Source organism: Hemicordylus capensis, chromosome 2, assembly GCF_027244095.1.
Source record: "Hemicordylus capensis ecotype Gifberg chromosome 2, rHemCap1.1.pri, whole genome shotgun sequence".
NCBI classification, from domain to species: Eukaryota; Metazoa; Chordata; class Lepidosauria; order Squamata; family Cordylidae; genus Hemicordylus; species Hemicordylus capensis.
In genome coordinates, this window is record NC_069658.1 from 417,777,927 (window position 1) to 417,893,980 (window position 116,054).

General features: G+C 44.2%; 2 protein-coding genes across 16 annotated transcripts; one reads left to right on the top strand and one right to left on the bottom strand.

Moving 5' to 3' along the window:
* Positions 1-2,724: 2,724 nt before the first annotated feature.
* DGKE (diacylglycerol kinase epsilon) lies at positions 2,725-38,985 on the bottom strand. Of its 13 annotated transcripts, none has more exons than XM_053296984.1 (14): positions 38,858-38,985; positions 37,154-37,868; positions 29,646-29,805; positions 27,338-27,457; positions 24,726-24,869; positions 23,341-23,498; positions 21,366-21,417; positions 19,105-19,218; positions 16,127-16,198; positions 15,581-15,708; positions 14,585-14,696; positions 12,153-12,267; positions 10,263-10,307; positions 2,725-3,099 (listed from the first exon to the last, which is right to left on the bottom strand). In XM_053296984.1, the coding sequence occupies exons 2-13, from the start codon at positions 37,612-37,614 to the stop codon at positions 10,297-10,299; spliced, it is 1,647 nt and encodes a 548-aa protein (XP_053152959.1). In that variant the 5' UTR covers positions 37,615-37,868; positions 38,858-38,985; the 3' UTR covers positions 2,725-3,099; positions 10,263-10,296. The 13 variants fall into 13 exon arrangements, 4 of the variants coding, with proteins under 4 accessions (XP_053152959.1, XP_053152957.1, XP_053152960.1 ...); XR_008316352.1 differs by lacking the exon at positions 2,725-3,099 and adding an exon at positions 3,139-9,034 and having other exon boundaries at positions 10,263-12,267; positions 37,154-37,638; positions 37,784-37,868; XR_008316350.1 differs by lacking the exon at positions 2,725-3,099 and adding an exon at positions 3,139-9,034 and having other exon boundaries at positions 10,263-12,267; positions 37,154-37,638; positions 37,766-37,868.
* C2H17orf67 (chromosome 2 C17orf67 homolog) lies at positions 38,973-57,920 on the top strand. 3 transcript variants are annotated; one of them, XM_053296988.1, is made up of 5 exons: positions 38,973-38,991; positions 53,623-53,881; positions 54,939-55,039; positions 57,022-57,171; positions 57,286-57,920. In XM_053296988.1, the coding sequence occupies exons 2-4, from the start codon at positions 53,830-53,832 to the stop codon at positions 57,136-57,138; spliced, it is 270 nt and encodes an 89-aa protein (XP_053152963.1). In that variant the 5' UTR covers positions 38,973-38,991; positions 53,623-53,829; the 3' UTR covers positions 57,139-57,171; positions 57,286-57,920. The 3 variants fall into 3 exon arrangements, with proteins under 3 accessions (XP_053152963.1, XP_053152962.1, XP_053152964.1); XM_053296987.1 differs by lacking the exon at positions 38,973-38,991 and adding an exon at positions 39,698-39,858; XM_053296989.1 differs by lacking the exon at positions 38,973-38,991 and adding an exon at positions 52,232-52,271.
* The last annotated feature ends 58,134 nt before the right edge of the window (positions 57,921-116,054 follow it).

Sequence of the window (116,054 nt, forward strand, 5' to 3'; positions counted from 1 at the left end):
TTTTCAGAGCTTTATCTGAAACAACCAACCACTGCAGCATGGAAGAAGACTGATGCCATCCCCACTGAATAGTAAATAAATATCACACATGGAGACTTGATTCTGAACCTTCCAGGGTAGCTAAGATTATATTTATTTATCTAACGTTTGTATACCGCCGAAAACTTACGGCTGTGGGTGGTTCACAGTAAAACAATATAAATTACAACAGAATAAAAAGATCAAAATATTAAAACAATTTAAAATTTTAGAACAATGCTAAAAACTATTAAAACAGTATTTAATTAAAAGCCTGGGTGAACAGATGAGTTTTAAGGGCTTTAAAAAAGTTGTCAGAGATAGGAAGGCTCTTATTCCAGCAGGGAGCACATTCCAAAGCTTCGGGGCAACAATGGAGAAGGCTTGTCCCTGAGTAGCTACCAGATGTGTCAGTGGCAACTGCAGACAAACCTCTCCTGATGATCTCAATGGGCAGTGGGGTTCATGGCAAAAACGATGTTCTTTTAACTACCCAGGGCCTAAGCTGTTTAAGGCTCTATAGCTTATAACCAGCACCTTGTATTTTGCCTGGAAACTTGTCAGCCACTGCATTCTGGACCAATTGCAGTTTCTGGACTATGTACAAAGGCAGTCCCACCTAGAACGAATTGCTGTAGTCAAGTCTGGAGGTTACCAGCATATGTACCATTGTTTTGAAGTTGTTTGTCTCAAGAAATGGATGCAGCTGGCATATGATCTGAAGTCAATAGAAGGAACTTCTGACCATCACCTCAGCCTGGGATACCAAGGAGAGGTTTGGATCCAGAAGCATCCCCAGACTGTGTACCTGTTCCTTTAGGGGAAATGTGACCCCATCCAGAACAGGCAGATCTAACCCATATCCTGAGCTCCAACCCAACACAGTAAGTACCTCCGTCTTATCTGCATTCAGTCTCAGTGTGTTATCCCTCATCCAGCCTATCACCACCTCCAGGCAGGCATTTAGGGAGGTTATGTCTTCTCCCAATAGTGTCGACCTGGAGAAACAGATTTGAGTGTCATCAGCATACCAATAGCACCCTGCACCAAATCTCCTGATGATCTCTTCCAGCCATTTCATGTAGATGTTAAACAACATTGGAGAAAATATGGAGAAGGGGAACATATAAGCCCTCTAACAACCCTGAACAACTCTGCCAGATGTGATCTTGCAGATGAAATATGGGCAGAAAAGAATCACTTCTTTGCCACACGTATCACCTGAGCATAGATCTTCAAATGCACTCTATATTGCAATCTGTTGGATTCGAGTAGTCTTCCTCCACTTGCACTCGTCTACCTCGCCACTTCAGGCCCTGTAGTTCTTCTGTATACCAAAGGGCCAGTTTCGCAGTGGGTCAGAGAGGATGCTTAGGAGCTATCATGTCTACCACCCTGGTGAGTTTGCTGTTCCACAGTACCACCAGCAGAGCCAACACTAAATCCCTCAAAGGCTTCTTGAAACCCTATTGAATTCAATAACTGCCTCAGGCAGACCATCCTAATAGGCCCCTCCCCCTGTGAAGGTGAGATTTGATCGTGAGTCCAACCTTAACCAGATGGTGGTCCATCCATGACAACGGGGAAATCATAGGAGTCTCCACACACAGAACACTACCCTGAGCAGAGTGAAAGACCAAACTGAGTGTGTGACTAGCAATGTGTGTAAATCCTGTGACCACTTGGGATAGGCCCATAGTTGTCATGGCCACTATGAACTCCTGAGTCGCCCCAGACAGATTGGTCCCGAAGTAAACATTGCAGTCCCCCATCAACACAAGCCTGGGCGCTCCAATGCCAAGCCTGAGACCAAGTCAATCAGCTCAGTTAGCGACTCTGTTGGGCAGCAGGGTGATTGGTATACCAACGGAAGTCCCAGTCTATCCCTGGTTCCTAAGTTTAAGTATACACATTTAATATGGTCAGACACTTTGACAGGGATCCTGGTAAAGGAGATGCTATTCTTATGGACCAAAGCCACTCAACCTCCCTACCACAGTCACAGAATACTGGAAATCAAGTTGGTTTCCCCTTCAAAGGGCAACTTTAAACTATAACTTGCTGCCTTGGATGTGTTTTCAAAACAATGTTTTGTCTGAACTGGAAAGTAACTATCTGAAACAGAGGGGGCAAGCACATTTCTGATCCTTCTGATAATGATTAAGACGATTGTGACATGGCACACAGATCATTCCAGTGTTAGAACATTGCTCCTTTGTAGTAGATGTAAGGCGGCTTCTCACATTTGCCCATATTTTCAAAGTTGGCAGGAGAGGAATGAGAGGTCCCATGACACATGTGCTTCCATGCACGGTGCTTTCAAACCCACCCAAATCTTGTTGGCAACTGGCCAACCAGGCATGTTATTGCCTTGGTCAAGCCGACTTCAAGCCTTGGCTACAGATCTTGGGTTGAAGTTGGTAATGTGTCAGGTTGCCAAATGGACCCGGGTGGGCTTGGAGGATCTATTTCAGGGGAGTGCATGAGCCTCCAGTTGTCATGAAGAACCTCCAGTTCCTCTCCTACTAACTTGGAGAGTACTTATGTGTGATTGTGAGAAGCCACCCATTGTATTATTTCCTGCTAAATGAGCAAGGAGGCACCTTTTAAAATGATTCTCCTTACATTTAGCAAGAGAAGATTGTTTTTTTGGTGGCTGTTGCTGATGTCTACCTTAAAAAAAAGAAGAAAGATTGTGAGCCCGTATGGGACAGAAAATTTTATTCTTATTTTTTCCTACATAAACCACTTTGAGCTTTTGTTGAAAAGCAGTGTATAAATATCAATAATCAAACTGTTCAGTGGTGGATTGAAGAACTATTTTCAGTTTAGTGAATTATTAAAGTTCATGACCTTTGTAGTAAACAAATGTTTTAAGTCTTCTCTTCTTGTGACAGATTTTGGAAGGGCAGCCAATATTGGTTTGTTACAGCAAACACAAATAATCTTGCGACACTTTAAGAGGACAACAGATTTATTAGGGCATAACTTTTTGTGGACTCAAGTCTGTCAGCAGCCACAGGACTCATGTCATTCTTCTGGGGCCTATTAATATTTGTTTTTAATTTGTTTCACTTTTTACTGAAAGACAAAGTAAGGGGGAAAAAAAAGATACGAACATTAGGTGCCAAGCTTATTTTATTACAGCTTATGGAAACAGACATTCAATTTGGTCTCTCACCAAAAGCACAAACATGGATTCAAATCCACAGACATTTTCTTCAATCTAAATGTACACAAAGAAAAACAGTGCCTGAGTGCAACATTCGGAAACTCAATTACAAGTCTCAAAAGTATGAAAATAGGGTGGGGTTTTTTTGTTTTTGTTTTTTAAAGAGTAGTTTAAAAAAAAAGTAGTAAACATTCTTTAAAAGGTTTCCTTCCAGGACGTTTTCACTACAAAGTTTTGAAAGAAAGTAGGGGGTAAAAAGAAAAGACATAAAAACTGAAGTCAGTGGAGCAATTCTTAAGTCTTATTGTGACTGCTGTTGGATTTGAAGTTGTGCTAATTAATCAATCGATAACTTTATTTTGGTCATAGACCAGCAACAACAGTACAAATGCAGTACCTAATTAAAATTCTGTTTACATTTGTTACTCTGAAGTATAATACTTAGCATTTACTGTATTTATTGAAACAGAAGACAATTCTGAATTTAAAACGACCCACTTAAAAAAAAGAGATTAAATATAGGTTATACCTGTATCTACCTGAAAGGAGGAGGAATCTGAATTGAAGACATCCCGGTCCCCCCCAGCAAATTTCTAACATCACAGAACTTGGGGGGGGGAAAACCCAAGTCCTAGATCTAGGTACATACAGTGTATATTTCTGGCATTTCTCAAAGTGGCACCCTAGGAAAACTAAGTGCTGACCAGGGGTTATGTTGTTCCACATGTACAACTGCTGAATATTTAAAAGCAGGCAGGCAAAGGGTATGGATTCAAGTAGCCAATGATTTATAGCAAACAAAGGATGTTTTCTAATGGGAGAGTGACTGGTTGCAGGGCAGGGAACAAGAAGCACTGCCACATGGTCAAACCTTTTAATGGAAAGTAGCTTCCAGAAGTCAATAGCAGAGGGCACAATGAGAAATGTGAACAAAAGATACAGAATAGAGCCACTTGATATCAAGACACAGCTGCCCTTTCCTTACTAGGAAAATACACAAAACTATAGCAGTAGCCTCAGAATGTTAACTATAGCACACAGGAGGAGAAAGCGTACTTAAACTTTTGAAGGACAGAACTAAACTACAGCTAGGAGCTACCAGAGAGGGGGAGTTTTATGCACAAGACTTGTCATCTAACATCAGCTGAGGATGGCGCCCCAGGTCCTCCAATTCTGTGTGTTCAAGAACCCAACTGACAAGATATTTCTATTGTGCGAAACTGGGCAGGGCAGATCCCAAAATGGAACTATGGAAGTGGGAAGGCATGGGAGTGGGAAGGTTTTTAAATGGCTTAACAAGATTCTGACATGGCTTCCAATCATCATTTTTTTAAAAAGGAAGAGAACACTCAATTCAAGTGGGGCACAAAGGCAGGTCCTGAGCCACTTGCATTGACAGGGGAAAAAGAAAAAGATTTCCCCACTGCAATTAAACCAGAAACAAAAAGATTCATATTGAGTTCGAAGCACAATGGGTTGTGTGGGATTAGATGCCTGGCACGTCTAATGACTGGGATCGTGTGGACTTCATGGATACACCAACTATGTGAGGTAATCTCACTAAAACTAAGAAACTAGCAGTGACCTCTACATAACCCCAGCAGGGCCAAGAACCTAGTGGTGAGCCACATGTTCCTGGAGGGAATTGTTCCCTGTCTACTGATCCTCTGCAAAGATGTCTTCCGGTACGCAAGTAACCATCTTAAATTTAAGATTACCCACCATATTTTGCTGATACAGTAACAACTGAATGAAGCTCATGAGGGGGCTGTATCTGGGGCATACAGAGTCACATATGGCATACCCTCAAGTTTCAGAGCATGTCAGCATGGAGGCAGGGCTTGTGGGTGTGCTGATGGAGGATGCTGTATGTGAGTTCAGCATTCCCAGATTACCTGATCAAACAGGTTATAGAGTCTACCACCTTCTCAGAATGCTTCTAACCAGATCGGACTATAGCACTTAAGTTTAGAAGCAAAAGTAAGATTCAGAATAAAATAGCATCTCGCCTAGCCCTTCCCTGATATGTTAACTTCCCTCATACAGGGAGCTTTTGATATAGGAGCCTTTTCAAATGCATTCGGAGCCATCTGTATTTCATGCCTCCCTACAATTTGAATTGGCTCTTGCAGAACAGCAACAGAACTCCTCATACACGACAGTAAGGTAATGCGGGACAGTCATGGGAGAGTAAACCTTTCCCATTATTCCAGTATTTCTGAGAACACAAAGCGTCTGCCCTTGCTTCCAGTTCTGCACTGTAAATGAACACTTGGGGCCAAACTAGATGAAACTTTAACACAAACTTTTGAATTCTTTGCCATTCTTTTCATTTTCTTAAAAAAAAAACACAACACATTTATATCCCGCTTTTTCTCCAAGGAGCTCAGGGCGGTGTACATGGTTATGTTTATTCCGGATGTGTTCAATTTAAACACACAACAGCTGGGAGTGTGATCTGCACTGGGACTATAGTGCAGGGCAAAGCTGTAGTCCTTGCCACACCCTCTCCCCCATGCTGTGGTCCCAATCCCTCCATGTCTACTTTTGGCTAAACCAAACACCATAGGAAGTCTGAGTGCAGGATTCAAAGATGCCCAAGTCATGCCATGGGATATATATTTCTTTAGAGGCAGGTGGCTTGCACCATGCATCTATCAGAAATTGAATTAATAAACAACAACAACAACATATGCTAATAGATCTGGCTGTGCAGATCACACAGACAATGGGAGCTACCCCAACTGTCCCCATTGTACTGTGTGTGGGGGCAAGGAAACATTGTGAGTATATGTGGGTAGCGTGGATGGATGTGCTACACAAGCACATCACATTTTAAAAGATATTAAATGCACAGGCATGACCCCATTCCCACCCTAAAACTGGTCACTATTTGCATGTCTCACCCATTTTCATACATCTCTGTGTCCAGTTACTCTGAAGAGCACCCAAGACAAACAGGTAGAATGCTTATGATCTTTTTGATACTGTAAACTGAGCATGCAGATAGATATATTTGCTAACTGAAGAACAATGGATACACACAGACCCCCCAAATTAGACAGCACTCTAATTCTACTCCATTGGTTTATAGAAATAGCACACTGCAGTTAGAAGAACGTACACTGAAGACACCCATTAAGAATGTATAAGAAAAAATACCGACAGAACACAAAACCTAGAATGCAATTCCTCAAGCAACAGAAATATAAAAGATACCTGAGAAAGATGCAGTGCTTGCACTGAAGAACAAAGAAGAGATCATTTGCAATAGGGAACTACATAGCAAAATAGAATTTTCATTCTAAAAACAGATCTAATTATTCCTGCCTCCACCCCTTGAATCACAGGATTAATCTTAGAAAGGAACCAGATGCCTGTGGGGCGGGGCTGCCACTGAAAACGGCAACATGGGCCAAGTCCCTCAACCCTCACAATATCTAGTTCAACTCACCATGTGTCCTAGTATCATTATGCTGAAAAGATGCCTACCAGCAGCAGCGAGTACAGAAGAGGGGGGGGGCGGGTAGGGCAACGTTCACAGCACAAGCTAACTTGGGCTACATGTTACGGAAGGGGGCAACAGTTGCCAGCAGCAATCTCATGTTTGTTGCAACATCTAGTTCCACTCTACACGATTTTATTTTTTAACCATCTGATTTCTAGGAGTTAGCACATTTCCCAAAGACTGCTGTTCCAATTCAATAATCTGCATGAGGAGCTCCAAGGTGCACGTGAAAGGACTCCTTGCCTGCAACAGGTTCCTCATTTGTTTCAAAAAAGGAAGCCCACCCACCACCAGACACACACTCCACATGTGGATCAGCTTCTTCCACTAAAATGAATGGACTCCCCTGCACATATAGCAGCTTCATCTGTGTATACTTGTGTGCCCACAAATGTACACTCATATACCCACCCACACCCCTCTAAACCTACAAGTATATATTCTGTTTTATGGGATAGGGAGTTTGTTGTGCTTTATATTGGAAATTCTCAAACATCATCAAAGTGAGCTGCACACCCAGTAATTTGCAGTAATTCTAAAAATCCATAGAACTTGTGGATCATTTTTACAAACTTGATATACTCTGCACAACAGAACATTCAACTATTCCAGCATTAGATATTTGCCTCTCCCCCAGTTTTTCCCTATGTAGAAAATTTAGGTCTAATTCTATGTTAACTAAGATTTTAACAGGAGGGAAGGGAGGAGAAGCATTATGCCAACATTCAGATACAAAGGAATGCAATGCAAGTTAATATCAAAAGGATCATGTTTAACGTTGATGCAGACCATTTGAACTCAGAAAGCAGTCAAGAGAGCTATATTTCTAATTGGTTTAGGTTCACAGAACTATACTAGGAAGCATCCTATAAAATACCATAATCGTTATTTTAAAAAGAAGAGACATGAACAGCATCTGGATGTCAGACTTCAGTGTTTAAACCATTTTTCAGTAGTAAAAAAAAAATCTCACAAAATCCAAATCAATTTAAGCAAAGAAATCCAGAAAAGCATGTGTAAAAATGTGTAAACCCAGTTATTCTTATTGTCCAAAAGCAATGACTTGCTTGTAAGAGTCCTATTAGCCTGAGAGCACCTACTCTTAAAATCACTTCAACCTTGAATTGTTTTATATGGTTTAAAAAGGTTGAATTGGAGGCTGAAGTTAGTTAAAAGCAGGGATAGAGAACCCTTGAAAGACTCTTTTTACCCAAGGAAAAGTATAAATGCGATTAGATTCAGTAACTGGGGTGGGCAAAGTTCAAAGCATGCAGCTAGATCACAGTGACATAAGAGGCATCCGAGAAAGATTATGGCTACAATACCCTAGGAGCTCTGTGCACACAGAGTTTTGCAGCATTTAGCTAGAAGCTAGTTGCTTGCTATCTTTGCCTGTATTGTACCAGAGGAAAGGGGCAGTGATCTGCTCCTTGGCAGATTCTTGCTCACTTTTAGTCACTGTCCAGAGATAGGTTTGTTCTTAGCTGCTCAGCAGTTGCTATTATGAGAGCCTGCCCATTACAGTCACCACCACAGCATCCAGGCAGCAACAGTGGCATGGAGAACAGCCAGCTACATGGATCACCTAAATCAAACAGGGTCTCCATGCCACTACAGGCTGCTGGAAAGCCTCCATATGATCCATGCTTTCCACAAAGCACAGAACAGTCGCCACATGGAGGCTCCTAAGGAAAAAGGAAGGCAGGTCATGTGATTGGGACACTGATCAGCTACAGGAACAGTAGTAGACACAGACTCAAAACAAAGTCAGGAACTTCTGCGATCAGCCATGTCTTTATACAAACTGACTTGCAGTATTGTTCTTTTTAGGAAAATGCACATAAAACCGGAAGCTCAGAAAACATTCAAAAGCAAGCATTTATGAATGTGCCTGTAATATAAGTAAGTGACAGCATTAGGCATGTATGGGGAGAAATCACCTGAGCCAGAGCTAGAACATTAGTAGCTGAGCACCCTCTTTTGGAATAACTGATGAACTGCAGTACTTTCAGGGAGGTGCCATTTCTCAATGATGAGAATTCTGTTTAAGAGTCTGTAGTTGAAATCACTAACACAGAACAAACTGTTAGGTTTCATTTCCTCTTCAGAACGTATGTTATAGCGATCGATATGGAAATCAATTAGAAGCTCATGCCATGGCCATTTCCAAACACCACAACTGGCTCATACACTCACCTCCCTGAAAGTCCCCTAGGCACGGCTGGTCAGTGGTATGCACTTGCATCTCCCACACCGTCAAGTGCAAAGTTCTTTTCGGCGGGCAGTATGCATGTAGATATCCTTTCCTCCAAGTGTGTGCGGGAGGCCACTGCATGCTTTGGAGACAGATGCATACCCACATGTATACTGCAACACACAATAGTGGAAGCTGCATACATCACTAATTTGCTCCAGCACACAGAATTGATTCTAGGGTCAATAATCTGTTTAGGTCCAGTTCACACACTTCACAAGAGTGAACAGTTAAGTTTCTACAGAGCCCAGCTGCCACTGGACATGTTCTCTCTCAGACAGATCAGAGGCAATTCGAAGCAGGAATCTCCCTACACTTCTGGCAGAATGCTCTAGGCCAGGGCTGCTCAACTCCAGGCCTCCTGCAGATGTTGGCCTACATTTCCCATAATCCTTGTGCTATTGGCCACTGTGGCTGGGGATTATGGGAGTCATAGTTCAAAAACAGCTGGGGGGGGGTCAAAGCTGAGCAGGCCTGCTCTAGGCAATAGGGAAAAAATGGTGAAAGTACACTGTCGCCAAGGAAGCAAACTGTATGTTCTTTAGGAGCGTGAGGGAAATAAAAGCCTAGGGAAAAAGCCCCTTTTGGAATAGGGTCCACTTACACATCTATATGTAAACACCAATACACTCAAGATCAGAGCTTAGTACTTAAATCAAAAGGCTTACAAAAATAAGAGAAACATTCAAATAAATAGACAACCTCAGTGGTTAGATTTCCATCCAGTCAACTGTAGCTTATCCATAGAGTGGGCTCATAGCCTTGTCCTTGGCCTAGTGCTGGCAGATTGCTTTGAGACCTCCGCTGCACACAGACAAGGATTTTTGGTAATCTTTTTTTTTACACTGCTCGGATCAGTTAAATAAATACACACAACTATTTCAGATGAGGTATTAAAGGTGATCAAGGGCTCTTCACCCAGCAATAATTAATCTTTCTGCAAGGCCTTCCCTGTAACAAATGCCTATGAATTGGCATTTCAAGGCCATATGAAGCAGTGATCCACACTGCAATGAGCCTGACAAGAAGGCTTCTGTTCCTAGATTGTGGGCATGCACATCTCCCAATGGCACGGCTTTCACAACCCATTCATGTGGGAATTGTGGCAGAAACCGTCCCCCACCCTCATCAGATGTACATGGCTCTGAAGGGGCTTTCAAGTAGAATGCTTGTAGTCTTTTTAAAGCATACAAGTACTGGAAAGCCATTACCTTACAAATAGCTTAAGTATATCTCCATGCAATGACAACTGAAGAGATTGTCAAAATCTAATCATTAAAACAGAAAGATCTTTTAAAAAGAGACTGTACCTTCAATGGACAATATCTGACCTGTCACTTCTATTCAGTCTGCCCCTAAAATCACAAACACAGCTTTTCAGTGTGCAGGATTCAGACAATGGCAAACTACAACTTATATTGCCAGTACCTAAACTGACCCAATTTGTCAAACTTTTACAGATGGTTTCCATCACTCAGATGAGTAAAACAGTCTTAAATTTAAGCTACAGAAAACTACAGTTTTAGAATTTGGAAAACTATCTAAGTAGACAAGATGCTGTGCTAGACAGTTGCTTTCAAACGCTTGCATAAAAGGGATCCAAGACTTTTCTCTAAAAGCAACAATACAAATTCAGTGTTTAAGACCAAGGGCATACTCTGTTAGGAATACATCCTTCACAAACCCCACTGAAACAAACAGGAACCTTATCCTTGGGCAACTTATTTCAGTAGTATTTGTGTTAGGCAGAATTCCTCATGGAATATGCCCCAAGGAGGGTGGGAGAAGAAAAGATAGAAAGCAAGCAAAAGATACAAACAAAGAAAGAGAAAGATACAAAGAAAGAAAGATAGAAACCTTCACCACACTTAAGATTACAGAGATCTTACAGATATGTAAGATACCATTTAGATCTCTTATTTCAAATTATCTGGACAGAATCACTGCATCATTGATAGTTCTTTAAGATATAAATTGCTCATTACATCCAAACACAGGGACTGTCAGACAGCTGATTACTTTTCAGTTATTGCATTTTGCAAATTCTGTCATCAGGGTTGGTATTTTCCAGAAAATAATGTTTACTGTGGAGGGTGTCAATGTGGTTATGTACATCGCACCAAGTAGCTTTATTTCAAATATCAAGAGGTTTTGTCTACCATAATAATAAAGATGGTTGTATCCAGAAAGTAAGCACATTATTTTAACCCTGGGTTAAAAATCAGGAAGTAAGATCATCATATTGGTCAACTGTGAACACTTTTCTACAAAAGCCAGAACACATATACAAATATCAGATCTTTCCTTGTTCAGTGTACAACATATAGGTCTAAACACCTCTGTATTCAAAGCCTGAGGTAAGCATATAAATTTCCATGATGATACGCAATTGCTTTTAGTCAGCTGTGAGATTTAGTAATACTGTACTTAACTTGGCAATCCTACTATAGAAAGTGAAGCTGGTTATGGTCTGGTGCAGATGGGGCAGTGCCCCATCAAAAGCACCCATGTGCTCGTTCCTCCTCGCACAAATTCCCTACTCCCCTTCATTTTTGGTGCTAACTATGGTTGGCAAGAAGACCAACAAAGACATGGCTCTACCATAATTAACTCCAAAAGCAAAAAGATGGGGAGAAAGAAGCTCACGAGGTTAGGAAACTGGGCATTATGTGATCCCAAATGATATAATGAAATGTGTTTACATGCCCCTCAAAATGAGATCTATACAATTATAAACCAGGAACAACTGGCAGCTATTCCACAGAAATATACATAAACTCTGAGGACTGAGTTTAAAAAAATCATGTAGTCTGCAGAACAGTCTGCATGTTTCCCATGTTATGTTACCTAGACTGAGTAACAACAGTCTGTATGTTACTCATGAGGGTCCCCACCTTCTCAGCTTGATATTATAAACCAAAGCAAGAGTGCTTGTTGAAACTGAAAGGCTGGGTCAGCTTTCCATAATCACTAGAAGCATGGCTTTGTTACTCCTGTGCCATTTTTCTGTATAGATGTGGTATGGCATTAAGAGGTTTATTGGAGATAGAATATTTTAGCACTAAGCTTCTCAGCAAAAGCCAAGCTGAATTGCCATTTAGCATGTCCAAACCCAGCCAAGACCTATGTGTCTTCATCTGTCTGATCCTTTGACAGCTCTTGTTCAGATACACTGGACGCATCATCATCTGTCTGTTCACCTGAGTGAGAGAGCATCCGCGCATGGGTCTTGTGGGTGATGGTAATAGTGCAAGGCCCTTGTGCCCAGGGCTCTCCATCCACCTGCATTGGCATCTTTGAACTGTTCAAGATCAACTGAAATCAGGAAGACATTTAAAAAAAAATTAAACAAAAGATGGTGGAAACTGAAAAACCCAGTAGGCTAGACCCAACATTGTGAATCCCTGGGCTAGACCAGTGCACTGCTCTAGGGATGCTCATATAAAAACATCTTCAACAGATCTGCCAATACCAATCGAGTAAATGGCAAGAGTAGCTGACATACTTCACAGGAGCAGGTCAGTCTAGAAATGCTGCATGCATGCAAATGGTACAAATGCAAAATCTGCACAAGTCACGTTACATAAGAGAAGGCCATTGGCTTACTCTTGTATAACACAGTTTGTGCAACTTACACAAATTTAACGCTATTAGGGTAACATACACTGGTGCAGTATGTCAACCACTGAGTTTAGGGGCAAATTTCTCCCCCCTGGAATTGAAAGGGAAATGCAGGAGAAAGAGGGAAACACATGAGCTTGTGGAGAGTCTTGAGGTGCAACTGGAAGACAAGCTTTCCTGGACAAGAGAGACAACAGAAAATATAACTTAAGAAAATTCTTTGAAGAGAATGGGCTGATTCAGACATCACATGGAATCTCAGTTGCTTTTACTGTCTGAACCCATGCTGTAACTACCTAACTGTAGTATGTTTGTCTAACCAAGATCTGAACCCTATTTTTGATGCTGGCTTGTATACCTAGGTTTAGCCTAACAAAAATTCCATGTTATTTCCAGAACACACAAATGTAGTTTGTTTCTCTTACTCCTCCCTCAAAGGGCTGCCACTCACAGAGACACTAGTCCAGACTAGGAATGTGCACAGAACTGTTTCGGAGACGTTTCATGGGTTCTGCCAGTTCGACGGCAGAGGGTGTTCAGCTTTAAGAGCGGGGGAGGGTGCACTTACTCCTCCCGCCAATGCGCATCGGAGACTTCCGGTCAGCGTGGTGTAGTGGTTAGAGTGCTGGACTAGGACCAGGGAGACCCGAGTTCCAATCCCCATTCAGCCATGATACTAGCTGGGTGACTCTGGGCCAGTCACTTCTCTCTCAGCCTAGCCTACTTCACAGGGTTGTTGTGAAAGAGAAACTTAAGTACACCGCTCTGGGCTCCTTGGAGGAAGAGCGGGATATTAATGTAATAATAATAATAATATCCAGAAAACAAGGGCAATGGGACGGCAGGGAGGTACGCTGCCACCGCAATGGGCTTTTTTAAAGAAAAGGACGCCAGTGGGGGGAAAGCGGCGGGAAGGGTAAGTGTACCCTCTCCCACTCTTAAAGCAGCACCCCCGCCACCTTTGAGCTTCCCTGCCGTGGTTCTGTGCCCATCCCTAGCCCAGACCAGCTACAAAACACAGTCGCTCTAGGCTGCAAGCATCTCTCACTGGTGCCAGTGCGAAACCTCCCTGGTGTGCTTTGCAGCTTGTGTAATATCTCCATTCTTTTCTTAGAATCAAGATCACTGAAAGGATTCATCTTTACTAAAAGCCACTGGATTTAAAAGGAGAGACAACTAAGACTGCTCTGTCCTCTCAATACTATCATTCCCCTCCCCACCAGAGCTCAAGTCCACCAGCAATTAGCCATCAAAGCCATGGCCTGGACATTACAGGCTGTGCTAAAATCTATTCCCCAGTATGAGCTCTCTCTCAATTCCATTTTCATCCCATTTTTTACTAACGGAAAAGCAGACCTTTGCATTAAAGGCACCTTCCAGCTCTCAATGACTAATCTGGAACTTTTGTCTGAAATACGTACTGCCATTAGCATTCACGGCTCACCATTTCACGAGACGTTCGTAGGGCTAGACTCCAAATAAGTAGCTTCTTTATTACAGCTGGTTAGTTTTAAGTGGCATTCTGGGAGCCTCCCAGTATCCGACATGTGCCTGAAAATTTGTGCCATCTAAAATACGAGGGCTGCATCTCTCTTCCTTGGGCTGTGTCAACAGTGGCAGTGCAAAGATGCCCCAAAGGTCCCCCCGCCATTCCCTCCTACAAACACCACACATAAGTCTCCTCTTTTAAGGGGGAGCAGCAAGACACCCCACTGGGCTAACGGGCAAAAATCCCCTGCGTTTATAGGCATACCTGCCTGCTGCTTACTTCAGGGATACAATGCAGTCATTCAACAGACTGGATTCTGGCAATCCTCCTCTGCTTTGGCTAGCTTGTCCACACATCAGACTGAACTGACTGCAGGATCACAATGTGACATGCAGCCCTCATGACTATGTTTGAGGATTCAGTCTTTTTCCAGAATGTTTATGGGACTTCCGGGCTCAGCAGAGTGCTGAACCAAAACCACAGAAGGTAACCAAATGGATACACCCCACGCCCATCACCTACCCTCACAGTATGGGCCTGTCCCAATCGGACAGGATTTGCAAGTTTCACTTGAATCTGTGCACAGTGAAAAGAGCCATTGACGCCAACAACTTCCAGCAATCCATCATCATGCCTAAGACAGAAAAAGGGAGAAGTTTACTACCACGTTCCCAAAATTTTAAGCAGTGTTTGGAGAAAGCAGCAACAATAAAAAACAATATCTGTGGAATCAAAAAACTTGCTGTCGCACTCCCACTGCCCTTTTGATGGCTTGTGATACTATCTATAAGGTCTACCTTACCTTCATTCTGCAAATTTTCATTTGCACAACATCCCTTGCCCTTTTTGTTCCCAATACTTATTATTTAGTATTTGTTTGTTTTTATTTATTCGATTTCTATATCACCCTTCCAAAAATGGCTCAGGGCGGTTTACACAGAGAAATAACAAATAAGTAAGATGGCTCTCTGTCCTCAAAGGGCTCACAATCTAAAAAACAAACATAAGATGGACACCAGCAACAGTCACTGGAGGAACTGTGCTGGGGGTGGATAGGGCCAGTTACTCTCCCCCTGCTAAATAAAAAGAATCACCACATTAAAAAGGTGCCTCTTTGCTCAGTTAGCAGATGGAAAATACTTCCCATCACATCCCATCCCTTGTCATATTACTGATTCCAGCTTTGTATAAAACTGTCTTAACTTTTTTTTTTAAAAGAGAAGCCCACTATACCAATTGTGCAGTCCTTACTATTACAAATATTTATACCCCACCCCTCCAGCATGCTACTGCTCAGGGCAGCTCACAACATTTATAACATAGTTACAATGTAAAAGTCAGACTAATAAAATTAACCAAATTAAGCTAAACAAGTTAAAAATCCAAGCTAAAACCACAATCAGAATTATTACAGATTTTAAAAAACTAAAAACTAAGAATTGTAAAAATTAAGCAACCACATAGCTGCAAGAGCCCACCAAATGCATACGGATCACCTACAATGAAGTATATCCTTACCTTGCCAGAGGATAAGGCTTATCCCCCATTCCTTCCCATAGTCTACAGCCGCCTCCCCAGCAGCCAATATTCAGAACTATGATTCCTTCAAGACTGGGCAGATCAATTCTCTCTCCATCCAGCTCTAGCTTTAAAGGCATACAACACATGGTTAGCAATTCATATAAGCCATTTGGGCATATCAGGTGCGGGGCGGGGGAGACCCTCAAAGAACCCCAGGACGACATTTTGCTTCTGTTAGAGGTGTTGTGTGTGCTTCACAGCAACCTGAAGTTTGTAGCTCAGTATGTCTTCCCAAACATGAAAGTAGGGGGAATAAGGGCAAGCTAAGCACATCCCATCATTGCTCACTAGGGCAAGCACCCCACTCTCCACTAAAAAGGCCTGCTTCGTACTTGGGCTCTCATCTGCCAAAGGAGCCAATCATTTGTCCTTTTCAAGTCTGCTCCTAGACACTTTTCATTCCAGATTTCACTGTTTTGCAAGAGGAAGCAAATTTCCCACAGAGGAAAAGCAAACGGAGACGATAAAAGATAGCTCTCTTACCTCCACCTTTTTGTTCAAATCTTTGCATTCCTGCACTAGGCAATCTTTGGTTCCATAAAAAAAATAAACAGCCTACAAAAGAAAGGTAGTTTTGTTGGGGCAAGGGTGGGGGCAGGGAAGAGAGAGAGAACATGGAGGCAGTGAAGCTGTTTTTCAAGCGCTCTCTCAGACACCAAGATCCCAACTTTTTTTGAAGATATCCATGTTATTCTAAAAAGTTCATTTCTGCACACAAAACCTGATAGGTCTCATTTCAGTACAACCTTTCACTTCATACACACACAAGAATATACCCTATCAGATTTTCAGCAAAGAAAGACTCTACCCTTTCATGTTAAAATTGTAACCTTTTCCAAGGATACTCTATCCCATATCTTCCATAAACAGTTATGTTTTCCAATATTTTAACCATACTCCCCCGCCCCCCACACCGCAAATAAAATAAACCTTCCTTTACCTGGCAAATTAGTTACATTTTCATAAGGTAAAATTAAAGCTTTTAGTCAGTGTCGACTCATGCAAACTACAGAGCTCTGTGGTTGACTTTGGTAGAATACAGGAGGGGTTTACCATTGCCATCTTCCGCACAGTATGAGATGATGCCTTTCAGCATCTTCCTATATTACTGCTGCCCGATATAGGTGTTTCCCATAGTCTGGGAAACATACCAGTGGGGATTCAAACACAGACTGGCAGCGGCTTCTCCAAGGTTGCAGGCAGGAATCTCTCTCAGCCCTATCGGAGATGCCAGGGAGGGAACTTGTAAACTTTTGCTCTTCCCATTTCATACATTAGCCTATAAATCCCAGTTTAGTCTCAATATGAGTCAAATTTTTCCAAACCAGAAGCCTGACATCATTTATAGCCAGTTTATCTTTCTGTTAAGAATTAGAAGCAAGTTATCAAATGTGGAAGACTGATTTTATTTATCCAATTTAGAACCCAAGATGTATTTCAGTGTGGTGTAGAGCAATATTTCCCCAACCAATGTGCACTAGCCAGTGAGCTACACACTAGCCAGTGAGCCACACTGACTCCAAGTTCGCGTCTGAAGCAGGGCATTTAATTTTATTCTCTTTTACACATTTATATCTCACTCTTCCTCCAAGGAGCTCAGAGCAGTGTCCATAGTTATTTTTTATCTCCACAACAGCCCTGTGAGATAGTTAGGTCAGGATGAGAGATATGTGACTGGCCCAGAGCCAGTCATATGAGTTTCATGGCTGAACAGGGATTTTATCTCGGATCTCCCTGGCTTGCACCAGGAGGATCTCCCGGTATATAAGGGGAGCAAGTCACCTGCAAAGGTGGGTTATTTAGACTCCCTGTCTTTGCAGGTGAGTTTCCCTATTATACACCATGAGGGACTCACCCTTCCTGATGCATAAATAAAAAAATCTGCCATAAAAAGGTGTGTGTGCTGGGGGGCAAAGGAATGTGTGTACTGTGGCAGGGTGTGTGTATGTGTGTGCGCGCCCCTATCTCCCCCCCCCCCCGCTTTAAGTGTGTACCTCAGACCAAACAAAAACAGGAACAATGCTGCAGTGGGTAGTGTTGGATTAAGACTGGGAAATGCAAATTCCTACTCAGTCATGAAGCTCACTGGGTGATCTTGGACCTGTCAAACTAGTGTAGCCCACCACACAGGGCTAATGTGAGAAGGCAGCAATTTATTTCTGCTGCAGCAGAAGGCTTTGGGAGCAGAGAAGAGCCCTCTGGAAGAAGGGCCCACTAGCACCACTGCTCAAAAACATGCACATAAGGGAACTGATGGAGCTTTGGAAGTGGTCCCGCTGCATGCTTTGGTAATCAGGTTGTCAGCCAATATGAACTATTTTCAGGAACATTTGGGTAGAGAGACTGTTCTACTACCAAAGCTTAGGCGTTACTATTGCATTCATGCATTGTGCCCAATCAGTCCATAAGCATGCCTGAAATCCATCTGAATCCACAGCACACTACTTGAGATTTAACATTAAAACTCCAGCAGAAAGGTCTGCAGCTCAGGAGATTTTCTTCACTATATGTATGTATATATGAAGCATTTGTTTGTGTGAAATAAAGTCACACTTTCCAATTACCTACAAATACTAAGTTTTGCAGAAACTAGCTAGCAACTTAAATGAGCTGAACACACTATTTTTTACACCAGAACATGCTGGGTGAAAGGTTAAAATCATTTTTAATAAAATTAAATTATTTTTGATTAAAGCAAAACCAATGAGTTCTAAGCAGTTATTGAGCATTTAGGCCAGCTGCCTCTTCCTGGTACTTTTAATTGAGAAACATCATGACTATTTTGATCAGAATTCATAAAAATATTTGCTAAGAAAATTACAATCGAGTCACCTATTCAACGGTCATTTTAGCGCAAACAAAACTTTTACTATTCCACATCACAAAATAATTCAAATCAGTTACGAAAAGCGGAATTGAAGCTTTAATTGATAGCAGTTACCTTTTCTAGTGTTCATATTTGTTCTTGATTCCTAAGTGGAGTCTATACAAAATGACTTTGCCCAATCAGTGATGGGCCTCAGCTGCGTGCAGGTGCCTGTGCACTTGCGCACGTGTACAGAAGAACTAAGCCCTAGTGACCATCACCACCACTGATATGAACAACTCAGAAGTTTGCCAAGTTTGTGACTACAAGCTAATAAGAGATGAAAGGATATACTTTTTATGTAATGAAAGCAGAAGCTAGCATTTTCCAAGAAAAAGGTGCAATGAAAAATGCACATTTGTACACCAACCAGCTCAAACCCCCTTTTTTCCTGCATCCTAATTTGATATCTACTTTACTCCTAAAATTGTTTGAAATTTATTTAGTATTCTACATCACAACATAACCTATGGATTTGGTGTCTGCATACCTCAATTGGGCCAGTTTTACAGGTTTGTAATTAGCAGGTGTAACAAAATATTTCTTCAACAGTGACCCAATGGGTTGCAGCAAGTTTTGGTTTTACCCAACATACCTTGTTAATAATTCTACTGGAAAAGAGAGAGGGAGACTTCTCGCGGTGTGCGTGAAAATTTAGAGCCATAAGAGCATCTGGTCCTACAGAAAAATAGTTGTTCATTGAGAAGAGCTGTAAAGGGAAAGAGGGAGAAAAGGGAATAATAGGCATGAAAAAAAAAATCTGCAAAATGCAAGAATTGTAAGCAAAAACAGCATTTAAAGATTGTTCCCATCTTATTGTGCTGGGTCTTATAAATGAGCCTTTTTTGCATAAATAACAAAGCACTTTGTTAATATATCGCTGACATGAACAGAATCTGCTTGTTTCTGTTTTTAAGGCATTAGTTTTCGACATGTTTTGAGTCTACATGCCCCTCTGAATATACCATATTTTTTGGACCATAAGACGCACTCCCCCCCCCAAAAAAGTGGGGGGGAAATGAGGGTGCGTCTTATGGTCCGAATGCTGTCCCCCGCCGCCCCCCCCCACCTGATTAGGGGCCGAATCGGCCCAAGCTAACTGCCGCCGTGGCCGCCCCTGCCGCTGCCCGCCCGGATTAGGGGCCGAATCGGCCCAAGCTACGGTAACTGCCGCCGCGGCCGCCCAAGCTGCCGACCGCCCGCCCTCCCAGCTGCCCAGTCCTAACCTTCTAAGCCCGATCAGGGACCCATACCGGTAACTGGAGAAGGAGAGAGGAGCTCGCAAGCAGAGCTCCTCTCTCTCCAAAGCCTCGGCCCGAACTGGCGCTTTGGCCGCAAAGCCAAATTTAAGAAAGCCAGACTCCCAGGCGTCCTTTGCGGCCAAAGCGCCAGTTCAGGCCGAGGCTTTGGAGAGAGAGGAGCTCTGCTTGCGAGCTCCTCTCTCCTTCTCCAGTTACCGGTATGGGTCCCTGATCGGGCTTAGAAGGTAAGGACTGGGCAGCTGGGAGGGCGGCCGGCGGCGGGGGCGGCCGTTACCATAGCTTGGGCTGATTTGGCCCCTAATCAGGTGGGGGGGCGGCGGGGGACAGCATTCGGACCATAAGACTGGGTGCATCTTATGGTCCGGTGCGTCTTATGGTCCGAAAAATACGGTAGCTGGATTTCTTTCCAAGGTAATATGTATAGTATGCACAATACAAGATAGCCCAATGTTTAGGTTACACCAATGCAATGGGGAATGCTTGGACCCTGCACTAATGTGATCTGGAAACCTCCAATCTCTGCTGAGATAGTATTATAGCCTCCTCACAGACCAGAATGTCCCATCCTCCCTCAACACAGGCAAAAAGATCCCTCATATGCATGTAAGGCCCAGTACTTAACAGCTGCATGTGATGGGGGTAAATTGGTGTCTGGACTGCAGTCTGAAAGCCCTATCCTGCACAGCCACCAAATGTGCACACAAAGGAGCTGGCACATACAGGCTAGCTTCTCTACAAAGTCTTATTGGCTGGGCAAGTTTAAGTGGGGAGAGGCAATCCTTCAGCTACCCGGGCCCTAAATGTTTTAGATGTCTAATCATGTGAGCCCCCACCTGCAGTCCAGAAGTGGTACAACTGACATTCAGGATCACTATCTCATTGGGTGCTTGTGAAAACTAAGCCTAAGGTTCTTAGAGAACAAATTAAACTTTTAGGAGGCAGAGAGAGCACTTAGTTTATTCAAGCCCTATTCACACATTATTTTCACACATACAATCTGTGTACAGTGTATGCATGTATAGTTACTCTCATGTTCACATGCTGAATGCACGTACAGCAGAATGCTTCCTATCCGTCCTGTATCTGAGCAGGTCTGTACCCAGGGTCACTTTTAAAGTGAACGCATGTATGTGTCCAGATACCTCAATACATGTGCAAATATGTCTGAATAGGGCTTAAGATGGACTTCCACCTTATCCACACTGGTATGTGACTATATAAAAATGTAATAAATAAATAATCCAAGTCTCCCAAGTGAGCCAAGGGTGGTCTACGTTCAGCCTTGCTAAAACCCCTATGGCACACTGGTGTGGTTTTCACTGACAAAGCAAGAGTGCCTACCCAAATTTTCTTAATTGTTAAGCATAACTAATCTGTGTTAAGTGGACATGTACATTTACTTAACACATATAAGAGGCAGCTTGCTGTGCAGTCTGCCATTTTTTGCAAGAATCCCAGACTACAGCGGATGCTGAGTGGTCCACCGGAAACTGTCTACTGCTCCGACGACGACTATGGTCTACTTTTTGACCACCCCAGGGTTAGAGCAATTTACTCACTATATATACACAGCCAACTGTTTCCAAACTCATACCTTTGGCTTTCTTAAATTGTAGTATCCTTTGTTTGTTACCTGAACTTTCCACCTGAAGGACAAATATAATTTTGTACATTTTAAAACACATTTTTTTCAAATAGTCCTAATAAATAACAACAGCAGCATCACCTGAAACGTTATAGAGTTCACAACCCTGTTCTCTTGCCCTGCATCTTGAAAAACATCACATTTTTAAAAACGGAGTGCTTTCAGGCACTGCAACAGCAGCTGAGCAAGGAAGGACCATGCAAGCTTGAGGACGAGTGATGCTAGCATTTTGTCTATGCAAAGGCAGGAACAGGTGAACTTTTCACTACAGGAAGTGAGATCAGCTTGCTATAGCCTGGAGCAAAGAGCAGGAGAGTCCTATTCCTAACAGTTTTCTTGAGACTTTAGAGTAGAAAGGGGCAGCACTGCCCCATCAACCTCTCTAAGGACCAGGAAAGACTGTATCTCTATTTGATATGCTGTCTTGTCCCCAATTTCACTGCAGTTTCAGTCTCAACTGACATTCCATCCACTGACTGAAGATGGAAGGGAAGTGGCATTGCAGCCCTTGGCCCTGTCCCCTATGCCTTTATAGAAGGGGACAAGAATGGGGCTTCTATGTGCATTTATTTATCTGATTTATACAATACCCTTCATCAGAGACACCAGGGCAGTGAATAAGAACACAAGTTATGAAGTAAAACTACCTACTTTGAGAAGCTGGACATGACCTCAGTCACTCACACATTGGTAACATCCAGACTGGACTACTGCAATGCTCTCTACGTGGGGCTGCCCTTGAAGATGGTTTGGAAGCTTCAGCTGGTTCAGAAAGCTGCCGCAAGAATGCTCGTTGGGTACAAGTCACTTCACAAGTTTTACACCCATCCTGCGTCAGCTTCATTGGCTAGATTCAAGGTGCTGGTATTGACCTTTAAAGCCCTACATGGCTTGGGGCTGGGGTACCTGTTGGACCTCATTTGCCCATATTAATCTGCCAGGGCCCTCCACTTATCATCTCAGGCCCTGCTCATAGTCCTGCCACTAACAGAGATCCAGTTGGCGGGGACTAGAGACAGGGCCTTTTTGGTTGTGGCCCCTCAGCTTTGGAACACCCTCCCTGAAGAGCTTCGCCATGTCCCCTCCCTCAGTGTTTTTTAAAAAAATCTTAAAACACACCTTTTAAAGGAGGCTTTTTAATGCTCCATTTTAAAATTATACCTGTTGGTTCTTTAGCTTTTTATAATTTTCAGTTTTTAGCTTTTAAAATAACGTTTAATTTGAACCTAATAATGACTGTGATTTTTAATCTGACAACTTATTTGTTTAATTTAGTTAATTTTATTACTTTTATTGTATCTTGTATCTATCTTATTGTTGTGAGCCACCCCGAGCAGTAGTGCACTGGAGTGGTGGGGTATAAATATTCTAAACAAACAAACAATAAATAAATAAATCTACAAAAAACCCAATTGCAATAATTAGTTAAAACAGCACCAGAAACCGTAGAACATCAGTAAAACTGCAGCATTTTAAAAAGGCACTGTACACCTAAGGTAACCATTACAATCCTGCTGCAGTTTTATAAGCTGCCAACGTACACTTGTGTATCATGGGTTTCGATTAATACTGAAATTCCAAGTTTCTCCAAAGCAGCTTATGAAGGTCTCTAATTATCACAAGCTTTGTTTCCATGTGCAGCTGCTTCCATAAGTGACTCCTTAATTGTCCCACTGTTTAAACTGGGACTCCTTGCTTCCCCCTGCCACCCGTTTCATATTTTTTGTTAAATTAAATGATAATTACTTGTAGCATAACATATATAGCCAGAAACTAGTAATGGAGAAGCTGAAGTAGTTACACTTAGCAACTATGCACAGAAGTCAACTCAATACACACAAGTTCCGTTTTGTAGGGTAATATCTGATAGAGGTTCCAGGTGAAACTTTACATGATCTCCAAGATCTTGCACTTTGTGGCTTACCTGTCCAGCTTGTTTACATCAGCATCCATTACATTGCGCAAAATGTGCTCCACTGGGACTTCTCCAGCATAGCCGGCACCCCAGCCAAGGGTATTTGACAAGTCATTACCTGTTCCCAGGGGTAAGATTGCAACTTGTGGGATATACCGCTCTTGCCCCTGCCACACAGAAGTAGTTCATGGTAAGGCTCTTGATTGTATGTTGTTGCTACTCCCTGCCTTCCCACATTTAATCTCAGAATTTTAATGATTGCTTAAACACACATTTGTACCATTAATTGAAAACCTGCTTCAAGGATTCCTATTCAATGGCACAGCTGGAAGTCTAAGGAGACCAGATGGCAAAGCTACATACTGATGACAGAAAGCATAAAGGAGAAGGGATGTAGCTTTCTTTTTATGTACTCTTAGATACTCTGTAATGACCAATAGAAATATAGGGAGACTAAATGTGACCAGAGGGCGGGGGGGAGAACCTGGGAGGATGGGAAGCTTGAACCTTTTATTTGTGGAACACATAGCAGAGATTCTCTACATGAAAGAGGTGGCCCCTTCCCAGGGAGCCTGCAGTCTGTTTTCAATATCAGGCCAGTCATCAAGTTGGGAGCAAGTGAAATAATTTTTAAAAGACTGTATATATGGAGCGGTGATACCTAGAAGCCGTCTCTCCTTATAAGCTGGTGTTAGGAATAAGGGCTTTCAAGGTAGAGGATGGGATTTTCAAGAAAATGAAAGGCCTATTTAATTGCTTAATAGTCAGTGTATTACATATTTATGGCAAAGGCACAAACCCTTTTGCTGAAAGGAGGGTGGGGGTGCTATTTGTTTCACCTGTGCCAACTGCTATAGCAATTGGTTATTGGTTATTAGGAAATAAAGGGCAGGGGGAATAACCCGTGGCTGACATCCTAACCCTGTGTGTGTGTGTGTGTGTGTGTGTGTGTGTGTGTGTGTGTGTGTGTGTAAGGAGGTTCTGTGGTGACGTGCTGGGAACATCCCCCCACCCTTCCTCCTGTGCATGTGCTGTTGCACTACAAGACTAACACTTTCAAGCACTGCTTGGGCCCAGAAGTACTCTGCAAGATTGGAAAAATGTTGTCAATGTTCCCAGCACATTCCTACAGAGCTGCCTCATGCACACACTTAGTCAGCATGTTAGCCTAAAAACACACACTTTTTTGTTTTACAGTTTACACTGGAATATATCTAGGAGTAGGCCTATAATCCCATCGGCCACCCCACTAAAGCTTAAAATGGCACCCTAAGTTATACACTGACTGTACATTGACTGAGTGCATATGGAATTTGTCCAGTATGCAATGGCGGTAGGGAAAATGAGCTAGTGGCCAGCTTTGAAGAGAAGAGGCTATCAAGTCAGTGACAAACCTTTATCTTCATGTCATCAATTGCATCCAAGACCCAGCCCACAGTGCCGTCTCCACCACAAACAAGTACTCTAACAGAATTGCAGGGCAACCAAGTGCAAAGCTGGAGTGCCTTTGCAGGTGTTGTTTTGGTCAGGTCAAAAATCTGTGCACAAAGGAGAGAGGCAGTTTATCCTTAAGATTGAAACCACAAAGATTTTGAAAGCACAAGGATTTTACTTAACAGGTCAGGCACCATCACCATTTCAAGAGTGCAAATTATCTTTAAATTATCTTTTAAATTATTTATTTAAATGCCACCTGATATATACATCTCTAGGCAGTGTACACAATCCAAATTACAATATAAAAATTAAAAAAACTTTCTCAGAATTTTAAAAAACAATTCACAGAGTGAAACAATTCAAATAATTTACCGGATAAAAACATTAAATTTTAATTAAAAGCCTGAGAAAATAGGTGTGTCTTAAGGGTCACCTTGATGCGCTGATAAACACATATAGTGTAGCAAAAATAGGCCCATCTCATGTTTTTACAAGAGAGAAAAAGCACATATCAGTATATCAGAAATGTTATTTTGAGACTATTTAAGGCACAGTCTGTTTGCAGAGAAAATTTCAGAATCTTGGCATGCCCAGCTTTAAGAACTGTTTTGCGATTCAGAGGAAGAGAACTAAAAGTTAAACAGGAAACTTCAGGAACAGCAGGCTCCTGTCACAGCATCCTGTGCCATCCCCCAGTTGAGCTCAAGTGACAAAACAGAGAGCGAAACTTGCAAGTATTTTCAAAAGCAAACTGAATATATTAGCAAATGCTCGGCAAAAATAAAAATACACATTTAAGAAACCATCTGCTTCTCCTCCTTAACACAACTTTTAGGTTCCCAAGGAGCTAGTCACATTGGCAATTTATAACAAGTTTAGAAGTGAGAAACAAGGAGGGCCTTTCATGACCACTCAAAACGTGGTCCAACTGCACTGTAACCATTCTGCAAGACTACCCCCAGAAAGGCAGCACAGCATCTGATTTGCAAAGGTTGATAGATAGATAGATAGATAGATAGATAGATAGATAGATAGATAGATAGATAGATAGATAGATATGTTGTATCCTTTTGTAAATAAGCTTGTTGCAATGTGGCACTCATTCTGCTAAGTGTGTACTCTCATGCACAGGCTAGTCAGCAGGGAATTGTACAGAATCCAAACAACCGGAAGACAAAATGGCCAGAAAATGGGATGGCATGTCTGAGCCAAGAGGGAGCAAGTGTATTACGTGTTCTCACAACCAGTGGTCAACCTATGCCATTTCCACAGTAATTCAAGACCTAGTAAACTGACTCTGTCACTAGACTTTGTGCATTCTGTGAATGTTCTCTTTGAAAGGAGCTTCTCCTCCCTCGATGTATGTATGTATGCATGTATGTATGTATGTCTTGGTGGTGGGGAATAGGGAAAGTTGTTAACTCTAACTTAGCTGTTTGCAGTTATTACAGAAGTTGCAGGTGTCTTAAGAATAGAGAACAGCCTGGAACCTGCTTTTGTATGGAGTTGCTCAGCAAGTTTAAAAGGCACTTTACTAATAGATGCTTAGGGACCATGTACTAGAGCTGAGTTCAGGCAACAAAAGTGTGTTCTGACTGGAGTTCTAGCAAACTCTGGCTCAAGTTAGAGAGGGGAGAGAGGAGATAAGAATGTTCACCAACAAAGCAAGCAGAGTTTTATTGTGAATAGGCATCATCTTGGGGAAACAGGGTCTTATTTTTTTACCTGTGGAGGGCAACCAGCAATAGAAGACTCCAAAGCAGCTGTGGCCATTTCCCCAACCATATGTTCTGCTGTGCTATCTGGAAGTTGGCTGCTGATACGTTTCCAGGCAAAATACAAGGTGCTGGTTATTACCTATAAAGCCCTAAACAGCTTAGGCCCTGAGTATTTAAGAGAACCCCTTCTTCAACATGAGCCCCATGGCCTGTTAAGATCTGGAGAGGTTTGTCTGCAGTTGCCAAATCGTTTGGCAGCTATTCAGGAACGGGCCTTCTTCGTTGCTGCCCAACTTTGGAATGCTCTCCCTGTTGAAATAAGAGCCTCCCCATATCTGGCAACTTTTAAAAGGCACTAAAGACACATTTATTCACCCAGGCCATTTTTGGAAGGCTGGTATAGAAATCAAATAATTAATTAATAAGTTCAAGATTAAAGTCCTCAATATCACCGCCACACCCCTCCCCCCCCTTTTAAGTTTGCAATCCCAAAATGGTTGGGGTTTAACTTTTTTTATAAAAAGTCTGAGATTAAAAGTTTCTCTCTCTTTTAAATTCACGTATGTCTCAGGAGGCAAGTTACATTTTTTTGGTAGGCTAGTTTCATTTGTGACTGTATTTGCAAGGTTGCAGTACAGCTTCTGGAAGAACATATATATTGATCCAACCTACAAACATATGCCCTTTCACATGTAATTCTAACATGGGACAATAGAGCTTTCTCAAGAAAAATGAATTCATCAGACTCCTTAGTGGGATGTCTGAATTAAAGTTCTACTATAATGTGTTCTGTTTTTGAATTGGGGAACAAGGCCACCTCCCCCACAGCTTATCTCAACTGGGAAAATTACCTGGATTGGGTTTAGTAATATCTTAAATTGCCCCTGCAAAGTCTCCCCCATATTGTTTCCACTCCGAGTATTTGCCAGGATTATTAATGGAGTCCACTGGTTCCTGCAGGAGGAAGCTAGCTGCAGATGGGGGGGGGAAAGAAAGAAATTTTTACATTTACATCTGTCTGACAAAGCAGAGAAACATTCTTCCCCTTCTTGTTTCTTCTTTAAAAACCTCACACATTCAATGATGAACTGGAGAAAGAGTCCTTGCAACTAGCTATAGCAAGACACATGGCTTTGTAGTTTAGTTTCAGATACAAGTTTCCAATTCAGTTCAAGACTAAAGGGCTGATTCACACATGACTTCTTAAATTTGGTCAACATTAACTGACAGTGAGTAATTTTCGTGTGTTGAACAAATTTGGTGACTTCAAAAAATGTCTGCAGAATCAACAGCTTGTAGAGTCTTCGCTATAAGATCTCAGTCCAATTCATATCCAGTCTTTTCAGACGTTATGTAGACATGATTATTGGGGATCTTTAAGACACAAACAGAGCAAAACTGCATCCAAAATAACCCTTACCTGTGTCCTGAGACTGCAACTGACCACATCTTGGTTCAACTCACATTTGCACCATGGGTCAGGATATGATGAATTGCAATCTGGACACAAGTTGAATTGTTTACTGGATCATTTAGCATGCCAAAATCCATTGAAAGTCAACACAGTCAAATAGTCATGAGAACCGGCACTTGTCACTAATATTAAAGCCAGCCACCCCATGCTTTTTCTGTTCATCAATAAATGTGTTTCTCAACAAGTGGTAGTTTTTCTCTTATTTCATCCTGCAATTAATTAATCTCAATAACCTCTATAGCAATTTACCAAGGTCTTAAACCCCAGGATTATATATTTGTGCCATAGGTATAGCAGCTGGCTCTGTTGCCTTTGGTGAAATGGGGACTTTGGGTTATCCCTGCTGTTGGAGAAGTGCAGCATATGAACAAGAAACCTCTGCAAAGTCTGCAGAATTTAGCAGTGCTCCTACTTATCACAACAGTTCTTGTGGAGAAGAGATTGTGCAGAAAACATGCATTTTGACAGCTGTGACTATGCATTATTTTTATAAAACAAATATGTTGTTTTTAATAAGCTTGCTCTCTCACAGATATTTCCTTAGATGGGCTTTAAGACTAACAAATCAAAGCTACCTGTATAATAGAAAAAGAGATGTTAATTTCATAACAGGGGTTAGGAACATAAAGGTAAAGGTAAAGTGTGCAGTCGAGTCAGCTTCGACTCTTGGTGACCACAGAGCCCTGTGGTTGTCTTTGATAGAATACAGGAGGGGTTTACCATTGGGAAGCTGCCTTATACTGCGTCAGACCATTGGTCTATCTAGCTCAGTATTGTCTTTACAGACTGGAAGTGGCTTCTCCAAGACTGCAGGCAGGAATCTCCCTCAGCACTATCTTGGAGATGCCAGGGAGGGAACTTGGAACTTAGATGCTCTGCCCAGAGCAGCTCCATCCCCTAAGGGGAATCTCTTCCAGTGCTCACACTTCTAGTCGCCCATTCATATGCAACTATCATCTCGGAGAGACCACATTACACCTCTGCTGATGGAGTTGCACTGGCTGCCTATAGGTTTCCGGGCAAAATACAAAGGGCTAGTTATAACTTATAAGCCCTAAATGGCTTAGGCCCTGGGTATTTGAGAGAACGTCTTCTTCATTATGAGCCCCACTGTCCACTGCGGTCGTCTCTGGGGGTCCGTCTCCAGTTTCCGCCAGTTCGTCCGGTGGCCACACGGAGACAGGCCGTCTTGGTTGCTGCCCCGGGACTATGGAATGCACTCCCTATTGAGATACAATCCTCCCCATCTGACAATTTAAAAAAAAATTTAAAAACCCATCTTTTTACTCCGGCTTTTTCAGCTTCTTAATAATGTAGAGGTTTTTAATTCTGTGATTGATTTTTAAATAGTTAGTTTTTAATTGTTTTTATGTGTTTTTATGTGTGTTTTTAAACTGTTTTATCATTATGAACCACCCAGAGACATGAGTGTGGGGCGGTATAAAAGTCTAATAAATAAAATAAATAATAAATAAACCAGGGTGAACCCTGCTTAGTTAAGGGGACAAGTCATGCTTGCTACCACATGACCAGCTCTCCTCTCTCAAAGACGGCCCTTTTTGTCTCAGTCAGGATATGCATGTGATTGCCACTAACCAGACTCACTCCAACCAAGTATGGAAATCCCTCAATTTGTTTCAAATATTCCCAGGCTATAACTAGCTGCACAACAAAATGTGGTTTACCTTGCCATAGTCCATTCGTTTGTCTTTACGCATCTGACTAACATTGAATAAGTAATAAGGCGGGATAATTAAATTACAAAATTCTCCAAATTCACACGTCTCGTTCTTCAATGTATTGTGCATACATTCATCATGGACAGTTTGCTGACACCAAATACACCTATAAGAAAGAAAGTAAAAGAGACAGAATTCAGCCACTTACCACATTTTGTTGTTGGTCAGGTTCTGAGTTTGTCCATTTTATCAGGCTTGACAAAGAGGCAGGGCTAAAGCTTGTATGTAGATTTCCCCTTTTTCTCTTCTAGTCACAGTTCAAGGTACTGGTGGTGAAGAGGAGGGGAAATGTTCTTGTTGAAACCTACTAAGCCCTTCCCACTAACTTGCCTCAGTTGGAACTTTGATATTGACGATCAGACCATTGAAGGAGCAAGATATAAAATTGTCTGTGTTATCTCTCTCTTGAAGTTAGCTAGGAAAGAGTCTACTTTGAGAATAACTCTCTCCCTCTCCGCTGCTTTTCAACTCAAACCCTTGTCCCCCACAATAAACATTTTATTTTATATTTGGAATTGGTGTGATGGCTGTTGTGTTAAAAAAAAGCTCTAAAGGAAGTTCATGTCATCTTGTCTCAAGCCTCAGTGTGGCTACCAGGAGGAGGGATGTTAGATGGGGCTTGCCCTGCAGAGACAGGGGAAGCTGGAAGCAGTGGGCTCCAGACCAAGTAACCCTCAGAGACAGAGGTCCTCCTTGCTGTGGTCTCTTGGGTGTGTTTAAGGAGGTGGTGGCAGCAGAAGTGGAAGAGAGAGTATTCTGGAGGTGCTAAGATTGCACCAAACTAAGTTTCCCATCCCTCAGATTCTCAACATAGAAGAGGCAAAGGCCGACAGAAGGCTAACAGAAGAAGAAAAGGCTGAGGAGAACTCATGCCATCAGCTCCTGAGAGCAACCTGAGAGGATTCTGCTGTTTTATTGTTTTGTACCTTATTTGGACTTGTAGTTTAAAACAGCATGCTTTCCAAGTGCATTGGCAGAATGACAGTATATACATGCAGTAAACACACATATTTCAAATACTTAAATGGCAAAAGCCCTCGAAGCCCAAGACTTCCCCCTCCCATTACAACCTCTGAGGACATTCTCAATGACACCACATGTGACAAGTTAAGTCAGCAAGGGCACAAAGAGAAGTATCCTCAGTGATTGCCACTCATTTACGGGGCTTCATGCCACCACCTTGTAAGACCTGTCTGTCTGGGCTGGTTCTACCTTGAGCTTTAGGTTTCAGTTTTGAAAAGAGATCGAGATTTCAGAGTATAACTACATGTCATTCTGTTTTATCTATTACACCTTCGGTTTCCCAACCTGAGCTTTCGAGTTGCGGTATGTCAGGGTTTGACAAATTCCAGCTGTCACAGAGCCATGGTGCCTAGAAATTTAACTGTGCTGCCTAGACTAATATTGAGGCAGAGTTATTTAATAAAATATTTATTTGTTCCAGGCAGCCCTGTTTCTATTCTAAGCCCTCCACAATGTCTATCACTAGGCCTGGTAATTTTGTCAAGTTTCCATTGCCTGGCTCCCAGATTTTTGAGCGGGCTCCTAGATCGAAAGAAAATTTGTCAAAGTCTGGGGTATGTACATTCATTCATTCATACTGGTATAGTGGTCTAAAAAAGAAAGTTCACATTAGTCAATTAAATCACTTCATGTGTTCTCAGTTGCCAATAACTTTCACTTTTTTCCAGTCTGAAATATGCATGATTATTGGTCTTGTCAGGAGTTCTACTGAACAGTTTTGAATGAACAGATATATGGTTCTCCCCAAAGAACTGCCAAGGCCAACAACAACAAAAAAGGAAAATTGAGAAAAAATGCAGATACGAACCATCACCAAGAAGCAGAGCCAGGCTGTTGACATCTTAATAAAACTACATCTTCAAACAGTATGCAAGAGACTAGTATAAATATTCTCAACTACTGGGGGAAGAAACACAGCAATGGGTGTTCTTGCTCAGAGGCACATTGTGTACTTTCGTACAAACTTATTAATATTAAAATATTGCAAAATGATACATATTTGAGATTCATAGAGAATAAAAGTGAATGAGGCCCTTAATTCAAGCTGAATAGACTAGCCTCCTAAGAGGAAACTCAACTCAAACTGAGCTAAACACTTAAGAGGCAATTATGCATAGCAGTCTAAGACCCAAAGAAAAAACCAGGTTCTATAAGTATTTGCATAACCACTGCACCACACCAGAGAGGGGCAACATAAGGCCCAGCAGGTAAATGTGATACCTTTACAGGTTTACAGTCTCTGGGAACATTCCCAGATGGGGCTTTTAGCTTGCTTCTCCACCCGACGTGTGCGTTCGCACATTGGCCTGATTTGCGTCGCAGTCCATACGAAATGTTGGGGAGCACTTCACACACGATTCAGGTTTTTCATTGCGTGTTAGAGCCTAGCCCGATTTGTTTCTGGGGTTAAAAAAAATCCAGTTTTTGCATCTTGCAGGGAGGGTGCCAAATTCGAACTCACAGTAAAGCCTCGCAGTAAACCTGTCTGGGAAAGCTCCTGTTCGAATTCAGAAGGGGGTGGGGGAAACCAATGCTTTTGTTCAAAGGAGAAAACAAGTGTTTGTAGTTCTCACTATTGCAGATTATGGTGTCTGTTGCCTTGAATGTCATTGGTTGGAATGGTGATCAAAAAAATATTTGTCATAAACAAACAGAAAAGAGTGTGAGACATTAGGGCCAGAGGACAGAGAGGGGAAAAGAAAAGGAGGCAGATCAGATGCACTGCATTTTATGTCAGCCATGCCATATGCCACTTGCCCACCACCACCACCACCAGCTGTCACTGGGTGATCAAAATGGCAAACCTGCATCTGCCTACTTTAGCCACATCTAGAACGCTGAGCTTCCATGGGTAGGAAAACAAACAAGCATGCAAATATTTAGCAACTATGCCTGTGGGTCTCAGTTTTTAACTCTTTAGAACCAGATGACAGAAATAGAAACATCACATGTATACTGAGCGTGGGTTATTTTATGTAATCAAGCAAATGGCTTGATGGGGTGTGTGTGGAATTGGAGCCAAGCAAGAAGACTGGGTGGCGGTGGGGGGAGGAGTAGAAAAGCACTTCTATTAAACTAATTTTTAGTATCCCTTTGCCCCACTTCACAGATCCTTACAGACAACAGGGGAATGCACACATTCTGTCACATACAAGGATCTCTGCCCATCTGCCTGCCAAAGACAACCTTGATACCGAGTTGGAAAAAGAGAAGATAATTGGAAAATGGCAAGTTGGGTTCAAACACATTTGCAAAATACTGCTTAAGATATATAGGTTCTATATAGATCCTGATCTTGAAGCACTGAAGCAGACTCTAGAAAATAAGTTTGGGTGGAGGGCAAAGAGGAGTAGTGATGCCAGTATTGCCCATGATAATCTGAGAGAACAACAATCTTAGTTCTCTATATCCAAGCACTGGATTGAAAGAGGCAACATTATTTTTAGTGTCCCCTGTGCTAATCCTGCTCTAAACTAGGACAGCAGGAGGCATGCTCCATGTAGCTAGAGAAAAACTGGCATTCTGAAGAGGCAACGATTGCTGACCAAGAATTTGACCTCTCAATACACATTCTCATTTTGGTGTATAGATAGAACGTTATTACACACCACTGCCCAAACCAATGTTATATATTAGACTTCTTACAAAGCTCTTAAGATTTGGAATTTGAGTCACAGTTTAGCCCAGTAACCTGCTTCCAGTACCAGGGTTCAGATTTACAGTAGCTGAATGAAGAATAAAAAGAATGTTACAGAAGTGTCTATAAGGATGCACATTAAGCCATTTATTCACCACAAGTGACAGTAATCACAGGTTGCCCTTGTACATCTGGGACTTGGGTCGAGCATCGACATCACAAGGTATGGCCTCTAAACAGATTTGTGCCACAGCACTTCTTTCATTGGTTTGTTTCTATAATGCTCCTACCTCCTCCAAAGATCATGTTGTTTACATCACTATAATCATGCGCACAGTCTCTCTTCCCTCGGACACATCTGTTCTCACTCAATGTATCACAGAAGGTGAGAATACACAGGGGTTTTCCATGCGCTTTTGACTTCAGAAGAGATTGAAGCAAGCCAGGAGAGAGAGCTGTCACAGTGTATTCTGCTCCAAAGAGCTTTATTTATGTGCCTGTCACAGCACCTCTGATTTAAGAGGACAACATCTTTATTCTCAGGGTAGAACATGTGCTGAAGTTCACTCTGTTACTACGGACAATATACTAGATCAATTTTTTGGCCTAGGCACACAATCTTGAAAGCTAGCAGGCATGTTTCAAGGGTAGTCTCTCCCGCTGCCTGGATAAGCTAACCTGCTTCAAACTGAGCTAGTCCTAGTAAATGTACAAACTTCAGGGACTATTCTTTCTAAGAGAGAACCATCGGTACTGTTTTTGTTGTTCTTTTGGCCATGGAGCTCTCAACTCTTACTTCTCACTTATAAAAAAGGAACCACCACCAGGGCCAAATGCATACCATTATTTTTTGGAAATACAGAATGCACCACAACAGAATTAACTCTCAGGAATCTTGGCTTTGATTTGGGGGGAAAATTCAAGTTGCTAGCTCATATGGCTGCAAAGATTTTCCTGAAAGTGTGTGGACAATGCCAGCTTAACTCAGAAGACACAGAAGCTGGCGAATAACACTTCCAGTGGTTGGTAGTGGGGCTTCAAAACTTCCTTGCTCTTCACTATGATTGGCAAAATCAAAATAAAGTAGACAAAGCAATAACTACAGAATAAAGCAAAATTTATATAATTTATACAGTTGCAGAATTCAGCTCTCTTCTGGTGCAGAATTTTAATTTTTTACCAGGCATCTCTTTTAAGATAAATAGAACTATCTGCTCCGTCCACTTCGAAGACATTAAGTGACATCACTTCTTTTGTATCAATTATTTTGTTCATGTCCCACTGTATCAAGAACATGAACTAAACATGCAACTGTTAGAATAAGGTGGCCACAAACCAGTCAGTAGTGGATTGCCAAGCATTTTACACATTGGCATAAATATCTAGGATATTTATGGGTACCAACAATCCTGCGGATGACACTGGTTTAGGAATATGTTTTACCATGCAGCACTTACGTAATTATTATTAGGAAGTGCTGTCAGTATCATACCCAAATCTTAACACATATGTGTGTCTCTTAGCAGAACTTCCACCTATGTAGATGTGTTTAAAATCAGGGTACAAAGTTGCAAATTCTCTTCTCGAATTTGTTGAAGTGTCTAAGTGTCTGAGGAAAAGCCCATGACAGGCCGCGCATAAGCATCCACAGCCATGTGCAGAATTCCATTTTCAGCATGTACAGAAAAGCACAACACCACAGCACGTCCCTCCCAATCCATGCTGAAAGGCAAATCCTATGCCTGGTGCACACAATGGGCTTGCTGGGAGCAGGGTTGGCTTTTTTCACAGCCATCTTGCACTGACATGAAGCCAAAGGCTTCAGCCAGCCAGACCCACAGAGAAATTATTTCCCCAGTCCCAAACATGACATTCAGTCAAACCCTGGTGGCAAGTAGTTTATGCTCTCAGAATCACCCCAAGGAAGCACTATTGTGTGCAACTCAACATTTCATCCCCAGTTCTACCAGTTCCACAGCAAAGCAGAACTACATAATACTGGGAGCAAAGCCTATTTCTAGTGAACACTAAATAAAGCCAGATAGCAGCACTAGTGGCACCTATGATAAAGAGGTGTGTGTTTTGTTAATCAGTTCCAAGTTCTAACCCATCCTATCTTTGAGGCTCAAGTTGAAAGGCATGCATCCAGCAGAATCAGATAACGCTTGCTTAATGCTCATTCTAAACTGGTGTGAGTCAGTCACTGATGAAGCAATCCTAACAGGTTTGCTCAGAAATAGGTTCCACTGATGTAAGAGTGCTTAAGATTGCAACCTAAACGCCATTCATCATGAAAGGTCTTCAACACTTCGGAAAACATGCTTGCTGTACTACATATACAATGTGAATTACTATTCATTGCATTAAGTTATTTTATCTATGGGTTAACATTTCTCACTCTTATCTCATTTAGATCTACCCTGCAAGCCAACAGAAGTTATAAGGCTGGAGAAATTTTTACTAGCCCGCTTTCCTATCCACACCTACCCTAGTTATCTGCAGCACATATACAGCCTGAATAGAATCAATGCCTTGGAAGGGACCAGAGTCAAGCACATGTTTTGCACCTAGAAGGCCTCAAGTTCAATCCTCGACATCTGATTAAAAAAAAAAAGTTCTCCACTATCAAGGCTGGGATAGACCTTTGCTAATTATGTCAGAGAGCTGCTGCCAGCCACAGTAGGAAGAGTGGACTAGACCCAGGCTTCTCAACGCTGGGTCCCCAGATGTTATTGGACTTCAACTCCCATAATCCCCAACCAAAAGCCACTGGGGCTGGGGATTATGGGAGCTTAAGTCCAATAACATCTGGGGACCCAATGTTGAGAATCCCTGGACTAGACAGACCAGTGGTCTGACAGCTTCATATGTTCCTTTTTAACGTTGAAAAGCTTCCCTTTTTGGTCTCCTGGGACTTTTACACACATCAGGCTTCACCACGAGTTTACTGGGAGGCTTTACTGAGAACTCGAAGTTGACCTCAAAAAACCACCGCAAATAGTGGACTTTTTTTTTACCTCGTACACAAATCAGACTACACGCCAATGCGTAGTGAAAAACCCGAATTGTGTGTGAACTACTCCCCCCAAACTGGCAGTGACTTTGGGGTAAGTCTAGTCAATATGTGGACGCACCCCCTCCATTCCAGAGGAGATGCGAGTTAAAGGGCATTAAAAGCCCTGTGTGAAAAACTTCCTGGAGGCAATATAAACCACCATGGTTCTTGAATTAGGTCAGCTTATGGTATTAAGAAAATAAACACATCCCTCTCCCTGGCCTGACAATTTATAAATATATTTTCAGTTTGTTAAAATGAGTTCTCTGCTTATCTTCTGTATTCGACGCCTGACCCAATGACAATAGCTTATATTGCTCTCCAGAAGAAGGGAGCTCAAACCTGAGAAGCATTCACCAATAATGCCTCTTGTCCCGCTCTAACTTTTTTGTAATTTGGCACACAGGAAATGTTATAGAAGCAGTCTTCAACAGTCTACAGAGATCATTATGGTGATGAGAAACAAGATAAGGTGATGGTCGTGTATAGAATCGTGCATGGAAACCAATTCAGAGAACGAAGAGCTGCGTAAATGTGGCAATGTACGTACATTGGGGTGACAAGATGCTGTGCTCTGTACCATCAATAATGACAGTCCCCACAAAAACCTTAAAAGGGAGACACAGATGGGACATATTACAGGAGTCAAGTTTCAGACTACACAAGGGGCACTGAATCAAACTATTATCACAATCGCATTCCTCAACACTGCAACTACATTTTTACCCCCAACATTACCTGTAGTCACAAAGCTTGGGCTGGGTGCCACATTGCTGTTGGCACATGACACAGTAGCTGCAGAGCGGGACATTGCCTCGGATCCAGTGATGTACCATCGAGGTCCGGATCCCACCTTCGCCCCTCATCACAATCTCCTTGCAGAGGAAACGACGATCAGCCTTTTTCAGGCACTCTTCGTCCACACATACCCCGCAGCAGCTGCAGAAAGCTCCCTGAAGAATGTGCTGAGCACAGACACAGCAATAGGTGGGCTGGCTAAAGAGGTCCGTGTCATGCCAGTCATGCTTACTCTTATGCAAGATGTCCTGCACCAGCCCTTGCCTCCGAGAGCGCCGAAAACTGCACCACAAGGTGAACAGAATGGGCACAATAATTGCGCATAGAGTCCAAAAGGCTAAATTCCACTCGGCAAACAGTCCTGAAGGGGAGGTGGGTCTGCTGCTTTCACCTTTTCCCATTGCTCTTTAATCAGTATCTTCTCTCTAAATTAAACAAGACACAAGGGAGCTAACTCAGATCTTGTTGGCCCAAGGAGAGCTGCTGCCATTATAACCGGATTTCATTCAATACAAAAAGTCACCAACAAGTGTTCATTTCATCAGTCTTAACCTCCACTATATCATATACCACTTTGCCAGTCCTTCCTCATGAGTTTTCGAAATACAACTCTTGTAGTACAAGTTTCACTTTTTTTCTTTTACTTGTGGCAGACCTAAAAGAAAAAACATTGCATAAGCATCTATTTCCTGAAGTCAGATATAACCTTCCCTTCAACACAGCTCAGCTAACCACTACTCTCGATAAACCTGATATTGCAAGTAGATCTCCATTTCCCAGCTTATCAATTAATTCACCACATCTCACTTTTCTAGCATCAGTTTACCATAAAGGCCAAATATACCATGCCATAGTGTTTGCTTTCCTGCTATAGCTCATTTGGCCTGTCCCTTCCTTTAGCAGAAAACCAACACAAAGCTAGCCCCAAAAGCAAATTATAGCTAACAACCCTTTCCTAAACCACAACAAATCCCAAAACACAACCATCAAGCACATCCTCTTGCTGCAAGCCATACTGCCTTGTTTCTTATTACATAAGATGTTAAGGAGTAATTTTATCATAAATTACTCCTCATTCACAATCAAAACAGCATAAGGGTGGATGCCCTCCACTCTTTCAGTATGCATTTGTACATAATGTGCCAATTCTAATCCACAATCGCAGAATATCCAAAGGTTGTAGTAGCTCTCAAGTCCCAATTAGGTCACCTGACATAAAGACAGGCAACCCTAAAATACATCATCATAATTTTAAGACAACTGTCCCACATTCAGCTCCCTATTCTTCCCCACCTCCATTTACCTTTACTCCTCACTGAGCTCATGCATACTTTACAGTTAGTTAGGTTATCTAGCCCTAACTTCATGCCTTTCCTTTAGAACAGGGGTAGGCAATCTTGGGCCTCCAGCTATCAAACTACAAATCCCATCATCACCAGCCACAATAACATGTGATGGGGGGGCGATGGGAGTTGCAGTTCAACTCAGAGCCAAGGTTGCCTAGCGTAACTCTCCCCCATACATCCTTCTCCCCTAACCTTGGGCTATGTACCCGCTGCCCCCAGCACTCTAATAGCTGGTTCTTCAGCATCTCGCAGCAACAGCGATTCCAGTTGTACCGGCCTCCCCGACGCCGGTCCTCACCCAAGATCCCTGCCGCAGGCCCCACGGAAGCGCTTTCTCTCCCCCACAGCCCTGCCCGGTTCTCTGCGGGGATAATCACACTCGTCGCTGGGCAATGGATGAACGGCGGAAACGGAAGAGGCGGAAGCTGCTGAGTAATCTAGGCGGTGGGGGGAGGAGGGAGGAGGAGGGTGGAAGCTGCTGATGGGGGTTGCTAGGAAACGGGCAGCCAATCGCAAGCCACCTAAAGAAAGAGGCTGGACAAGGGATGCTAAAGAAAGAGGCTGGACAAGGGATGCTAGGAAGCGTGAAGTGGAGGGTGGGAAAGCGAAACGGGGAGGAGCAGGAGCTGGGAGAAAGGCTGAGCATTTAGGTAAAGAAATAAATGATAGGGTGCAGCCCGATCCTGTGCACTTTACTCAGAAAAGCGCCCCACTGCGTTCATGGGGCTCACTTCCAAGACCGTGGTTGACATCCATACCGAATAGTACTACTCAGGAGTTACTTTAAATAAGGTCTTAATTTCAGTAGGACTATTAGTCGTAATTTAATCTGGATGTTAGCCAATATTCACACTAGGACTGATGCCCAACTCAAGGCATGTTTCCCCAGAAGTAAGTCCACTGTGTTCAGTAAGGATCACTCCTAAGTGTGCATAGGAACTCAGTGTAGTGTTTCGATAGCATTGGAAGCACCTCACACACACTGTCTCAGTAATCATAACAACCCTGTAAGATAGATCACAATTATTGTTCCTGTATTTCAGATGGGAGGCTTGCCTAAGGCAGTTCATGGATATGGTGAGGTTTGAACCACAGACTTCATAGCTCCCAGCTCACACTCTCAGCATTAATTCTGTAAACATACAGATTCATAAATTTGTATGAGCTATGGGATTAGGTTAAAAAACTGTTGTTCTAAGCATGCTTACTTAGCAGTAAACCTCACTCAAATCAGCACTGCTTTTGAATGAAAATGGTTAATATGGGACTGCTAGATGACATTCTTAGCCAGCAGTGAAGGTGAGTGGATACATTCAGGAAGTGGCACAGAATAAAGGCACAAAGTTTACTGATGGTATGGGAATTGTGTGATAAACTATAACCTTTTAAAGTTTCTTCCCCAAAATTGCACTTTGTTTTCAGAATGCCGCCAAGGGAGATATGTTTAATTTTTTTTAATGGAGGTGCCAGAGTTTAGCTCCGTGGGCAAAATCTACTGTCTACTATGCGGAAAAGAAGCCCTGCTGGCGCTTAATTCTGAGTGTGGATGTGCACGGAATGCGATTTGAGCTCCAAATTGCAGCACATCCCCCACACCTTTTGCAGGGAGGAGAGCAGGTCCATACCTGCTCCTCTGCTCGCTGCCACAGGAAGTTTGGTGATGCTCCCCCCAGCTAAGATCACACACCAAATGGGCATCTCCTAGCTGCTCTCATGTGATGCTGGTATGCACATGGCCTCTGTGCATGCCAATTAAGAAGCCCAGGCAAGGCCTGCTACTACAGCAACCTCAGAGGGAGAAGTGCCCACTCCCCCATCACACCCCACCACCCTCTACACTCCCCAGGGATCCTGGACCTGGGGAAGACCACCCACCACCACCCCAGATACAAGATATGGATATAGCAGCCCCAAATGAAGAGGCCCCTGCATCTTTTGCACAACCCCAAGAGCTGCAATTAACCTTGCAACCCCAGGGGAACTGCCAAAGTCACAGCCACCTACAAACTCTCATACAGACAGAGATACATCAGAAGAAGGGTCTCTCACCCTGCATCCACCATCCCAGCAACAATAGCCAACACACACAACCCCCAGGGACACCACCTCAAATGCCATGGGTCCAGGAATGTTATTTGCCAACTACCCCCACTTTGATGACATCACTGCATTAATCTCCCCAGCCTGCCTGCCCAAGTCATGGGAATTGCCGGCTCACTCTGTGGAGGCCTCTGAGATGAGATCACAAGAACAAGCATGCACATCACCACTCCCTCCCTTGCAAGAGCCACAGTTGCCCAGCCTGCCTCTGGAACACTGCTGGATCCCCCATGGGAATTCCCACTCAGGCCTCAGCCCACAGCACAACATTCTGACATCCAAGTGATGGTCAGTCAGTGACCATCCCCCACTCAGGAATGAATCCCCCACTCAATGAATCCCCCACTCAGGCTTTTCCTTGGTCAAAGACACAAACACTGCCAGCCAGCCAGAAATCAAACCCTAGGAGATTTCCAGCCCTAGCAGATTTGGCTTCTCCTTCTCTTCTTGTTTTCCTGGTGATTTATTTATTAATATTATTTCCTTGCTGTGTTCCCTTGCTTGAAATCTTCTTTAGGAGAGCAATACAAGCTTGTTGCTTCCTCTCTCTTCAAAACCAGAAAAAAATGGAAGTCCTGCTCAAATAGGAACATAAACGCTGGTAAAAGAAATGCAAGGAGACAATAAGGGATGCAAAGAGAGAGTTTGAGGAGCATATAGCTAGAAATGTCAAGGGGAATAACAAAAATGTCTTTAAATATATCAGAAGTAGAAAACCTGCCAGAGAGGTGGTTGGACCCTTAGATGATGAGGGTGTGAAAGGGATTATTAAGGAGGATAAGGAGATTACAGAGAAGATGAATGAATTCTTTGCATCTGTCTTCAAGACAGAGGATACTGACCACATACCCTCTCTAGAATTGAGCTTTTCAGGTTTAGCAGCTGAGGAACTGGGCCAATTTGAGGTGACAAGGGAAGATGTTCTAAACTATCTTGAAAAACTAAAAATTAACAAATCACCCAGGCCAGATGGCATCCACCCAAGAGTTCTGAAGGAACTCAAATGTGAAATTGCTGATCTCCTAGCAAAAATATATAACTTGTCCCTACAATCAGGCTCTGTACCAGAGGACTGGAGCGTAGCCAATGTGACTCTGATTTTCAAAAAGGGATCCAGGAGGGATCCTGGAAAATACAGGCTGGTCAGCTTAACTTCGGTGCCGGGTAAATTGATGGAAAGCATACTTAAGGACAAAATCGTTAAACATATAGAAGAAAAGGCCTTGCTGAAGGAGAACCAGCATGGCTTCTGCAAGGGCAAGTCTTGCCTCACTAACCTTTTGGAGTTCTTTGAGACTGTCAACAGGCATGTGGATAAAGGTGATCCGGTTGATATAGTCTACTTGGACTTCCAAAAAGCTCTTAATAAAGTTCCCCACCAAAGGCTTTTGAGTAAACTTAGCAGTCATGGAATAATGGGACAGGTTCATGTGTGGATTGGTAACTGGTTGAAGGGCAGGAAACAGAGAGCAGGAACAAATGGACAGTATTCACAATGGAGATAGGAAGTGGAGTCCCGCAGGGATCGGTACTGGGACCAGTGCTCTTTAACTTGTTCATAAATGATCTAGAAGTTGGGGTGACCAGCGAAGTGGCCAAATTTGCAGATGACACTAAACTATTTAGGGTAGTGAAATTCACAACGAATTGTGAGGAGCTCCAAAAAGATCTCTCCAAACTGGGTGAGTGGGTGACAGAATGGCAAATGAGGTTCAATGTAATCAAGTGTAAAGTGATTCACATTGGAGCAAAAAACACCAACTTCACATATACGCTGATGAGATCTGAGCTGTCGGTGACTGACCAGGAGACAGATTTTGGGGTCGTGGTGGACAGCTCAATGAAAGTGTCATCTCAGTGCATGGTAGCTGGGGAAAAAAGCTAATCCCATGCTAGGAATTAGGAAAGAGATTAAAAATAAAAATGCTAATATTATAATGCCCTTATACAAATCTGTGGTGCGGCCATATCTGGAGTACTGCATACAGCTTTGGTCACTGTATCTTAAGAAGGATATTGTAGAACTGGAAAAGGTGCAGAAGAGGGCAACCAAAATGATAGGGGCCTGGAGCACCTTCCTTATGAGGCTAGGCTACAGCATCTGGGGCTCTTTACCTTGAAAAAGAGGTGACCAAGGGGAGACATTATTGAAGTGTATAAAATTATGCATGGAGTGGATCAGGTGGACAGAGAGGAATTTTTCTCACTCTCTCACAACACTGGAACCAGGGATCACCCCATGAAACTGAAGGTTGGCAAATTTAGGACCGACAAGAGGAAGTACTTTTTCACAGAGCGCATAATTAATCTATGGAATTCTCTTTCATGGGATGTGGTGATGGCCACCAGCTTGGATGGCTTTAAAATGGGCTTAGACATGGTGGACAGGTCTATCAATGACTACTAGTCTGGTGGCTGTAGGCCATCTCCAGCCTCAGAGCCAAGATGCCTCTCAATACTAGTTGCAGGCAGCAACAGCAGGAGAGAGGGCATGCACATACCTCTTGCCTGTGGGCTCCCCAGAGGCATCTGGTGGGCCACTGTGTGAAACAGGATGCTGGACTAGATGGGCCTTGGGCCTGATCCAGCAGAGCTGTTCTTATGTTCTTATGTTCAGTGACCAGTATAAGGTCTCTCTTCTGTCCTGGAATGTGGCAGGCTGGCATGTCAGTTCCCGAGATGCCTCTTTTATAGACTTCATCTTCCAATGTGATGTCATAATAGTACAGGAAACCTGGACTGCTGAGGATCTCACACTCAATGGATTCTGCTCATATTCATTCATTAGCCCCAAAATCCCAGGTCATAAAACTATGGTCTAAAGTGGAAAATTACATAACAGAGAAGGGATGTGCGAGCCAACTCATAATCGAGCTGGCTCAAGCTCGAACTTGCTCAGTTTGAAGACTTGAGGTTGAGCCAAACTGGCCGAGCCAGTTTGGGTCCAGTTTGAGGGTGGTAGTGGGTGTTAAAACTGAGTAAAAAAAGTAATGATTTACCACCACCAAGGGGTGCAGAGGCATTGGGTGTGTGTGTGCTGTAGCAGCCACAGGGGGGGTCTCTGGTGGCCCCGCCATGGCCTCCCCCTGAGTCTTCCTGGGCCAGTTCAAACCATTTGGGAGCTGTTTCAGCCCTCTGCATGTGCACAGCAGCCACTTTTTGGGCCGCCACACATGCACACTGGCCATTTGTGTGACCCAGGTTATGCAATTGGCCAGTGCACATTCTTGGCGGCCCCAAAAATGACGGCCATGCATATGCAAAGAGCCAAAAAGACCCCAAAATGGGCCGAACTGGCCCAGGGAGACTGTGGGGGGAGGCTGGCAGGGAAAGGGGGAGCCACCAGAGACCTCATGTGGCCACCAGAACACCCCCTGAGGCCAGCGCAGCCCTCGGTGGTGGTAGATCATTACCTTTTTAAAAACTAAGTTTTAATGCCCCACCACCACCTTCAAACCACGCCTGGACCAGTTTGAATTTGAACCAAACTGGGCCTGGCTCGAGGAGGTACCAAAAAAGTGTTCAAATCCAGTTCAGATCCAAACTTAACTGGGCAAAGCAGTTTTGTGCACATCCCTATAACAGATCTTCTCTTCTCCAATCCCAACACACATATAGTGCTGGGAGGTGACCTCAATGACAGGCTGGGCCCCAATGATGACACCCTATTGGCACAACACCAGTGCTACACACCCAACCCTGAAGCTGACTGACTCCCTCCCACCTGCCTCTCGAAGGATAGGAGGCCAAATTATGTGGGTCTCTGCCTGGCCCAAATGACTACCAGGTTCAATCTATGTATCCTAAATGGCTCACTCAAAAATGATAACCCTGTCGAATTCACTTACTGGTCTGGATCCAGAATGAGTGTCATTGACTACATCATTGTGTCCAGAAACCTGCTCCCATTTGCTGATCACTCTGCTGATCACAGAGGACCTACCCACATGACCGCCAGTGATGACATCTGAGATTAAGAGCTTTATTTCCCAACTAAGACCTGGGAAGGCTCCTGGAGAGGACCTAATCCCCCTGGAGCTAATAAAAAAGCAACTCAGCATGGTGGGCCCGAATTTTGGCCTTGCTCTTCACATTCGACACACATGGCAGTATTCCCAAGGGCTGGGGGCTAGTGGTCATCATCCCCATCTTCAAAAAAGGCAGAAAGGGTGACCCTGCAAACAATAGACTGCTCAGCCTGCTCAGTACAGCTAGCAAGCTCTATACTAGGCATCTATACTGGAAATGTAGGTACTTGCTGGACCAAGAAAATCTCCTTGTGGAGGAGCAGGCCAGCTTCAGGGAGAATTGACCAATATATAGTTCTACAACATCTTATTGAGAAATATTCCACCCATGCCACAACTTCTCTCTATGCACCTTTTATAGACCTCAAGGCAACATTTGATTCAATCTCTCGAGTGAAACTGTGGTAGAAGCTGGAAGCCTCCTCAATCAACTGGCACCTGCTATACCTCATATGCATCTTACACGTTGACACGTCCCTTAGAGTAAGGTGCAGTCCCCAAGGCCACCTCTCAAGTGTTTGTTTGTTTGTTTGTTTATTGGAGCTTCTTATATACCGCCTCCTCCAAAGACTCTAGGTCTTAACATACTTAACATAAATACCAACAACAATTTTTTAAAAAAAGTATTAAAGGGCAAAGGCCTGACTAAACAGGTGTGTCTTAAGAAGGGCCTTAAAAGCAGCCAGGGAGGGGGCTGAATGAATCGGGGGGGGCAGTGTTCCAAAGAAGAGGGGCAGCAACAGAGAAGGCCCTCCTAAGGGCCCAGGCACCACACAGTACACCAGGGCCTGGGACACTAAGGAGGGCCAGCTGAAAAGACCTCACAGGATGGAAGAAGACCTCACAAGTGTTGTCCCAATCCGGAAGGACATCAAACAAGGCTGGATCCTTGTCCTCCTTTTCAACTTCTGTATCAACACTATGATGGTTCATCTTAACAAATCAGATTTACACCCTCACAAGCTCGCAGAGAGACACATTTCTACTCTGCTCAGACTATGCAGATGACGCAGCAATTCTCTCAAGAATCCCCATAGGTCTCAGAAGAGCTCTGAGGGCCCTTGCCCAGTACTGCAAGGAAGACCAGCTGGAAATCAACTATCACTTTCGCTAAGAGGCCCAAGACATACTTTTGTTGCATAAACGGGCACAAAATTGAGCAGGTATCATGCTTTAAATATCTGGAGCTTTTGGCTCCAGAAAAGCTCATGGCTCTCACATTGCTCAAAACGCACAGAGGAGCACCTCTGCCATTCCTAAATTATTCTGGACAAGAGGAGGCCACTACATACCTGCAGCCCTCAAACAGTTTGAAACCAAGCCACTGGCTCAACTCCTCTACGGCATCTAATTGGGCCCCTTCTCCAACTTCACCCCACCAGAGCTCATCCAAATTCCTAAGAATAGTCCGCCAAATCCCAAGGTGTGTCTCTAATGCTAGCCGACATCTAGAGACAAGTCTGGTGAAAGTGGAAACTGAGTTTGGATGGCCATACTCAACTACTGGCTAAGACTATCCTTCAGCCCACTGGGTCTAGCCCCTGTAACACTACAGGACAACCACTAGTCCAGTTGGAAATGGACACTTCTGACAAAAATATCATCTCTGGGACTCTCCTCCCTTCCCCACTACTGGCCATGGGCTATGAACAGGCAAACCCACAAATCAAACAGTGCATAATGGACACAGAGTGCCAAACTAATCTAGGCAGGATCCCAAACTTCTTAATCAATGAAAGACTAAGATAAACTGGATCCCCCACCATATACAGAACACAGTTGGAAGTCTCAAATCACAGAAGGGCCTTTACCCTGGCCTGATGCAGTACCCTCTCCTCAACTGTGCTGGAAGGCAGATACAGGAGAAACCCCTTCTTGGAACACCTGTGCCACTGTTATTCTGGGAAAGTAGAAACAACAGAGCATGCCCTCCTCTATAGCCCATTCTACAGAGACATTCATACTGCCCTCATCCTCCTGCTATTACTCAAGTCCCCAGGAGGTTCAAGCTAACTCTGTGCCTCTCTCCTGCTCTCTGACTCCAATCCTGACACCACATATAACATTGTCAAGTTCTGAGCAGCAGCATGCAGGTCCTGTCTGACAAATAGCAAAACCTAAGCAGGCCTGACATGGCACACAGTTTAACAGCTCAGTTTCAGCATTTTCAATAGCATTTTATAACCAGTATTTTATAGTTTCACAGCTTTACAGATTTTAGGATTTGGGGATTTTAGGATTTTAAGATCTTGAGATTCTGAAGCCTTGGGGATTAGGGTTTTAGGATTTAGAAATTGTGGGATTTTAAGATTTTAATCATCATTTTTATGCCATCTTTATGCCACTTCTATGCCTTCTTAAATGCCATCTTTGTATCCTACTTTATGCTGGTCAAATACCAGAATAAAGATTTGATTGATTGGTAGCAGTTAGGTATGCCTAAATAATTGATTTCAATAGACATGACTAATTTGAAATAGGATTGGGCTATATTAGGATTGGCAACATAGCGTAGTGGTTAGAGTGTTGGACTAGGACCGGGAAGACCGGAGATCAAATCTCCATTCAACCATGAAACTCACTGGGTGACTCTGGGCCAGTCATGTACCTCTCAGTCTAACCTACTTCACAGGGTTTGTTGTGAAGATAAAGATAGCCATGTACACTGCTCTGGTCTCCTCGGAGGAAGTGGGATATAAATGTAATAAATAAATAAAATAAAATAAATAAAATAGGCTAGGAAAAATATATATCAGAATTTAAGGCAATTCTGGTTGCAGTAAAGCCCCCCACCTCATCCCAGGAAACCTCCTGAATTGCTCTTGTACCTTTAATGGAGTTAAGGTGGTGATAGTTTTGATCTGCAGAAATCAGCGGGTGATGCTTTTCATGGATAGTACTAAACTGGATTGCCTGCTAATTGCTTCAGATGAAACTGCTGCTAAAAGGACAGCTACAGGGCCCCTGGTTCCAAAAGTAGTAACCCTAGATTTTACATGTAACAAACATGGATTAGGATTATTATTGATTTATTTAGAACATATCCCACCTTTTAGATCAAGGTCTCACAAGCTAGCTGATAATAACACAATACAATCAAAAGCAATAAAACAGGCAGTTATATAGAATAACAGCAGTGAAACACAGAACAGTCCATTAAAAGCCTTGCAGAACAGGAATATCTTAAAAGCTTGATTAAAAGCAGTCAAGGTGGGGGTCTCCCAAACTTCCCCATAAGGAGAGTAACATAGCTACACCACCAAAAAAGCCTGGTCCCTGGCTATCAGCAGTTTTATTTATTACTTTTTATTTATACCGCCCTTCCAAAAGGCTCAGGGCGGTTTACATTAAAACACCATTAAAATCAATTAACAATTAAAACAGAAATTATAAAATTGCATAAAATAATAATTAACAATTAAAACATAATAAAACACCAATTAAATAGCCAAAACAATTTAAAAACAAGTTTTAAAAAGCTGAGAAAGCTTGGTTGAAGAGATGTGTTTTCAGATGCTTCTTAAAAATTGCCAGAGATGGGGAGGCTCGTATCTCATCAGGGAGTGCATTCCACAATCTTGGGGCAGCAGCTGAGAAGGCCCGTCTCTGTGTAGCCACCAAACGAGTTGGCGGCAACTGGAGACGGACCTCCTCAAGTGACCTCAATGGGCAGTGGGGCACATAGGGAAGAAGTCGTTGTCTTAAATACCCAGGGCCTAAGCCTTTAGGACTTTGTAAGTTATAACTAGCACTTTGTATTTTGCCCGGAAATCTATTGGCAGCCAGTGTAGCTCCATCAACAGAGGAGTAATGTGGTCTCTCCGAGATGACCTGGAGACCAACCTGGCTGCCTCATTCTGAACCAACTGAAGTTTCTGGACTATGTACAAAGGCAGCCCCACATAGAGCACATTGCAGTTATCAACAACTGTACCACTGTTTTGAGGTCATTGATCTTGAGAAACGGGCGCAGCTGGCATATCAGCCGAAGCTGATAGAGAACACCCCTGGCCACCACCTCAACCTGAGAAACCAGGGAGAGGTGTGAATCCAGGCTGCAAAACTGTTGCTTTTGGGGAAGTGTGACCCGATCTATAACAGGTAGATTGAAATCGTCTCTAGAGTTCTGACCCCGCACAATATGTACCTCCATCTTATCTGGATTCAGCTTCAGTTTATTCTCCCTCATCCAGCTCATTATTGCTTCCAGGCACGCATTTAGGGAGGATATGCCAACTCCTGAAGAGGTTGACATGGAGAAGTTGGTCTGGGTGTCATTAGCGTACTGGTAACATCCAGCTCCAAATCCCCTGATGATCTCTTCTAGCAGTTTCATGTAGATGTTAAAAAGCATTGGAGAAAGTATGGAGCCTTGAGGGACACTATACTTAAGCTCAGATTTCGAAGAGCAACAGTTTCCAATCGACACCATCTGGAATCTGTTCGAGAGATAGGAGCGGAACCACTCTAAAACAGTGCCTCCCACCCCCAACACTCTCAGACGTTCCAGAAGGATACTATGGTCGATAGTATCAAAAGCCGCCAAGAGAGCCAAAAGGACCAACAGAGTCACACTTCCTCTGTCAATTCCAATTGGAGATCATCCATCAGGCCGACCAAGGCAGTCTCCACCCCACAGCCCACCTGAAAACCAGTTTGAAATGGGTGTAGATAATCAGTTTCCTCCAAGACCGACTGGAGCTGAGAGGCCACCACCCTCTCAATTACCTTGTCCAACCATGGGAGATTGGAAACAGGCCTATAATTGCTCAACTCTGAGGGATCTAATGCAGGCTTCTTTAGAAGAGGTCTAATGATTGCCTCCTTAAGACAAGGAGGCATCCTGCCCTCCCTCAGAGAAGCATTTATGATTTCTACTAGGGATGTGCATAAAACCGGTTCTCCCGGTTCGGTTCGGATCTGAACCGGGTCCGAACCAGACCGGGGTGGTTTGGTTTTGGTTTTGCCCGAACCACCCCCTGGTTCGGTTCAGATACGAACCGGTTCAGATCATAACTGAACTGGTTTGGATCTCAAAAAGTAGCTAGGATGGTAGCTGGTACCCAGGGGTACCTGTCACCCAAACCCCAAAGCAATCGGACACTCGTACGATTTTTTATGAATTTTTGAAAATTATTTTTATTTTTTTCTCATAGGATATAATGGGACCTGAACTAGGCCATTATTCCTTATTGTGGAGCACCCATGGTTGCCAACAACCATGCAAACCCTGAAGCAGTCAGACACCCCTTTGATTTTTTATGAATATTTGAAATATTTTTAATTATTTTTCTCATAGAGTATAATGGGACCCGAACCAGTCCATATCCCCTATTGTGGAGCACCTAGGGGCACAAAAGTGGGGTGGGTGGTAGATAGACCAGGGTGCCTACCACCCAAAAAATCCCAAGGCAATTGGACTATCCTCTGATTATTGGTGAATTGTTAAAGTATTTTTGAATTCCTCATAGAGAATAATTAGGATTGCAGCAAATGTATAGCTTCACGTTGGGGGGAAAGGGGTGTCGTAGAGTTGAGTGTGGTGGCTGGTAGTTCCTAGGGTGGGCAAGGAAGCTATCAGAATTATTTGAAAGGAATTGGGCAAAGGGGTGATTTTTAAGTGATTTTTGAAGTTTATGCGTCTTTAAGGTTTTCCCCCATTAGGTATAATGAAGGGTGTATCGCTTCACGTCGGGGGCAATGGGGTGGCCTAGAGCAGTGTGGGGTTGGTGGTAGTGCCGTTTAGGGGCAGGGAATCTACCTGAATTTTTTCAAAGGATTTGGGCAGAGGGCTGATTTTTGGTGAATTGTTGAAGTTTACATGTCTTTAAGGTTTTTGCTCATAATAAGTTATAATGGAGCTTTCAGCAGCCCCATAAGTCCACTTGTGGGGTGCTGGGGTGGCCCAGAGCGAGTGGTGGTGTAGTGCACATAGGGTGCCAACCACCTCCATGGGTTTCTAACCCATGGGGTACAGGGTTCTCTTGTTTCTGAGGTATTGAGTGTGGATTCTATGATAGCATATTAGAGTGGATTCATGGTGTCTCATTTGAAATCTCATCCACACTCAATACCTCAGAAACAAGAGAACCCTGTACCCCATGGGTTAGAAACCCATGGGGGTGGTTGGCACCCTATGTGCACTACACCACCACTCGCTCTGGGCCACCCCATCACCCCCCAAGTGCACTTATGGGGCTGCTGAAAGCTCCATTATAACTTATTATGAGGAAAAACCTTAAAGACATGTAAACTTCAACAATTAACCAAAAATCACCCTTTCCCCCAATTCCTTTCAAATAATCCAGGTAGCTTCCCTGCCCCTAACCGGCACTACCACCAACCCCACACCACTCTAGGCCACCCCATTGCCCCCGACGTGAAGCGATACACCCTTCATTATACCTAATGGGGGGAAACCTTAAAGACACGTAAACTTCAACAATTAACCAAAAATCACCCTTTCCCCCAATTCCTTTCAAATAATTCAGATAGCTTCCTTGCCCACCCTAGGAACTACCACCCACCACACTCCACTCTAAGACACCCCTTTCCCCCTGACGTGAAGCTATACATTTGCCGCAATCCTCATTATTCTCTATGAGGAATTCAAAAATACTTTAACAATTCACCAATAATCAGAGGATAGTCCAATTGCCTTGGGATTTTTTGGGTGGTAGGCACCCCTGCCTGTCTACCACCCAACCTGCTTTTGTGCCCCTAAGTTCTCCACAATAGGGGATATGGACTGGTTCGGGTCCCATTATACTCTATGAGAAGAATAATTAAAAATATTTCAAATATTCTTTAAAAATCAAAGGGGCATCTGATTGCTTCAGGGTTTGCATGGTTGTTGGCATCCATGGGTGCTCCACAATAAGGAATAATGGCCTGGTTCGGGTCCCATTATATCCTATCAGAAAAAAATAAAAATAATTTTCAAAAATTCATAAAAAATCGTACGAGTGTCCGATTGCTTTGGGGTTTGGGTGACAGGTACCCCTGGGTCCCAGCTACCATCCTACCAATTTTCATGGGTCCAAACTGGTCCAAACCGGTTCGAACGAACCACCCCCGGTTTGGTTCGGATCCAGACCGAACTGGGGGTGGTTCGGTTCGGATCCGAACTGCCGAACCAAAACCGGTTCGGACCTGAACCGGTTCGGATCCGAACCGAACCACACATCCCTAATTTCTACCAGGCTGTCTACAACAGCCTCCCTGCTAGATTGAACAAGCCATGTCGGACAAGGGGCAAGAGAACAAGTAGTAGGCCTCATCGCCTCAAGCAGCTTGTCCACATCCTCAGGAGTCACAAATTGAAACTGATCCAGTTGAATCACATAAGAGGAATAGTTGGACACCTCCATTTCAGACACCAAATTAATTGTGGTCTCCATCTAAATTGGCCTGAATCCAAGAGATTTTATCTGCAAAAAAATCTTTAAACACAACACAGTGGGTAACTGATGATTCCAAATTCTGATTCAAGGGGCGGATACTAGTCTCCTCACAACCGTGAACAACTCCGCTGGACTTGAACTCTCAGAGGCAATAAGGGGAGAAAAGAACCGCTTCTTTGCAGTATGTATTGCCTGAGCATAGATCTTTAGATGTGCGCCATGCTGAACAGAAATCAATGGCAGGCCAGAGAGCTGGGCTTGTAAGATCAATTGTAAAGCCCAGGTTGGCTCATATGGGCAAAGAGATCCCTTAAGGTAACACAAGCCCAAACCGCATTGGGCTTTATAGGCGAAGGCAGACCCTTTAAATTGGACTCAGAATTGGTAACCAATTGGTAACCAGTACAGCTGATTCAGAATTGTTGCCACACTGTCATGCCATTGTGCTGCCATGAGCATCCAAGTGGTGGCATTCTGCTGCAGTATCAGCTGCAGTTTCCAGACCATCTTTAAAGGCAAGCCCATGTAGAGTACATGATAGCACCACACTGTGACCAATGCTTTTGTGATCAAGGCCAAATCCGCCTTCTCCAGGAATGGCCACAGTCAAAATGGGTAAAAAGTAATCCTGGCAACCCACAGCACCTGAATACCCAGGGATAATGTACCCAGGAGCATTCCCATGCTGCAGACCTGATCCTTCAGAGCAGTGCACTGCATCCCTTCTAGAACAGGCATGGTACACACCACCACCAGGATCAGCAGACTTTCCAACCAAAGCACTTCCATCTTGTCTGGAAGCTTCAGCTTGCTTGCCTTCATCCAGAACGGAACTGCCTCCAGGCACCAGTTCAGTTCAGAGTTTCCACTGCTTCCCTGAGATCAGCAAGCTAGAACAAAAAGTAGAGCAGGGTGTCATCAGCAGGCTAAAGCACAGCTCTAAGATCCTTGGTGGAACCGAGACAAATAAGATTGCAATCCTAAACACATTTACTTGGGAGCAAGTCCTACTGAACACAGTGGGACTTACTTGTGAGTAAACTTGCATAGGATTGCAAAGCAGAGTTTTTCACATACCAGCATCCTCCAATCTCTACTGTGACTGTAGGCCAAATCAAATAAAAACAGAAACAAAAATTTCCCTTGAACCTTTCCCGAAGAAAGGTTCAAGCTGTGGAGCTTAATGGTTTTGTTTCGAGAAATCAGAAGATGGATCTCAAAAAGGTGCTATGAACCAGTTTCTCAGAAAGAAGCATGATTACTGTAGTCCAACATGATTCCAAATATAATTGCTCTTCTTCAGGAACTATTGCTCCCAACATAGCTGGTGCATGTGTTCTGTTGCATAAGCTATCTCCTGAAATAAATAAATAACTATATCTCTGGCAACACAACTTGTGCCTAGCTTCTTTTTGACGTCTGCCTCCTTGTTTACTTCTTTTTGGTGCTTCTCCCCACCTCTTCTCACACTTTTTTTTAAATGTTCAAAGTGTAACTCCACAAATAAGGCCTTTCTGTTTCCTTTTCCACAGGAATAGATTAGAACTTAAAAGAAGGTTGAAGCCTACAATAGTCATATTGAAAACCCAGGACCAGATGTCCTCGAACCCATACTCTTAAATCATAGTAGCTGAAGGATAAACAAACATCTGTGACTGACGTAGCTGCTTCAAGTAGGCTAATACCTCCACCAGGATAATTCATTTTGGAAGAGCAGACCAAGAGGCAGCAGAATCAAAATGAAGACAGCTTTTGTTCTTGTCATCCTGACCCTTCTAACTACTTTTGTAGGTAGGTATTATCTGGGGGGATGTCTACCATTCTATCTACAGAGCTCTCTGTAGATAGCACCATTGGCTCAGGTGATTTTGTATTAATTTCCTTCTTCTTCAAGGTTCTGATTGAGCACCTACAGCATAAGGTCATCTGCTATCATGTTACATACATGCAGCTCTTTAATGAGGTCACTTGAACAATTGTGCTACAGTAGGGGAGAGTCAAGAAAGTAATAACCGCCTCATCTTGTGCATGTTTAATTTGGTAGTAAGCCCTGTTGAATTAAATAGGATGTACTCCCTTGTAAATGTGCTTAGGATTACCGCTTTAAGGAAGATTCAGCATATGGACAGAGTCATTTATCAATACACAAAATACTGCTTCAGTCCTATGCATGCTTCCTTGGCAGTAAGCAGCTTGGAATTCCACAGGACGTACTCCTGCACAAAGTATATTTATTTATGTTTTAACGCTGCCTCTTGGTGCCACCATATTACTATGACCGTGTTCAGAATTTCATGCAATGTCTTTGGCTTAACATTGTTGCCAAAACAAAAGGGTTATGATATGATGGGCTTTACCTTGCATAGCAAACCTCAAGTAAAGGGTATGATCTACCAGGATGTTCTCCTGCACAAACATCATTGAAATGAGTAGGAGCTGGGCAAAAGCACTTCCTTCATTTCAATGAGGTCTTGCACAAATACCCTTCCCCAGTGGATTGGGCGCCATGAAAAATGAGTAAATCTAGTCGATGGTGCCATTATACTTTCTTCATTTTGTGAAGAGATGTGTTCTGTGTAGGTTTTGTTTACTTTAACCTATCCAACTTATAAACAAGCCCTAGTTTATTATTAAAAATGGTTTCAGATTCCACTCATGCCTCCTGGAATGTAATATCCCCCTGAGAGGGCACTGTAATGAAAGAACACTTTGTGTATTGTAATATGTAAGTAATGTATATGTGTACACACCACACACACACACACATGCACCCCTCACACATATATAAATCCAACACTTTATCCTGTACCCAAAAGCTTAACTATTCTTATCCATTTCACTTTTTTAGAAGCCTCGCCAATACTGCTGGAAAAAGAAGCTAAACAGCTTTTAAGAACCCGTCGTGAAGATAGACCCAGAAAAGCTGGCTTCCCTGATGAACCAATGAGGGTGATTTTTATATTTCAATTAACTGAACTAGATTTTTTGATGTGGTTTTTTGGGTTGGTCTCCCCCCAATTTTAGAAGAATGGCTCAGTTTTTACTTAGAAAATGGTATTTTATCCACTGAAAGTGGCATTTCTCAAGAAAATAGCAATTTTTCTATGAATATGCATGAATATACAAACAGTGCAATTCTTTGCATGTTTGCTCAGAAGGAACTCTGAGAATATAGAGAAATATTGCATATAGAGAAGTACTGTCAAGTGATATATTCTAATTTGCCATGATTGAAATGTTACACCTCTTTGGACTGAAAACTTATTATGAATATTCTGCTATCATTCACTCCAGCAGCAGTACTTGAGCACATATATATCTCATTTTCAGAAAATGAAAACTTGGATTTTTCAGAACAAGCAGCCTCTTATTTCCCTTCTCTTATTTGAATGTATGCCAATAGTTTTGCCTACCGTTTCCTAGCTCTTATATAACCACCCACATACAGAACGGTGTGTCATCTTCTACCATTTATTACTGACTAGTATTTTTGCCATTACAAAGAGATACTGGAATAAATCATAGAGGTTATTCCCACGATCCCTGGAAAGCGGGCTCTTAGCCTGCTTTCCAGGGAGCATGGGAACCCCTGGGCTCTCAGGTGAGCCCCGTGCTCCCAAGATGGCTAGCCCACCTAATTACCCCTCCCCTTAAATGAGGTTAATGGAGTGAGTGCTCCATTAGCCTCATTTGGTTGCTCGTGTGTCACCACAGTGTGCGGCGACACACGAGTAGACCCCCGAATGCAAGCAGCCTCCTGGGTTCGGGGGTCTCTCCATGATGCTCCATCCTGGAACTTCTGGGGGCCATGTGGCCCCCGATCCCCACAGCCCCCACCGGTTCCATGATGGAGCCAGCAGCCGTGTGGGCGGCTGATCCGGCTGCCCAGCTATGAACAGCTGCTCATCTGCGAGGAGAGCAGGCTAAGCCCACTCTCCCCACAAGCCCGACAGAAGCTCTTCTCATGGATCGTGAGAAGAGCACCATAGTGTTCTTTTTTCCTTCTTTGTCATGTTGTCTTTAATTTGTACATAAGTCAAGCAACATTTATCAAAAGTATGTGCAAAGCGGGCATGGGGAATGTTGGTGACCATGATCAGAAGTGCTCTTACCCCTGGACTTCCAGACCAAAGTCCAGGGCCTCCACAGCCCCTGGGGCCCAGGGTGGTGTGGTTGCCTGGCCAAGCTTGATGATGCTTAATTTGCAGGGGAGGGGGGCCTCCAAGGTCCAAGCTGCAAAATTACCTAGATGCACCATGACCTTCAAAGAGATTTAGGAACCTCTGAACAGGTTTTGAAAATGCATTGCATGTCTGTACCTGTCTCTTTTAAAAATAGGCAGCTCCAAATATCTTTAGGCAATGTGCTTTATATGGTTGATGTTCCTGGATAGCACTGAACTCAATATTCCTTGCTTTGCTTTGGCTGCTGTAAGCTAGCCAGGACTAAACCACATACAAGTTATGATTGGTTGGTTATACTCCATAATATTTATACATCATCCATTTTAGGGGAGGCCTCTGCTATGGCTCTCAAAGCCACACCACTCAAAATCAGCTTCACACTTGTAATGTGTACAGAGCTGCCCTGTCCATAGCCATTAATGGGGATGCCTTTAAGATGGTTATCCTTAACAGGTATGTGCATGATGGTGCACATAGCAGCAAGTCTGTAATGTGTGAGCACTATAATGCACATACCTGTATGGATGGTGATCCTCTTCTTCCTCCCCATTTCAGAACCATTACTGCCAGATATAGCTGTAGGGATGCAAAAGCCTAGCCACTGAAATTGAATGATTAGAACAGACCAGTCATGATATTTTATTAGGGAGTTCAATGGATCAAGCCATTAGATTGATCCAAGGACTGAAGAAAGGCAGGGCACATTTGTGAGTAGGTTTTAAAATATTTATAATTTTCTTTTAACAGGAACACTTGCTTTACCTCCAACGCTTGGAGCAGAGATCTGAAGAACAATTCCTCGAGCACTGGTTGAATCCACATTGCTACCCGCATTGCAACAGGAATTTAGTTTATCCGGTGTAAAGGATCTGGCGGTTCTCCCCTGGTCTGATTGCAGTAAGCATTCTCCTCAATATTCCATATTTCTCCCAGTGCACAAAATTTTGATGTTTCTGATTTTCACAATCCAGCAATTTATATATTCAAAAACATAACATTCCTTCTTCCCAGATCATCATCCTTTGTGCACAAAAAGGAAAAAGAAACTGACGTGAAATGGAACAACCTTCACTGAGGACTTGCTTCCTAACTACAGTATGGAAGGCTTTGGAAGTTTGGCTCCTCCTCTGCAATTTTAGCAACCTAGCAGATCTTTCTTTGTAATGTTCAATACTCATAAAGAGCTTCCTTGCATTAAACAGCATAAGCATAGATTCCAGAATTCCACCTAACTTCATCTATAATGAAATTGGGTTTTCTAGTATAGAAAGTGGTAAATTTCTTAACAGTTTCCAAGGACTTCACTGTTAAAAAAAGAATAAGTTTGTTGCCCTCTGAAATCTGGGAAAGTCAAAATCTGCATAGGTTTAGAGATCAGAAGAATATGGCTGGAACTTCTAGTGACCAGAGATATCGACATTCTCTATCCTGCACAATTCCCAAATTCTGCTCCCCACCCCTCCACCCTATTCCTTTTTTCATCCCTTGCTCATTCAAAATTATCATATATGTAACCCAATCTTATCCCTGCTCACTTAGAAGTACATCTCACTGAGGCTGCAGTCCTCTACACACATAGGGGGAGCAAGTACCATTGAATGCAGTGAAAATTTAATTTGCAGTGTGGCCCAAAAATGAATTTTCAAAATTCATTTTTGGGCAGAACTGCAAGTTAAATAAAAAGTACTCCCAGTTAAGTATGAATAGAATTGTGGCTTTAGAGGCCTCCTTTCTACCACTCACACCTGTGACCAAAAGTTCAAAAGCCCACAGCATCTCACTCCCACTTTAAGGACAGAACTAGGTGTTGGACACAGCACTGCCACCACAAATGGCAGCCCTGCAGTGGACTCTCTCATCACTTTCCCCATAATGTTTGGGCAGACTCGCACATCTTTTTCTAAACATTTTCCAGCCCCACTAGAGGCAACCAATGCCGTGGAGCAGGAGAAGGAAAGTACGGTGGAACAACCTGGTTAAGTCTGCCTAAATTTTATGTGCATGGTGGATTTCATATCATGCTGCCATTTCTGGCAGCCCTACTCTATGGAATCACACCTTTGTTTTTGTCCAGGCCTATAAACAAATCACTAAAAGTATACAAATAAACATTTTCAAATTAATTATTTTTATTATTTTTATTTGGGTGGGGGTATAACCCAGCCAAGTTTTTACCACTTTTAAGACATTTATTTCAATGGGAGAGCTTTCAATATGAGCTTAACGTGCTTGTTGAAATCAATATGACATGCAATGGGCGCCAGTGTATACACAGAGGTGATTCTCATGACCCACTGAAAGTGGGCTGAGGGAGCCCAGCCCAGTTTCAGCTGATCGTGTGCTACAACGGGAGCTGTGCGTCTCCCCATGGCAAGCCTGCTTAAATGCCACCCCTTAAATGAGGTTAATGGAGCGCACGCTCCGCTAACCCTGTTTTTCTGACTGTGTGCTGTGATGGACACAGTGGGGAGGGGATACCCCAGGAATGCACTGTGCACTTGCGTGGTGCATTACTGGGGCTCCGAGGGGCAGGGCGCTGTGCACCTGCGCTTCCCTTCGGAGCTGCCAGGCGAGGCGCAGGCGGACAGCAGGAGAGCCACCGCTCGGCTGCACCACTGATCTGCCCGTGCAGGGAACCCCCTCGGATCGTCTGCAGGGAAGGTAAGTTAAACCCTCCTTCTCCACAGTTAACCCTGGCAGCTCTCCTCACTGATCGTGAGGAGAGCTTCATAGGCTCTCTGAAAGTCCCTCAGATTTCAATGGGCCTTACTCCCTAGTAAGTATACATATGATTGCAGCCTGAGAGGCCTCTCACTTTGGCTGCAGTGTATCCTCAAGAGTTCTAGATCTTCTCACACAAACCCTTCTGACATTTTACGAAGGAGCTGTAGATGTATGTGCTATAGAAGAAGAAGAAGAGGAACTTTCACAGAAGAGCAAATAGCAAGGCTGTTTAGAAGATAGGCCAAAGCAAAGAACAGAAATTTCTGCAATTTATTAGTTACCTCATACTTAAACGCAACAATGCTCGCTCTGCATTAGCTTTTATATCGATTGTCTTAGGTAATACAGGCTTAAAACAAAACCTGCTTCCATTATTTTGATTTTTCTTCTTCATCGAACTGAATGAGATGTTTTGGTTTTAGAAAAGCACCTTCTTCCTTGTATGTGATTTTGATAATCACTTTTAGAGCAATTCCCCAGTGTGCACACACACACACACACACACACCCTAAATGCTGGAAGTTCTATTGGGGGAGTTGTTAGTGTAGATCAGTGATCTTCACCATTGTTCAAGTGGGGGCCTTTGTGGTAAAAGAAAAACACCTTTCTGTGTGAGAACCATTGCCCACTGTACTGATCTCTGCAAGTGCTGTGCTGAACTTTCCCCTGTGCTGGTGGCAGGGTATTTGAAGAGAAACAAAGCCCTATCAAGGCCCAGGTTTGGGTCCACCCCTCCCCCCTCCCCACCCCATTTATATCCTGCTGATTCTACAAGGAGCCCCGAGCAATGTACATGGTTAAATTTATCCTCACAACAACCCTGTGAGGTAGTAAGTCTGAAAGATAAGTGACCAGCCCAGAATCACCAGGTGAGCTGAATGGAGAGTCAAACACGAGTCTTCCTGGTCCTAGTCCAACATGTTAACCACGACACCACACTGGCTCCAGTGCCATCTCAGAGGGTGTGCAGTGCACATACTGCTGGGAAGTATAATCCTTCCCTGAGCTTCTGAAGGCAAGTGCTGGGCAGGACTACAAACACCTCAGTCTCAGTAGTTCCAGGCACACCTTCCAAGATGACATGGGGTCTTGACAGGGATCTATTTCTCAGGGAGCCCCACCAGCACTGTGGAAAGTGCAGCGCAGCAACTGTGGGAAAGCTATGCAGCCCTACAACAACTATCCATGACTCTTACTTCATTATTGACCTTCAAACTTTGGTTTCTGTCCCCCACGTGATTTTGTTTAAAACCCACCTTATAAGTTGTATTTTAAGCAGTGAATATAGCCAGTGGTTCCAACTTGCTAGGAGCATTGCCATTGCATTGTGTGTGAGGGGTGGTCAGTGTTGCTAGCTTCCCCCTCCCCCCTTGCCCAATCTGCTTTTCTCTTTTGCAGTTACATAAGAACAGCCCCGCTGGATCAGGCCCAAGGGCCAAGGCCCATCTAGTCCAGCATTCTGTTTCACACAGTGGCCAGCCAGATGCCGCTGGAAGCCTACAGGCAGTAGGCTAAACGTAACTTGATTGGAAGAGTCAGCTACTGAAGCTTTTTGCAGTAGAGGCATCAAGCTGCTGTTGGACACAGACAGGTGTTGCCACTTGTGATCACCTGTATTTTTGTTGCTTGAACTTTCCACTGCCTTGGTGAAAAGAATGCACACAGCATGAAGTCAGCCACTGAGCCCTTGTAATCATCTGGGGGCCAGCACTGATTATATCAAGTAATGGCCATCACGTATATCTAGCTTTTTAATTAGAATTGTGGTTTTAAGTTGTTTTAACGTTTTAATTTTTGTTTTAATTTGTATTATGTTGTTGTGCACTGCCCAGAGATGTAAGCTTGCGGCAGTGTACAAATATAATACATAAAATAACAAATAAATATCAGCACAACAAAAAAGATACACCATACAGCTAAGATTGCATTTTTTCCCCAAATTCAATTGTTATTGATTTTAACGATAGTAATATTATCATTCATTACAAATACGTACAAAAAAGGTGGACTTCCCGCTCACATTTCTTCGTGAATCATCAACTATAAAATTTACCCTTGCTATAATAATAATTCAAAACATTAATTCAAACCCTTACAAACATAATTAATCTAACCAACCTGAGATTTTTACTAAATTTCAAACCCTGCTGTCAAGTCCATAGAAGGAAAGTAATTCTTTAGATACAACAAGAATGGTTTCCAATCTTCTTTAAAACATTCTAAGTTTTGATCTCTTAATAGTGCTGTGAGTTTTGCCATCTCCGCATATTCCAAAATTTTTATCAGCCAGTCTTCTTTTGAAGGCAATTCACTGGTCTTCCATTTCTGTGCATATATAATTCTAGCCGCCGTAGAGGCATACATTAAAAATGTAAAATTAGTTGTAGAAATTGCACCTTGTGTTACTCCCAGCAGGAAGGATTCTGGCATCTTAGGAAATGTCATTTTAAATATTTTCTTTAATCCATTATATATCATATCCCAATAGGCTTTAGCCTTCCCACAGGTCCACCACATATGAAAAAATGTGCCTTCAAAGTGTCCACACTTCCAGCATTTGTTTGAAACATTTTTATACATTAATGCCAATTGCATTGCATTTTTAGTAAGGGTTGCCACCTGACCGGAAAAGCAGCTTGATCTGCAGAAGAGCACAAATAAAGCTCTTCACATCACGGCACTGAACATTACTATCTGCAAATGTTCAAGCAGCATGTTGCTGTTAAAGGCATCCTAACAATTCAACCTTTTTTAGATGAAAACGAACACCTACAAGGGCCGGCTTAAGGCAGTGGCCAAAATGGCACTGGCCAGGGGCGCTGATGTTTAAGGGCGTCCAAACTGGTGATGGCCACACCACTGGCCTGCGGTGCTCAGCTGCCGGGCAGCCAAGTGTGCCGACCCATGGTGCTGGACAGTCAGCAGCCAGTCTGTCTGATCTTCTCTAACACAGGAGGGGGGGGCACTGTCAGGGCTGAGTGCGGGCCTGCCTGCCTGTGGCCAGGTCTGCCTTCCCCGCATCTCGCTTCCCCGCGTCTGTGCAAGCACGTGATCTGACTCAGTAGAGGGAGGGCAAAGGAGAGAGAAGGCAGGTAGGGTTTCTTCTGCTGTCACGGGGGCCCCTGCTGCACAAGGATGAATGTGCCCTCTGCCCACATGTGGGTGGTGGGGAGGGTGCCAGAGCAAAATTGGCCAAGGGCATCACAACCCCTTGAGTCGGCACTGACACCTACATTGTACTGTAAGTGTAGGTGAGAAAATAGTTCCTTACACTCTGTGTGTGTGTGTGTGAGAGAGAGAGAGAGAGAGAGAGAGAGAGAGACAGACCCTTTTAGCAGGCCTGGAGAATAGCACTAATAATTAAGGACTCCTTGATGCTGGCCCATATTGAGGGATGGTTTGCAATGGACTTGATTCTCTGAAGGCATTTTCAACTGGTTTCATCCTGATGGGTTAGAAGGGAATCAGGCCAATTTGGATCCCTACCATGGATTTCTTTTGGGCCAGGGACTTTCCTGGAGCAATAGGTAACTTGGTCTCATGTGGACCATGCCTAGCCCTGCAGCCTTGTTATTACAGCTTGCATCTCCATTCTGCCTCTCCCTGGATGGATTCTCTAGCTCTAGAGCCAGGTTTGATCTCGGGTGATGTCGGGTCAAAGAGTAGAACTAATTGTTATGGAGTGAAACATGGAGTTTCCAAATTTGTGCTCCACTTTACTAACACTAACACAGGGGCAACTGGCACACTGAAGAGAATTTTTACCCCACCCCCTGTCCAGCAATTTCCTCCTGAAAATGCATATAATTATTTATTGAAATAATATCTAATGCCACCCTAACTCTGGTTTTTTGACCTCTGTGTATTAAGGTGGCCAATGTTTTTCCTACCAATGCCCTGTGCCTTTAATAACTATCTTAAAATGCAGAAATCCAGCTTTCCACACTACTTATATCCACACCACAAAAGGTTTCACCTGCTAAGATTCTGCTAATTCTGCAGCTGTTAAAGGCAATGGAGCTCTGTCAGAAAAAAGTTGGCAGCCATATTATGGAGTGGTTCAGTGATTGCAACAAACCCTTCCTCCTTAGGCTTTACCTGGTGTGATCCTAGCAGGGTCTGGTTTTGATGCTGCTTGCTGGAAAATTGAGGTGTTTACCAAGCATCCTGTTTGCTAAGCGTCTTACAAACTGATTCTGCTTGCAAAAGATAAAGGGAAGAGCAAACACACACATATTTCCTGCCCTTCTTCAAGAAACTCGGGGTGCATGGTCCCCCACCCCACACCTGTATCCTTCCTTCCAATAACCCTGGGAGACAGGTTAGGCTGCAAGGTAACTATGCCAGGGTCACTCTGTGAGCTTCACTACTGCATGGGGATTTAAACAAGAGCTGATTTGAAATGGCCTTCTCATTTCTTCTACCACATGTCTTGGGGAGTGAAAAGGGGGAACCAATTTTTTGGTGGGGTGTGTGAGAAACTCTGTAAAGATTATCATACCTGCCAACATGTCCCTATTTTCCCATGGGAAAATAGGGATGTGTTGGCAGGTATGGATTCTTAGTCCCATGCCAATCACCATTTTTCTCTAGAAGCTCTCTTGGAATGGAGTAAAGTAAAGTAAAGTGCGCTGTCAAATCGATTTTGACTCCTGGTGGTCGCCTTGCTTGCCATGCCCTAAGGACAGCCCTGCTTACATTGACATGGCTATCATTACTCTAAAATAATCCTTAAACAGAATATGGCTGCCTCTTCCCTGGTTTTTTGAGGAGGGAATAGTTGCTGTAATCTTAATTGCAGAAACATTCCAGAAGGATCAAGATTAGCAATCTTTTTACAAAGGGCCAGTTAATATAATTGTTATTGGGGGACCTAATTTACCTGGGACCTTATTATGTGCAGTCCTTTGCATAGTATTTCATCCAACAATGCCCTTGTTGTTGTTTTTAATTTATCAAGAAGGTACCTTTGACTCAAAACAACCTGTTCCAAGGAAGTTTTCCTAGCCATGGACACAAGAGCTAATTCCTGTATTGTCTAGACCAGGGGTTCTCAACGTTGGGTCCCTAGATGTTATTGGACTTCAGCTCCCATAATTCCCAGCCCCAGGGGCCTTTGTTTGGGGATTATGGGAGTTGAAGTCCAATAACATCTGGGGACCCAATGTTGAGAATCCCTGGTCTAGACTACCAGTCCTGAACATCTGGCAACAACAGAGTGCATATAATGTGTAATATGATGTGTAATATAATGAGAGCCAGTGTGGTGTAGTGGTTAGAGTGCTGGACTTGGACCGGGGAGACCCGAGTTCAAATCCCCATTCAGCTATGATACTAGCTGGGTGACTCTGGGTCAGCCACTTCTCTCTCAGCCTAACCTACTTCACAGGGTTGTTGTGAGGAGAAACTTAAGTATGTAGTACACTGCTCTGGGCTCTTTGGAGGAAGAGCGGGATATAAAATGTAATAATAATAATAATAATAATAATAATATTTGGCAATAAAAGAGACAGCTAAACCAGTAGCTAGGAGTAGGCCTTGGGGGAACCTAAACATTGTTGCCACCATCAACCTTCACCTTCTTGTCTGTAACTGAATGAGTGGAGAGAAGGTCTCTTAACAGAATCATAGACCTGGAAGGAACCAAAGGGGATCTTTCATGCCATACCCCTGGCACAAGGTAGGATCATCTGCCACTGATCAAGATCAAGTTACTGAAGCCAGACTATTGCATGCCATAACTAGAGAACAGGTATGTTGCAAAATGTTACCTGCTGATGCCTCAAGGGTGCTTTCCAAACTAGACCCTACAACGGGGTCAGGATGTATCTCGGAAGTGTCCTTCCACACTTCCTGCGTTGTGACACTGCAGTCCCTACACAGACAGCGTGGTGCCGTTCACATTTCCAATGCCTTGTTGTGAATTTAATCTCTGCCAAATAGAGTTAGGATGTCGTATATCTGGCATGGAAAAGTTGCTGGTTTGGGGGGGTTGTTAGTTGCTGGTTTGGGGGGGGTTGTTAGTAAACAGCGCCCCCTGCTGTTTACATTTTGAATGCAACTTGCCCGAACGGAGGCATTTTGCTGCTGATGAGCAGCTAGTCTGGAAAGCGCCAAGAAGTGAGATATCCTACAAGCTATTAGGGAAGACAAACAAACCCAGAGAAATCTGTTTTAAAGTGTAAAATGTAATTGGCTAGTGCCTATTACACTGTTGATTGCAGGGTGACTTTAGGGGAGGATGAGAAGTTCTTTTAAAGCATTTAGCGGAGCAGCTTACTGCTGTTTGGTACTGGTGGTGGCCAGTGTTCCCTCTAACAGGGATTTCCAGATGTTGTGGACTACAATTCCCAGCATCCCAAGCTGCAATAGCTTCTGCTTGGGGATTCTGGGAGTTGTAATGAACAACATCTGGGGATCCCTGTTAGAGGGAACACTGGTGGTGACATTTTTCTTTTCTTGTTTTTAACAGTTTATGCTGTGTTCGCTTGTAGTTGTTTTTTTTTTTTTTGCTCTTAGAAGTGCCATAGTTTCTTCCATATGTGTATTTAGGCTGCACTGCATCATGGATCTGGTAGCTTTAAGGCCGTATAATTGTCTTACATACATGTGTCCTGTTCTGGGTTACATCTGAGATTGTGGAATCTGATGAAATAAAAGCTTGCCAGTGGAATATTGGAATACACATATCACAAAGACAAGAACTATGCATTGAGTGTAAGCATGGCAATTAAAACTATCTAGTAGTAGTTACACATAGTAGCTGTTGGTACTAACGAGTAGCATATTTCATTACGGCCACCAGAATTGTTGAAGCAGGACTTAGAATGGCCAGAACCACAATACTAGATTATAATTCCAATTTCTCTTAATGGCAGTAGCTAGTCCAGACAGCACTGAGGAAGACTCTGTCTGTGTGTGCGTGCATATATATTTGCCTGAGTGACCTTGTTGTGAATGAACAACTCTCTCTCTCTGACTATTACAGATTTCTTATTTTTTCTCCTATTATGAGTCCAACCAATAAAAGGACATACAATTTAAATATAAGGTAAATATAAGGAGGAGAGGGAACATAGGAAGCTGCCATATACAGAGTCAGACCATTGGTCCTTCTAGCTCAGTATTGTCTACATAGACTGGCAGCGGCTTCTCCAAGGCTGCAGGCAGGAATCTCTCTCAGCCCTATCTTGGAGAAAACTTTCTGCTCTTCCCAGAGCGACTCTGTCCCCTGAGGGGAATATTTTACAGTGCTCAAACGTCTAGTCTCCCATTCATATGCAACCAAGGCAGACCCTGCTTAGCTAAGGGGACAAGTCATGCTTGCAAGACCAGCTCTCCTGATCTTGGGGTAGCAAGACAAGAGAGAATGGAATGTATGAGAGGAGAGGCTGAGGGTAGGAAATGGTCTTGCAAACAGTCCCACCCTGTGTATAAAAGGCAAGTACCATCGTGGCACAGTGGGGAAATGCTTGACTAACAAGCAGAAGGTTGCTGGTTCGAATCCCCACTGATACTATATGGGCAAGCAGCAATATAGGAAGATGCTGAAAGGCATCATCTCATACTATGCAGGAGGAGGCAATGGTAAATCCCTCTGGTATTTTACCAAAGAAAACCACAGGGCTCTGTGGGCGCCAGGAGTCAAAATCGAATTGATGGCACTGGGCCTTCATCCTATCAGTATAGGTGTACAAGAAGCTGAAACATGTGTCCAGTTTTTGTTCTATTAACAATTTTTATTAAAAGGCATGATGTGATGGACAACTTGGCCACTCCCCCCCCCTGCAATGTCATATCCCCTTCTCTTTTCCCTCGGGCATCCCCCACGAGCCAGCCCTTCCCACCCACCCCAACTCATTTCCATTGTGGCTTATGTGGTTATATATTTGAGACAAGAAGCCCCAGAATATTTCAGCATTTTGCCCCATATATCTTTAAGCTTGGCCCTATCAGAGGAGTAAATCTCATTATGTTCATAAACTGGGGACGCAGGAAATCTTCTTAAGCTAGCTGTCCACTAGATGTCACTGTTCCTGCATGCAAACTAAATCAGTTAGGATTACTGGAATGGAACCCAGTAACATCAAGATTCCAGCAAATAATAAAGGTGTAATTGTAGGTGTCCCATGGCTATAATGTTGCCTTTGCCATTTACTGTGTTTAATTATAGCCTTCCTTTATTTTGCACTAGAAAAGCAGCATCTTATTTTGTCTAGTAATATACTGATACTTGGGCACAATGATCTGAAGATGTTATATTTATTATTTATTGCTTTTTAATACCACCCCATCCAAAGGCTTTGTGCAGTGCCCATATAGTTTATCAGTTATCTCCTCTGCTATAAATTATTCTCTCCTTTCAGAACAGATTTATTTTATATAATCTTCAGTCTAAAGCATAAATAATATTTGGTTTACAAGACTTGTGGAGTGCAGGGAAACATGGGCTCTGTAAATAGTTACTCCTAGATATTTACATGTGTGTTTATGGGAATGTGGACCCGGCATACAGATTCCCATTTCCAGCCACCATTGCCTTGTAGATGGATTGAGGCTGCATTCAGCCACCACTGACATGTTGCTGCATAAATAACTAAGTAGATTCTTTATTCTGTGGACTTACAAACTTCAGGACTTGGGCATCAACACAAAGAGGGCATGCCAGTGACGGAAATGGACTGTCTTCTGGTACCTGTCCCTGAGTTAAAGGTGGAGGTGGTGGTGGGGAACCCTGTGTCCCTATTTTGCCTTTTGATGAGATGTTGGGTCACTTAAAAAAAAATGTTGATAGGAGGTCTTGTGGTAGCAAGCATGCCTTGTCCCCTTAGCTAAGCAGGGTCTGCCCTGGTTGCATATGAATGGGAGACTAGAAGTGTGAGCACTGGAAGAGATTCCCCTCGGGATGGAGCCGCTCTGGGAAGAGCAGAAGGTTTCAAGTTCCCTCCCTGACAGCATCTCCAAGGTAGGGCTGAGAAAGATTCCTGCCTGCAACCTTGGAGAAGCTGCTGCCAATCTGTGAAGACAATACTGAGCTAGATAGAGTAATGGTCTGACTCAGTATATGGCAGCTTCCTATGTCCCTACAATTTTTAGGTTTCAACCCAATCCCTGAGGTTTCTAGATGTTAAATCTTTGGAGTGGGGAAAACAGATGCCAATATATGCATGTAATTGAAACTTTGGAACTCTCTCCAGAGGGATACAGCAGGCTCCCATGACCTCTGCTTTCTTAAGTGGTGACTGAAAACTGAATTTAAGGTTTTTTCATCTTTGCTGTTTTAATCAGTTAAAACAGTGGTTTCTGATTTGATATTGATGCTTCTAGATTAACCATTGTATTGTGGTGGGGGTCTTATTTATGGGGGACTTTAGTGACTATCATGCAAAAAAAAAAGAAGTCTGCCCTGGCACTTGTTTGGCAAGAGCTAAGATATAAGTTCTTAAAATAAACAAACCTGTGTGGATAGAAAATGCCAGTGCATGGCTTCTTTCAGCGGTTCCCAACTTTTTCCTTTATTCAGACCACTACATTGTCATGGAATGTTTTTGCAGACTACCACATAAACAAGCCATTGCAAACATTTTTAACATAGCCCATGAGTAATGGGAATCTAACCTATACATCAGGGGGTATTAAAATGCGGCTATTTTCTAATAATTTATTATGCTCCCTCACAAACATATTGCACTCATCACAGCACACTATTTAAATTCAGAGAATGTTATATTTCACAAGGATTTTGTGAAGCAAATTACATTGCAAATAATAATATAACATCAAATATGATACATAAGAGGTATACAGGATCCTATTATTACATTATCTTCCCCCACCTCATGGACCCTTGTGGACCACAGGTTGGGAACCCCTGATCTAGACCATTAACGTTACAGAATCTTTGAGTTACAGCTATTCAATAATATAAGTAGAAGTTGGCCTATGGCAGGGGTGTCAAACTCAATCACATAAGGGGCTGAAATCTAAAACACAGGCTAAGTCGTGGGCCGAATTTTTTAATTATACTCAGTGTTTGGGACTGGGTCCTTCTGCCTGTGGCGCGGTCAGGCACTTGTGTGGAGCGCCCTGCTCCTACCTAGCTTTCTGGGACTGGGTCCTTCTGCCTGCAAATGGGTACTGAGGCAGCGCGGTCAGGCGCGTGGATGCACAGTCACTGCGGGCCACATAAAATGGCCAGGCGGGCCGGATTCGGCCTGCGGGCCTTGTGTTTGACATGTGTGGCCTATGGTAAGATTCAACATACTTGAGATTGTTGTTGGGTTTTTTTTTAACCCAAACCTGTTGTGGTCAGTTTAATGTACAGTGGGTGGGGAAGAGCCTTCAGCAATGTGAAAAGGGGGTGCTAATAGGAACGTAAGAACAGCCCTGCTGGATTAGGTCCAAGGCCTATATTTATTTATTTATTTATTTATTTGTCAAATTTGTACACCGCCCCAAACTTTCGTCTCTGTCAAACTTTCTATCTAGTCCAGCATCCTGATTCACACAGTGGCTCACCAGATGCCTCTGGGAAGCCCATTGTTATACCATTGGTATTTGCTCTAGTTTTCCAGATTCTTGATTGATATGTTTTCATCACAATATAGCATCTTGAATTAGTTTCATGGATACATATGTCTTGCCTTCTTTCCTCTACATAGAGTTTTGGCCAATTTTCTAGTATTAGCAATATTGCCACCACCATTAGCAATCTTTATGGTCTTTGAGTATTTACTTTTGCAGTGTGTCCTTTACCTTATTCCTTCTATTTGTCGTGCATCCCTCTCTTTGCCATCATCTGGGAAGCCCACAGGCAAGAGGTGAGGGCATGCCCTCTCTCCTGCTGCTACTGCCATGCAACTGGTATTAAGAGGCATCTTGCTTCTGAGGCTGGAGTGACCTATAGCCACCAGAGTAGTAGCTATAGACAGACTGTCCTCTGTGAATTTGTTTAAGCCTTTTTTAAAGCCATCCAAGCTAGTGGCCATCACCATCACCAGGGGCAGAGAATTTCATAATTATGCACTGTGTGAAAAGGTATTTCCTTTTGTAAGTCCTAAATTTCCTGGCCTTCGGTTTCATGGGATGAACCCTGGTTCTAGTGCTGTGAGAGAGGGAGAAAAATGTCTCTCTGTTCACTCTCTCTACTCCATGCAAAACTTTGCACAACTCTATCATTTCTCCCCAGATACGCCTCTTTTCAAAACTAAAAAGCCCCAGACATCGTAATCTTTCCTCATAAGGAAGGTACTCCAGGCCCCGATCATCTTGGTTACCCTCTTCTGCACCTTTTCCAGTTATACTATGTCCTTCTTAAGATACGGTGACCAGAACTATATGCAGTACTCCAAATGTGGTTGCACCATAGATTTGTATAAGGGCATTATAATATTCGCATTTTTATTTTCAGTCCCCTTCCTAATGATCCCTGGCATGGAATTAGCCTTTTTCACAGCTGCTGCACACTGAGTTGACACACTTTCAATGAGCTGTCCACCATGACCCTGAGATCTCTCTCCTCGTCAGTCACTGACTGTTCAGACCCCTTCAGCGTATATGTGAAGCTGGGATTTTTTACCCCAATATGCATCACTTTACACCTGCTTACATTTGACTGCATCTACCATTTTGTCACCCACTCAACTAGTTTGGAGCAATCCCTTTGGAGCTCCTCACAATCAGTTGTGGATTTCACTACCCTAAATAGTTTAATGCCATCTGCAAATTTGGACACTTTGCTGTCCAAACAACTTTGACCAACAATGTCTAGGTCATTTATGAACAAGTTAAAGAGCACTGGTCCCAGTACAGATCCATGGGGGACCCCACTTCTTATGTTTTCCATCAATTTACCTGGCACAGAAGTTAAGATACAGTACCTGGCCTGTAGTTTCCCGGATCCCCCATATCAGTTTTTGAAAATCGGATTTGCATTAGCTACTTTCCAGTCCTCTAATTTAGAGCCTGATTGTAGGTACCAGTTACATATTTTTGCTAGGAGATCAGCAATTTCACATTTGAGTTCCTTCAGAACTTTGGAGTGGATGCCATCTGGCCCTGGTGATTTGTTAACTTGTAGTTTTTCAAGGCAGTTTAGAACATCATCACTTCAAATTGTCCCAGTTCTTCAGCCTCCAAATCTGAGAAGCTCAGTTCCGGAGTGAGTATGTGTTCAGTATCCTCTGCTGTGAAGACAGATGCAAATAAGTCATTCAGCTTCTCTGCAATCTCCTTATCCTCCTTAATAATCCCTTTCACACCCTCATCACCTAAGGGTCCAACCCCCTCCGGTGGTGATCCTAGCTTGATAATACAGCAGTGTTTACAAGAGTGTTGGTAGGATATGACAACTCCGTAACTGCCATTCTGGGTATACGAAGCAGACGTTTACTTTGAGAGAGCTTTCTGGCTGGAAGACCTCAATGCCTATGCTGAAAACACACACTTGAAAAATATGTGATGGCTTTTCCCACAAGGGCAGATTGTTGTCATGTGTATATCAAGGATTTGGTTCTCCCTTCACACCACGAGTTCTGAACCAATTTTAATAATACTTTGGCACATATTAACTAGTGATTGTATTTATCATATTAACTAGTGATTGTGTTTATCTCCATGAGAGAAATTTATCACCTGCTGATTATCTGCTGCATGCATGATATGCAGAAAAGACACAAGAACTGACTATGTGGTTCCTTTCCTGGACTTTTGGCTACCTTTCCCTCTGCTCAGCTGCCATGCAATGTACCATGAATCCCAGCCACAGCTCGGACACTTCTTATTGCAACTGCCTTATATGGAATAGGGTGGCCAGTTGCTGATCCAGATCCAGTGTCTCTTGCTTTAACAGCCACAGGATAGCATCAGTATATTATTATGCAAGAATCAGGACTCATCCCTATGATGTAGCAATCCATTCTCCCATCCACCTCTTCCACCTGTTATATGAAGAGGTGCTCTCTAACAGCTTTCCTTTATAGGGGCTATCCATTATTTACTTAAATATGTATATCTCACCTATTCTACCCAGCTTGAATGGTTCCTAGCCAATACAACTTGCAGTAAAATATCAAAATGTCAAAACTAAAAAAACCACCACTATCGATATCCACCAACTTTGGGGGCTATTTTCAGCAATGGCGACAGGTTGCATGGGGTTCTGGGACAAAACCCTTCGTGTGGCCCCACTACCACCCAGAATGGGGAGCGGCTGCGACAGCAGCAGTTCCTTTGCCTTCCATCCTTGGAGAGAAAGAAGCTGCCACCACGTCCATTGATGGGAGATGTGGAGGGCAGGAGAAGCAGGGTCTCTTGCTTTTGCTTTTTGGCCAAGAGACTTGCACGGCAGATCCTCTTTTTCTTGCCCTTCCCCAGAGGTTCTGCAAGAGGCTTCTGGAAGATACATCCCTTGTCGAATTAGTAAATGAGCCAGCTGGGATGGTCAGTACCATATGGGAGGATAAATGCTGACTGTGATGTTTGACAAGGTCTACACCCCTAGAGAGGGAAAATAGGTTTCATTTGATCTCACTTTCATTCATTCTATATCATTCTATTTCATATCAAATAGCATTGCAAGACTTTCAGGGAGCCCTTTCTCACAAGCCATGAGAACGGCTCGAAGGGGCGAGGGGAGGAAGCCTCGAAGTGCTAACCGCCCCCGCAGACGATCCTCTTCTTATTGCTGGGCAGCCAGATTGGCTGCCCAGATGATTGCTGGCTTCTGCTGATAGCTCCGAGGGCCTAGGACGTGTTGCCCTGCCCCCCAGAACTCCCACAATGCACAGCACGAGGGTGTGGTGCATTATGGGGATCCCCTCTCCCCTCCCCAAAGCCAGCTGGGAGCCCCACTGTCTGCCAGCCCCAGCCAGAGCTCAGGGCTGGCAGATGATCAGTAAAACGGGGTTAAGGGAAAGCTTGATCTCCTAACCCTGTTTGAGAGGGTGGCTACCGAGGTGCCACCAGGATTGAGCATGATCCTGGCAGTATACACGCACAGGGAAAACTGGGCTGGGCTTCCGTAGCCCAGTTTTGCCTGCACATGTGAATAGCTTCAGTGTGTTATGCTTTTATTGGCTTGACCATCAGGCCTGCAGTGGCCTAATTTGCAATGGTGGTTTACAACTTTTTTAAAGCCTTTAAAAACACACACACAAAAACCACCCTTCCATAAAATTGTATTAATCTTGCCAGAGGAATGGAAATGAAAACTGGCAGGAATGTCCTCCAAAGATTAGTGCATGGAGAGAGTCCAACCATTTCTTCATTGTTACCCTGACCCACCTCACCCTTTCCTCTGTGCAAAATGACTGCAATTTTACCCTAAAGGTTTGAGGGTTGGGATCATGAAGGGATCATGACACACAAAAAGCTGTAAGTGCAACAGTGCTGTTACCTGTTTTCCATTTCTGTGGGTAGCCAAAGATCAGCGAGAGCATTTGTCCCCTGATATGGCCAAAATGTGTTGGTCTGGCTCATGGACTAAACGGAGGTGCTGGTTACATCATGTAACCCATTCCTGTACTCGATACTATAAAGGTGAGCCGAGTGTTACCTATTGTGGTATAGTTATCAACAAGGCCCACTTAGATAGATATGAGTCTGAACGACCAGACAAATTGCTTGGATGAATATTAAATCAGAAAATAATACTGACTTAAAAGAGGTTAATAAAAACATTAAGTTAAGGTGAATGTCAAGGGTTCAATGTAACATACATGGAGGTATGTATCCTCCCTTTCAGCCTTTAAAACCTTATTGAAGACATTTCTTTGCCACCAGGTGTTTGCCCTTTAATTTTTGGTTATGGTTTTGTTTGTTTGTTTTTAAAATCTCAGATGCTATTCTTGTTTATACACCACCCTGAGTCGTGTAGTTTGGAACGGTATATTAAATCTCATAAATGAATAAATAAATAAATAATCTGTTCTATTATATTAAGCTTACATTGTACTACTGTGGACAACCTTTTTCCAGATTCCATTCTGGTCAACCCTGCTGCAAAAACTTGGACTTGCACACCACACAGCTAGAGTTGCCATCTTTTATTTATTTTACTGACTGAGGAGAAGGTGGCATCATTACTGAGGTGATCCCAGCAGCAGGAAAGGGTTCTCCAGCTGCCCAGAAACCAGGAGAGCCAATGATAAATTTTTGTTTTTGGCCAGGAATGTGTGTCAAGCCATGAAGGGAAATAAAACCAATTAGAGAAAGGCTAACACTGAGGGCAAGCGAAACCAGAGGTCTAGTGCTCTTTCAGACACACACACACACACAAACCGCGGAGTCCTTGTTGTCTGCAAGGAATAAAGTACTGTATTAAAACAGGGAGCGTCTGTTGCTGTTAATTATGGAAGAATACTAGCACGATAAATTTAAATTTACAGGTCCACTGGAAGACCCTTTAATTTGCTGGGAAATGACAAGGCGTCTGTGGCCATGTGTAAAATTTGCTCCTTTCTACCTGAGTTACATGCCATTGGATATTTACTCTGAGTCTGAGGATGTATTTACCATTCATTCAGTGTCACGACCAATCAAAGGAGTTTACTCAGAATGGATGTGTTGGTGTCTCATTCCTCTAAATATGAAACTCTGCTGACTTTATAAGGTGGGGTGGCAGGGAAAGAAAAATCTTTCAAAATGTTTCACAAAGAAACACATTTCTGGAAACACATGGGCAGTATTTAGGGTTAAATAAGGACATGTAGATTTTGGCAAGTCTTTGAGATTTGACGGAGATCTCTGGAATATTCTCCTTTGTTTAACATAAGTAAACTGACCATGTATTGAACAACAGGATTGCTTCCTTGCTGGAGCTTATACTGTACTCTTAACCACATTCCCCCCCTCCCTCGAAATTTTTTTAAAGTCGACTCACGATGTCAGTCAAAGGGCAACTCCAACCCTGAATGCACTTGTAGTAATATGCAAATTAGTAGTTATTATCATTCCATCCCTTTTTCCTGTGGTGTGCTTTATATCAATCGGAACAGGAAGATGCACCCTTGGTTAATGTAGATCTCTGGCTTTCTTAATGGCTGGCTCAGTTGAGAGAGAGGGGGGGCAGGGGGGGGGGGAGAGAGCTACAAGAACCTCCCTGGCTCTAATTTCTGCCTCTAGAGGGAGTAAACATTAACATCTGAACTTACAATTATAGTGCTAAACATGTAAACAGAGCATTCAAACAAATGTCACAGACATTCTTTCAAAATCCCAACCACCACCCAATAAAGTAGGTCATTATTATCCCCATATTTATTTTATTTACCATCCTCAATATCCTGCACTTTCAGTCCCAGAGGACCTTTATGATGGCTTGCAAAGTATTTTAAATACAACAAGGTACGGAAACTTTATATATGATACAAAACACTATCATTGGGTTTCCAAAAAGCCCTTGTCAATGTCTCTTTCCCAAGGCTCTTGAGTAAATTTGGCAGCCATGGCAAGTCCTTTTATAGATTGGCAAGTGATTCCGCAACAGGAATAAGAGGGTAAGAATAAGTGGACAGTTCTTACAATGGAGGGAAGTAAGAGTCAGTGTCCTCCAAGGATCTGCATTTGGATTGCTGCTATTAAACTTGATCGTAAATGATCTGGAATTTGGAATGAGTGAACAGTGGAATGGCCAGGTTTGCAGATGATACCAAATGTATTCATGCAATGAAAACCAAAACTGATTGTCAAGAGCTCCAAAGAAATCTCTCCAAACAGGGTGAATTGGCAACAAAATGGTAATAAGTGTAATGTGATGTTCTTGACATAAGAATTCCTAACATATTCACTGATGGGGTCTGAACCAAGACCAACCAAGAAAGAGACCTTGGAGTAACAGTGAATAGCATCAGTGATGAAAACATCAGTTCAGTGGGCAAAACTGAAAAAGGCAAAATCCATGTTATGTATTACTAGGAAAGGGATGGAAAATATATATATGAGTATGGTAATACCATTATACAAATCTAACTTCTGGTTGCCCCATCTCTGGATATTGTAAAGCTGGAAAGTTTCAGGAAAGGGAAATCAAAATTATCAGGGCCGGAGCACCTTCCTCACAATAAGACCTGGTTCACAGAATTGGTTGAATCCAGGTTTCATGTTGGTAACTGACATTAGTGTGATTGTGTGAACCCACACCAAAATTATTGGTGTCAGTTTGTGTCCCAAGATGAACCGGAGATTTCTGCCCTGGTGTGGATTCACACAATCATGCTAATGTTGGTTACTGACTTCAAATCTAGATTTGAATGATTGTGTGAACCAGGCCTCTGAAAGGCTACAGCACTTGGGGATTTTTTAGATTTGAAAAAATAATTACATGGGAATATAACAGAGGTTTATAAAACTCTGCAGGGTGTGGAGAATTTGGATGGCGATTTTTCTCCTCATAATACTAAAAGTTGGTGTCACCCAATGGCATTGATTGGTAGTAGATTCAGGACAGACAAAAGAAAGTACTTCTCCATACAACATTTGATTAATGTATGGAATCTGCTGCCACTGGACAGAGTGGTGGCCACTAGATGGCTTTAAGGGGGAATTGAACATATTTGTGGAGGGCAGCTCTATCAAGAGCAATTAGCTGTGATAGCTAAATGGAACCTTCACATTCAGAGACAGTCTATCCGTGGACATCAGTTGCTGGAAGGCAACAACAGGGGAGGGTTTTTGTCTTCATTCTTGCTGTGGGCTTTCCAGAGACATCTGGCTAGCTACTGTGGGATGCAGGATGCTGAACCTAATGGATATTTGGTCTGATCTAGAAGGGTTCCTTTTATATTCTTGCAATATACAACAATTAGAATCTGATAAAAACAACAAAACTGCAGCATTAAAACAATTAAAAAGACAAATATGCAGCAGCAGAAAACATCAGCACACAAACACTTTTTAAACCATGTTTTCATGGCTTGCCGAAAGGGAAATAGTGTTTGGGCCTAGTGGCCCTTCTTTAGAAGGGCATTTACCCGATACCCACAAGACCATGACTTTGAAAAGAGTTGGGATGGGAAGGAATAAGGCAGAGGTTCTCAAACTTGGATCCCCAGACATTGGACTAGAATTTCCATCAACCCCCAGCCAAAATGGCCAAGACGCAGATGGACAAGTGTCAAGGGCCTAGGCCCCTCAGAAGGGCCCATTGCTCACTACCTCTGTGCCTATAGCCTTCATGTAGTGATAGAGTGACTCCCTTTGGGGTCCATTCTGGCAAGTGGGGCCCATGGAGGACAATTTGCCAAGAGACCCCTGAAACCTAGAGCTGGTCCTACTGTTGCTGTATTGCCCTAACCAATTCACTGGCATTGTAGGTTGAAGGCAGAGGTTCCAACGCCTGGGTACCTAAATTTTGTTGAACTACAACTCCCACTACCTCTAGCCACAAAGGCCATTGTGTTAGGGGTTGATGGGAGTTGTAGTCCAACAGCATCTGGGATCCAAGGTTGAGAACCCTTGGTTTGAAGCTAGCAGCTTTGCTGCTGATGGGTGTGCTGATTGTGACATTTGCATTTCAGTGGTTAGCAACTAAACCCTTCAGCCTTAGATTGTCTCACACACACTCAAAACACTGCAGTGTTAGTGAAGTGAAATACCTAAGGTCAGTGCTGCAGGAAAATATGTACTACGTAAGTGTCAAACTACGAGTGTACCGCAGTGATTATGAAACTGAGATATTAATCAGATCTTTCCTGGATCCAGTCACACATCTCTCATGACTTCAGGAGGTGGCTTTGGGCAAGTCATGCTGTCAACTGCAATAATAGTGCATCCCTTACAGAGTTCTAAGGATTGCAAGACAAATAATGTGAAGTGTTTTCAATTTTCAGAAGTGCAATAGGAATGGTGGCTGACATCCAGACTACTAGTGCAACAAGAAAAGTTGTGCACACATAAAAAGAGTGCAGAGCTGTGGGATGTTGCAGTCTCCACAATGCTGAGGCTCCTCTACAAGAAGGCTGTTCTCATGTGCAGCCTAATCCAGGCTAGGGAAGTCTAGACTGTGTTAGGCTGCATGTGAGAACTGCCAGGATTGGGCCCAATCCCAGTGGGACAGTGTCACCGTGTCCAGCTGTTTACCCTGGCTTTTAGCCAGGGTTAAGGGTGCGAGCATGCCATTAAGAGAAGAGCCCCTGGTGGCGCAGTGGTAAAACTGCCGCCCTGTAACCAGAAGGTTACATAGTTTGATCCTGACCAGGGGCTCAAGGTTGACTCAGCCTTCCATCCTTCCGAGGTCGGTAAAATGAGTACCCAGAATGTTGGGGGGCAATATGCTAAATCACTGTAAACTGCTTAGAGAGCTTCCAGCTATAGAGCGGTATATAAATGTAAGTGCTATTGCTATTGCTGTTGCTATTAACCCAGCTCCTGGATTGTGTGTTTGTTTGGGCTGTAATACTAGTGGACACAGAGATGGGCGCCTAGGACCCACCCCTTGGGGGATCCTGTCAATGCACCACGATTGTGGTGCGGTGCATTGTGGGATATCTGGAGGCCGGGATGCATCATCCTGGAGCTCTGAGCTGTATGGTGCCGTGCAGATTGTCTGGGAGTGTGATCCATGTTCCCAACAACATTTCTGCTATCTGGGTAAAAGGTGAGTTGGAAGGTTCTTGTCTGGGGGGAAAGTGAGTTGGACCAGCCTCCCGCCACCTCCTGCCTGGTTGTGTGAATGGCCCCAAGGTTGTGTAATGCACAGGGGCGTAACAAGGCTGGAGTGGGCCCAGAGACAAAATTTTTAAATGGGCCCCTCGCTGATACACACACACACACACACACGTCACAATATAGTCATGTGACTTGCCTCTGGGGGACCCCTCGTGGCGTGGGGGCCCCCAGGCAGCTGCCCCCCTTTGTCTAATTGTAGTTACGCCCCTGGTAATGCATTATGCAACCTGTCATGTGATATGTCAACATTTTTAGCTAGTGCAAGAACTTGTCTAGAACAGATATGCCTTTCTTTGTGCATCTTAATTGTACTATGTTCTTGCACCAATAGTGTTACGCCAGCACAGGGGTAGGCAACCTTTTGTTGTTGTTGAACTACAACTCCCATCAGATGCAGTCACAATTTATGGTGGGGATTGTACATCAGGAGTGCCAAAGTTGCCTACTTCTGTGCTAGCACAACACTAGTCTAGATGAAGGCCCCTAAGTATTAAGCATCTTTGTGACTACACTTTGGACTTCTCACACCTAGAGTCCCCACTTTGGAAATGCTTATGAATTACAGCCGCAATGAACATCTCTGAGAATGTTGTTTACAATGGGTTCATGTACATCACTCTCTTGCCAAGTGTCCTCCCATAATACAAATGACTCTGTTGTGCAAACAAAGATTTTTTCCCTTTGGGATTTGTGCCACATAGACCATGAAGATGTTCTTTCAGAGCATTCCCCAGTACTGCAGAGAATGTGCAGGCAGATCTCTCTCTCTCTCTCTCTCTCTCTCTCTCTCTCTCTCTTAAATTTGCATTCAAACTAAAAAGCATTCCAGCATATTTTTAAATATGGAGTAGCACAGCTGCAAAAAATATTATGAGTTTTCAGGTGTTCTTCACTGCAAGAGTACTTAATTTCCCCCCTAAAATCCTTCACTTTTTAGAACCTCACAATGATCATGAAGCTTTGCTGCCCTTAAATCTATAGCCCTGGAGGGGATGAGTGTGTGTGTGGTATTAATATTTGATATTTCTGATTTTGCAGCAGAAACAAAGCTATTTTTCTCTGATCCCATTTTATTGTTCAGTGCCTTATGGCTGCCCTGGGACTGAGTGGGGCGGATATATATATATAAAATGTTAAGTTATACATCTGTTTTGCTGGAGAGAAACACTTAAATTGCTGTTGAAGTAGCAAATGTTTCAGGAGCAGCAGCAGAAGGCACAAAGCTTGTTCCAGTCACTTAGGCTGGTTTTCTGTATCATTTAAATAGCTGTTTAAAAATAAATATTGTTACCATCATGTTGCTGTGTTGTGTGAAGTGGAACAATAGCTTGGATATGGGTTGTGGGTTTATTTCAATAAAGCTAGCCTGGTGGCAGGGGGAAATGGACACAAATGGGCAGCTGGCTACTCCAGGTTCAGGGTATGGGGACATAGCTCCGTGGCAGAGCATTTGCTTTGCATGCAGAAGGTCCCTGGTTCAATCCCTGGTAGCATCTCCAGGTAAAGTTGTGAAAGACTTCTGCCTGGAACCTTAGAGAATCACTGCCAGTTAGTGTAGACAATACGGAGCTACATGGACCAATGGTTTAACTCAGTATAAAGCAACTTCCTATATTCCAGGGCTGCTCAACTTTGGCCCTATAGATGTTGTCCTACAACTCCCATAATCCCTGGCAGTTGGCCACTATGGCAGAGGATTATGGGAGCTGTAGTCCAAAAACAGCTGGGGGGGGGCTAACTTGAGCAGGCCTGCCTGCTATATTCCAAATCAATTCAGTGTCAGTCACATGCACCCATTTGCCTGGAACCCTACTGTGGCCAGCTTCACATATAGTGCTGAACCAGATGTCGGATTCCATGAATGCCAACACAGTTGGGTTCGCCCAACACAATCGATCATGGCATATTGTTCCCAAGACTGGAGAAAGGGCTCATGTGCACACCCAAGGGCTCCAGAAACTCTGCCAAACCACCAGCTTGGTGCTACGTGAGCAGCCATATGTGTGTACCAGTGTCTATACACATGTATGTGTTTTTGTGTGAATGCCTATAGACGGGGCGGAGCCACCATTGGGCCAACGGGTTCAAAGAACCCGGGCCGGTGACCAATCAGGAGCTGCGAGAGCAGCCCCGACACACCCCCTGCGTCTGACATCAGACGCGGGGGCGGTAGTTTATCTCCCAAGCAGGGGCCATGCGGCCCCTTCGGGAACTAAACTAAGGCTGGTGCTGCGTTTGCAGCGCCAGCCTAACTAGTTTGCAGCGCCAGCCTAACTTCCCTGCGGGAAGAGCCACTTCTGGGCTGTGCTGCGAAAGCAGCACCAGCCTTCTTCTAACTGCTGAAGGGGCCGCACGGCCCCTTCAGCAGTTACAACTGAGCTGACTCCCGAGTCCTGAATGGAGCCTCAAGGCTCCGTTCGGGAGCCAAGCCACGCCCCTCGCATCTGACATCAGATGCAGGGGCGTGTCTATCCCCTGCGTCTGATGTCAGATGCAGGGGGCGGGGCTATCGGGGCGCCCGCCGCGGCCGCACACGGGTCACTGGTGGGCTAGCTATGCCCCTGACTATAGATCAGTGTTCCCTCTAACAGGGATTCCCAGATGTTGTTGACTACAGCTCCCAGAATCCCCAAGCAAAAACTATTGCAACTGAGGATTCTGGGAGTTGTAGTCAACAACATCTGGGAATCCCTGTTAGAGGGAACACTGCTGTAGATGCATTTATTTTAAAATTGAGCCTGGTACATACCCCTCAAATGCAGGGCACAGAAAGGAAATTTACTACTGTACATGTTGAACAGTATTTTTGAACATGTTGAACCTGTTTGAATAAGTATGTATGTACGCTGTCAACAGAAGTGTTCCCTTTAACAGGGATTTCCAGATGTTGTTGACTACAACTCCCAGAATCCCCAGTTGCAATAGTTTTTGCTTGGGGATTCTGGGAGCTGTAGTCAACAACATCTGGGAACCCCTGTTAGAGGGAACACTGGTCAACAGCTGTACATGCATTGTACATAATGTGTGAATAGGGCTAAGATGGATGCTGAAACAAGTTCTGCTTGATCTGGCAAAGTGACGACAAGGTTTCTAGGGTGAAGGAGTTCTTGGATTTCAAGGTGCTGATGCAGAGCTCTGATAAAACAACATCTAAAATGTTTCATCTCTATCTGTGCCAATGCAATTCCTGTTTATTGAGAAAAACTGCTATTGCTATATAAAATGGCAATCTTATGTGAGTGGTATGAGGCAGACTGGATGGCTTGTAAGCTACAAGTGGCTCCTGAGCAGTTTTAGAGAACCAAATAAAGGAAGTGGGGGGGAACCCCTCCCCGAAAAATATATATGAAGAAACCCTATCCACCCCGCCCTTTTTCTGGGTTTCCCCCGGCTGCCACATCTGTATGTCAGAGCTCATTCCCTGAACCACTGTATAACACCTGCTCTACTGCACTAGAGAGTGTAGATGGGGGGAAAGTGAGCAGTGCCTTCTCCTCCACCACTCTTCTGTTCCAGCTTATTCCCTCCCAACTTGCTTTGCCCCAGTGGTATTTCCTACACATGTTTGTGTGCAATGTGCAATTAAGCCCTTGAAGTTCCAATAACAACACACAAAACTCTTATAACTGCTTTTTTGAGTATTCATAAATTATCTCCTTGTACATGCCGGGAGAGGTTTGTTTTGCAAAACAAAAGTATGCAGTAGGGATGTGTGAAATGTTTCAATGATCTTGAATCATGTCTCAAGCTCAAAACAAAATGACTTTTAAATAAAGATCCAGTTTCGAGCTTGGGGAAAAACAACCCCGTTTGGATTCAAAATGTTTTGACATTTTGAATGCCATTTTGGAGGCCTGTTTTTCCCCTTGCTGACTGGTTTCCTGGCACTGGCTTCTGATTGGCTTGTGATCTCCTTGCTTCTTACTTGGTTTGTTATCATACCAATCAAGTGTTTTCATGGGCAACTGCACCCCCAATGGCTGGGGAGAGGGAGGGGGAGCCCACAAAGCCCTGCAGCAGTGCTGAGCAGTGTGTTTTGCAGTACCTGCAAGAGCTGGTGGCAGGCCAGTTTGAAGTGAGCCAGCCAATTCTTACATCTCTAGCATGTGTGTGTATAATATTTCTTGGTGATTGCTATGATGAGCTCCATGTCTGGCCTTGAGGCTAACTTGTACAGCTGTTCTGCAATCTGCATTGCAAGGCATACTCAGTCAAAATATAGCTGAAGTTGCTCTAGTTGAGCTTATGACTGCCTGCTGCTAAGTAAGGGTGCTGCTGTAGCAGCTATTGCAGTGCTAGGAAGGAAGGCATCGTAATTGTGTATAAGAGAGCAACTTGTGCCAATGATGTTACTGCAGCACAAGCACCACAGCTAACAGTGGATTTTAGGCAGTGGATTTTTTTTTTGGCCATTTTGGGGCTTTGTTTGAAATGTGTGTTCTGTGTTGGGAGGCAGGCCGGTAACCAATCTCAAAAAAAATTGGGGGGGGGGATTGCAGAAGTCAGGGGAGACAGGTTATAAAATGTTCAGTGAAAACAGTCAGTGAGGCTGGGGAGGAAAGAATTTTTTTGGTGTGGCATGTACACCATGCCACCAGCTGTACACTAGAATTTTTTGGTGTGAATTTTTCTATCTGGCTATGGGCCTGTTGGGAGGGACATATTCCATTTTACTGTGTGCTTCTAGAGTATTTTTCAGTACAGGCTTGCAAAATGCTTTGCAATGCAAACTGCATGCAAAACTTGTGTGCACTCTGTGAATGCAGCGTGTTCTGGTCATAGGAAACAATGGGCAAACTCGAAACTCCCCATTGTTCCCCATGGGTAACTCCCAGGGACACCAAAGTGGGTTGGGCTGTAGGTCAGGATTGGTGCTACCTACGACCCAACCCACAAAAGAAATGGGCAAGTGGGCAACTTTAAACAATTTCTAACCTTTCCCCCAAACCGTGTTAGGATTCTATGGGGAAAGGCTAAAAATTTGTTTCAACAACAGCAAATATTTATATACTTATTTATAAATTTATAAATAACAAATATTTATATAAACTTTTCACCAAAAGTTTCCAAAGTTGTTTACACAGGGAAATAATAAATAAATAAATAATCACCCGCTTGCCCATTTCTTTTGTGGGTTAGGTGGTGAGTAGTACCCATCATGCTCAACCCAACTTGGTGTCCCTAGGCGCTATGCATGAGGAACAATGGGGTGTTTTGAGTTTACCTATTGCTCCCTATGGCCAAAACACTCGAAACATTTCGAGGTTTGTTCTGTCGAAACAGCCGGTTCGACCGCTGTTTTGATGTAACATTTCAGCCATCTGTGTTTTGTTTCGAGCTCTAAACAAAATGCAACATCCATTTTGTGCACATGCCTAGGATCATTCAGAGATCTTCCACCCCACCGTTGGTCTTGTTCTACAAAGTCAGCTTGTGTGAGGGTGCTGAGCAAATAACTCAGTTTGGAAAGCCAGACTTCATGTTCAATGTGTCAGGGAGGCTCTGCACATGGTCCATGCATAGAGCCTAACTGGGCTCTGTGGGGAGAGCTCGCCCTGGGTGGCCAGATCGGCCGCCCACACAACTACCAGATCCGTCATGGAGCCTGTAAGGGCAGTGGGGATCGGGGGCCACCCAGCCCCTGGAAGTCCCCAAACGCCCCCATGTGAGTGTGTGGGGTGTTCTGGGGAGACCCCCGAGGCTGGGAGTCTTGTTGGAGCCTCCCGATCGGTGATCTCCTTGTGAGTTGCCACGGTGCAGCGCTGCGCCGTGGCTACTCACCATGGCCAAAATGGGGTTAGCAGAACGTTCACTCCACTCACCTCATTCAAGGTGGAGGGAATTAAGCAGGTGAGCCACCTGGAGCCGCATTGCTCCCGGTGGTTCTTCTCATAACTGCCCAAAGGCGGACTGGGTTCCCTTAGCCCACTTTGGGGTGATTGTGTGAATAGCCTCAGTGTGTAGTTGGAGCCTTGACCCCACGAATGAGGAGCAATTGCATGGGTCTGTGATTCAGATCAGAACAGTACTGAAGAAGTTGAGGGTATTTAACCCTTTTGCCTCTGTGCTGTTTTCCCTTCAAAAGTCCCTCCTTCCCAGCAGCTATTTGGAATGTGCTAAAAATGACCCTTTTGTGGTTAAATAGTCAGGGGTGGCTGTTTGAGGGGAAACGGTACAGACAAAAAGGTTGAACTGTGTCCCCCCATTTTTGCAGTACAGGCGAAGAGTGAACCCCACGTACCCTGATTCTAATTCCCACCCCCCACTGCCCCATGGCCACTGTTTTTAACAAACTTGCAGTTGGAATCGTGCATGTGTCGTTTGGGCCTTCCACAGTTAGAAAGCCTCTGTGCCACCACTACACACAGAGAACAGGACAGCAGAGATAAAGAAAATGGGGACAGTGAAAAACATTTGAGTATTTGCTTTTGGCAAAGTCTGAAACTTAATGATGCTATTTCAAGCAGAGCACAGGAGCTTCCTAAGCTTTCTTCTGATTTGGGTCTGTCTCGTCTTGCCTGTTTCTTTTCATCCCTGTGGTGTAGGCATAACAGGTTTTTTCGATATAGAGTTGAGGGGGATTATTTATTTCATACGTGTAATGGACGGAGGGGAAGTGGAGAAAGGGGGACAGCTAGGATCGATTGTGTCAGTCATACTTTATTCAAAACTATTTTGAAAACTGAATACAGTTTAACTTATTTTTACGCTGCATTTAAAAAAAACCTATGCTGTAGTTATAATATAGGGACACAAGTGTTAGCTGTACATTTCTTTTAGTAAGAGAGAGAGAGAGAGAGAGAGAGAGAGATTAAAATGCCCTCAAATGCGATCTCTTGGGCAGGCTCTCCGCAAATGCCTGTGCCTGCTGCTACTTCGACCCCCTTCTTCCACGATCCATCACAAAATACAGCTCCTCGAGGAATCCAGCTGCTTCATCTTTAGCCTGAGTTCCAGAAAAGGCAACAACATTTGAAAAGCGAGGTGTGTTTCTGTCTTCCCCTACGTCTAGCGTTCAGCCTCTCTGGGTTCGAACCTGCCCCTTTTTTCTTTTCGGGCATCCCTCCCTCCTCTGAGTCCTGCACTCAACAACAGGATGCTCTCTTCTTCGCCTCTTTCTCTCTCTCTCTCTCTCCGTCCCCTCCCTCATCTCGAGGTGCAAACAAACCCGGAGCCACTCTGTCTGCCTGCCGCGCTCTCCGTTTAAAGAAACAGACACACATTTCTCACCGAAGAACAGTTAGGTAAACAATAATATTTTTTTAACACAGAAAGTAACTCAGCGTTCGCAGCGTGAAGTCAATGTGTCTAGTAAACCCGAAACTAATTTTAGGAGGATGGCATCTAGGGGAGAGGTGGCTTCCCTCCTCCTCTCCTCTCCCCACCCCACCTCTTGCATTTACCTTTGTGAAACTTGTGGTTGCTGCAAGCATTTGCTGGAGGCAGGGAAGCACGTTTAAAAATAGCCAGAAAAGCTGCCTCGTGCCAGTGAGGATCTTCGAGGTTGTGCGTTATGCTGAAAATTAGGGTTGATCCGCACATCCATGTGTCACGTCTGAAAGCACGTCTTACCCCTGAACTTGTGAACTTAACCCCAGTCCATCAGGGGGAATCTGCAGGTATGTTGCCATCCGCCATGCAGCAGCCTGTTGAACTCGCTAGATGCATCTTTCGATTAGGGCTGCAAGCCTTTGTATGCTTACCTGGGAGTAGTGGGTCTTACTTCGGAGTAAACATGCATAGGATGGTGCTGGCAGATAGGAAAGCACATATTCTGTGTTACAGCTAGAACTGGATCATGTCCATTGTGTTTGGGGTCCACTGTGTCATGTGAAGTGATGGAAATCTCTGTTTGGCACTTGATCTGTGGTGACTGGTCCACACTAAATGATACAGTCCTCCTGACTGATGAACATGCTTGCATGCGTGAAGTTCCCTTTTTTCACAGAGAACCCTTTTAACAGTAATGACTCAGATCTCAGCCATATTCATACATTTTGCTCAGTGCTCGTACAGTGAATGTACAGTGTACACAGATACAGATCTGTATGCAGGTACAGTTGAAGGACAGGAAACAGAAAGTAGGTATAAATGGAGAGTTTTCATAATGGAGGGACGTAAGAAGTGGGGTCCCCCAGGAATCTGTACTGGGACCGGTGCTTTTTAATTTATTCATAAATGATCTAGAAGCAGGGGTAAGCAGCGAGGTGGCCAAATTTGCAGATGATACCAACCTCTTCCAGGTAGTGAAATCCAAAATGGATTGTGAGCAGCTCCAAAAGGATCTCTCCAGACTGGGGGAGTGGGCGACAAAATGGCAAATGCGCTTCAATGTTGGCAAGTGTAAAGTGATGCACATTGGGATGAAAAACCCCAGCTTCATGTATACGCTGATGGAATCTGAGCTGTTAGTGACTGACCAGGAGTGAGATCTTGGGGTCATGGTGGACAGCTCATTGAAGGTGTTGACTCAATGTGCGGCAGCTGTGAAAAAGTCCAATTCCATGCTAGGGATCATTAGGAAGGGGGTTGAAAATAAAACTGCTAATTTTATAATGCCCTTATACAAAACTATGGTGCGGCCACACTTGGAGTACTGTGTACAATTCTGGTCACCACATCTAGAGAAGGGCATTGTAGAACTGGAAAAGGTGCAGAAGGAGACAAACAAGATGATCGTAGCCTAGAGCACCTTCCTTATGAGGCAAGGCTACAACACCTGGGGCTTTTAAGTTTAGAAAAAAGATGACTGCAGGGAGACATGATAGAGATCTATAAAATCATGCATGGTGTAGAGAAAGTGGATAGAGATAATTTTTTCTCCCTCTCACATAACACTAGAACCGGGGTCATCCCATGAAATTGATTGCCAGGAAATTCAGGACCAACTAACGGAAGTACTTTTTCACACAACACATAATCAACTTGTGGAATTCTCTGCCACAATACGTGGTGACAGTTGACAGCCTGGATGGCTTTAAGAGGGGTTTGGATATCTCCATGGAGGAGAGGTCTAGCAACGGCTACTCGTCGGAGGACTATAGGTCACCTCCAGCCTCAGAGGTAGGATGCCTCTGAATACCAGTTGCAGGGGAGCAACAGCAGGTGAGAGGACATGCCCTCAACTCCTGCTTGTAGGCTTCCAGTGGCATCTGGTGGGCCACTGTGTGAAACAGGATGCTGGTCTAGATGGGCCTTGGGCATGATCCACCAGGGCTGTTCTTATGTTCTTATGTACAGTTATTCACACATTCTGTTGAATGCAGGTACAGCAGTCTACTTGCTATCTGTATCATGCATTTGAGGGGCCTGTATCTCAGTTCACTTTTTCAATAAATGAAGATACATTTATTCACACAACAGCCCTCTTCACCTTATGAGTGCCATGGGCGTGCATGCGTACAATGGCAAAAGTGGGGAGGAGGTCCCACCCCGCCGCATTCACTCATCTCCTCCCACCAGACACTCATGCTTATGGTGCTTATTTGTCTGAAGGGGGATACACCCTAAACATGTTCCCTGGCAATTCCGTGAGCAGCAACCTGGATTGACCCAGGTTGCAGCTCATGGAATTGCGTGTGAACACACTTATGGTCTGCCCCTCTTCAGTCAAACGGTGCCATAAGCATGTGTGCCTGGTGGGAGGAGGTGAGTGACAGCGACGGGGCCAGACTTCATCTTTGCTTCTGTTGTACGTGTGAGCACCTGTGTCGCTTATAATGTCTGAAGAGGGCTAACATATGTGTACAGCCATCTGAACGCAGTATACAATGCCTGAATAGGGCTCCTGGTTCTGGTAATCTTAGGGTGGACAAGTGAAAATCAATCCTTTTTGGGGAGGGGGGAAAGGCCCTGCAATGGCCAATTAATAACAATCAAATGAAGAAGGTGTTCTGGAGGAGTAACATGCTCTGTGGCTGCCACTCATTTATCAGACATTCACAATTTGTTGTAGAAAAGGTTACCCACAAACTGCACCAAGGCTTACCTTGGACAAGGCTTACCTTGGACTCAGGCTTACCTGGACAAAAATTCTCAAACCACACCTTCATCCAATTCCTTGCACTATAGACACATGTTCACCTTGTGATTAATTATGACATTTGTAGAATCTGCTTGGTTGCTGTTTGCTGTATCTCATTCTGTCTTCACAATGACCACCCCCCTTTTTCTTTATCCCATTTCTTTATATCTCTCTTTCCTCATCATGGATTTGTAAGATGTCTATGAATAAAATATCTAAGCTAGATTTTGCCAGTGAGATATGGGGAGCAAGCATTAATTAAAATAACAACAGGAGTTGAATGTAAATGTGTCTATATGCTTCATGTTTTATTATGGTTTTATGAACTTGAACTTCATACTACTACATATATACTAATAGTTTGTATCATACTATTATTATTTATTTAGCACCATTGATGTGAATGGCAGTGTAGAGGGTAATAAACAGAAAGACAAGCTCCTGCACTGAGGAGCTCACAGTCTAAAATTCAGCACGGCGGTGGGGAGGGGGACAACACAAAGGGAGATGGAGGGTAAACAGCAAAAGGATAAGTGTTTGGTTCTGTTACACCAAGTTACCTTTAGTGAAGAGTGAACTCCTCCCAATCAGAATTGGAATTATTTTAGTTAAAAAACAAACAAACCTATCCCCTCCCAGCTAAAAAAAATATGTGTTTTTCCTAACACAATTTTTAATCTGTTTTGGATCAGGTTGTGCTTCCAATTTTGTCACTGTGAGAGTGTAATGAAGTTCAGTCTGATTCTCTCTCTCCCTTCCTTGATGCCTGCCTATTATGATGTCTGCCTGGCAGATGCAAAGAGTGTTGGGACTTGTAGTTTTGTGTGCTGCTGACCTATGTTTGTAGTTCTGGAAAGACTGCAGTTCCTTTTGCTCCTTTTGCTCCTTTGCACCCAGTGCAAATTTCCAGGCATCTTCCAGGACCACTGCTAACTGAGCAAAGGGACACCTTTTAAAATGATGACCAATCCCCAGCACAGCATCCCTCCAGTGGCTGCTGCTGGTATCTGTCTTATGTTTCTTTCTGGGTGGCGAGCCCTTTGGGGACAGGGGGCCATCTTATTTATGTATTATTTATTTTTCTATGGTTTTCACGTTGAAAACTTTGATTGCAGAGCGGTATATAAATATCCATAGTAATAGTAGTAGTATCTCAGAGAGAAGAGGGAGGGAGTGACTTTGGTGCTGCCAAAGTCACAAGAAAGGTAAGGGAGGGTGGAAATGGTTAGAGGCAGGAGATATGTGGATGGGTGGATTGGTTGATGGGTAGGCTTGAGGGCAGGAGGCAGGACAAGTTCCTCCCTAGCCTGGATTAAATGTTCACTGGGAAAGAACAGTGTAATGTTTGTCTTGTATAAGAAGCAAACATTACAAACCTGTTGCCAGATTCCATCTCTCAGCTGCACTAAAGTCAAGCATGACAGCATTGCTAATTACTTTAAGGTGCCTATTTTTGTTGTTGTTTTTTCTTTCCTCCCTCTGTATGAAGGGTTGGGGGTGGATTTATGGAGATTTGTTATTTTTGTTCATGTAATCTCACTGAAATGTTAATAAAATGTTAGTACAACCCCCCCACACACACACACACACCTTCTTCACCCCCTGCCCCCACCTGTATATGAGGATGGGGCAGAACTCCCAGTTAAAGATGCAGCTCTGTTGCTGTCAAGTGTGCTTTGGGCCTTCACCCTCGAATCCCCCCTGCACTCTCCTGCATCAACATGCTGCAGCAGGCAAGGAGGTGGATAGCAGTTGTAGGCAAGCAGCTGGTCGAATCAGTTTGTCTGCCATTTCTGATCTCATTGAGGACTCCCTGACAGTGTTCCCTCTAAGGCGTGCACATGTGCGCATGCTCACAAGTTTTTGGATGTCTGCTCAGTTAATTTTAGATCCCGCTCAGGTTGAATCAGGAAAGCCGCATTCTGAATGCACATGCACACACACTGCCTTGATACTGCTGCCCAGAACAAAACTCATTCTGCACACAGATGGAAAAAATTAGAGAGAACCTTGGTCCCTGATAACACTCTAGCACAATCCCACGGTTTCCCAGAACACAGGTGGGTTCAAACAACGCCGCCCCCAGCACATACGATGAAGGAAGGGGTGTGCTGAGAGTATGTCCATCGGGACTTCCTTTGCGGACCTCTTGACAACCTCCTGGTGCATCCCTTGATCATATGTGTCCGTCAGAATGGCCCCTAAACACACACACTCCAAATCCTTGAAAAGAGGAATCATTTGAACTGGCCCAGTCTGAACACCACTCCTCCAGGAAATTAGAAGCCTTAAGATAAAAGGGGAAAACCCTGGGATTTCCAGGCTTCTGTGCTATACAGCTAGATACCATGATTTGTGGTGCTGTCTCGAACATGCAGATGATTCCTTCACCCCATAAGGGAAATTTGTTGAGGCCCAAGAGAGCTTTGGAAAAATGCCTTGTCTCTTTCTCTCTCTGTGTGTGATTTGTTTCTGGAAACTGGAGGGTGCCACCCATATTGTGGGAAGGAGAAAAACATTGACAAGCAGGCAGTCTGAGATAATTTGACACGCCATGAGCAGGAGGACTTGGCAGGGGGTGGAGTAGGGGGATTAAAGCAGAAGCTTTGGAAGGGAAAGTATGAGCAAGCTGAGAAAGCAACACAGATAACTATGTGTTTACTGTGGCACTGCAGAGATGTAGAAAGGATCAGTTGCGCAAACAGTGCTTGGAAAGAGTATGCATGCATGGAGATATGAATGTAGGAGCAGGTAACATTTCTGGGGGCGGGAGAAGGAATGGTGGGTGTGGGGAGAGAGTGCTTAACTCTTCTCTGCCTATCCCTTCTCCAGCCACAAATTATCTCCTGCAACTCTGCTCCACTGCTGGTTTTTCAGCTGTTTTTCACTCAGCTGGGCTCAGCCTAGAAGGAGGAAGAAGAACAATCTGTGGGGTGGTGGGAGGAAGGAATTCTGTGGGGAAATGCTAGGCCTGGGAAGGCTTAAGCACCAGTTCCTGCTTAGTTATTCTTCCCTGCAAATGCCATCACTCCTGCATTCATGTTACCTCAGCAAGCATTCATTTGAGAACTTATGTAGGTTTGCAAGGATAATATATCATTCCACCTGAAGCTGCCATGACAACCATGGGCCTACCTCAGTTGGTATCTGATCCCATTCACATAACGGGGCACATCTGTGACACATGTTGTATGTAACCAGACAGGGTTATGTAGCCAGGCAGGGTTAACCAAGCCTCTCCTGGGAGAGCATTTTGAAAGGAGAAGGGCACAGCAGAGAAAGCCCTACTCCACATGGCCGCCAGACAAGCCTCAGCTGGAGGTGACACATACAAGAGGCCTTCCCTGTCAGATCTTATAGGGTGGGCAGCTTCATGTGAGAGGGCAATTCTTCAGGTACCCTGCTCCTAAGGGCTTTAAAGGTAAGCATCAGCACCTTGAGTTGTGCCTAGAAGCAAACTGGAAACCAATACATCTCCCACGACTGGCCTTTTGTAGTCCAGGAGTCTTGACTCTGTCAAGACGATTTTTGTGATTTGATTCGAGTATGACTTCAATCAGCCTGATTTGATTCAAACTTGAATCTGCTGCCCTCAAGTCAGGGTAGATTTGATTTGAATTCTATTTTAATGGGCTGGGGGGCAGAAAGGCAGGTTGGGTGGCATGGTGCCATGGGTTCTGCCTACCACCCAAACCACAAAGCGATTAGGCAAATGGTGGATTTTTAAAGGGATTTTTAAAAAGTGATTTTGTATTTTTCTGCCATAAGGAATAATGGGGGTTCAAAGTGGCCCCGATATTTCCCATGGGTAGCACCAAGGTGCTCAGAAGTATTTGCGGGGGGGGGGTTAGAGTGCCATAGGTGCCAACTACCATCCAGCCCGCAAGGGACTGGGCCATCCTGGTGATTTTTAGGGATTTTTAAAAATGTATTTTAGAATATTTGGCGTTAACTAACTTTTCCTCATAATGAATCTCTATGAAGAAGCAATGTAACAGTCTAATATTTTTATACTCTCAGAAGTTACTTTACTTCTACATAGGGATTCGTTATGAGAAAAAGTTAGTTAACACCAGGGAATCTAAAATACATAAAAATTCCTAAAATAAATCAACCAAATACCCCACTGCCTTCCAACTTGGGTGGTAGTTGGCACCCATACTGCCCTGCCCTCATACCTGCTCTAGTACCTAGGCATTACCCACGGGTAGTAATGGGGCTGCTTCGAAACCCTATTATTCCCTATGGCATAAAAAAAACACATCAGTTAAAAGTAAAAAAAATCCTAAAACAGAGTGGCAGAGAAACTCAGAGGGACATGATGAAATGGCAATGACTAAGGGAAACATGAATCTCAAATCAATTCAAATTGAATCTGGGGAGATTCAATTCGAGTTCTATTTTGGCCAGGGATGCCAGGGCAGATTTGTTTCGAGGTTGAATCATTCAAATCGACCAGATTCAAGTTGAATCAATTTGACCTCATAACAATTTGCACATCCCTAGCATTTTGGAGCTGTTGAAGCTTCCAGAGGATCTTCAAGAGCAGCCTCACATAAAGTGTGTTACAGTAATGAAACTGAGATTAAACAAGAGCATGGATTACTCTAGCCAGGCCTGACACACTCTAAAATGGGCTCAACTGGCATACCAAACGAAGATGAGCAAAAGCCCCCTGAGCCACAGCAGACAACTGGGCATCAAGGAGCAATGCTGGGTCAAGTAGGATTCCCAGCCTGTGAACCTGCTCCTTCAAGGGGAGTGCCACCCCAACAAGAATGGGTTGGGACATCATCCCTGAAGCAGCAGTTCTTCTGACCAGGATAATTTCTGTTTTGCATGGATTCAATTCCAGCTTGTTAGCCCACTTACAACTCTTCATGGCTTCCAAACACTGGCTCAGCTCATCCACTGCATTTCTATCTGGAGATGGCAGAGATGCATGAAGCTGAGTATCATCTGCATATTGGTGACACCCAACACCAAATGGATGCCTCCCCCCAGTGGTTTCATATAGATGTTAAGCACGATGAGGAACTGAACTGAATCCTGGAGAAGACCTTAAGCCGGCAGCCAGGAGTCCCCCAGAAGCACTACTGTACTCAGAACCACCCTGGAAAAAGGAGTGGAACCATTGCAAAGCAGCACCTACTATCCCCATCCCACAAGATGGCTGCTGGTACTGAAAGCTGCTGAGGTCCAGCAGAACCAACAGGGATGCACTCTTCCTGCCCAGCTCCCAGCGTAACTCATCCATCAGAGTGACCAATGCTGTTTCCGTTCCCAAACCAGAATGAAATCCAGACTGACCAGGGCCAAGGCAGTTTGTTAGCTGGCACATACTGTAGGAATTGAACTAGGGATCAGGTGGGGAAATAGGTGTGGGGTTGGGGTGGGGCTGGTGTATAACATGTTTTGCATGCCACAGGGTAGGAATGGTGGCAGCAGCAGGCTCACCTTGCTGCTTCAGTGGGCTTGGGCCAGGCCTGGGTGTAGATTGGAAGTGGGTTGCATAACACCCTTGCACTCCCAGATTTACACAACTCAATTTCTTTATAATGCAGCCTGTGGGGGTGGGGGGTGAGAGAGAACTTGTACGTGCTTGTGTTCTTGCTATCACTTACTTTCCCACACATACCATGACTTCAGCAACCCACACCTCCCTGGCCCACTTCCAGACAAAAGCCCAGTGTTGAAAGCCACCCTGATTCCAACACACACCAGTTGTCCACAGATACCCGCCACTTCTTTATTTGCTCCTCTTTACAACTGCACCTATGCCTCAGGCAGAGATAAAGAGGACTCTGGGTATTAGGCAAAGGATGTCACTCAGTGGATCTTAAACTGCCTCCATACATAGCCTCCGTCAGTGCAGGCAGCATTTCTCTCTCCCAGACAGAGCTGACGCAAGTGCCCCTTGAATGTTGGGACCCCAGCAGGCAATTGGCTAGCCTGCTCTATGGTTGGGCCAGTGGTCATTTCTTACCGATAGGATGGAGGGTATCTAGATGTTGGGGACAGCTGGGAGTTCGGCAGTTAGGGCACACTGTTCTCAAGGAAGGAAAGAACACACACTGCATCAATTTCAGCGGCCCTTCCTGTCTGCTTTTCAGCTAAAGAGTAACCCAGTATAGATTTCAAGACTAGGTTAGCAAGATTATGTGAAGTTAGGGTATAGATCTGGAGTGTGTCAATTTTAAAAAAGAGAGCAAGTCAGAGTTTTTGAATAGGTCATTCCCCCCACCCCACCCCGCTGCCCATATGATAGTCTTATTACAGATCAGAAAGTATTCATTTGAGTAAGAAAGCTTGACAGATTCCTGAAATAAATGTCAGAATTTTTCTCACCAAAAAGGGGAGTCAGGCAAAATAGCTGGATCAGACTGAAGATCCATCTTGTCTAGTATCCTGTATCCCCCAGTTGTAGCTTGGGCAGTATTAAAATAGTAAAGCAAAGGGATGGATTCACAAGCACTGGCCAGCAGGTGGCTTGCATGGAAGCCCATGCAAGTGTGTGGGCTGTGAATGAGACAGTGTTAGGAACTTGGGCTGTATGGGCTAAAGTCTCTTCCTCCAAACCTGGGTGCTAGTTCTAACCCTTGAAGAGACAACACAGGACAAAGACAGGGCTTTGTTCATGGACACTTAAGATTCAGTGGAGGTGGAACCAACCACTTCAAGTCCTTCTCATCTAATTCTTTGCCCATGGGAGCAGATTCTTAGGTCAGTTTTGGCCTGCGCTGAATTTATGGCTGAATCAGTATGCTTGTTCACCTTTCCCAGAATGCAGAAAGAAAAATGGCACTCTCCTGACTATAATTCCACCTAATATGTTTTCGTTTCCTATGTCTAATTCCTGTTTAGAAATCTTGCAGGCTTCTGTAAGATCTCTTCTCCCTCTAATTGATTATTGACCGTGCCCCATCAAAGATTTCATGAATCTCTAGGCTTTAGACTGCACCTCCAATCTTAACAAAAGAAAACAAAACTGTTGCGTTACTTTAGACCACTCACAAATATTGTACCTGTGTTTTGCCCACAAAACATTTTTATGATTTTCTACATAAGCACTAAAATACTAGTAACCACACCAGTTGTGTACGTGGGGAAGAGGAGGCATCTCTGAGCAAGAAGGAAAATAAATATTGATGGAGGAGTTAAGCTTTAAAAAACATTTTGGAATCTTAGAACAGCAAACAACTCTTTGCTCTTACAGTGACGTCTTTACATGCTCATTCTCCCACCAGTTCTCATTAACAAGGAGGAGGAGGACATTCAGAGGCCCTGAAGGGGATTTAGAAGGCTGCCTTTTACCCTCTTGGTCATTTGCTACAATTGGGAACTACAAGCCCAGATTTAAAAGCCACAGTAGTGCATGTGTGAATGCATGCATGTGGATGAAGAAGGCTTAACTAGGTAGAGGGGCTGCATTTTTTTAGGGTAGTGTGTATCCTTTTCTTAAAGGCCTCTCTTTGTACTTGTGCAAAGCAGTGTGTATTTTGGGGGGGGGCAGCAATTCTTCTTATTGCCTCATTTTATAGAGAGAATGTATCATTAATGCAACTTAGAGCTCAATAGTGTGTCTAATAAGATTGCTGCCAATTTGCTGCAGTGACAACTGCCTGAAGTTCTGCAGTCAAAATGCTCTGTGGGGCTTTGGAACAGAACATCAAGAGCAAAACAGAAACTCTGCCCGTTTGTGTCTGCTCCTATAGTATCCCCTGTAAAATGGCATGGAAGTTTGCCATTAGACAGGCACAGAGACTCGTAAACTATTCCCCAAATTCCTTTATACCCCAGGGAACTGGTGTTAGGGGATAAATTGATGCCTGCCATCAGACAGACACACAAGCGAGCAATAAAAATGCCCACAATTCACTGTATTTTAAAGCTAATGGCTGATATTTATATACAGTTTAGGCCTCAGTGATATGTGACGAGGAAAGAACACCTGGTTTTCTAACATGTGCTAGCTGCCACAGGGGAAAAATAATTTCTGTGGATTCTATATTTCATCGTGTTGACCAAATTTATTTCTAGTCTGCCAAGGGCTGCTTTATACGTTAAAATATTCCAATACACTTCTCTTTAGGGGATTCCGTGAATTCTGCATGAGGATCATCACATGTGACAATTGCACATGTGGGCTGCGGCTGCAGCTCATTAGGGTTCACCGATGTGTGAAGCATGTCAATTGCTTGGTGATGCTCACTGTGGAAGCGAGACAAGTGTATACCTTCCTGGTCAGTAACTGGATCCTACATATGTATAATGGTGTGTGCACATTGGAACCTGCCTTATACTGAGTCAGACCATTGGTCCATCTAGCTCAGTACCCAGATTGGCAATGGTTTCTCCGAGATGGAAGGAGTCACTCCCAGACCTCTCTTGGAGATGCTAGGGAGAGAACTAGGAACCTTCTGCATGCAAGCAGGCAGGTGATCTTCCTAGACTGGCCCCATCCCCTAAGGGGAATATCTTACAGGGCTCACACACGTAGCTCCCCATTCAAATGCAAACCAGGGGGGACCCTGCTTAGCAACGGGGGCAATTCATGCTTGCTACCACAAAACCAGCTCTCCTCCCTGGGGGAGAAATTATACCCACATGTATAAATGTACTCATGTAGAGCACTTTCCAGGAACCCTGGAAAAGTACACTCATAGGACCTAAGCACATGCCACATTGAATGTATGGAGACTGGGAGCAGGGACTATGTGTGTGATCCTACTGCTCCCCATATTTCAGTGTTACATCTGGAAAATACCACATGCTTTTTCTGCCTACATCTTTTGCCCTTGAAAATTAATGGAACGGAGGTAGTATCTAATCAGTTTAAATGTGACACCATATGTTTTTTATTTCAACATTAAAAAAATCCCATACTTTGTCAGGTTCATTGTGTGCCATGTCACATTTAAACTAGGACACTGGTGCCCATGTATGCAATGCTATCATGCCAGGGATCTGTGGCCTGGGAGAATGCCATGCTGGCATGCTATTGGCTGTACACATCAGTTGAAAACATGATGCCAAGTACATGGAAAGCCACAGAAAGTGTGTGTGTGTGTGTGTGTGTGTGTGTGTGTGTGTGTGTGTGTGTGTGTGTGTTTTTAAATAAGTAAATTAGTCAACAACCACCATCACCACCCAGCTTTTTAACATCACAACAAAACAAATTATTTATGATATACACAGGTAAGGTTTTCTTAATACACCCCACACATGTAAACTGGGCCTTATATTGAAACACCTGCTAGACTGCATCCATTATTAGAGTGCTGTGATGCCGTTCTCTTACACTGGAGATTGCATTACATCACATATCTCTTACATTATGTTACTGATGCAAATATAGTTAACCCAGTTTAAAAGGTGGACTCAACAGCCTCAGAAAGTTGAGGACCTTTGACAGGGGAAGTACAATCGAAGACAGTGAGTTAAGGCCAAACAAGGAGCAAAGGCATGGGGGGTGGTTAGAAAAGGCTAAACGTAAGGAGAAGAGAAAAGCAGAAAAGGAACAAGCCAAAAGAGACTTTTATTAAACACTTGGAAAAGTGGATTAAAAATAAGCATTTTAAAAATTATAAATGTTGAAAAGTAACCCAAATCTTAGACTTCCTTCTTAAACTTGGCAGCAGAACCAGAAGCAGGCACTCTTCCTTTGTATATCTGACATTGTTAATGGAACTGACAAATATAGTGTGTAAGGGCGTTGATAAAGGAAGTTTCTTTCTAGGAAATGCAACCTGCTGTTGTGGAGGAGGAAACTGTAGGTTTAGGTTCCTGGGCGAGCTGTGCTGAGTTGCCTATGGCAACCCTTCAGGAAAAAAGTCCATTATATTTGTCCCAACACTGTAAATCATCCTTCCACACAGATGCAGGCTAAGTTGATGGGGCACTTCCAGATGAGGTTTTAGTCCAAAGATGTCACATCTTGTTCACTCACTTTTATGGGAAGTTCATGTCGTCATCCATCCATTGCCAACCTGTCCTTTCCCTGCACTTATATCGTCACATTTATTAATTCAGATCATCTTCTTTTTTTTAAGATGTGCATGTGCAATGACTTCACGTGTGGAAGGTTGTTAGTGCAACTTTCCTGTCCTTTTGGAGAAGTATGATTTTTATGTAAGCAGTAATGTTTGCGGGGGTGGGGAGCTGTGTTATGACTCCAGCCTTGAGCAGTAGCACATAGTCTGGCCCTGATGAAGGGGAAGCAGTCATGCCAGAGGATCCAGCCTTAGCCCCAGCCCCAGCCCCACACCCTAACAACAGGCTGGAGCCTGAACAATGCTGGAGACAGGCCAGGCTGGACTTAATGGAAACAAGGAGAAGTGCTAGGCTTTAAGCCAGAGGACTGGCCCTTTAAATCTCTCTGCTTTCCCGGCAGGGAGGTGGCGCCTGGGAGAGGCCGTTCTAGCCTGGAAGTATTTGTTCTGCCTCTGGCCCTCGATGGAGTAAGTTGCTCACTGGGAGCTATCCAAGGTGCTGGAATCCTGACCACCTCACCTTGTTTCAGACAGGCTGAGCCAAATGGCCACAGCTCTGCACTTCTGTGCCAGAGCACACCTATATCTTTGCTATTTCCTTTCCTTTCTTTTCACAGATCAGTTAGAGGCTTCTTTTTAAAGGGAGGAAGCTGGACAATTATACTTTTTAAAAAACAGTGTAATTGTTTGGCAACATATCAACTTGGTGCTCCTAATAGTGGTGACATAACACTGTATTGGATTATTATCTTCAGAGTTTATACTGTGTGAGAGCCTATAGTCACTTAAATGACTGGAAAGAATAGCCAGTCATTTCAGAAAGAATAGCAGTCATATTTCCTGGCAGCACACAAAGGCTATTGATCTGCTTCACATCTGGGGAGAACAGAAAATACAAAAACAATTCAGGATTAGTTGCTGCAAAACTGACATCTTTTAATATATTGCTTCGTAGATGTGGGGATATTTTTATGGAAAGCAGTGTTCTAACCAAAAAAAAAAAATCAAAATAGGTGCTCTTCCTGGTATTTCTTCAGTGTAGCACACAACATGGACAGCCTGGTTATGATTTTCTGTGGGAGGGAAGCTTCTTCCCTTGGCAAGATCATATCTGTTGTTTTGCAACATAATAATCATGCTGACAAGCCACTCATAGTATTGGCAATGGAAAATCCATGGCTGGGTGGTGGTACAAGCAGCACTTCTGGAAGTGCCCTTTGTTTCTGTAGTAGTAGTCAACATGTGGGAGGTTCATGGAGGAGCTCACACTCTCTAGTCCCTAGCTTAAAGCATGAGGTGTAGCTACAGGTCAGACTTGATTTGGTGTTAACAGCCTCAGCTTGAAGGAACTCTGGGAACTGCTGCAGTTCTGAGTAGTGGCAAAGAAACTCTAAAAGCAAATGCTTAGTATTTTTATTTAACTACAAATCCCAGAATTCTTTGGGGAAAATCATGACTAACATACTAAGGCAGTTCACACAGCCATACACTGGGTAGGAGATGCATCTTACCCAGTTTGGGTAGCTGGGCATGCTCTCAATTTTTGTTTGTGGGTTAGATAAAACCAAAGTCGGAGGCAGGAAGCTTGCTCGTCTGTCAAGCCCTAGCTGGGTAGGATGAATTTTCTGTGTACCTGGTTCAGAAGCTGGGGATGGGATCTGGGTAGGACACACTCATCTTACCCAGCTGGGGCTTGATAGATGACCAAGCTCTCCACCTCCTACCTTGTTTTTAATCTAGCACACGATCGCAAAACTCCAAACTTTTTCATACTTTTTCTCATTCCAAATGCCTCATCTCCTAGCCAGTTTATGGTTATGTAAACTGCCCTACTATGCTGTATAGTAGGCCCATACATGAAGTTTCTTATATCTTTTGTTCAGATTATTCTTCCTGTGTCCGACTCCTCAGAAACAGCTTTGCAATCTCTTCATTTCCTATATGCTACAACAGTGGTTCCAAACCAGGGTTTCTCAAGATGTTGCTGAACTACAACTCCCATCATCCCTAGCCACAATAAATTACAGCTGGGAATTACGGGAGTTGTAGATCAGCAACATCTGGAGGAACCCTGGTTGGGAACCACTGTGCTACAATATACCTGTAGACTTCTTCAGGTGCTAAAAAAGAGAGCAGGGGCACTGTACATGAGCACAGCATTCTAAGAGCATGGTTGAAAGCCCCACCCTTGCGCTGATGCACTCAGAAGCCCTACCCCACCGCCCTGCTCTCCATGCCTTTAGTACATAGCCTAGGGAGAAGAGATTTTTGTGTTCATGTGACCCCTACTAACTGAGCAGAGAGGCAGCTTTTTAAGTGGTGATTTTCTTTATTGAGCAGGAGGAGAGCAACTGGCCCTATCCAACCCCAGCACAGCATCCCTCCAGTGGCTGTTGCTGGTGTCTTTCTTATGTTTCTTTTAGATTGTGAGCCCTTTGGGGACAGGGAGCCATCTTTATTTGTTTATTTTTATTTCTCTATGTAAACCGCTTAGGGAACATTTATTGAAAAGCAGTGAGGCTATTCCCACAATCAGGAGAAAACGGGCTAGGGGAACCTAGCCCAATTTCTCCTGACCGTGGGAACCACCGGGCTCGCAGGTGAGCCCGGTGGCCTCCAGGCGGTTAACCCACCAAAGTAACCCTCCCCTTAAACCGGGTTTGCGGAACTAGTGCTCCACAAACCCGGTTTTAGAAAACGTGAGTAGCTGCGGCGCAGCTCTGCGCTGTGGCTACTCATGAGTAGACCCCTGGCGGGAGGCTGAAAAGCAGCCTCCTGGCTCGAGGGACTCTCCAGCATGCCCTGCGTGCTTGCGCAGGGCATACTGGAGCTTCTGGGGGCCGCACGGCCCCCGAACTCCCCAGCCCCCGCCAGCTCCATCACGGAACCGGCAGTCGTGTGGGCAGCCGATCCGGCCACTCAGGGCTCCCGCTCTCCCCGCTTACCTTTCCAAACCGAGTCTCACTGATCATGAGACCCGGCTCAGTATATAAATATTCGTAGTGGTAGCAGTAGTAGTAGTAGTAGTAGTAGTAGTGTTTGTCTGAGGAGACAAACACTAGAAGTGTGAAGAGATTCTTTCCATGATTGGAAGGCTGGGGCACCCTAGCTTTCTGATCACGGAAAGAATCTGCCCTAGTTATAGCATTTGCCTCTTCAGACAAATACTGTGAGCATGGCAGTGGCTGGTGGGTGGGGCTTATGAGCATATCAGTGTGGGCATGGGGCTTGCATATAGTGGCCAACATGATGTGCACTGATGCTGAGTCCCCCAAAGCAGTGGAGAACAGGTGGTTGCACTAGCAGTGTTACCATAGGTTTCCCCATTCATGACAATGGGGATAGATATGGTACTGCTGCTAGCGCAACCACTGGTTCTCTACAACAGCATTGCTGTTGGGTCTGCACGTCTCACCATCACCATTAGGACTGTGAATCTTTTTAATTTCTTCCTTTGTTGCAATAAGATTACAGTGCACAAACATGATCAAGAATAGTAATTACACATATGAATATAACTGAAAAGGAAAAATCCCTTAAACATAATAAGATTCAACTAATGCAGGAGAAAAAGACAGACAAACTCAAACACCTTCTTCAAGAATATAGGTCTTATGTTTCAAAGCATAAACAATTCATTAAAGTTTGACCAAAAAGCTGAAAATGCCTCTTTACCTTGCCGATGAAAAAACTCCAGTTCAAATGCTGACAGGGAACACATAACAGTTATCCAAAGTTGTAAGTAATTTGGGAGTAAATTTGTCCTTCCAGTGCTGCACTGTGATCCTTTTGGCGACACCCCAAGCGTGAAGAATCCACAATTCTTGATATAATGCTAGATTCCATATGCTGGAATGTATCCCAACAAAACATGAACGTCCTTAACAGGCAATGATAATTGCAATGTCATGTTAACTCCCTTATGAATTTCAAGCCAAAATGGCTCAATAACTGGACATGACCAACCCATATGCATAAGTGTACCCTCATACAGATAACACCTCCAACATCCAACAATACATCTCCATCCCTTATTAAACATTCTCTGAGGTGTCCAATAAACACAGAATAAATCTTTCTGCTGTATTAGCCACATTTTGAGATGTAAAAAGGCATGTTTCATTGCTTTCAAAGCAACCTGGCCATTGATTTAATAAGGAAGGGAATTCAAGGTAATTGTTCCAGAGATTTCAGATATAATTGATATTGATCTTATCAATATCTTTAAGTTTCAGATAGAGCAAGGTTACAGTCTTAAATGCATCCAATAGATGTTCCAGGTCTAATAATAAAAATGGAGTTTCAGAAGCTGCAATTGCATCAGGACCAAACAGCCATGATAATAATAGTAAATGCTTTAGCTGAATAAACTGCCAGCTAGCATTTGAGGGTATATCAAACCCAGCTCTCAAATTGTCAAAAGATTTTAAATCAGCTTCAGAAGAGATCAATTGATCTAGTGTAATGACATTGCGCAAGGCCCAGTTAGCCCAATAAAAAGATTTATGAGCAATCTTCAAACAGGAATTTGCCCACAACGTCAGCTTTTCATGCTGGAAAGGATCAAAGCCATGTCTAGAACCCAAGGTTCTCCATATAGGCCTTGCAGCTTTAATCACCAGTAATGACCCAGATCTATCATCTGAACTGTGCATCATGTTGGCCAGTGTTCTTTTTTTAAAACATCAGAATAACACTCATGTCTCTTCATATTTGTTGGCTGCATGCAGTATTGCAGTACTAAACAAAAAGGATGATGAGTTGTATATTTTGAACATAAATAAATAACTTTCATTTATTTCTTAGCAATATTGCATGGAACCGTATAGTATAGAGCTGGAGAGTATGAGCAAAGCATGAATATTGCCCTTCTTTTCAGTGTCTCTCCTCGTTAATCCGCAGGGTGATATTTCATCTTTGTTTGCCATTTGCTTCTGGAGCCCATAGGTACCTTAAATTCCACCTTCAATTCAGGCAGAAAATGAGCACAATGTCTTCTGCAAGCATCTGCCCACCACACCAAACCACCTAATAATATGCCTCAATTCATCATGGCTTGGTCATGTGTCTGCTTGATAGAGACCACGGCCTGGAAATACCAAGGCTGGCATTGGTCTGTCCTGGGGCACCTTGCCAGGGCTGGGTAAGGAAATGACTCTTGGAGGATGGCTACATTCCCCAGCAATTTTAAAAACAAATAATCTGGGGAGAGAGAGGAGAAAATTAACGGACTGTTTTGCTTTCGGTCCTCAAGAACTTCCTACAATGTGTGTGATGGAGGTGGAAAGAAGAGCTTGTTGTGTTGTCCAGATTCCCACATCTGCTCTTCTCAAGCTCAGTTTGTTTGCAGTAGCAGTAAGTCAACCAAGGAAAGCTTCATGTGTGCTCAGGCTCACCAAAACTCCACCCTGGAACCCGATGCCAGTGCCAGCTTGGCGCTGAACACCGGGACATGCTAAGTGGCATTTTATTCCACTCTTCGCACTCTTATTGAAGAAGGACCATCTACAAACACCTTTTTCTAGGGCCTTCTTAAGACTCTGACAGGCCCAGGGACAGAATGTTCATTTGAGGACCCACTTTTCCTTGGCTGACATATTGTGCAACATTATGCATGTGGTGGACTGTAACACTTGTGCAGTTGTGCACAAGCACTGTTGTGCAAGTGCAAGAATTCTATAAGCAGAGTTATGTGACGGTGTGCCTATTAGATGTCATGGCTGCACTGTCACACAGCTCGATTTGTGCAGTTTTTGCACTTCACTGGCAGTGCAGTTACATTCCACCACATGTGTAACATCATGCAGTATCTCTGCTGCTCCATCCTGTGTCAATGCAATGACCCAGTACCTAAATAACTCTTGATCCTAGGGGTAGAGTTTAACCCATTCATGTTACTGCCTTGAATGAAAAGGGTCAGTCTGATCATTTCAGATACTGGACCTCATACTTTGGATGAGGCACTCCATGTATGGGCCCTGGGACAATTGCCCTCTTGCTGCCCTAAGAAGGCCCTGCCTTTCCCACCTGCTCCTTCATTTCTAGAGGTGTATTAGGGCTGAAGCAATGAGGCGATTCTCACGGTTGCCCAAAAGCGGGCTAAGGGAGCCTAGCCCACTTTTGGGCAATCGTGTGCTGCAATGGGAGCCATGTGGCTCCTGGCAGCTAGCCGCCCTAAATACCCCTCCCCTTAGCTGAGGTTAATGGAGCGAGCACTCCGTTTTTGCTTCGTCTTGGAGTGAGCACCTCGTCTTTTTGCTTGTGTGTTGCCGCGGCGCACAGCAGCACACGAGGAGACCCCCCAAGTGGGAGGCTGCAAGCAGCCTCCTGGGCTCAAGGGTCTCTCCAGGATGGGCATCCTGGAACTTCCGAGGGATGCACGGCCCCCGATCCCCGCAGCCCCCGCTGGCTCCGTGACAGAGCCAACAGTTGTGTGGGTGGCTGATCTGGCTTCCCAGGGCTGCCTTCCAACTGTCTGCGGGGCGAGCGGGCTAAGCCCATTCTCCCTGCAAACTACCTTACGGCGCTTCTCACTGATCGTGAGACTCGCCTCCAAAACTTTTGAAAATTACACCCCTTTCAGCATTGTGGGGAGGGCTCAAAAGGAGATTAAAATGTTGGCCCATGGTGTTGGAACAGGCATGTAGCAGAAGGAAAGCATGCCCGCTATCTCAGCAGTGAGGATACCTTTCTTCTTCCATGGTGGCATTCAGGGTAAAATAAATTAGAAATGTATCAGAAATGATCATAATTTGTATACAACCATTTGTCTGATGCATTCATATGCACAGGAAAGGAGAACGTTCTAATGAGTGGGCATTTGTCTAATCCTCTCCCTTTCAATACCTCATAAAGCAAACAATGCCAAGCCATGGGAATAGGCTCCCTCTTGCACTCCATTCAGCGTGAGACCAATGTGAGGGCTTCATTTGCCATCAGTGACGTCACCTTGGAGCCAACTCTGATTGACTGTGTGGCTAGATTGACACAGGATTGACACAGCATTGCATTTACCATCCTGGCCATGTGATCCCTGATTAGCTGGGACCACACAGCCAGCAAGAAGATTGTCTTTTGGGGGTGGTGGGGGTGGTACTGAAGCAGCTGCTGAGGGGGCAGAGGAAAGGTGTGAAAAACCACAGAAAGCACACACCCACACACCTTTTTTCATACTGAAAATGTTTACTTTTGAACATTTGGTGCTCTGATATATAGGAGAATATAGACTAAGTGCCACTTATGAGCACAGCATACACTCTCTTGATAAATGTATTATGGTAGAACAAAAGGCTAATTGACACAATTTTTATTTTTATTTTTAAAATCAGGCTTTAAAAGTTAGCATGAAGTAGCTTTTCACTGGATTCTGGAGTGATGAAATAGACTTTAAGAGGTATGCAGATCACAACATTTTTTAAAAAATCATAATTTTCATCTCCCTACTTCTTCCTCTCTACATGTGTGCACACTGGATTGTAACTTCCAAAATGCCTTTGTTAGACTCTGTATTAGAATTCTCCTTATTTTTTAGGTGGGCACATGAATCTAGTCCATTTTATAAATACCATCAAATACCATTAATATAAATACCATTGCATGCCAAATACTGTCAAATACCAAACAGCACTGACATCAAAGGTCACCAGCTGGCAAATACAAACATCAAATATTTGAAAAACATTTGACTGATATGCAGAGAACATCCAGTCAAGATTCCATATCGGCAGCAGCCAGTTCCTTCAGTCCTCCAGAGGTGAGAGGAGGAAGAGCCCCTGGACTGCCTCTGTGTTCCCCCCTTCACTAATGGAGGGTGTGGCGATTCATTTCTCTCAGGAGTGGCTTCCTCCTTCCTCAGTAGCCAATGGGCTTTCTTCCCAGAGGCCTGTGCATCATCCCAAGGGGCTCAGGGAGGAAGTCCACTTGCAGATGGGAATGGCAAGAGCAGGCAGCGGTGCTGCAAGTCTCTTGAGCCACCAGTGCCTACTTCCACCCACCTACCTCTCCGTCTGCAAATGGTAATGTTCCCATTTGTGGATGGAGAGGCAAGTGTTAGAAGGCAATAGCGGTGTAAGCTTTTCAGTCCTCTGGGGTTGGCCTTGGGGCAGTACCCAACTGGTCACTCCCTGAAGCTACCCCTTAGGTATGGCCCTTTCTTTTCTTTGAATTCTAAAGATGATCCTGGATCTTCAGCTCAGAGTTGTGATTTGTATGTAGACATCTTGGGCAAAAACCAAGATGCACATGTTCAGACAAAACACTAAAAGACATACTGGTGGCATTACTATATAGCAAAAGTTGGCAACTAACATTCTAACAAAGATTGCAGTAGAATAATACTATGAGCTAAAGGGCAGCAGCTAATTTCACTAATTTTCATGTTTTTTTAAAACTTTTTATTTTGTTTTGTTTGTATTGTTTTATTGTAGACTGCTCAGAGACGTAAGTTTTGGGCGGCATACAAATATAACAAACAAACAAACAAACAAACAATGTTAGGGCTTGAGCAAGGAGTCCTGGGGCTCAGGTACTGATTCCCTGCTCCTTGAACTACCAGGGTCGCCACTGGAGAAGGAAACTGCAGAACAGAATCCTCCTGATCCTGGGAATCATGTGATCCAGAACAGCCAATCCTATGCCACGGCTTGCTGTATTGGTTCAAGGCCTGTTGCAGTCCATCAGTTTGGGCAATTAGTTGCTGAGAAAGAAGCACCTCTGCAGTTTCAAACTATACCTCTGCTCTGGCCCAAGTTTCCTGTTTGGGCCTCTTTTCCTCTCCTTTCTCCAGCTGAAATCTCACTAGCCCCTGGGACTCCATTTATTGTTGTTATTATTACAAAATCACTGATATGAGGACAGATAATAAGTATTGAAAATACATGGGTGGGAACCTGAGAGTTTTTAGGAGTCATATTTCAGTACTTCAAAACCCTGTATATTTCCTTTAAAAAGCATCTGGCTGACAACCCTAAGCATACTTATTGAGACTGAGTTCCTCTAAAGGCCCACAGTTAGAAATACTGCTGATTAACCAGATGTAGAATGCCAAGCAGATAAAGTGGATCATTTTCTCCATTTGGGTATAATTTACATACCCATTCTGGGAACATCTCGTGCTTCCATCTTTTGGCCACCCATTTCCCCCCTCCCCATCATTACATATTCCTTAATGAATTGCAACTCGGGGTCTCTTACTACATCCTTTCAATTCCCAAGCGAAATTGCAATTGGATCTACAGTCAATTCCTAAGCGGTGGTTTACTTTATTAAAGTTAATCATTTCTTGCCAACATTTCTTAATTTCATTACATTGCCACCATATGTGGAAAAAGTCAACCCTGCTTGAATTACAGCTCTAACCTTCAGTCTGCTTGAGTTGCCCCTTACCCAGAAGCTTACTTAATATGTATCAGGCGGGGGAGGGAGGGTGAGAAGCTGTGTTTTCTTATTGACAATGTTTTCTCAGTCAGATGACCCAAGGAGCCAATGTAGTTTCACTTAGTCCAATAAAGCTTCAGCCCTGGGGGGTCTGCTCTTCAATTGGAACAGTTTAGTTCCTAATGAGAAGGTCCTTTCCAAGTCACCTGACTGACAGCTTCCTCTTCACACTTTGCCATACTCTGGAACAGTAACCAGCCAAGATTTCATTGCACCTGAGGCAGGACACCAAATGACTCCTCCTCCTTCCATTTTTTTCACTGCCACTTGATTTTGTGCACACACTCACTCGGCTGCTTCCTCCTCCTGTACGGCAGCCACCATCATGCAACATGCACACCTTCTTCCCTTGTGTGCTGCTGCGCTGACAATGAGAAAGAGGAGGAAGTGAGAAATGAAACAAGGGAAGGGCATTAAGAGTACTGGAGCTGCTCTAGTGGCATTTACTTTTCTGCTTTCCCCCTCTCTAATTGTTGGCCTGGTGGTAAACAAGGGAGAAAGCAGTGACTGTGAGGAGGAGGTGGAGAGGAGAGGAGTGGCTCTTTGCTGTGAGTTCAGGGCTGTTTTGGCTTTGTGCACCCACTGCACAGGCAACCACTGTGCAGCAAAGAGCTGTTCTTAGACCTCCACTAAAGTAATGTTGTGCTGTTGAGTCGGTGTCGACTCCTGGTACCCACAGAGCCCTGTGGTTGTCTTTGGTATAATACAGGAGGGGTTGAGCATTGCCATTTCCTGCACAGTATGAGATGATGCCTTTCAACATCTTCCTGTATCACTGCTGCCCGATATAAGCGTTTCCTATAATCTGGGAAACATACCAGTGGGGATTCAAACCAGCAACCTCTTGCTCCTTAGGCAAGTTACTCCCCTGCAATGTCATTAGGTGGCATTAGAACTCCACTACTAAAGAGCAAAGAGCTGCTCCTGACCTCCACTACTTTCTCCGCATGTGCCATCACTCAGCGAAGAGCTGCTTGGTTGGTGGAAGGCAGGTAATGTAACAGAGGCAGTGGGGGGTGGGGGGTGGGACTCAACCCCATTCGTGCCCCATTGATTCGCCACATGAGGCAACTAGCTCACCTAACCTCGCAGAAGGATCACCCCACTCAGGAGCCTGCACATTTTTGTATGTTGGCAAATGCTACCTGCCTCTAGCTGGCCATGTGTCACCAAGTTTAAAAACACAACACAACAAAACAAAACAAAACCCCACAAGAGCAGGGCTGGCCTTTTTGTCAGTCAAGAAGTCACCTCCCTCATCTTCTCAGAGCAATTTTTAGAATACAAAAACACAACAACAACAACAACAACAACAACAATAATAATAATAATTAATATTTAATATTAAGATTTATTTAATTAACTTTAATTAAATGAAATGCCGAACAGATGTTTACTTGGAGAAATTATGAGAGGCATTTCAGATCAAAACCAAGTGGACAGCCTGCCTAGAGCATGTGGGCAGGCTGTGCCACTGGTATTCCATCTGGGAGGGATGGTGGGCAGGGGCGGGGGAGAAAACAAGCTGCAGTGTGGCTTGTTCCCACTCTTCTTGCCCTGCCCTAGCTGCCTTGCTGTCCCTCACCTCACCCTGCTACTGCGTGAACCCCAGATGCTCAGGCTGGCCAATCACTGGGCTGGGGAAACAGGTGATCAACTAACTTGCACGCCTGGTGTAAATGGAGTGGCGGGATGAGGGGAGGGAGACCGAGGCGGCAAGAAGAGTGGGAATGAGCCACACCTGTGACTTGTATTCTGCCCACCCCCACCCCTGCCCCATCTGGACAGGCCGCCACTGGCTGCTACTCTGCCTTCTGAGATTCCAGCAGGCATTGCCCGCAATCTTTCAGGTATGTCCTCTCACACCTGAAAGGTGTTGCAGGGAGTAGAATCTTGCTTTTCCTTTAAAATGGAGGGCGATAGGTCCGACAGCAGGCATCTGCTCTCAAAACCAATGGCCACAGTGCCACCATGGGTTCAACCCCACTTGGTGTGCTGGGAGTACAACAACAGCGGGCCCTGCAATAGGCCGGCATGAAGATTTAGGCACGCATGTAGTATGTGTGGGGTCAAGCACCCAAGTTCCACTTGCCCGCAGGTCAAGGGATGGGGGGCTGGCTCTAGATTCAGACCAGGCACCAATAAAAAGGGTGGCCCCCCAGCACCCTCTGCTGGTAAAGGGGCCCAGCTCAATTAACCTGGGAATCCTAGAGTGGCTGTTGGTCGCTTACCCCGACAGGGAAGCAGCTGCCCTGTTGAGTTCAGGTTTCCGAGAAGGATTTAGGATTCCCTCCACATCTTCTCGGGTGGCTTTTACATCTAGCAACCTCAAGTCTGTAACTGGCATGGAAGCAGTGGTGACTAAGAAAATCAATAAGGAAGTGGTGGCCGGGAGGGTGCCCGGGCCCTTCGACAGCCCCCCTTTCCCCAACTTAAGGGTATCCCCTCCGAGGGCGGTCCCTAAGAAGGCCCCAGGTCAATTTCACCTAATACACCACCTTTCGTATCCCAAGGGGTCCTCCGTTAACGATGGGACACCAGACCACCTCTGTTCGGTACACTGCACATCGTTTGTTAACATGGTGAGGGAACGGAGGGTTGGTGCCTTGCTGGCAAAGTGTGACATCGAATCCACTTTTTGACTCTTGCCCATGCACCCCAAGGATTTCGACTTGCTGGGCTTTGCCTACGTGGGGAAATTTTACTTTGACTGTGTGCTCCCTATGGGTTGCTTGGTCTCATGTGCGGCCTTTGAGACTTTCAGCACGTTCCTGGAATGGGCAGTCAGGAGAAGGGTGGGTTCGCTGTCCACGGCGCATTTGCTTGATGATTTTCTTTTCGCTGGAAAGGGAGATTCCAATGACTGTCACCATCTACTGCAGTGGTTTATTCAGCTGGCAAGCGAGTTGGGTGTCCCACTAGCACAGGGCAAGACTGAGGGGCCTGCTATCAGGCTTTCCTTCCTGGGAATCAAGCTGGACACGATGGCGAGCTGCTCACGTCTGCCATTAGAAAAACTGGTGACTTTGTGAGGTCTGCCCTGGGGCCTTGAGGTCAGCACGCAAGGCCAGGCTTAAGGAGTTGCAAGTGGTCGTGGGCCACCTTAATTTTGCTTGCAGGGTTGTTGTACCAGGCAGGGCATTCCTGAGGCGCCTTTGCGACCTCATGGCTGGCATGAAGGGCCCACACTACAGAACACACATCACTGAGGGGGTCAGGGCAGATTGGGCCGTATGGGAAACCTTCCTAGATGGTTTTAATGAGGTGTCATTTTGGAGAGGAGAACAACTCCTTGAGACTGAATTACAGGTACACTCGGATGCAGCTAGTGGCTTAGGCTTTGGCATATATTTCTGGGGTAAGTGGTGTGCAGCGTGTTGGCCTGCAAGCTGGGAGCGCAGTGAGATTACACGGGATTTTACCTTCCTGGAGCTATTTCCCATTGTTGTGGCGGTGCACCTCTGGGCCAGGGAGCTTGCTAACTCCACAGTCTGGTTTTGGTGTGACAACCAGGCGGTGGTTCAGGTGGTTAACTCCCAGACCTCTCGCTCCCCACAGGTGATGGGCCTGCTGAAGGCTTTCATCCTTCAGTGTTTGAGCGCCAATATCCTGTTTCTAGCCAGGCATGTTCCCGGGCTTCAGAATAACATCGCTGATGCCCTGTCTCGCTTTCAGGTGGACAGGTTCAGGGAGCTAGCACCCGAAGCCATGCTGAACCCAGATCCCATGCTGGAAGCCCTGTGGCAGCTTGGCAGGTAGAGGCCCGTCAGGCTATTGAGGCCTCCTTGGCGCCCAGTACCAGAGTGAGCTATTGGTCCAAGGTTGCCCCTTTTGCTGCCTTCAGGAAAGAGGAGGGCCTCACTGAAGCGTGGCCAGTTCCAATAGAACACCTGATGCAGTTCCTAGTGTCTCTTCATGGGATGGGTAAGGCCGTTTCAACCATGAGTGGCTATGTATCGGCCCTGGCATTCGAGGCTCAGGCCAGGGGGAGTACAGGACAATACCGGTGACACCCGGTTAAAGAGGATGTTGGAAGGCTGGTCTAGGGGACTTCCTAGACATCCTGACCGTTAACATAGTGACGGTTATAGCCGGGCACTTACTAGTGTGCTGCAGTTCTCCGTGGGAGGTAACTCTGATTAGGGCAGTATCCTTGGTTTCATTTTGGGGGGCGTTTAGGCCCAGTGAGGTATTGCCTTGCAGCAGGCTCTTGCCTACCAACTGCTTTCAGCAGTTTATGGATATGTCCGTAGAAGGCCAGGGAGCTACATTAATCCTACGGTCCTCTAAGACCGATCAAAAGGGAGGGGACCAGTCATTCGTTTGAATGCAGCCCAAGAGTCACGAGCATGTCTCGTGGCCACCTTAAGGCTGTACAGGGCCGGGCAACCCAACTCATTGTGTGCTTATTTGTTCATGAACGGGGGGGGGGGGGACCCACTGACACAATACCAACTCTGGTTGGTCCTTAAGAAGGCACTAGACTCGGCTGGGGTAGATACACGAGGTTTTAGCCTGCATTCATTTAGGATAGGGGCGGCTACCACGGCCAGTCACACAGGCTTCCGAGCAGAGGAAGCCAAGAGGATTGGACGATGGAGATCCAAGATTTTTCTGCGCTACGTGTGCTGACAGTTCACCAGCAGCGGCTGGTTTTTGTTTACCTGTGTGTTCTCTTGGCAGGTGCTAGCGAAGCAGCGGCTCCAGTTTGTGTACTTATCTGTGGCCATTCGTTGGTCTTTTAGGCATTTAAGAGGGCCAGCACCTCCTGGTTTGGGACCCAACTCAGTTTGGGGGCAGCGAGCCAGGGTGAACTGGCTGGGAATGTGTGGAATGCTCTGGAATCAGTTGCTTCCTGTGGTTTGGGATTATGTAGATAGACACACCTGTCCCAATGTGGGTTTTTTGCACTTGGGCGGAAACGAGCTTGGCAAGTGGACTGAGCTCTCTATCATCCAACAGGCCTCCTCTGATATCACTACCTTGAGTGGCAGGTTCCCAGGGATACGGATAGTTTGATCGGAATGGCTACAGCATAGGGTGTGGCATGGGGTTCACTCCTTGACAGGGATAGAACGAGCCCGGCGTAAGGCTTCTGCCACCATAGGCAGGCTCGTAGTCACCACGGGCAGGGTGGCTCTGGCACAGCCAGGCTTGTCTGCCACCTTGCCCCACATATTCCATCTAGATGGGGTTCATTTGTCGGAAGTGGGATGTGACCAGTGTTTGCGTGACATACAGAGGGGGCTTGTGGAGGTGGTGGAGAGTGTTAGGGCAGGAAGGTCAAGCTAGGCTAACCTCCCTGTGTGGCAGGGACAGTGCGGGTTGGGCGGTCAGTAGATGGGATGGAACATCGGTGAGCACCCTCGAACGGTTAAAATGGGTGATTGGTCAATCGCTCCCTTGTGGTTTGTGCGGCCCAGGGAGGACGATTCTCCATGAAACCTGCTTCAGGACTTCACAAACCCTTGAGCTGCACAGTCCGGGGTGTGCGAAGACCTAGAACGATCCAGGCCCCCTTTGGGGGTTGGCTATGAAGGGGAGGGAGCAGGTTTTCATCTGCTGCCTTCCTGAGCCAGGATGTGTCGCCCAAGCAAGGCGCGAGGGAGGACGGTGGAGTCCGAACCCAGTCATTGCTAGGCCCCGCACTGTCTTGGGGAGGGGGGCCTTCCTCTATCCAGTTCGTTATCAGCTTATAGTTGTTCAATAAAACTGTGGCCCTTTTACCCACTACATGGTTGTCCATGTCTCCTTGGGACCGGGGTCTGGGGACAATGGTGGCATCCATTAAACTTTGCTTATATACACTACCTTCTCTGATTACTGTTAGTAGGCTCTTTGGTTGTATGGGGTATCTATAGGTGGGTGAATGGGGAGCACTTTCATTGCTAACAACTTTCCCCTTAAATGCCCACCTTCCCTAAAATGGCCAGAGGCAATCTGTAATGTTTATACTTACAGTGCAAGTTGCCATTTACGCACAGTCACATGCACACATGCACACATATTTGTACATACATAATGACTATACACAGCTAAAAACTGCCAAAAAGAATAAATGACTCAGATTATTTTTTTTTATCAGTACACAAGCGAGATTCAATGATTTATGAAGAAATCTTGGGTCCCGTCGAATGGAATTTTCCCAAAATAAATTCATGTAAACAACTTGCCACAAAGAGGCAGTCAGAGCAGTTTGGAATGTGTAAACAGCTTGTAACAGTTGAGAATATAATCTCCTTGATGGCTGGACTAGTCTGCAGAGAATCATGCAGAGTATCCCTTCAGCAAACCACCAATGGCTCCAGCCGTTCTGACATCATAATACCACCCATTTCATGAGCTTCCCTCCCCAATTTTCTCCCGTGGATGTTACTATATGCTCTGGGAATAGCTAATGTTGCTTCAGTTTCAGGAGTTGAATGTGACCTTGCTCAATATTCTTTATCTCAAACGTCAGTCAAAATCCCCAAGATGGTATTTTAGACTGTGGTGTGGTGGTGATGTTGGTGGAAGAGATTAAGGTCATGCAGAGAGAAATAAAAATAAGCACCCCTTTCTAAATGTAAAGCCCATTCAACTGAACTAGCAAACAGGTGACTGTTAATAGGCACTTCATTCCCTGGCCTTGGCAAATTTAAATATGCCTCTGTCAATCTCTTACAGTGCTTTACTGCCTTGGTCTCATAGGGTAAGGTGAAATCACAGTCTATGATAGATTATATCCCAAAGGTTCTAGTAGCAAGTCCTTTCCGGAGCTTGTGTTGCAGAGAAATTTGCTGTGTGTATAAACTCACTGGTGTGAGTAGTTCTGATCTGGGATCTTTCCTGACCAACCTAAACCACAGGCCTGTTGACTTTCCAAAATGAACCTGAACCTTTTAAAAAAGGCGGCAGGGGTGGGGGGGTGTTGTACTACTTATTTTCTGATTTGGAATGGTTGCTTCTTCAGCTTTAATCCATCATTTAAAAGTAATACAACGTGTTGTTTGGTCATCTCTATGGCATGAGGAAAGACAAGCAAGATGAGTGGCAAGAGTCCACAAACTGTGGTTTGTTCAATTGTGAACACAATCAAGCCTACACACTCCCTCCCCCCCTTTCCTCCCCACCTTAGTCACGGAGCTGTGGCAAAAGAGTCCTGGTTTGTTCAACCACGATCAAATCCTATTTTCATATTATGGTTTGTAAGCCACAGCTAAGCCACAGCCACAGCTCTCAGAAAACCTACAGAACTGCAGTGTAACAAATCAGGATTAGGAACATAGGAAGCTGCCTTATACAGAGTCAGACCATTGGTCCACCGAGCTCAATACTGTCTACATAGACTGGCTGCAGCTTCTCCAAGGTTGCAGGAAGGAATCTCTCTCAGTCCTATCTTGGAGATGCTGCCAGGGAGGGAACTTAGAACCATCCCCTAATGGGAATATCTTCCAGTGCTCACACATCAAGTCTCCTATTCATATGCAACCAGGGTGGACCCTGCTTAGCAAAGGGGGCGATTCAAGCTTGCTACCACAAGACCTGCCCCACAGCCATGCATATGTTGTGAAGCTAGAAGAGGGAAAGAGCAAAGAGCAGATGGACTGAGTGCTCAGTTGTGCTGTGTTCAGTTTATTGAGTGGTTCGAGTCAGCTCATAGTGGGTTTTTGAAAATGGGAATATTCTCCCATTCATACTTTTGCTTTATGTTATTATTCCAAAGCAAGAGATTGCTCAGTTATTAATGCAGGGTACCATCCCCACTGTGAGCTGGCTTGCCTATGGCCCAATTAGGGATATGCACAAGCATGCCCATTCCTCCCCCACAGTGCACCCCACACAATTCTCCTAATCATGGGGAGGGGGGGAGAGGGTTTTTTCACCCAAACCACTGCCTCATACACAACCTAATTAGCAGGCTCATCTTCATGACTGATAGCTGGGTAGATGGAGCATCC

Coding starts and splice junctions, on each gene's coding strand:
- DGKE (XM_053296982.1), bottom strand. CDS start 37,614: ATGGGAAAAGGTGAAAGCAGCAGACCCACCTCCCCTTCAGGACTGTTT. Junction 29,806..37,153: donor CCCAAGCTTTGTGACTACAG/GTAATGTTGGGG, acceptor TCTTTCTTATAG/GTGTATTTGGTGTCAGCAAA. Junction 24,870..27,337: donor TATTACTAAACCCAATCCAG/GTAATTTTCCCA, acceptor CTTTGTGCACAG/ATTTTTGACCTGACCAAAAC.
- C2H17orf67 (XM_053296988.1), top strand. CDS start 53,830: ATGAAGACAGCTTTTGTTCTTGTCATCCTGACCCTTCTAACTACTTTT. Junction 53,882..54,938: donor CCTTCTAACTACTTTTGTAG/GTAGGTATTATC, acceptor TCACTTTTTTAG/AAGCCTCGCCAATACTGCTG. Junction 55,040..57,021: donor TCCCTGATGAACCAATGAGG/GTGATTTTTATA, acceptor TTCTTTTAACAG/GAACACTTGCTTTACCTCCA.